This window comes from Amblyomma mixtum, chromosome 4 (assembly GCF_055824585.1).
Source record: "Amblyomma mixtum isolate Tamu chromosome 4, ASM5582458v1, whole genome shotgun sequence".
Lineage (NCBI taxonomy): Eukaryota > Metazoa > Arthropoda > Arachnida > Ixodida > Ixodidae > Amblyomma > Amblyomma mixtum.
In genome coordinates, this window is record NC_143015.1 from 64567224 (window position 1) to 64689119 (window position 121896).

General features: G+C 45.5%; 2 protein-coding genes across 2 annotated transcripts; both read right to left on the minus strand.

Annotated features, from left to right (window-relative positions):
• Positions 1 to 64462: 64462 nt before the first annotated feature.
• Positions 64463 to 84061, minus strand: LOC149346630 (uncharacterized). The gene is made up of 9 exons (XM_089541403.1): positions 84005 to 84061; positions 81299 to 81490; positions 80374 to 80599; positions 75730 to 75883; positions 74101 to 74207; positions 72017 to 72167; positions 69351 to 69533; positions 66922 to 67038; positions 64463 to 64678 (listed from the first exon to the last, which is right to left on the minus strand). The coding sequence occupies exons 2-9, from the start codon at positions 81447 to 81449 to the stop codon at positions 64463 to 64465; spliced, it is 1305 nt and encodes a 434-aa protein (XP_089397529.1). The 5' UTR covers positions 81450 to 81490; positions 84005 to 84061.
• A 17213-nt stretch (positions 84062 to 101274) lies between these two features.
• Positions 101275 to 120305, minus strand: LOC149346631 (uncharacterized). The gene is made up of 7 exons (XM_089541404.1): positions 119953 to 120305; positions 116914 to 117011; positions 107731 to 107929; positions 106736 to 106787; positions 104491 to 104591; positions 103240 to 103319; positions 101275 to 101626 (listed from the first exon to the last, which is right to left on the minus strand). Exons 1-7 carry the CDS (start codon positions 120037 to 120039, stop codon positions 101275 to 101277), a joined length of 969 nt encoding a protein of 322 aa, XP_089397530.1. The 5' UTR covers positions 120040 to 120305.
• Between the last annotated feature and the right edge of the window lie 1591 nt (positions 120306 to 121896).

Here is a 121896-nt window from a genome sequence, read left to right on the forward strand (position 1 = left end):
CATATCATCCGCAAACGAACGGTGTGGTAGAACGCACTAATCGGACGCTCACCACCATGCTTGCTATGTACGTCGCTGCAGATCATAAGGACTGGGATGGCGTCCTCCCGTTCATTACTCGTGCATACAACACAGCGCAACATGAGACAACTGGCTACAGCCCCTTTTACCTGCTCTATGCTCGCTCACCTCGCTGCGGCCTTGACACCATTCTACCATTTTTCATCCACGATGAATCTTCTCTTGCGACCACACTCTGCAGAGCTGAAGAAGCTCGCCAGCTTGCCCGTGTTCGAATTTTATCTTCGCAAGAGCGTTCCAAGAACCGCTACGACGTCCAACACCAAGAAGTTTCCTATGTTCCTGGTGACATTGTGTGGTTGTTGACCCCTCTACTCAAGCGTGGTCTGTGTCAGAAACTGCTATCCCACTACACTGGACCGTTTGTTGTGTTGCAGTGCATAAATGACGTTAATTACGTTATATCACGAGTAACTGCTAGTGGTCGACGGTCACGCCAGTCTCAGGTGATGCATGTAGCCCGCCTCAAGCGATTCCATTCCAGACGGTCTATTTAACTCGTCCGACGGGCTTCGCCTGCGAGGAGGGAAATGTCACGTGCTTCCACAGAACCTCGACGGAAGAAGCAGAAGATGGACTGACGAGAAAGGAAGAGAAAGAGCTGAAGGACGCTGCTAGGCTTCCTGCTTCCATCCTGCTCCGACCGATCCCCTCTGTGAATAAACCCCCGTGCGTGCTAAGCACGTAACAATATACTGAACACGCTGCGCATTGTTTCACCAGGTGAGGGAAAGGCTTTTTTAAGTGGGACCGGCATGCCTCTTTTCTTTTTCGAAATGGTATGTGCACGGAGTGAGCGGTAAACGCTAAGCACGCCACAAAAGAAAAGGTAAAAACCGTGCGTCGGTACCCTCAGCCTACCTCAATAGGCATTCACCTCACAGACATCTAAGAGCAAGAAACAAACGCTGTGCCTTGTTTTCAAACCTTATGTTTTGGTTTGGTTTGGTTTATTGGGGTTTAACGTACCAAAGCGACTCAGACTATGAGGGACGCCGTAGTGGAGGGCTCCGGAAATTTCGACCAACTGGGGTTCCTTAACGTGCACTGACATCGCACAGCACACGGGCCACTATAATTTCGCCTCCATCGAAATTCAGCCGCCGCGGCCGGGATGGAACCCGCGTATTTCGGGTCAGCAGCCGAGCGCCGTAACCACTGAGCCACCGCGGCAAGGAAACCTTATGCTTTCGTCCCAGTCTTTGGTTAAAACGGCAGAACGGTAACATTTGAGGCGTCTACATCGCGCGCAACGACAAAAGCGCAGCGCAGGACTGAGCTGTTCAAATCAACTCCGCGAATTGGTGATCGCGCTAGTTAGCTCAATTAGCTGCGAAGAAGAAATCATAACAAGTTGTGTTATTTGTGTTATGGGAGACCATTTGTCGACAGCCTTTGTGTAGTTGTAATGCATAGCCTTTGGTTAATTAAACATCAGCTACTTAAGGAAGGAAGGAAGGAAGGAAGGAAGGAAGGAAGGAAGGAAGGAAGGAAGGAAGGAAGGAAGGAAGGAAGGAAGGAAGGAAGGAAGGAAGTAAGGAAGGAAGGAAGGAAGGAAGGAAGGAAGGAAGGAAGGAAGGAAGGAAGGAAGGAAGGAAGGAAGGAAGGAAGGAAGGAAGGAAGGAAGGAAGTAAGGAAGGAAGGAAGGAAGGAAGGAAGGAAGGAAGGAAGGAAGGAAGGAAGGAAGGAAGGAAGGAAGGAAGGAAGGAAGGAAGGAAGGAAGGAAGGAAGGAAGGAAGGAAGGAAGGAAGGAAGGAAGGAAGGAAGGAAGGAAGGAAGGAAGGAAGGAAGGAAGGAAGGAAGGAAGGAAGGAAGGAAGGAAGGAAGGAAGGAAGGAAGGAAGGAAGGAAGGAAGGAAGGAAGGAAGGAAGGAATTTTCTTTTCCTGATCGTGGCAAGTAACGTTTCGATTCGCGATAATCCTATAAATGTGAAAAAGCGGGTTGACCACTGCTTAATTTTCATTTTTGGGCCTCACTGTGCGGGCAGCCATACATGAGTTGTTCATGGTTGGCGCGCGTAAGGTATTCGGTTTGTGCTTCAGCGGCTTTGAAGAATCTCTTATTACTGAGTTGAATCCTAGAAATTAAATACTAGCCGCGATGATATATCTTCCCGCTCACTGACTTTCGTCCCTCTGCAGCTTAGAAGCGAAGCTTTACTACTTAGCTTAAATGGCATAGCTTGATAAGCATACCTGACAGGCGGACGAGACGCATAAGTTGCAGTAGTGGTGGAGGGTGACGCTTTTGTTAACAATTTAACTTTATTATTAACGAAGAATTACTATACGTACGCATATAGCAATTAAAGAAGGATGACCTAAAGTCCTAGGTTGAACGCCTCGATTTCAAGCACCGTTGATGCATCAATTATATTCTTCAATAACGTGTTCCTCATATGGCCGGCTGCTGAACGTCGCACTGAAGCAGGCATCAAGAATTTCCAAAGCCTGGTTAACCAGAGCCAGGACATGCTTGGCTTTCTTAAACTCCGGCAACAAATGTCATCTTTTTGAAAGGTAAAAAACGAAGCGCGAAGAGACGTGGACACAGAAAGACAGACAACACACTGCGCTAACTTCCAACAATGGTTTATTTCAGAAAGAAAGGTGGTTTTATATCGACATCACGACCAACACGCAGTCAAACCATGTGCTAGCAAAGCGTATCAGCCAGATATGCGAGCGCTTTTGCCAGCAATGATACAGAGGGGGTAGTAACACAATCATCTTTCAAAAGTGATATCCACTCCGCTTCTATGATTTCTCGTGTCAACCGGTTATTGTGCACTTTTAAAACCATGCATTGTTCAAGAAGCGGTATGCAGTGACACGAACGGCAGTGGGCTGACAACCCTTTTCCACGCATCATAGGAGCGGAATGGATATCACTTTTGAAAGATGATTGTGTTAGTACCCCCTCTGTATCATTGCTGGCAAAAGAGCTCGCATATCTGGCTGATACGCTTTGCTAGCGCATGGTTTGACGGCGTGTTGGTCGTGATGTCGATATAAAACCACCTTTCTTTCTGAAATAAACCATTGTTGGAAGTTAGCGCCGTGTGTTGTCTGTCTTTCTGTGTCCTCGTCTTTTTGCGCTACGTTTTTTACCTTTCAAATATGAACCAACAAGCCCAAGCATATACCCTTCTGAAATGTCATCTGTTGGCCGCCGTTAACGAACAATGCACAACTGAATGTAGATACTTTAAATTGTAAGAATGCTAGGCAGTCCCGAAATATTCGGGGCTAACTCGGAGATTAACAAGGCACACTACGACCGTCCTGATAAATCTCACTTTTAGTTTCCAACGTCCACAGAAAATTAATGGGGCGTACTGAACGTTCTAAATTCCTACTCTGATTTTGAGTGTTTGGTGCCGGGTGTTAGAATCGGTGTTAATTAAAAGTGTCCATCCCTTTTTGTTTTTTGGAGGGGGGAGTGGGGGGAGGGGGCTTTAGATGATTCAAGGCTTGCCAGGACTCTCAGTTTTGGGTAAAGGTGCCACTAAAACTACCTTATTACGACGCTTTCGTGTACGAAAGATTATCTGCGTGCACCAATTTCAGTAACGTCGAGCTCATTCGCAAAGAATTTCACACCTCAGAACATGAAATTTTACATTATCTCCATCGCATAAGGTCTGAAATTTTAATCCTTAAGTTCTGCAAGCACTCCTAGATCCGGATGATAACTATCTGATTGAGAGCAAAAAAAAAAAACAAATCAGACCGCATACAGGTCCTGTTTCTGCAGCTTGCCGCAGCCTAAAATCACCGCGCGCATTTATAATATTTTCGTCGAACGCATTTCGCCTGCTGTCCACAAAAATGTTCGAGGGCACAATTTTACCACGAATCCTGATTGATTCTTCGAGATCGCGTTCTGAACTTCAACTATTCAGTATCAATATACAAGCCTTTGGTTCCAAGCGTCACTGCCAAGCAACCAAGGCTGTCCTGTCATAGCACTGTTTCACGAATTAGAACTGAGAGCTAAGTGCTTTAGCACTTGTGAAGATTGTGAAAAAAAGCAAAAGAGCGAAAAACTTTACACCGCATAATCACCGACTCGGAACTACAGTACCGTAGAATATCCCAACGCATGAAATGGGTGCGTTTGCACACAAAGCCACTGATTTAAATCTCAGGGCACTAGATATTATGTGCGAATAAAAATAGCAGGTTATCATTCATGGAAACTGAGGCTTTTCAAATGCTCCGAAATCTATGCACGACAATGTCATAAACTTCAAGCTTGTGACGCTACCGCTTCCAAATTATCTTTATGGTGGAAGAAAAGATCTGTTCGTGGAAAATATTGTAGCCAAACAGTATTTAGCACAATACGGTGCTAAATGTGAGAAAGGGGCTTCATAAAAGTATGATAGCTTTAGAATCGTCCCTTGTTCTAATAATCCCACGGTCTCCTTAAGAAAAACCTACACTGTACCGGATGCTAACGTAATTTTGTCAATTACCGCAGCACACTAACCTCATATTTTGTGATATGGCGCGCACCCCGCATTTAATAACTTGTACATGTAAACACTCCAGCTTTCTTTGTACCGACGCCCGCACACACTACCGAAGTGCATGACGCGATGAATAAAAAGCTTGCGCCGATAAGGGCCCCCAACATTCTTGGAACTGTGGGCAGGCCATGATATACAGACAACTTCTAAAGTTTTCTTTTTCATTCATTCTTCGTCGTGAATTGTTGGAGACAGGCCGGCATCTTTATTCTACTTACGAATGTTTGCTACGATAAAAGTAACGGAAGAACGTGTTAACGATTCTGCGTACGTCTGGCAAACAGGTTAGGAAAGTCCGTTCTAGCTCGAACTGACATTTCCGAAGTCCATCTTAATTTGTTTGGGATGCCCAGAACCAAAATAATAAACTTCATACATCTAGGGTTCGGCAACCAATTTGCACATTATCCTCGCACCGAAGTCTAGCTGGTATCTAAGTGCAGCATTATCCCTCCTTTGTTTCGAAACGCTAAACACTCAATAATAACAAAATTATTTAAGCTAAAAACTGGCGTTAGTGGTTTTAATTCAAGGGCAGAATTATTTAGGGTAAAAAAAAACATTCTTGTACTAAAATGCGGATTTGTATGCAGGACTGCTCCACCACCAGAAAAGAAAGGATTGTTTTCAAGATTGTGGGGCTCGAAGAAGGCGCAAGCACCGGTCCAAGAGACAAAGCCGGTAGCTCCACCCGAAGGTGAGATGGTCCTGCCGTTTTCTTTCAGAACTTGAGCCAGCAGCTTCGTCTGCGTTAATGCACACAAGTAAGCAAATGAAAGTTGGTTCGTATTAGCTAAGCTTAGCTAGGAGTATTTCTTCACCTCAAGCGAAATATACCTGGACGCTACTCGTTTTTTAACGCGAAACTAGGCATGGTTACAACTTGCGGAGTAATATCGTGTTCCGTCGCGTAATGAACGCAATTTTCTCATACCGAGTAAGTGAACATTTCTTCGCTGATTCTTCACTGAGTCTTCATTACAGGGATAAAAACGTTCAAGCCTAACCACAGGCCAGAAAGCAGGCTACTGTAATCAGTGCTCCATCCGGCACGGTTCACTGTGTAGATAGCATAAAAGGTATTCTTCAGCGCGGCTTCACTATTCGAGACCATAGTCAAGAACAATCCTAAATGCACTTGTCTTCCTGGCTTTCGCTTCCTTACCCATAATCGCTTTATAATGTGAAGGAAAGCGCGTTATTCAAACATCATCTTAAGCAGCCACGTTTGACAAAGCAGTGGCCCATAACGCTATTCAAAGAGTAATCAACTAGAGCCTACTCTACGACAACACATCGCTTCCAGCTCAAAGCCCAAGTGCAACCCGTATCTAGAATCTTTAATAAGGCAGACTAGCAGAGAAGTCATAATAGGCCATAACTGGTTTGTATTGGTTCACTGACACATTGCGAAGCATTTTTATTCGCTGTCCGTCCCGTAGGGTGAGGTGAGTATTCTTGAGACTCAACAGATCGCTTGAAATGCGTAGTCATTTCAACACTGAAAATAAGGTGCCTTCTAACAGTCACTATCAGCAGTAGGAGACTGTGCGCGAAAAGAATGAAAATCCTTTATCAAGCAAGAAAAAATATTGTATTTTTGACACCTACTGTAGCGGACGTGTTCATTATTCGAGCGCGTTCAATACGCGAGTAAATACGGCATGTCTGTTATCCACAGCCATTGCTGGTTTTTTTTGTTTTCTGTTTTCCACTGCGTCCGCCGACCGAGAGTGGCCTGCTCAAACATCATGCAGAAACTCAGGAGGTGCCCTCTGGTTGTCTTGTAACTACAGCATCACCTGCTCCGTAATAAACACCCGTCGGGGAAAGAACCGAAAATGTCATGCTGTTAGTGCTTTTGTTCATAGAGAATCCTGTATACAGGAGTTGGTAGCGCAAAGAACGCAATCATCGTTAAAGTGGTAAGAAAGCAACACCGGAGACTGTGCAGGGACCTCCATTCTTAGGATTATACGTGAGTGCGTAGCCGTTCGTCCGGCACTGGCACCCATCGAAACCAAAAGGTAAACGACGCGAATGCATGCGGCTCGTTGCTAGAATGGAAGACCGCGTCGGACGCACTGGAAATCCGCGCAGTACTCCCACTTGTTCACATGTCTCCTTAAGAGAGGACGACCTTGTACAGCTCCGGATGAAATGCATCTGTCCTGGTTATGTGTACGAATATTTGCGAAGTGAGCGTGAAAGTCCTGTAGTATACAAGCCTGGCTCATATTGGAAAAACACCCAGCCCTCATTTTTCTTATCGTTGCTGCGAAAATGGGAATTTTATATAAACGGTAATCCCTAGGTTATTTGGCAAATCATGTTCACGGCGTATGTTACCGGTTGATAAGAAAATGCTTCATTGATCTTGAAACCTGGAAACAAAAGTGTGCGTGTGTGGGGGAGTTGTATTGGTATAACTAAAAGAAATTGTCTAACCAAATCAAACCGTTTCGTAATGTTCTTAGTTTAGATCAAACGTATATCCAATATGTATGCAACATATATCCATGCAGTAAATTGAGCGCCCGGTTTCACGCAATGTCGGTAAAGATAACGAGCCTTTCTTGCAGGCGGGCGGAAAACACCTGAAGTGCCTGCGGTGGAGAAAGAGGGCGTGAAGGATGCCACTGGGGCTCACTCTCCGGGAAAGAAAAGTGAGCATAAGATGATTTGCATACCTGAATTGTGCCGGAAGTCAGGGCTTCCCAGACTGCACTGCGTTTTGCCCAGGCCCGCTCCCCTTGTTATGAGATAGCTCTAATAGTAGGATAACACTCAAGGGCCAAGCGGCAATGCACCTGAAAGAAAGCCCTCCGGGCAATGCCGTCGACCGATTCTCAAGATGCCGCCGTTGCTCCTTCTGGACCCGCTACAGTGAAATAGCCGGAGGTGGGAGATGAAGGAGAAACAAACACGGATTATTCGGATTAACGGCGGTGTCTAGAAAACTGTTGGGTGCCATTGGCTGGAGGGCTTCTTTTGGAGAGCATCTGCCATTTTGTTCTTGAATTGTATCCACTATAGGAACTTTCTCTTTTCTTTTAGTTTCCGTTTAGGACGTACCAAAGCAATTTTACCACTCTCTCAGGTGTTCTATTTATTATGATATTTAAAATAAGCCTGTAGTATGCAAGTTCTGCGCGCAGATTAATTAATTTTAATTCTTTTTTGGGAGCATCTACTACAGAAACGGACTATCATGGCACAGGCTGGAGATTTTATATTTTAATGTTCTTGTGCGCCAAGCCTTAGCGTGGTGACAATTTACATACCGTATTTTGCAGCTGAAGAACCGAAATCTGTGGCCCTCTAACTTCGAATATTCGCTAAAGTAGTGAAGTACAAGGGTAACAGGATTCTTCAATTCTTCCCAAAAACGAGCGCGACACTGTAATAGTGCTCATTGCCTTGAAACATAGGACATACGGGTTTACTTGAAGACTGCATACTTTGTGGAAACGTATTCTGAACAATGCATTCACCTAAAAAGGTAGGCGAATCACCAAGTTCGTTTTAGTACAAAGGAAACCGAACGAGTTGAACAAACCCTAAGCTTTTGCATAAGAAGTGTTCCAAACGGTGCATAAAATGCTGCGCGTCGCAAAACAGGACGCGCATCAAGCTATAAGAAGAAAAACCATATATCACCACATTCCACCATGTTTAAACAATGATGCACTTCTTTTTAAGGTGGGAGGAATACCCCTGAGGTGCGCGCGGTGGAGCATCCGGCCATGATGAACGCACCGGACGCTCATCCTGAAGGAAAGAAAAGTAAGAAAAATTCTTCTTTTTTCTACTATACTTTTGTAAAATTGGCGCCATTCTAGCTCGCACATCACTCAGCATCTTGCAGGCTGCTGGCAATTTGATATGGTCTGCGGGGCATACCGTTCTGGAGGTGTACATCGGCTACTAGGGGTGCCTTATAGTGCATCCCTGCCGAAAATACCCATGAGCCACACATTTGGGATAATGGTAACACTGAATAGAGTAAATAGCTGGGCTAGTTGGTTCACAGCGGTTAAAGGTGGAACCAGGTAAACAGACGCAAGGCAATAACAAGGAGGCACACATACAACACCGCTGAATGTTGTGTGTTGTGCTTTGTTGTGTGTTGTGTGTTGTTGTGTGTGTGTCTCATGCGCATAGTGATTCTAGGATAGCGGTGCTTTATCTTCGGAGGCCAGCGGACTTCGCGTAGCCGCGTTCCCACCAGAAGCATGGTTCGCTCAAATTTTATCGACTACACATAAAAGGAAACGTTTTTCTAATTTTTTCTGTACATTTCGCTCTATTGTTTCATCGGAGTAGAGATTAAAACCTGAGGGCTACGAAAAATAACTGACAAACCAAAAATTTTGAACAGAGTGACCATTTTATTTTCCGGGTCCCATGTTAATCCTGTACTTCCATTCAAGGCGGGAGAAGCACTCCCAATGTGCCTGGAGCAGAGCAGCCGGCCTTGAAGGACACCACTGACGCCCTTGAGGGGGGAAAGAAGAGTGAGTAGAATACGATCATTTCGTTTGCCAAAATTAGCGCCATTAAGGATAAAGCACAGTTCACTAGGGCAGACAACTAGGCTGCTTATTCTTACTAACCTGTTGAACTCCTGATTTTTCGAAATGCGACGGAGGCATATGGTTTTCGTGCAGCGCGTTAAAAGTATCAAACTAGCTCTCATCTTCAGAAGAAATCAAAATTTATTTTGGTGCTCGGTCCAAACAATTATACCATTCCTACCTACTCACATAAATGCGCACGTTGTGAAATATAAAATTAGATACAAGTTTTGCCTGACAAAGCAAGGAGCCCTTTCCTCTCAAGGAGTAAAGAATGACGAGACTTCGCAGCTTTTGAAGGTGTCCGCGCTTGAAAATTAGGAAACAGAGGAGACAAAAGGAGGAATAAACATCAAGGAAGCCATGTGCCTGAGGCTCAGTCTAGAGACTGAGTATAGAGGATACATGAAAATGGCAATGTGAAAAGATGATGCGCTGAATTACCGCACCTGAGAACGGCGAAATGAAAACGATACGAGCCACCAAAAAATAAAACAAAAATATTTACACTTCATTAGCATACTTAAACGTTTCAAATACAAATTAACCTTCACGCAGGAGTCTCTTCGAACGCTATCAAGATATGCATGTGCATGTGCGTTGAATTCAGAGTGCACGAATACTGACGCATAAAGATTTTCTCGAACCGTGACGACATGCATATAGGCCGACACAAGAGCTATTACTTCGCGGCCTAATTTTTTTTTTAGTTCAATTTAGCAAGTTTCAGCGTTTCTGTTCCGATTTGTTCATTCAGTTTTCTGGTTTAATTCGCGTTCGTATGCGTGCAGGAACACAATCAAACTTGTCCAGTTTCGCCAATAACCGAAGCGACAATCTTTCAGGTGGAAGAAATACCCCCGAGGTTCTATCGGTGGAGAAGGCAGGCGGGAAGACTGAAGGTGGCGTTTCTTCTCCAGAAAAACAAAGTGAGAAGATTGCAATAAATGCAATCGCTCTTTCGATCAAATAATTTTTTCCACTTCAGAGAACGCTGATCGCTATATGAGGCACCGTGCCTAAAATCCCTGCCCTCTGGCTCTCTTCATCTCACATATTTTTCGACATAGCCATGTACGTTTTGAAATATTTAGCACCCATGGGTTGAATATGCTGAGATTAAAAAAATGTGCTGAGAGATTAAAAACATTATGTGCTGATAGATTAGAAACATGTGCGATTGGCTCGAAAGGTCCTGAAGAACACCGGAATGAGCAGAAAAACACACACTCGTTGCTTCGTCTGCAGAGCGTCCATTGTTTGTCCAGAATTTTGAGGCGAAAGCCTTTAATGCCTCATCGTTGTAAACAGAAGTTGTCGACAGAAATGTCACGCTTTTCAAGTGGTCGAAACGGTCGTGACGTCACAGTGCGCGAATTTCAAACGGGGCCAATTGTACTTTGGCTACTAGTCATGCAACCAATTAAAGGAATCGTATAGTGATGCTCCAAGTTAGGGGGACTTGCTTAGCTTAACCAATTAGCCTAATTAACCTTTCTAGTCAGACCAGATAAATAAATAATACCGAGTAGGAAATTGGCCGAGCTCGGGAATCGAACCCCGGTCTCCGGTGTGCGAGACGAGCACGCTACCACTCCGCCATGCCAGCTCGATGGTTTCGAATGAGCAAAGGTGCGTCTAGTAAATACGGTGTCTTCGTTCACTCCCATCTTTCTCCCTTCCCGTTACGGCGAGGTTTAGTTGTCCACCGAGATATGAAAGACAGATGCATTTCCTTTCCTCAAAAACCAATTTACCGACGAGCAAGGCGTAGAACCTTTCCTCAAAAAGCGTTGCATTCAAAGTGCAACGCACCGCGCCAAACGGGTGGTGGCGTTCCGTGGACCAGCTGGCAGCGCTACAACACGCTGTCGCATAACACTCCTAAAGGCGAAGCTTAAGCGTCATTAATTGGCAGTTAATTAATGCACCCACAGAATGTGAAATGAACAATCGCGTAGCAGAATGCAGCACTCAGGATTTCGCCTTTCACCACTTTAGCTGCTAAAGTTCCTTGTAATTTTTTCTTTCCCTTCTAGGTTGCTTCGGTTAGGCGAATAATCGAATGTTTCAGGATTGCGTTCACTACAACTCAAACTTCCATATTTTTTTTTGCTAGCAAGAACGTGTTTTTCGGTGGAACAAGGTCAAGCAGAATATGTGGACAATAGAACAAAGTTCACTAAGTAAGCAAACTATGCATCACCACTCGTTCCCCGAAAGCATGCAGAATGCACTCGAACAAATGACAACGTTGCTCCAAGCATGACCTTTTTGTGTAATAAAAGAAACTGTATGCGCCCTAAACCTGTAGCCGAAAAGTGGGTCGGACAATTTTGTCTGGTTACTAACAGGTTTATTTCTACTTCAGATGAGAAGATACCCTCTGTGGCGCCTACAGCGGCAAAGCCGGAGTAAGTGCAATGGCTGCAAAGGAGCATTTCTCCCCTTTCGTTTTGTGGGGCACTGAGCCGAACGACTTTTTAGTTTTTTGTGCCTGAACTTAAGATCCTGCGTCATACTTCTCTTTTAAGAGCGCCGCTGAAATCTAAATTACGGGAAATGGTTTTCTAGGCAGAACTACTCGCAACATTTTTAGAAGACTCATGATAGAGTTACCCATATCTTCTTCTAGTATAGAACTGCTTACGTCGTATTGTCGCGAAATTCTAGTAGGATGAAAGCCAGCGTAGGTAGGTTTATTACCCATTCTATCATTGGGAATTAAGTGTAAAGTGTGTTCGAATACGTGGAACAACATGATTTTTCTTCTAAGTACAGATTTTCTTCTGCACTAAGTATACCTAACGACTAGTTTTCCAAGGATTTAAACTTTCGTTGTTTAGGTCGCGGGAAAATGCGGAAAACTGTAGGCTCCAGCAGACGACTTACAGTTCAGTCTTGCACAAAACGGCCCGTTCTGACATTGATATGGTATTACTTTCGATAATTGCCAACAAGGACGAAATGCAGTTATATAGAAAAAAAGTGAAACCGGCAGTGTTTCCATAATCATTGTAATATGATATATACCAAAGAAAATGAAAATAAAAAACAGAAGCCCTGAAAGGGGCTTCCATCAGCTACTGATGAGCTTCGAAAATCGGCATAGGCCTCCTGCGCTGGAGGCTTAAAGGTATTGTATCACCTTGTCATGCCGGCAAGAACAGTTGGCTGGGTTGTTTCATCCTGAAACATTCTTGGTTTTCGGGGTGAAAAAAAGGCGCATATTCCAAAACCCCGTACAGAATCTTCTCAGACGTCACTAAGTCGGTCTTTAGCTCGGCCGTCACCAGCAGTGGTACCCATCTTCCCAGCACTTTATGAAATTGGGGGACATCGTGAAAGATGTAGCGTACTGAACTATGACTTGAGTGCATGTTTGACGCTACTTCGGCCATAGACGGCCATTTTTTCGCCTTAACGCTTACACAACTGCAATGCGCTCCGGTATCGTCATACGCAACTTTCATTCTAGGGTGAATTTCAAGAGGTGTTGCACTTTCACATGTCTAAAGTTTAATGACATATCGCTGTTGTTCCTTGGTGCATATTTCCAGTCGAACAGACACTCAACACTGCTACTTTGACGAAAACTTCTCACCTGCACTCTTCTGCAAGCTACTTGGCATTGTTCATTTCACTTGCAACAAAGATTTTAGGGTTTTACGGTTTCGATTTCATGGGTGTTTATTAAGTGGCTTTGCTTGGTTACTGCTTAGAACCGAAGCACGCTTCAGGCCAAACGCCGCTGCGGAGAGTCCACGAAGAAGTGGGAACAAATAGGCTCGGCTACTCTTTTTATGCGCACAACAGCGCATATAATTAAACGCCGAGACAATGAATTGAGAGAAAATTAAACCACACCTACGCTTTAATTAGGAACATGCCTGAACATGCACCGAATACGGACAAAGCCACTGTAAATAAAATAGGAGATTCGATCTATGGAACAGAATTCCGCACCCCGTCACCTGCATGAGAAATCTCACTACCAGCTTCAAAAATGGAAACTATTTTCCAGATACCAGGTTAGTTTCGCTACTGACGCTTTGACGTACAACCCCGTCAAAAGTATACAGACCAAGGAGTTTGCTTGCGAGGCCCGCAGTGTGCCTCGTTATGCATCCTCAGCGACCGTAGACTCCCTAAAGAGGAATGGCTTCGCTTCCTAAATTCTCCCAAGCTTTCGACTGCTAGATGGGCTAGGAAGTCACGCTGAACAGCTTAGAAGCAAACCTCTTGTGCTGTATACTTTTGACGTGGGCTGCACCTTGGCTTTGACGTTTCTTGTCAGCTAACATGTTTTTTTATGACTTTACTCACGTGAAAATCTGGTTCCATCCTCATAGCCTACAGTAGATTGAAACAAAAAGTGAAAGCATTTACTAAAAATGTTCACTTATAGCCTTAAGTTCGTAAAAGGAGGTTATGAACAGGCATTTACCAATAATGTGCATGGAAGAAAGGAGTTTCATGCTTACAGAGCTCAATTATGGTAACGAAACTGAGAGTCAAAGAAAAAGGCTTGGAAGAAATTGAACACTGCCAAGTAATTCGTGAAAGGAGGATGGAAAGAAGTAATGTTAAGAGGCAGAAGTGGACTACAGAGAAACTGGAGTTAGACATATTGCCCTGAAAATTTTTTATTGCCCTGAACAATGGCTTCTTAGCACACTAGAATACACTCTAAGCGAAGGACAAGTCACCAGGGTGGCCCAGAGCCAGTTGCGGTGATAAGCTTAGAAAATAAGCCTCCACAAGGTGATTGGCGCAAGATACGAGTAAGCACCGGTCATTAGTAAAGGTATCTGTCTCCCACAGGATGCAAACTTTACCCTGGCGCTGCTACTGGTGGTAACTAATCTGGTGCGCGTATAAACAAAGTTGACAATTTCAGGAACGCTTTGTTGGACCCAAAGTTAAGATAGAACATTTTTTATAACTCCAGGACTGCTGCACCAGGCGGAATTGCGGGATGCTTCAGCAGGTGCTGGAAACCGAAGCAGCCGCCTGTGATGCCGGAGGACGCCAAGCCCAAGACCCCAGAAGGCAAGATGCACTTTTCACAATGACAGTGTTTGCGGAGGAGTAATAAATCAACCATATTGGTATGAAATTAAAGCCAAAATGAGAGCAACCGACAATAAAGGGGTGCTGCAGCGATGGCTACATGGGCCTGACTGGATTGAAGTCTCCTAGACGAAGCTGCCGCGGAAAGTCGCAACCTTCGCATAAGTTGCTAATGACGTGGAGGAACCTGTGTAGCAAGGGAAAAATTTCCCTAGAAATTTTGTTCCCCACGATTACCTTGGAGAGCGATAACTCGTTTTTACAGATTTTTAATTTGTCTACTTCCATGGAAGTCGAAAACAATTCAGACAACCATCATACTGCTGTGACACCTTCACCAACTGGAAACTTTTTTTGGGGAAAAGAGGAGGTTATCTTGCCCTGCGTAAGCGCAGAGAGCTTGGTGTTCCTGCCAACCACGAGAGCCTGCTCCGCATAGCGCTAAGCATTCCGCTTATGCTGTTCATTTTAGGTTCATGAGCCAAACCTTAACGCGAAGCTTGGATTGGGCGTACATTGCCATGCTCGGTGCTCTAAGATGTACAGGCGCGTAACCACCTGGTAAGCAAAGGAGCGGGCACTGTCTGTAAACTCTCCGTCCACTCATTTGCTGAAAAGGTAGAGACAGTTATGAAGAGCGCGTACGAGCTTTGGCATGCGCGGTTTTACGCCAGTGCAGAAAATAAGAGAGTGATAAATGAAACAACGAATGATACCATTATAGGGGAAAAATTAAAGACAAATTCGTTACAACGGCACCGCGATCGAAAATGTTTGACCAAAAGTATGTCGGCCCAACACCTTATCTTTACTGTATCCGTCTCACGCTTGTCAGGTGCCGCGCGAATATTTTTACATCAGTGGTTAGGAACGCATTTTAGTTAGGTGAGAGTCCGCCTACTAGTTTTCCTCTCTTGCAGTGCAGTTACACTGCGTTATTGCTGACTAATTTTTCAGGCGAGAAGGATACCGCTGCTGTGCCTACGGAAGAAAAACCAGGCGAGACGAGCGCGGCTGACGTGCCTGCTGACGAAAAGCCAGGTGGCAAGACTCCCGATAAGCCAGGTGGCAAGACTCCCGATAAGCCAGGTGGCAAGACTCCCGATAAGCCAGGTGGCAAGACTCCCGATAAGCCAGGTGGCAAGGCTCCCGATAATGTCCCTTCGGCAGATCAACCAGCTGTCCCAAGCACCGCTGTTGTGCCTTATGAGGAAAAAGAAAGCGTAAAGATCAACGTCGACGTGCCACCGGTGGATAAGCCAGAGTAAGTTTTATGTCAAAGAAACCTACAGACGAGATGTTTTTTCGACGTCCTTGTCTCCTTTCTGCTGCCCAATTATAGGATCATGGACCAACAAGCTCACCAATCCACCTTATTAAAGTTTTATGCTTACAAACAAACCTATTTTTGTTGCTGTGTTTCAGGCTTGGGGGGGCAGTGCGAAAAGACGAGGACGAACACAGAAGTCAACAGGACAGGCGCCTTCTGTTGACTTCTGCGTTTGTCATCGGCTTCTCGCGCTGCTTCCTCAAACCATGCAACAAGACCAACAAACCTAAAACGAAACTCTAGTTAGTTTGAAAATCGCTTGAGCTGGAAGTTTTCTAAAGCGCTGTGTAAGGATCTTGGTCCGTATTCTGTAACGATTCATTTCCTCTACATTGCATTTGGTCGTCTACCATTCGTTGCTGCTCCTCTTGACGTAGGCCGTTAGTGCAGAAATCACACAGGCCTTGACAGAAACTTGTCTATGATGCCGTCTGCTTGCATAAACGCGTCTCGAGCCCATGTGGCACTGGTCGATCGGCGCCGATATTCAGGAGTGACGGAGAACGATGACGCGTTTGACACGCGTCAAGAGATTTAACACTGCTAATTCAGTCTCAGCAAAGAAACAGGGTATCGTGTGCTAAATATGACTCAGCGGGATTTGATCTGGAGGCATGAGGCTGGCTAGCGGCTGCACCTCGACCAGACCATCTGTGTACGTTATTAGCCATTTGTTCTCCTACACGATGTTGCTTTCTTCACATTGACATCGCGGTCAAATGAAATGTAAAAAGCTATGGATCATTAGAGAATACTGCCCCTGCAAGCATTACGTGTCGGGATTACTGTGCCGCCTTACAGGTCCAGGTTCAAAGAACCGATTACCTTGTTAATAACAGCGCATTTATTTCTTCACCGAAGGGTGAAGAAATAAATAACCTGTTCTCTTCGAATAACCAAAAGAGGAAATGTGACTTTTCATTCCTTAGGACTACACAAACGAAGAGAAATTAATCGTATATCTCAGGCCAATATCGAAGGGGATGTGTGAAGCGTGAAAACATGTGGGCCGGATAGCTCATTGTATGCTACCTTCATGACTAGTACTAAACAAATTGTAATATCATTATGGCAACACTACACTCCACGACAATGAAGATAAAAGGCATTTTTGAAAGAGTCTTTTTACTGGCCACATTTCAAGAAAATCATATTCAGTTATTTACTGAACAATGCGCCGAATATAAAGAGTCTTAATTCGGATATTAAGAGATGAAAGCCTTTGATGAAAGGAGAAAAACCATGGGCGGATTACTCGTGAAGGCTCCGTAACTGGTCTGGCAGCAAAAGCCAAAGAAAACGGTACACATGGCCGTATATGCAAAGATGAGATTACTATTTTGTGGGCACTGGTCATAACACAATGTTACGTAGGTTCGTGTTAAGGTTTATAAGGTGTGACGCACCCAGGCGACTCGGGCTATGAGGGACGTCGTACTGGAGGGCTCCGGAAATTTCGATCACCTCTCATTCTTTAATGTCCACTGACATCGCACAGTCTTGTGCCTCTAGCACTTCACCACTATCGAAATTCAAACGCTGCGGCCGGGATCGAACCCGTGTACTTCGTGTGAGCAGTCGAGCACCGTAACGACTACGCCACCGCGGCAGCTAATATTATGTAGCAATACTACGGTATCACATAGTAGTAGTTACACATGTGAACCTATACCAGAGAATTATTAGAATCATGAAAGCTCAACAGTGATGAATATACAAATGGATAAAATGCGTGTAATCGCAGGCCCGCTCCTCCAAGCAAACCGGGCGGATTCTTCTCTCGCTGGTTTGGCTCGAAAAAGGCGGCAGCGCCGATCGAAGCGACGAAGGCAAAAACTACAGACGGTAAGCTGGGTAATTATATGCTCGCGTTGTCTTCTCATTTATTCGATGTCATGTTTGTGATGTCGATTACGTTTCTTCATGTATTTCAGGTGACCCGGGTGGCACGATCACTATAGACATGCCTACGGTGGATGAACCAACTGCGAAGACAAGCATCGAAGTTCCTTCGCCGCATATAACAAGTGGGGTAGTTAGCGTGGATGTGATCTCGCTGGAGAAAAAAGCTGAGAAGAAAGAGGCTGGCATGCTTTCGGCGGAGAAACCAGTTGAAGAAATCGAGGGTGGTGTGTTCCTTGCCGATAAGCTAAGTGGGGCGGCGACTGTGGACATGTTTGCCGCTGATAAACCAACTGAGAAGACCGAGGCTGAGGTGGCTTTGGCTGAAAAATCCGGCGCGAAGAATACCGACGACGCGCTTTCGGCGGATAGACCAGAGTAAGTGCTGCAGCTTTAACACGCACATAATATCTGGCTACTCCTGCTATGCCGTCTAGTTTCTTCGGGTACTTATTTGGAAAAAAAATTGTGACCGACACAGCCCCTAAGTAGTGATGCAAAACTATCGATAGTGCTAGTATCGATATTATCGATAGTTGAGTCACTGTCGATCTATCGATGGTAACAAAAACTATCGATAGTACTATCGATAGCCGTATTGATACTACTTGTTATATATAGTACTATCGATTCGTTAAAATCAACCACGCGTACCCACTGCATCCAAAACTTGGTTTTTCGAGCGTTTGGTATGGAAGTGATGGTATGAGTAACTGACAGGACTCGCCCGTTTTCGCAGGACGCGTCACCGAGCTCTGCAGACGTTCCCTGCGTGCAGTTACTAGAGAAAGTGTTAGTGTGCGAATGCCCTGCTTGCGAAGCATGTGTGCGAAAAGAATTTCTGCAGCGGCTAAGTCAGCAAGACGACATCTGCAGTGCGCGATGGTGTCATGTTAGCCAGCACAAGTTGTGCTGTTTGTTCTTTCATTGGATGCAGTTCCAGCTGTTTTTCTGAACTGTCCCAGTGCACGTTAAAGAATGACAGCTGGTCGAATTTACCCGGAGACCTCCACTCCGGCATCCCTCATAGCTTGAGTCTCCTTGAGACGTTAATCCTCATAAGACCGTGAAACCAATCAGGTATTGCAGATGTTTTGGCTATATCGCTAGCCAACAAATGCATAATATCAGTAGTGTTACTATCGATAGTCTTACTATCGACAGTCTCAAAATCGATAGTCTTGCTATCGATAGCGGTACTATCGATAGTAATACTATCGATAGCAATACTATCGATTCTACTATCGATACTACTATCGATACTACTCTCGATAATACTATCGATAGTCGATCGATAGTAGTGCTATCGATAGTTTCTTTTTTTACACTATCGATAGTTTCAAAAGAACTATCGGTACTATGGATAGTCAATTTCCCGACAGTTTTGCATCACTACCCCTAAGTCTAGGTTGTAGGGGACATCTTTTTTGCGTTCCAAGGACCAGTATGCCTGTGGCTGCCTTTTTTGGTGCAGTAATAGAACTAAACTTCATGGTGATGCATTGATGCCTGGTCACAAGGGGGCGGGTGTTCACTGAAGAGTAGTGGCGTGACAGAACCTTAACAAAGCGCAACGCCTGCCCGCGCTAGTTTCAAATCTACATGCCATCTCCTACCGCACCCCGTTCCCAACAGTCATTTACCGCAACTGCCGCTACTGCAATTACTCCAGCCTCAGCTGCACGACAGCCAAAGCTATAGTCGCTATTCGTGGCTCACTACAGATAATTGTTCAGGAACGACCTACCACTTTCAGCATTAGCCTAAGCCAGCCGGACGTCGGAATTTTGGTGGTTTGTTTGCTCTCGCGCTCCCGATAAACATTTTAGTGTGACTGTGCAGCGGCATCTGTCTGTATGATCGCTGGCAATTTTGAAGCCAGGTTGTCAGCAATAAGGGAGTAATTACTCATTAACATCCACCCAAGCGCAGCCATGCGGCTACAAAGGAAAGCTAACAGCTTTCTCCGAAACTTCGCAGTTAAAAAAAATTCATCCTGGTCCGGGGTTCGAACCCGGGACCACCGCTTCACCGGAGCAGTCGCTCTATCAATTGAGCTAACCGGGACGGCAAGCTTATGGTAGGGCGAGAGCGAATTGATCAATAACTCGAAGTAGGAACAGTGTTGGTCAAATGTTTAGGGGAATCCCCCAAGGTGGAGCAGATGTGTAATAAGAAAGTAATTACTCATTGGGTGGATGTCAATGAGTAATTACTCCCTTATTACAAATCTACTCCACCTTGGGGGATTCCCCTAAACTTTTGACCGACAGGTTGTCAGCGTGTTCGGAATATGCATGCCATCTTATAAGAGTCCGGCGCCCAATGATGGAGAGACAGCTGCGTATCTTCCTAGTGAAAGAATGCCCTATTTCGTGCAAGTACCTGATGGCACACATTAGGTTTTTCTCTGCCGTTTGTGGGAACAGTGCGTTTTGTGCCATGTATACACCTCTCTACAAAAGGTGACAGCGGTTATTACCCTGACACGCACATTTTGGTTGCTCTATATAACATGCCGTTAGTGAGTTTGTTCAGGAGTTGGAGCACACAAATATGAATATTTCTTCAGTAGGATCAAACCACCCAGCAGACCATCGCTTCGCTTAAACGTACTGATTCCGAAACACACTGTGGAGATATATCAGGCACGATTTTCAATAAATGCATATAAATAGTATTTGGGTGCCCTTATGTATTCTGTGTCAGTCAAGAACGTGAGCGAGAGGAGATGTAAACTCTGCTTACGTTTATTTCAATCTCTGCCCCTTTGATTCCACCCTTAATTCCTTCCTTCACTACAGGGTCGAGGTCTCTGCCCATTGTAGGTGTATTCATAACGTGCCTCTCATTAGAACTACGTGTAACTCCTGCCAAGTCAGTCACAGAGTGTCTGAGAGGTGTTTCGAAGCATGTGAGGGCCCTTAGTTAAGGTTTTGATTACATTACATTTGCCAGCGCTCTAATTGCAGTGGGTGCGCACTGCCATTGACTTGCAGGACAACCGTGAAGCAAAGCCCTGGCTCCTCCAACCGGCTTCTCTTCCTTGTCATCGTTTTTGTTCTGGTGCTTGTAATTATTGCTTTGATCGGAGCACTTGCAGGTAGGTGTGGTACTTTACATTGCATCGGCTACAGCACACATGCATGCTAGAAAAAGAATATGGGCGAAAGCCCCAACCCGCAGAAAGTTGACTGAGGTGGATATCTGGGGAAGCAGTGCCCTTCCGACGTGCTGTCCTTGAGTGGGCATTTTATTCATTTAGTTGTACTTTTGTGCTATGTCGTACGAAAAGTCATTGAACTTATGATAGAAACAAAATGTACAACTCAGCAGTTGGTGTATGAGTTGTGTGTTGGAATTCAAGCAGGGAAACTTCCAGTCTTTTCCTTCCTCAGTTTTGAGCTTTGTGAGAAAAAAAAATACAAGCGATCAAATGACTACTGAATAGGGCTTACCTCCATATGGAAGTACGCGGCGTGAGGTTGGAGCGAACAATAAATCTTTAGGCTCTACTAAGTTGCCGTAGTAGATATGTAATGAACACACTCGAGCAAACTGTAAAAGCTCTAAACTGTAAAATTGTAAGCAAACTGTAAACTGTAAAACTATATGTCCCTACAGATAGATAGATACAGAGAGAGAGAAAGGCATGGATGTTAACCAGAAAGGATTCCGGTTGGCTACTCTGCACAGGGAAAGGGAATGAGAGGATTAAAGAGGGAAGAGAGAAGGGACGGGAGACAGCCACAATCTGTCAATCAAGGCAGTCTCTCTCAAAAACAAAACCACGCCTTGTAAGCCTTGATGTCCGTCGAATATTGTGGCCACGGACCGAGGATCTTGGCCTCTGTGAAAGGGCGAGGATCAAGGCGGTCCAGAGCACAACGCAGCTGATGTCTTTCGGTCACAAAAACAGGGCACTCACACAAGAGATGAGTGATTGTCTCTTCACAGGCACAGTTTACACAAAAAGGGCTGTTAGCCATCGCGATCCGGAAAACATACTTATTTGTGACGGCAACGCCGAACCATAGACGACACACTAATGTTGCTTCACGACGCGCTACATCACACGGAAGACGGAGGCACAGTCCAGGGTCCAATGTCCTGAGGCGACGGTTGCACAACTCTCCAGAGTTCCACGCTGAAAGTGTGAGCTCCAGCCTCAAGGAACGAAGCCCACACGTTGCGTCAGGTCTCTTTACAAGGATATTGACAGGGATTCCGTCGTTGTGGGCAGAACGGGCAGCTTCGTCGGCCTTGTGATTGCCATGAATGCCGCAGTGGCCCGGCAGCCACTGGAGAATTAAAGAATTATGTCATATCCTTTCAATGTGGTGTCATGGTACAGCTTGCGAATTTCTGCAACGAGTTGTTCGTGTGACCCGCGGGTTAGAGCAGCTTGCAGGCCTTGAAGGGCTGCTTTAGAGTCGGTGAAAACTGTCCAGTCAAGTGCAGATTCCTGACTGATGAATTTAACTGCAGCCCGTAGGGCAGCTAGTTCTGCACCAGTTGAAGAGGTGATATAGGTAGTCCTCACCTTCATTAAAATAGACCTGGCCGGTATCACCACAGACCCAGCAGATCTTGAAATCACTGAGCCATCTGTGTAGACATGTATGCGGTGTTTATGGTTAAATTCCAGATGAGGCAGTGCCAGTTGTTTGAGTGCAGGTAATGAAAAATAAGATATGTCCCTATAACATTATGAAACTTAAACGTGATGGAGATCACAGCAGCAAGCTGGCGGACCGGCAGCTAAGAGGAGAAAATATTTACATAGAAGGCACTACGTATAGCACAAAGAAAAGAACCCATGCATCCTGTATAGAAAAAAATAACCTATTTGGCTCAGTGGCTATAGCTATACGGGGGTTGTAACTTCTCTAATCAAATCCAAGTCCATCTTCTCCTTTTGGTTTGCAGTTTCATGTGAATGAGTAGTTTGTCGCTTTGTTTCTCTATTGCTTTGTACCTCTGCCACTGAATGAAACCTCCTCGGTCCTTATTTTTTAAGACCTGATTGTTCGCGTTAGGACTTGTTGGTTGACATCTTTGTGGACAGCCAACTTGAATCTACTCGAAAGACGCGGGTTCGATCCCGGCCGCGAGGGTCGAATTTCGATGGAGGCGGAATTCTAGATTCCCGTGTACTGTGCGATGTCAGTGCACGTTAAAGAACCCCAGGTGGTCGAAATTTCCGGAGCCCTTCACTACGGCGTCCCTCACAGACTTAGTCGCTTTCGGACGTTAAACCCCCGTAAGCCATAAACCAAACCTACTCTTCATGAGTAAACAAATGGATTGGCAAAAGACACGACACAAGTCAAGGCTGTCAGGTAATGTCGTTTATAGATTTCCCGGGATGTCAACTAGCATTTACACGAAAAAATCCAAAACTACGGCGCTGTTAGTATATATAAAAGCGTACTCTCCCCTCCCGCTTTTTTGGAAAGTGTTCTTGGCTAGGTTATAAAATGCATGCAACTAAGTAACAGTTTTCTGAGTGCCGCACCAGACAAAGCGCTGATGCACTTGCCGGCTCGTTCAGTGATCGACATCACTCCTAAATATTTCTCAGGCCAGCTCACCGTTGCATTCAAGTAAAAATTGCGAGGACACTTTGGCAACTAAAGTATTGAGAGGCGAAAGCCGAGAACACTATGCCGTGACGATCTTCCGGTGGATATGACGTCACATCGTTCCCGTGGCTATATCGATACCCAAATTATACATCTTTCGGGGACCTTAAGTGTTAATTACGCTTAATTGCCCATTTCTTCATTTAATTTGACACAAATCCGGCCTTTTCCAACCATTCTGTGGTAATTTTCATTATGCTGTGACGACTTCTGGTGGATGTGAGGTCACACCGTTCCCGTGGCTATACCGACGTCCGCGCTATTTCGACGCAATTTAGACATTTTTGTTATAATTACCTAATTACTCTACAGTCATCAAACGTGGCTTCTAGGTTCATTTTTTCCTCCTCTATGTGAAGCAGCCATTGTTTTTCTCCTATCTTTTTTAGTTCCTGAGTTAAACGTGTGTGGCACGCGTTATTAAAGGACGACAGTATGAGACAAAGGTGTTCGCCTTAATACATCGCCTGCCGGACATCTGGCACTTCAGTACAGGCGCCACACTCATTCATTTTAAGCCTGACAACGCCCTCTGGAGGACAAAGGCCTTCCCCATAACTATACCATTTACCACTGTCATGTGTGTGCTCCATGACATTCGGGCTTTGGCAAAGGGCGACGGCAACCGGCAGGCGATGTCCTGGTGGCGATGACAAGCAGCGAATGGGCAGGGAAGTGCGTCACTGCCCCAGGTACAAAGACACGACGAACATGGCATAACAGCACGAGAAAATGCTTGTTCAAGGAAGTAGTGACGAAAAGAACTGCCCCTAATTGTGTGATTTCCGCGTTTTCTTGTAGGCTTGTTGAAACTCTTGTCTTTTTTCCCGGGTTATTTCAAGTTGAACGCCCTTTTGTTGCTCCCTTACAGCAGGATGTTCTGGGAAGATATGTGGTAAGCGCATGTACATCATCATGACCTTTTTCCCATTCAGTTTGTTGTTTCAGTCAAGCTACACGACAGCAATGCTGCAGAAACAAAGCAGCATTTTCTTAAGTGTCCCACGCAAAGAATTTGAAAATAAGCGTTTTCAGTCTTGAAGATCACTTTTTTCGCTCAGTAATTCCACTTATAACGAACACCTCAAAAATGGCTACTTGATCTTAGTGCTTAGCTGCTTAACTATGTTCTAAGGACAATTTTTCGAACATAACAGTAAAGTACCTACGCGCAATTAGAGATCCACAGCTGGCCTTGAAGAAGTTTTGGGGTTTTCATTACCGATAATACTTGAAAAAGCATTTCTGAATGTTAAAGAGCTCATGAGTGCGATTGTTTTCATATAGTGTAAGGTTTTGCTATAGCAGTAAATATATCCGCAGATCTCCCGTCTACGGGCTTGGATTCTTTTGCTATTAACGCTTTTGCTATCGTCAAAAGCATTCCCCGTTGCTTTCCTATGGCAGACCTAACTGCTCGATGCGAGCGATGTAAACTCTATAAAAGAGAGATTTTTGCTACATATCAGAAGAATGAACCATTACTTTCAATATTTCTATACCAATAGCTTACAACTTTAAAGTATTCAAAATTTTTTGCCCAGAAATGTTGGCCATGAGAGGAAGATACTATTTTCGTCGATGTAGCAGAGAAAATTCACACCGAAACCACGAGAACAAAGAAAGCTCGCGGTCTCACCTACAGATAAACATCGTTAATGGACCACGACTTACGTAGCCAACGTCCCGTCCGTGCCGTAGCTGTGGGGACGGAAATTGGCGGTTTTCAGAAAATCCACGCGCATACGGCACAGCGGTGAACGAATGAATCTAGAATCGTTGCTCGTGAACCATGTCAGTTGTTCCTTTGTTTGAGTGGTTCGCAGGCCGGTCATAGTTCTCGACTGAGTTCCACGGCAAAAAAAAAAGTACAATGCTCTTGCATAGATTTTTGCACGACTACGAGCAGCTAGAACAGCTGCTAGGTATCATTTCGTGAGCTTTTTGATACCAGCGATAAGAGCACACTCTGGACAAAAAACATTCACTAGGCAGTGTAGGGTATAGGTGTTCCCTCTGCGTAGTGGCGCAGGAAACTCGGTGATAACGCGTTCCTCTTCCATTAGCCGACTACAGCGTGTCGAAGCCATATTCTAGTAATGCAGAGGCCGTCCGGTTGATCAATGCATCAAGAGCGAGAACCGAAGTAAGTTTTCAGATGTTAGGCTGCAAGTTCCGGCAGTCGAATTGTTTTACATGCCTTTTCTCAGATGTTATCGCAATACCGAAAACGAAGCGCGAACTTACGCCAATGCAGCCCCATAGATGCGTTCTGCGCAAAAATTCAGGGGCACTTTGGCTCTCTAAAGTGCTGCAAGGCGAAAGCATTTCCTGGCGCACTGTGTGGCGCTGACTGCGGGACTGTTTGTGCTGTACTAGTGCTTTATTTGACTACACGCTTTGACTACGCATTACAACTACAAACTTTGATTGCTTCTCTAGCACGACTCTCTCGCTGCGCCAAAGAGTTCGGTTGTATCCATGGCTCTGTTAGCAGTAATGAGGTATGTAATGTGGTCACCCACGGACGCCTTACGCCTCCTGTCCTTGCGGACGACAGCTATTTTATTAGTTGTCGTGTGCTCCAAAAGGGGGCGCTAGGCATCCGTGAGCAACATCATTACTTCTAATCCGCGCACTCTGACGTCATAATCATTTCGACCAACCGAAAAGCGTGAAACCTCTGCTGACAACCTTTTGTCGACAACGATGAGGCATGGAAGGCTTTCGCCTTAATACGAGGCACATGGCTTCTTGGCAGATCAAGTGCAAACTCTAACCAGCATTTTTGTTGCAGAAAAGACCGACGGCAGCCCGCACCCCCACGGTAAGTTCGGTAGTAAATCAAGCAAGTGAAATAGGAAAAACATTCACTTCTGAATAGATATTAATCATTAGTGACGTTTATTATTAGTCAAAATTAGTTTTCTGGATGCGGCAGTTTCGCTAAGTGCTTACTCATTCATAAAGACAGTCCTCGGCTGAAGTACGCCTAATCTTGTTATAACTTCACGGTACAAACATTCGCTGTAAAACTACAGCGTTCGGCAAGCATCTACAGTCTATGAATTCCGGCTGCGACCCTTTCGAAAGTGTTTTTATTTGGAATTTACTTGGTCTGCGGGAAATTTTTTCTTACAACGACCGAGTACCACATACCATGTTCGGCTTCAGAGCGAAGCTCTCGACGCAGGACGTTCTCCTCCAAATACAAGAAGATGTCCTGCGAAACGTACCTCGGACGGGAGAAAATGTCATAATGGCCCTGGACATCAAGGGGGCATTCGATAACGTCAGCCACGAAGCGATCCTTACGGGCCTAGACAACCTGGATTGCGGACGCAGAATCCACGGCTTTGTCAAAGCCTCCCTGTCCGATAGAACTGCCACCATCGGCATAGGAGACCTTCGATCGGAAAAAATTCGCACTCCAAACAAAGGAACACCCCAAGGGTCAGTTATCTCACCCCTACTCTTCAACATAGCTATGATAGGCCTAGCTCGAAAACTAGAGAACATCGAAGGCATCAGGCATGCAATGTATGCTGACGATATAACAGTCTGGACAAACACGGGCTGTCTCGGAGAGAAGGAAGAAAGGCTACAGCAAGCGGCCTCTTGTGTAGAGCAATACCTCGCAGAAAGAGGACTCTCATGCTCGACCGAGAAATCGGAACTGCTGAGAGTCTGGAGAGGCAAGCAAAACCGGACCGTCCCAACCAACGAGGACCTAAAACTCAACGTCTACATAGAAGGGACGCCCATACCCGAAAAGACAAAAATAAGAATTTTGGGCATGTGGGTTCAATCCAACCAGCGCAGTACTCACACTTTTACCCTACTGAAAGCAACAACGCTACAAGTCGCACGCATGATCACCCGCATCACCAACAGGCGACATGGCATGCGTGAAGAAGACACACTAAAACTAGTCAGAAGCCTAGTAGTTAGTCGAATCACGTACAGCCTACCCTACCAGTGCCTCAACAAAAATGAAATACAACAAGCGGATGCCCTGCTACGCAAAGCGTATAAGACAGCGCTCCGACTACCACGCAACACGTCTACAGAAAAACTCATGGCCCTGGGATTACACAACACCTTTGAGGAGCTACGAGAGGCGCAGCTTGAGTCGCAAAAACTCAGGCTGTTGCAAACGACGACAGGAAGAGCGCTCCTGCAGAGGCTCGGATACCGCGAGCAGATGCGAGAAATGTCGAGGACGGCAACGATCCCCGACGAGCTTCGCAAGGCCCTCAAGGTAGCGCCAATACCAAAAAACATGGATCCCAACCTCCATCGAGGCAGAAGAGAAGCGAGGGCCGAATTCATCGAGAAAACATACGCTCCTCAAGCCACGACCGTGTATACAGACGCGTCTTGGAGAGGAGGAGATACCAAAATCGCTGTAGCGGCGGTGGTCGATTCGTCTTTACGCGAAATGACCAGCGCGTCTCTCCGAGGCTGCACAGCTGCAGAGTCCGAGGAAGTAGCCGTTGCTCTAGCGGTGGCGGAGGGCTATAGAACCGGGCGGTCACTAACAATACTTACGGACTCTCAAACAGCCTGCCGAAATTACATGAATGGCAGGATAGGTCGTCACGCGCTCCGTATACTCCTCGCAGCGAGTGACAGAAGAACAAAACGACAAGATCCGACCCAAAATTGTGTGGGTACCGGGGCACACGTGGGTGGCAGGGAACCGAGAGGCCGACGGGATAGCTCGAGGATACATTACTTTCCGAGCTTCTGACGAGACCGCGGAACTCGCGCCAGCACCCAGGGAATACTCGGCCATACTACAAAACTATAGAGGCAGAAGAATGCGATATCCCCCACCGCACAAATCTCTCAGCAGAGAGGAAGCTGTCACTTGGAGACAATTACAAACAGGCTCTTTCCCAAACCTACATATACTAAACAAAATGCACCCTACGATATACACGAACAAATGTCCCTGGTGCGACGAAAAACCTACACTATACCACATCACATGGGCCTGCCAAAACATAGACGTGGTCCCCAAAATACAAAACCCGAGTGCGGAGCAGTGGGAGACTCTGCTGTCCAGCGACCGCTGCGAAGACCAACAAGGTCTGGTACAGCGAGCTCAACGGGCGGCAGTGGCCAGCGGAGCCCTGGACTGAGGGCAACCGACCACTGATTAGAGGCGGACGACTTCGACAGAGAAGGCTCCTGGGGGTAGAACCAAGACGTCTCTGAAGATGCCCCCAAACCGCAGGAAAAACCATTAGTGTAAATAAAGTTTTCCCTTCCTTCCTTACCGAAGACCAAGAGGGAATTGTTGGAAGAATGCTCATAGCTGGTCTACTGTTTGCTCAGTAATTTCAATGCCCAACTCTACACTCACTCTATTTTTATTTGCCTGTAAAGATGCTATATGGCATTATTGTCTCACGTCTGTGAGTTAAGGTAAATGCCTAATGAAAAATCTTTGGGTATTCTTCGCCACATTTTAATGAAAAAAATAAAATAGCATCTTGACGCCAATCCTTAAGAAGAAATAGCAGTCAGACGCTAGTTTTTTTTTTTTCATTCAGAAAAGGACTTTTGTCATTTGCTTCTATCACGCACGCATTTCGTAAACATTCTGGTAGTGTAGAAATTTGATAGTTGGAGCCCGTTGAAAATTGTAACGAATTTCGCGAACGTTGCTCTCACAAGCCTAACTAGCAGAAACGTTTTCCCTTCATGTGGTGTGAAGATACGGTCAATTAAGATTAAAATAAAGATGGAGAGCTTCTAGCGTGTACCATAAACATCAAAAATTCACACGAAACTTATTCCGCAATACCAAAAGCTTTCGACGTGACTCTGTGCCTCACGATTTAACTGCGCAACGCTTTTTTTTAAAGTGAACTTCATTACTCCAGAACACTGAAACATATCAATGATATGGGTGCTTAGAGAGGTGTAGTCTTTACGCTGTGCCCTGTCAATAATCCTTGTCATGCATTTTATCTATTTTTTCAGTTATAACAGGGCAGAAACCAAGCCGTAAGATAACCTTTTAAGCACTCACAGAATATTTGCACACTGTCTAAAAAGTTTTTAAATTTGCACCGGCGGTGGGTCGACGAGACGGTTCATATGTTTTGAAGTTGTCTGTTCCGATACCGTCCTAAACAAAGAAGTCGCACAAAGTCATTAGAAGTCTGAATTATGTGTACATATAAGGTCGATAAAATTCGGAAGTTCTGTTCAGAAGGAGGCTCGACAGGGAGCAACTTATGCTTGAAGAATGTTTAGCGCATTTTCCTGTAGATCGCGCCTCCTCCTGAGTGAAGAAGGACGCAACCAGACACTTTTGGAGATAGCATCCCACAACTTTTTTTTTTTTTTATCAAGAAGTACATTGACCAAGGGATAGCTTGTGACTTAAGCTTTTCTTGGACGTGTGCGGATGATACTCGGTTCTGTTTAGTGCAGCGTTAAGTACTCTTACCTCTCTTCGTGTTCACTTGCTGTGCTGACGTCACACCGCATATAATGACCTGCACCGTCTCACAACGAACGCTTCGTCGTAAGGTTTAACAATATTAAGGACGCTGGTAGAGTTTCCAGTGTGTAGACCACCTGTAAACTCTCGAATTCGGCCCTCTTCCCTTTCTTCGAGCCTTCCTCCATTAAACCCAGTATGCAGTTCTGGGGCATTAAAACCCCCGTCAGTCGAGCAGTGGGTAGGGCTTTTGTTCAGCTCCGACTTGCAAGATCAGCTAGCGCTGGTCTAGCGAGCCGGAGGCAGCAAGACCCAATGGGACCCTGGACCTAGGAACACCATCTAAAGCTCAAGATCCCAAGCCCTAACCCCCTTACCCTTCTGCGGAATGAAGTTCTATGCTACTGCTACTGCTACTGCTGCTACCACCACCAACACTCCGCCGCCGCCGATTTGCGATAACCAATATTCCCATTGCAATTGATGCGCAACGGTGGCATACCTGCAGGTCGTAGTAGGCGTAAAATACTCTCGTCAGCTTTATGAAAGGGAACGCGCGAGCGCGTGGCAGATAGCCTGGAACCGTACTTTTGGTGACACCTGGCGGCCGCTTTTAGCAACTTGGAGGAAAGGGTTCTACTGCCGTGCCTGCTTCTGGCTATGGAGGACTGCACCTCCTTTTATACTTTGTTTCAGAAAGAGGCCACTGCGTATTGCCGCAAGTAGGGTTCCAGGATGTCTGCCACGCGCTCTCGCGTTCGAGAAATTTTCTAAAGCTAACGACAGTGCATGATAGCAGGCTTGCCGGGCACACCGGTTCATCCGCTTTTCCCTCGTGTCCTAGAGCAAATCATTTGAAAGGTACCATTCGACACAATACACTGTCTGTTTCAGCAAAGCCCGTCCCATTTTTTGGGGCGGGAAGGTGGTTTTTGCGGCATAGTAATACCAGTGCTGGCAGACATCAGAAAACGTTTGTGTCCTGCTGTCTAGTAGGGCGGTTAATTAATATTTAAAAGTTCACTTTTACAACTGTGACAGTTCGGCGTTCGGCGGCAAATGAAAATTTGTAGCTGCCGGTTTGAATAGTTATATCAGTGTTCGTGAATTTTGATCGAGCGAATACCGCAATGCTGCGGCTGAACTTTTTGTGCAGTCTCGCGCGAGAAGACGTGCACCTCCGGAAAAAGCTTATTGCTGCCGCTCAAAGCAGCGCGCACCACATGCGCGTTGCTCCGTAGCGCATGTTCACCTTGACCGTCCCGCGCTGCACCAGCCACACATGAGAGGGAGATCACTTGAAACGCGTATCGCGGAGAAACGTGTACTAGGGACTAACTTTGCGCGCCGCAAAGATTCTCGCTTTACTGAATCGTGCCTGTTTCGGCGCTAGACAGCCACTCCCGATGGCAACCATGTTTTTCAGATTCTACAGAGTGATATGATTCGGACGTGGTAAAGTTGTGCGAAAAGAATAGATACAAGGCAGGATACGGAACTAGTTCAATATCTTGTCTTTTATTTTAAGTTTTTTTTCGTGTCTGAATCATTACACCATGTAATTAGGCAACATGTTTTACTCAAACTGATACCGCTATTACTAACGGCCAGCTACAAATATCTAAATGCAACAAGGCTCCTCACTGTAGCAGTTAAAAGTTGTATAATAAACAGCGCACTGGCTGACAGCATTGACTAGTTTTCTCATGCCCGCCTGCAAGAGCATCACTGTGCCTCAAAGGCCATCTTCGGCCCCCCCAACAACTATTTCTGACACTTTGTGGTGGGGTTCCCTGAAAGCCCGTTTCACTTATGATAATAATCCGTCAAATTTTACCCTTTCATTCAGTGAATGTAGCATTTTTTTCATTAAGGCTGCTTTGGGACGTTAAACCCCCATAAACCATTACGCTAATGAAAATGATATTAATCTAACTTGGGAGCTCCTATAATGCACAATAAGCGTCAAATGAAACGCGAAGAAAACCAGTCTATAGGGAACAGCAAAGAAAAGGAATCATAGTAATGGCCGAATGACTGCAAGAGCATTTTTTTTTTTTTTCAGTTTGGTTTCGCAAAGACCGAGTTTCCATGCGCTGCGTGGAATTGCATTTCTTCTCAACCAAATATTGCTTTTGCGTTTCTCATTTTCCGTTGCTATTCTCTTGTCTTTTTATTTGACGCTGACAGTACATACTTAGTTAACCCTTGGCATGTTTACGTTTCTTCGGTGTTTTTGCCTCTGTAGCATGTCTAGCTCTTTGGTAACCGATCGCACTTGCAGCGAAACCTTACGCAGATGTAAATTTTAAAAAATCGCTTATCAAACAGCCTGTTATCGTCATCATGACCATGTTTCGTGTGCAAGTGTTATTATTATGATCATCGCTACATTATAGCTGCGCTAGGTATAGTGTAAGGGTACCTAAAGCATGAACGCTGATGCAAAGTACATCACTTAGTATTGGTTTTTCTTTTCAGTGTTTGGTGACTTTGTATCGTGGTTAGTTTTTTTTAAGCCCATATCTTATCGCGCGATTATTCTTTCCTCACCACTCAGGCAACTACACACTTGTCTGCGTATTCGAGTACTTGCGAGAATCCCTGTGGAGCAACGACATCCAGTGCACAGACTATGTGTTCATCCGCATATTCAGCCTCGGAACAAACCAGGGACCAGAGTTCGCCTTTGAAAAAAACATTCCAGGTAACAATACAGAGAAGGTTTCCGCTCTGCGATGTTTACTATAGGTGATAAATGGCGCTAAAATATGCCTGGTCTTGGCCACACTGCTTTACTTTAGCCATTCGCCTGAAACAGTTGGGAGTAACCAGGAAATTGAAGTCGCCGAGACTGGGCAGCGTTATTCTTTCGTCCTGAATAGGCAAAGACGTTAATTGTGTTATCTCCAAGGGCTAACGTCGTAATTGCGTCAGTACGCCAGGAAGCTGCCTTTGCACATATATTTCTGAAATATAGCTTACGACAGCGCATGCTGCAAACGTTGTCTTAAACAATTCGCTTTGACGCATCTATTTATCCTAAGCTGTGACTACGCGCGGAAATATCAAGATCTTTCATTCCGACAAGCATGCAAGTCGCAGTTACTCTTCGCGCTTTTCATATAGATGCCGATTTCATGCACGACATTTTGTTTTCCATAAGTTCCATGCACACATGTTTACCAGATGTGCTTAAAATTAGGGCTTATCACATTTATGACCCTCTCATTTCGCAGCCAAGCTTAATCATATAAGCAGCTCAGGTATGAAGACTTTTACGAACTCAAACATGTTTTCAAGCAGAGATTTTAGGCCCTTCTGCCATTTAAAGTCACGTTATATCGTTAAGGACTACAGACATATTTATGGTTTCTACGCATGTTGATTTCTTACGTTTGCGTGCATCTGAAATGAACCAACCAAGCATCTGAAACACACCCAAAATTTTCAACCGCCCACGGAGGAGTAGTTGCGATCTGCAGCCGGTATAGCTGTCCATTTAGGCTCATGACAACTTCATAGTTGAACATATCAGATTCATTATGCTGTAAATTTGGAGATTCATCACGCCAGGGTGCATTTAAAAACTTATGCACAGATTAAATCAGTATCTTTATAGTCTGTCTGGATTGGAAGCAACGACCGCTAGAAGGAAAACTGCGAGCCTGGCATATTACTCATCAGCGCTAATGAAAGGGGCTGCTTCTTATTGAATTAATAAACAGTCGTGAAGTGCCCTCTGGAGCTGGGTGGCTTTTCTACCGGAAGCTGGACCGGCAACATCTAGCATGCTCCATGCCGAAGCATAACAAGCGAGAGTTCTGCCGCAATACCACCTCCCGTAGCAACATGTGCATTCACTCTCTCCATAAAATGAACGGCGAGGCGGCAGTTCAACCATGACTACGAGTGCCCCATGCACATTTCACATGTACAGAGGGCAAAACACATGTCTAGAACGACCCAGTTGTGTGTTCCGCAGCTCCCAAAGCCACTACGAGCAAGAAGGCAAAAAATGACGATGAAATCCTATGAGTTTAACTGCACACGCTTACATCCAGATCATTTTAAACCAAAGGTTGTCGCCAGATATCGCACAATCAGCCCGAAACACACCCAGGACATGTTCTAAGCAAACGTTTTGCCCTCTATACTTTGCTGCTCTGGCCCCCTCGGCACTTTCATTACGCAGATGAAGAAAGCGTAAATACTGAGGTAACGAGTCAACACTTTCGCGTACTATTTTAACGCGATACATGGCGATCACAAGTCACGTATATGGAATACCGCGGAGCCCAGTGTATACCCCTCGTGGTCGTCTTGTGCCGTTATAACATGTTACTCTAAAAGATGCCCCAGTCAGTCCAGCGACAAGTTTTGCACTCTTCGCAGCCTTCCTTCCTAAAATTTACCAAAAGCACCAAGAGTCTGTGGCAGCGAAGAGTCTGTGCGTTGGCATCGCACTGGTATATACTGCATGCAAAAAATACGATCATAATTTGTACCTTTAGGTGACTTTAGGTGCCCTGTGAAGCACGGGAATGAAAACTCATTGTTAAGAATTTAAACCATTACTCTGGATTTGAGAATTTTCACCTTCAGACGAAAAAGCTGCATGCACTGTTGCTTCCAACACACGTTTGCTTCCATGACATGACCTGCGACGGAATGACGAAAAAAGAAAAACTACTCATTTTAAACGTTTTATTCATTTCAGAGTTTAAAAATCTTTCAACCGTGGACTATGGAGCAGCATGGGAGCTCGAAGAAGTCCTCAGAGACAATTTTGCAGAAGCGCGTGGACGTTTTCCTCACGCCACCTGGTATATTGGCATGTGGGGAGCTATTTATACACGCATGAGGTAAGAGGAGCCATGTTCTTCGCTGACACTAGTGAACAAAATTTTTCCGTTCAAGATGCCACGAAATATCTTCGCTTATTGGCCGAATGTAAGCGGAGCAGCAAAAGACCAAGTGTGTCTCATAGTAGCCACAGTTTAAAAAAGAAGGCTTCTTGAACGTGTGGCCCTCTTAAGAGACACAAGTACAGGGCATGAAGTGGCAGCTTAAACACTGAGGTGTTCAATCATTTATTCCCATTATTTTTGGTCGTTTGGGGTATATTCGCCACAGAAAAGTTAGGCAGAAGGGAACTGATTAATTAAACTGAAGGCGTAAGCCGTTATGAGAACACGCACATCAGAAGACACCGGAGACGCGCATAGCACTCGACAGAGCTAACCAAGAGTTAACAAGAGCTTTATTTGGCATCAATAAGTTTCATTGCTTAGGAAATGTATTTGTTTACTTAATAGATAAAAATGATTAACTGCTCCTCCCCTGTTACAGCTATATCACTCATCACCTAACCGGAAATGCGTCGACTGTATTATTTCTTTGCTCGCGTTCTAGGAACGTCGCACCATTTATGGTGCTCCGGGACAGCCTGCACAGATACCTTGATACAGGACTGCAAAATGATAACTGGAGCCGGAGTGATTTCGATGGCTTTGCGATCGTCCACACAGTACCACCCGTGGACGTAAATGCGCAGCTCATAGAAGTGGTAAGCATTGATGCTTTTATTATGTGTAAGTAATGCTACATGGTGCTGAGACGAGTGGTGTTTAGAGTTCTGGTTATTGAATAGTTAGGAATTAGTTGTCGTTATGAAGATTGAGCACAAAAAACAATGGCCCATTCAAAAGAGAATTGCGGCTATAAAGTACCCAGGAAAGTACACGTAAATTTTCATTCAACTATGCAGTTTACTTGTCTTAGAAGACCGCAAGAACCCATTTGAAAGTCACGCTGAAGTTCTTCGTATAAATGACATTACAGTATGAAACGGAACTCGACAGGGTGCGCCCACCAGTGTGATGAATTACGTCGGTCACCGTCAACTTTTTTCTGCGCGATCTGTGGCCTGAGCGCCCAGATATAAGCAAAGGTTTTCAGCGACTGCGCAAATAAACAACAGCTGTCTTACACATTCTGTGAAAGGAGGCAACGACTCTGCATTTCCCGTAAAACTTCACTCATGAACAGGGAGCGTAGAACGCCGCAATCAGAGTAGAAAGCTAGTGAACCCCGGTTTACTAGCGCTACATATGCAGGCTACCCAGAAGCCATTCGTGCCTCTACCGATCCGACAAAGAAAAAGTGTAAGAGTGTCTTCACACAAGACCAGTGATAGCCCCTAGGAAATCTGAGTCGCATTTCCTCACGTGATATCTTGCTCGCCACTCCTTCCATCTTTCCCTTTAGCATCCCCTGTTAGCTCTCTTTCAATGCAGGGTTGCCCGTATGGCTACTCTTCTGGTTAACCAGAGTAAAGGACCTTAAACTCGCTTCTTGTAGGTAGACGTATTTTTCGCGTAGGACGCATAGCATACAGACTTGCAGACGAAGGACGGACAACACAAGGAGGAACACAGGCAGTGAATTTGATAAGACTTCACGAAAAATGCAGAAACAAGCATACATACGGAAAAGTACCAAGATTTCTACTCAGCTACAGAAGCTGAAAGAATAAGTAACACCTGAGCTAGATTCTAGCGCTACGCGGCTTCCCGAAAGCCTAGGCCTGCCTACTTCGCTGCACGAAGACTGGTCTCCGCATAACTCTACGCAACACGCTCTTATATATCCAGGCCAGAAATTTCAGAAGCGAGTAAGTGGCGGTTCTGAGAAAGAGAGCAGGCGCCTCAGCACGCACGCTAAGCTGCGCCTCTCTACGCCTGTCTTTTCTATAGAGCTTCAACCATCCCTCATAGCCTGAGTCGCTTTGGGACGTTAAACCCCATAAACCAAACCAAACCAAACCATCTCGAACCATGAGCCCGCGCGTGCCGCCTCGCGAAGGTCGCCGGGAGAGGAAGACCTGGGCCATGCACCGGAACGCGCTATCAGAAGCGCGCACCTTCCAGAGTTTTCCTGAAAACTCTCGAACACGGAGCTCTGCAATCACCCCGCATTAACCACAGCGGTTTACAACCACCCTGTCTTAGCTCTTCACTCTTCATCAAAAAAAAAAAAAAACTCCGACAAGTCTCACTGCCTTTTCTAATCCACTTAACTTGCTGACGTGCTCGTGCTGAGAATAGGAGATAGGCATTGCTAGAGCATGGAATTTCGAGTTAGAACTGATTCCTCCCTCTCTCTGCTGTGTTGAGGGCAGCATGGTTTTAAGCGAGGAAGGCGAGGTCAAGCGGGTGGCAGCGCTATGGTCGAAAATAGTGTGTAAAAATGCAGCTGTGTTTCCACGGAGCGCTACACTCATGACTGGGCTTCTGCAGCGCTTCTCGTTTTGACACCCTTACTTTGGTTTAGATGCTCATAGTCACGTACTCTGGCAGCTACAATGATAATGCTCTCCATGAAGGGAGTGATGAAGGGCCCTTGATTTTACTAGTATTTTTCGTTGAAGTATGTTCGTGATTCTTAAATCTTTTTTGCCAGTGTTGCATTTGTACTAGCAATTTCCTGACATATACGTGACCAATATTTTCGTAGCTGATCATCCTAGCAGAAAAGTGCCAGACAGGTGTTCGCAGAATTTCCTTAGATGGAAAATATTTATTGCTACAATACGTCAATCGGCGTACCCTGCTTAAGTTTGCAAATAGTACGAGAGATGAGCGAGTCTTGCTTCTCTTGACAAATTACAGAATGATGGCTTAATTTTGTAACGTGTAAACGATTACGCTGTTAAAGGTACGGTTCCGCGAGCAATATTATGGGACGGCATTCACGAGTACTGCTATATTTTAAAAGTTTACGGGACGCAAGTGTGCGGAAAAAAATCATTTCGGTACACTCACGTAAACAAATCGCCTGAAATTTGTCGAGGTGTGAGAGGACGTGCACGCCCGATCAGCTGGTAACAGTAAGAAGCACCGTATTCGGGCGACGTACCTAGAGTAAACTTTTTTCCCAAGAGTGTGCATGCCTTAAAACTTTCGATCGCGATAGTAGCTCGTGATGTAAAAATCGGGAATGAGCTTTGAGTTAATGGGAGTTTTCATAGCCGTTCCAATGTCTTTTACAGCAGAGAAGCCCATTTTCTGGTGACCTTAAACAGGACATCGTACCTGAAGGCTGGCTATTTCTTCACACTATTCTTCCATTGTGGCAAGACGTATCGGCTTGGAATTTCTATAAATACCATAATCTCCGGTAAGCGTTCACAGTTTGTTTTTTCTTTTTTCAGCGTTTTGAAAATTGTCCACGACCCACTGCGAACATTTGTATTTTCTCTTATATATTAATACTTGGTTTTGGTAATGGCGGGCCTGGTTTATTTGGGAAAGCGTGCGTGAACATGTCCCTTTAAAACTAAAAACGATTAGGTCTCTATATCCACATTTTATGCCCTGCTGGTACGAGCATCGAACAAGAGCGATAAGTTTGGACCAAAGCAAGGTTAAATCGGACTTAATGGATACGAAAAGAACCCCATCTGAATGAAGGCGAAATGAGGACGAAACGAGAACAGCTGTCGATGATGGATGGAGGGCGAATTATGATCTGCTGTCGAAGGCGGGGGCAGTGAGAATTATATTTTAAGAAGGCCCAAGTGAGAAGGGTTGTCGCCGACGGTAGGGATATAGTAGAGCTCCTCACGAATGTAGGGAAAAGTGGTCATCGCTTCTCACCAAAGACGAGCCAATACGAACTGGTATCGAGGAAGTAACATTGCGATAGATCAGCATTTTAGAGTGCAGCTCTTAAGCGCCCGTTCGCGAGTTGAGCGCCTTTACTTGCCGTCGCCGTTGCCGTCGGCGTTACCGGGCGCCGAACTGAAAACACAAACACGTGCGCGCCGCGCGGGGGCCTAGAGTGCTGCCACTCGCTCTGAGATGGCGCCAGAGTCGTACTCGCCTTAGTGCGCCGAAAGCCGCAGCGGCGCGAAATGAATCATGCCCACGTCTGTCGCAGAAAGACCCAGAAACTAGGAGAAACAGCCCCTGTTTACCCATGAAGATCGCGTAGCCTTATGCGTATTGTGTGATCCCCCTCCACATCGCTCACGCGCGGTGTTGCCTGGTCGGAGTGAAGAATCTCGAAACCTCTAGAAGGCGCAATCCTCGCTAGAAGGGTGTGAGCTTTTGTGCTGTGGAGGCTATGTGGTTGTGTGCGCTTGCTTTGGCGCGATGTGACAAAGAGAAGCTTAGCAACAACGTTCCCCCCGTGCCGTAGCTCTAGCTTCGAGAAAGCGCGCGCAAAATCAAAATGCCTCAAGAGCTGCGCTCAGATTTTTCATTAGGAAGTACTGTAATGCTCGGTGCATTGTTTGTCTGCACCCCGCTACTTTCGCTATTTTACAAGAGCATCAGTTACGAGCCCCTAATGCACCGGCCCCGCCTAAATGACGAGCAGAGAAGGAATGGTCTTTACCAAAAGTAACCGAGCAGCCGCGACGACAACGGGAGCGGGCTGTCAGCCGAGCGGTGGCGCTGCGGTCCCCGGCGCTGGCCGCTGTGCCCCGGCTACGAGTGTAAACTGCGTGACGTAAGCCCACACTCTCGCCCCCCTTTTTTTTTAATGATAATAAGTAAGGCAAGCAATCTAGCGCCTTTGAAGGGATGTCATACGGAGCGATGGCGCAGGCTAATGTCAGCCAGTTTACATTCACAGCCGGAGAACAGCGGCCAGCGACGAAGATAGCAGCGCTGTCGCCAGGCTGCAAGATCGCTCCGGACGCCGGCGCGCCTGCTCGGTTACTTTTGGTAAATACGGTACATTCTAAAAAGCAGTATATCCATTTTCACATACGTAACACAATTACTTGACCACATGTGCACGCGGTGGTTTACTGACACGCCACCCTAAGGAGCTGTTAACTCCAAAGTAAGGACACTTACAGCGGTCATACAGCTGATGATTGGCCTTTCCGAAGTGGCAAAAAAACAGTACCGAAAGGCGCGATGCTAGCGTAAGCTTTTAACAGCTCTTTCTAATTTGTAGGTCTACAAAAAGGAACCTTTGAGTATGTATAAGATGTCTTCAGGTGGCTGTCAGAAGGTTATTTCTTTGGAGAATATAAAGTAGAGGTATTTGATTATCTGCAACTATATGTGCCTCTAAAATGGCGTTTCTCAAGCGACTAATCTTTCAGCTAGACCGACTACCCCTTCTACAACAGCGCTGACATAGATGGGTGCCAGTTACAGCGCAACCCTTACAATACCTCCTTGCATTTTTACTCGCAGCATAGTCAAACACAGTGGGCACGATGTCTGAGTTAGCGTCATGCACAAATATTTTTATAGCCAGAGAAATAAGTACAGCCCAGGATCTCTACATCGCGGCCGTTGAAGTACGCTGCGCGACGTGGGAAAAAAACTGCTGCGAGCCAGTATTGGGGAAAAAGCTTTCTATCAACTGCCTGTAAGAAAAGGTAGCAATAACATCTATAAGGCTTCTGTGGTATCAATCTGTACTTAAAGCTGGTATTGAATATAAAGGCAGTAGCCTGGCACAAACAAGAAATGAACATACGGAATTTTTATCGTTCTTGAACTCAAGCCTTTCTTTGAGGCAAATGGATGGGAGAGCGGAGGCACTTACCTGGCTAAGCTGGTGAACAGTTAGAAATAAACAAACGACTGCCATTCCTAGTTAATCAGTTTCTTATAGTGTATTTAAATAGTACGTAGTCGGAGATAAATTTTCACCTCTATGTGAACGGGCAATTAAAGCTTCTTTTCAATGAGTGCTGGACAACTGTGCCCTGCGGGAGCTGTATTTATTGCTAGCGTTATTGTCATCCGCAAGCAGCGGAAAATGGGAGGGTCAAATATTTGGTCTCTATGGGCCATGACTATGTGCTTTCGCATAGCAATTTCGGATCCATTCTCACAGGAGTGCCGACATTGCCGGTATTACAACTAGCTTCACCACAAACGTGCCTTACTGGGCCATGGGTGATATCCCTCAGCTGGTCGGGATATCTCCTCCGAACCCCATATCTTCGCCGGCAGAACATATTGTGGGAATGGTAAGCTTCTTGGCACTTGTACAGCGCTTCTAGAGGTAGATTAGATATTATAGTTCTCATGCATATTTTAGGCACGCCGAAAGCCTGTTTTCTATGTAACGGTGCACTAGCTCGATCATTGTGGCTATTTCGAAGTACTGGTTTTTTTACAAACGCTTACACGTAGTTTTTCGTAGCTTATTGTGTTTTATCCCTATTTTGTCTTCTTTCGTCAGAACTAGAATTAAATTTGTGCAGAAATTATTAAGAAATCACACGCCTCACACGAGGCCACAACAGAAAGAAAAATATGTTTGTGTTCAAAACAACATGTCACGTAACCTCCTTTCTCTGCCCCCGGTGGCTGTTATATAAGCGGCCGAGCTTACATTTCCAAGTTTCGATTTCGATACCACTACTTTAATAAAAATGCGAGTGGTTGGAAGACTCTAGACTGTTCAGCCTCTACTAAAGGGCAGAAAAGCGTGCGAAGCCTGAATAATGTTCACGATGTTTTTTACGCCCGATATTGACATAAAGTAAAAAATCAGTTGTTAAATCTTCTAGAGGAGACTATTGTAATAGGCGTGTTTAATAACGAAGAAAAGCCGTTATCATCCACTAGCCTCGTCGCGCAGGCGAGATCTAAGCGCCGATTTGGCATCGACGACGCGAAGTCCTGTCAAAAGAACTCGGCCGCTGTTGAATAGGATTTTCATTTCCAGCCGACGAGCACAGGACCGTATAAAAGACACTAAATGTATAATTGCGAAGAAAGAGGCTCATCGCACAGACCTGACCTAGCGTTCGAGCAAGAGCGCCATCATCACCTTCCTTTGGAAGACCATGGCTGTCAGACTGGCATGCCAGCGCAGCATGAAAGCCACGCTAGCCACAGCGCCAGCACACGCATGCACTGCCGAAATCATCCTGTTCCATCATCCCCGGAATTTTGCGCCCCATCGCCACAAAAAACAACACCGCACGGATTGGCTTCAGTGGCCCTGACGTTTGTCTACTCAGCCGAAGGTCGCGGTATCGAATCCCTACCTCATGAGCCGCACTGCGATGGAAGACAAAACGCGAAAAAGATATCGCGTGCGGGGTGATGTCGGCACACGTTAACCAACATTCGACGGTTGAAATTATATTGAGCTCTCAACTATGACGTCTCTCATAGCCCCATGTGCGATTTGGGATGTGAAACCCCACACGACATATTATGCCATGCCACATCACTAGTACAGCCATATATTGTCAACAGGATTAATCTAGCACCTTTAATGAGGCATTAGAGAAGACCACTTGGAGAAAAATAATGTCTTGTTTCAGCTGTCCACCCATTATATGCGCTCCGTTAAGCCGGCCACATGTCACTGCAGCTAAAACTGAGTGTCCCGTTTTGCAGCTGATAAGCAACGCAGCTGTTGTCATCGTGCTACGGTCGTTTCTATAATATTAGAAGCATGATCTTTTCTTTTCGAGCACTTCTTCCACTTTTTATGCGCTATGTGTAAGACAGAGCGTAAAAGTGAGCTCTAAAAAACCGACGAATGGAGCACACAAAAAATCGTCATGAAAGTGGGCGGACCACTATACAAATGTTTGTTTGTTTTTTTGCCTGAAAAGTTTCCGACCCTTACTCATTTTCCTTGCAGGCTGACGTTGTGAGCAAATTTGATGAGTGGGCGGAGGACCTCAATAGGACAAGTCTCTGCTTTTCGTTAACCACTGCGTGCAACGCTGTACGCATCGCCAAGGACGATTTCTCGTACGACCTCAAGCCAGAGCCGAAGGACTACGAGAGATACAGTCGAAGGAGGGTAGGAAATTGTAATGCTCGGATTGCTCCATACATCGTCCTTGGCTTTTCCGGCTGCGCCTATGAGAAGTCTTAGGGGCGTTAACAAAGCAGTCGTGCGGTAAATTCTTAAGGACTTATAAATGTAGGTCGCAAAAAGACAGAGGAGCGGGAAAACGGCACAAGTAAGTCGCTCCAGCATGTGGGAAAAAAAGACGCAGTGCGCTGACTCGATTTCAATCCACCACTGTACGCGCCATTCTTGGTGCGGTCGATTCATTATACCATTCTGTGCTCCGGCAAAGCCAAGGACATGATAACTGGCAAAATTTAACATATTGCATGTAACTACATTGTCGTGAACTTTTCATAAGGTTATCCGCCTGCGTCACTAACACGCGCACAGTTCTTTATAGATGAGTTCAGTACGCATGAAAAAAAAAACTCTACAGCACTGTAAAAACAATACCGCTGAAAAACATGCATATGCGCAATCGTATTCATTGTACTGATGTGCGTGAGTATTTATTTCTGGTCTGTTTTTTTTAGCGTTGTATGCATGATTAATTTAATTAACCTACTCCCCCGAGCCCAACTACCGGTTAGAGAGCCGCATTGCTCAGTTTAATCAAATTCAATGCCAAGGGAAGTGTATCTGCCTTTTGAAGCGCATTAATATTATTCCCATACTGCGGATATTGTTCTCATTGTTGTTTCTTAGTTCATGTGTTTTACTCACTGGCATCGGCAAGCGGCCTCATCACTTGATTCGCCGCACGAGACGTGAGCAGGTGTCTCTGGAAAGATTGTTATGTTTGTTATGTTTGTTGCTATGTTATGTTTGTTATGTTTGTAATGGATTGTTATGGAAAGTTGTTATGTATTGTTATGTTCGAGACTGTTGTCAGTGCTATGCGCGCGTTCTGTGTGAAGTTCTTCGTCACCTTTATAAACTGATCGCGTCCAAGAGCGGCGGCGGTTTGAAACTTCTGCATCTATAGCCACCAGCGAGTAGCTGTGTTTGTGGCTATCAGTTCTTCCAAAAACTTTAAGGTCACTGCGGCGACCCGCATTGGAGCAATGCGAAATCAAAACGTCCGCATACTATATCGACGTCCGTGGCTATTCTGGTGTCCATGTACTATATCGACGTCCACTGCTATTTTGACGTCCAAGTGCAATTTTCGCGTGTAATTCATTAACTAATGGCAATTTATAAACCAAATTTTTCCCACAGCGAGAGCTCATCGCGCACAATCTAACACAATGAAATTTTTGCACATTTATCTTTATTGAACGACATAATCGTGCGGGAAAGTTTTGATGACGCAACATAGCCATGTAGTGCTTTCGCATTAATAAACTGTTTTGAGCGACAACAGGATTTTTTTTTTTTGCAAACGGCATTTAACGGGGCACTCTTAATACATCCCGCGAAAATATGTCACAAACACTCCAAAAAACAGTAGTGGGCATCCACGCGTGTACCAAAAATAACTGTCATCAAATTTGTTTCAATTCTTTTCACTAAACCTGTCGAGAAAATTTCGTGTGAAACCGCTGGAACCTTTTCATTAAAAGGAAACTGCATAGCGTTTAGAAATCAATGACCTCAAGAGGGTCGAATGTGTGAGACGTGCAGGCAAAGCATGCGAAGTATTTTTGGGCTAGCTCTTGAAATATTGAAGTAATCGCCGATTAAAATCCGGACTCCATTCAAGCTTCTCCGCAGCGCACAACGCCAAGTGGGGGGCGCATGATGACATCATCGAAGGTATCGGTACATTTCCAACGCACAAACGCCTGCTTTGAAGGCAAAAGAACCAACGCCACCTAATGCAAACCCTGCCGAGAGTTGTTTGGCAGACTCTAACGAGTGAGGGCAGGGTGTGGCTGACGACAGCGGTAATTTGAAGTCATACCTTCCGTGACGTCACGCTGAGTTTCTCTGCAGTCCTCTGGGGCGTTGAGAAGAAGCGCAAAATTCAAACGTCGGTTACGTCGCTATTATAAATGCTAGTGCCAGAATACTTGGCATGCTTTGCTTACAGCCTATATCCTCCTGAGACCCGTGTATGGCAATTTGTCCAATATATTGGACATTAGCTTTTAAGCCAGTACTCCCGCGCCGAAAGATTCATCTTCATAAAACCCACTTGTCCAATGTATTGGACAACTAGTTGCGCCATCTGTGAACCTTTTTTGAAATTAAACTGCTCACTTTCCCGCCAAAACACTTTGAAAACGGCGGCGTTCAGCTGCGCGGCGTTCTATGACACCTGCCGGAGAAGTAAGTGTTCGTTTCTGCGATTTTACCTTCTTTGAACGAGTAAATTTTGTTGGATATCAACAAAAATAGAACAGAAAACATGTAGATATCATAATTGTAACTCTACATCACCTAACTTTTCTGTGCTTTCAATCTGATTTCACGTGTCCAATACGTTGGACACTGGGACTCAGCCCGGTTATTTTGACCGCGCTTTTGAGATGGCTTTCGCAATAACTGTAAACGAATACTGCTGGTATTTAACGGCTGGGGACGAAATAACGTCTTTTTTGTTGTAGGAGACAGGCCTCGCGTTCCTGATGAGACGGCCGAAGCAGTTTTACAAAGAATTGCACAAGCCAACACATCAGTTGGTTGGTTTAGTTGGTTTATGGGGTTTAACGTCCCGAAGCAACTAAGGCTATGAGAGACGCCGTAGTGCAGGGTTCCGGAAATGTCAACCACCTGGGGTTCTTTAACGTGCACTGACATCGCACAGTACACGGGCCTCTAGAATTTCTCCTCCAAAGAAATTCCAGCCGCCGCGGCCGGGATCGAACCCGCGTCTTTTGGGTCAGCAGCCGAGCACCTTAACCACTGAGCCACCGCGGCGGCCTCCAACACAACAGACATTGACCTATCGGACAGCGACGACGACACTATTGTCGATCCAAAAACAGCAAGAAACCCAAGAAACGTCAAGAAGCAAGAAACGTCAAGGAAAAAAAAACAACAAGAAACAGAGAGTCACAGTGAAGTTTTAGTGGAGCCCACCATCAAAGCAAGCTCGACGAGGAGAGACCAACAAAAGTGCCTACCACTTCCCAAGGCTGTCTGACGCAGCTAACGCTGCGCGCTGCAGGTTTGAGGGGTGCACCATGAAAACAAAGTTTTTTTGCACAAAATGTCCGCAGTTCTGAATAACAAAAGACAGAAGATGCTTCGAAAAGGCACACAGCAAGTGAGCACAGCGAAACTTTATTCAGTTGACGTATATTTTGCTACTTTGACTTTTGTCATAATAAAGTATTTTTTTCGCACAACTTTCACAGCTTTATCCGAAGTATGTTGTGGCACGCCCACTGGGTGGGAAAATATGGCTAGAGTCCTAGTGTCCAATATATTGGACATCGTGCTGAGCTGAAGCTATTAGTTCTGTTGAGAAAATATCTCTCACTTTTCACCTTTGTACTCCTACCAGCTTATTCTGAAACCCTACAAAGTTTTTGTGCACTCAAATTCACTTCGGGTCTCAGGAGGATATAGATTTGAATCCTTGAATATCGCTAAATTCTCAAAAAAGTGCTGCAGTTGCCCTTTAAAAAAACATATTATTCGGTCGTGCTGGCATTCTACCGCTCGCTAGAACGTGGTATTTCTCTTCAATCCCCCTCGTTACTTAATAGACCACTGGTCACGTTTCGATGCCTTATATCCTGGTCAAGTGCACGGGGTCACATAGACTTCGTGTGGACGATTACTTCATTTTTTCATTCCTTATTGCACTCTGTTTACTTTGTCTGCTAGCGTCACTACAGTTGTGCTCAATGTCACAGCTCTCTGCTTAATTATACGCGACCAATCTTTCAATCTAATTATTCGGTTCTCGCCTTTCCAGATAGCGGCAGAAGGAAATACGAGCAGCGAGGTTTCCACTCGCGAAGGTGACGAAGGAGACACGAAAATTTTGCACACTGAAGAAAAGACCATTTTTTGTGACCTGCCTAAACACGTTGAAAGCAAGGTGAGTTTGCAGGTTACAAAACGAAATAAATGTGATGATGAGGTCCCGTCCACAATTTCAGATTCAAGCAATTTTTATCACTGAAGAATTGTAGCCTAGCCTCTCAAGCCCACTATCATTACTCGAGTGGCAAAACGTGACTACGACCTCCGCCACGAACCGCGTCACTTCAGAGTGTTCAACTACAGTGTTTAAAGAAATTTATAAAACCATGACGGAAAGATTGGCAACTCGAACTTATGTGATGACAAAATTAAAATTGCTATAAATCAATCCTTTACTCCCTCGTGTTTCTTAAGTAACTCCTTGTCCCCTAGCTGACAGGCGCCGCTTCCGTCCCGTTCAATCATTACGCCTCTGTAGTGCAGCGGGACAATTAGCTATTTGGGTGTTAATTTTTTGCGCATATAACGCCGTCCAAAACTAGTGCTTTAATTTCTTCCAAAAGGTTTTTTCTTTGCTTACGAGATTTGAGTAAATCTCCATAATAACTACGCTGAAACTTGCTGACGGCAGAACTGCCTTAATTTATAAGAAAAAAATAGAGCCTGTCTAATAGAACCTGTCTCACTCTATTCTATTTTCTCTCGCTTTTTCGCTTCTATTGTGCTATTTACATACTAGCATAGGAGTTAACCATCTAACGTTTCCTGATGAGTTTACATTCGTAAAATGTTTGGTTGGAAGAGGTCTGCATGCCTCGCTGCCCCGTTGGCCAGTTGTGAGCATACCGGACGCCTTGCGCCATGATGATAACAGCAAAGCTCAGTGTGTATGTATAATCACCACCGCGGTGGGAGCTCAGAAAACATCCTGCGCTGTGAAAGCTGTGATATTCCAAGATGTTTCGACTCCCATTAGACTGGATACAGGGTCGTAATATCAGCCGCACCTCTAGGAGTAAGCAGGAAGTCATACACATTCGGGAGTAATCGACTTGGTGCCCGCGTGGGTTCGACACTTGACAAAAATAACTGAACACTTGAAAAAAATGCGGTACATCTGTCACGCGCAATTAATAAAAGATGACGGAACCGTGTCGCGATGTAGAGGGTACCACGCCAATATGAAATCTCAAGGTAGATTGGTCAGATTCTGACATAAATCACTTTTCGCCAGTATTTTTCGTGCATGCGCTTGAACAAAGTCTTTCGCAGCTTTTTTGCAGTTCTACGTATTTTATTGCACCGCAGCTTTTCGCATCAAGCAGCTAGTGCCGCCGAGTACCAAGCGCTCCATTCCCCGGTTTCGCAGTAGCCCATAATCAGAAGTGGTATTGCGAGACTGAGTGCCACTGGTGCTGAGATTTTCAGTACAGCTAAGTGTATTAGTTGCCTAAAGGATAAAGGAACCTAAAATGTGCTATTGCAATGTATTAATTTTATCTCGGTATTGCATAACTCAACCCGATAATTGCATGCCATGTAAATGGCTATTAACTGTATGTGGCCCTAATTACTTGCATATTTTATATCAAATTTTTGTGCGTGCGATTCAGTTTCCTTCAGCGAACACACGTTCGAATTTTAATTATCCTCTTGTTGGGAACATCGCGACAGAGGCAAAGAGAAGAACGCGAAACATACTCTATAACATGTCAGGCGTCTGCACTGCCTTATCCATGTACGCAAAACATTGTGCCTCACGCCATATCGTGTTCATCATTTTGTAGCGAAAGCTCCATGACTATAGCTGGGACGCATCTCGCCGTGAGCCTCCAAATGACCTTGAAACGACCTTGAGATCAGCCATGGCTAGTGTTGCTATGCGCATATACCTGACCATGTGTGGTCCGCCAAGCGGACCGCCTTAGATCTTGAAATTTGACCTTCAACTTTGACCTTGACCTTTTACCTTAGATCTTGACATTTGACCTTGAAAATTGGTGTTGAACTTCGACATGGAATTTTAATCATGCTTGTGTAGCTTTCGCTACGTGAAACTCTGTTCGACATAGTTGAACTGCTGCCTAATTTTTCTTGCATGAGTTGAAATAATGTCATAAAGATACGAAGCGGTTTCGATATGTGTGTGTTCACGAAATGTTTTTTTTTTTTACAGATAAAGATATTGCTCGACGCTCACAACGCCAGCAGGTGCGTTGTACTGGATGATATTGGCGATGACAGCGATTCCGTCGAAATAGATGGAAATGTCATAGCGCCCCATTCATTCCTGAAGATAATCGCTGAAGAAATGACACGGCGCTTCGGTCCAGCGTTCGAGCCAAAATACTACTGATAATAATTTAATAATTTTGCTATAGAGGTGTGATTGAATTTTTGTTATTAAATAAATCTCCAATGCATGTGCACTTGTCCCACCTGCCCATGCCCCTTTATTGTTAGCATGTTGTTTCGAATGGGGATTTTTTTTTTAGCCTGCCAGCCAAATAACATTTCTAGGTGGTGTTTAGATTCGGAAGTCTGTTCAGTACAAACTCTAGAGACTTCGGAGGATGCGGGTCAGGGTTGCCTGCGATAACCTCTGATCCGGTGCGGGCTTCCTCTCACATTTGTTTTTTTTTAGAATTTTTTTGTGTATTTCTTGCAAGTTTAACAATAAAAGAGTTTCCCTAACATCAGACGTCGGTCGGAACTGGCTTCACTTCGAGACTTGTTTTTCCGCCCCGGGTGCCCAGTATGCCACTGCCAAGAACTGAAAACCAACCTCATCATCTGTTGTGGTTTTGGACAGGATTAAAACCGACCACAAACCTGGACCTGGCTGGCAGCGGGCGTTTCGTCGGATACTTCTGCATCTTGTGAGGCTTGGACGCGGGGTCCACAACATCGATCATTTTTAGAACCAATCAGATCGGCTTACAATGCAGCCTAAGGTTACTATGCAGCCCGAGGGGTTCGCTCTCTTAAGGTGTTAAGCGGAGCTCCCTACAACATCTAGCAATCTAAAGCTTGACAGGGTTGAGGACTCGAAGCAATTCTCCTTTCTAGAGGTTACAGTCGCTGAGTATGGATAACCAGGCACGCTGAAGGCCTCGAAAGAAAACCGCTTGGTCTGTATACTTTTGACGGTAGGTGTACGTACGTATATATACATACGTACCGCCTTTGCCAAAAGTAACCGAGCAGCACGTTCTTGCTTCTCAACTGTACAGCTTTACGGCACCCCCAAAAACCGAAAGGTGTCAAAACATGAGGAAATAGAGCCACCTTACTTCACACATAGATTAAGGGCTGCTGTAAGTGCTTCGTTACGCGGTGTTGTGCCATAGAGGTGGTCCCGTTGCGCTCGCCACCCGTTTCGTGACTGAGCGTTGCCAGCTCTCCTAGCGGTAGCAAAGACTCCGAGTCAGGCGTCGGTGAGACTAAACGCTTTATATATTGTTACGACTCGCCTTCGTCCTGGGGAAGACGACGACATGGCAGCAGCGAAACGCCGACAAACCCCGAGACGCGCGTTGGGTGAGCGCCTGGATGGCCACGGAAGCCGCGTCCGTCTGCCCGGTTGAGCGAGCGTTTCCCGTACACCGAGTGGGAACGCGCTTTCGAAATGCGCGCGAACGCCGCTCATGGACATTTCGGCGTCTGCGCTACGTGGTTGGCATCGTTCCCCTCTCCCAGCGCGTGACGACGGCGTGATCTCTCGGGAGTGAGTGAGTGCGTGCGTGTCGGTGATTGGTGCCAGTGAAGCCCGGCCCCCATCTAGGGACCCTAGGGAAGAGAACTCTTAAAAAGCCCGGCAGCGGCACGGCCGAAGTCTGTTGTCATCATGCTCTCCTGTTGAGCTGTCACGATGCAGCGTTCCTGCAGCTCACTTGTAAATATTCATGTATAAATTCCTCTTCATTGCCTTTTCCCAACAGCCTCGTCACAGGCGTCCCTCAATTCACTCTCCGGAGCACGTCCATGCTACCTCGTCCGTAACAAACTGGTGGCAGCGGTGGGGTGCTGCTACCTCGTCCCTAACAATATTATGTACAGGGCATAATATAGTTCAACATCGGCACGGGGGCCGAGAGCTACACAACGCGACTGTTCTCGCACAGCGACGATTAGCGAGACACCAGCACGTTACACCATCCGACTCCACTCGTGAGCAGCACTGGACTCACGGTGGGTCGGTCACTCGGTCACTCCGTCACTCCCTTCCAAGCTGCAGCGTTGGGGCTTATATAGCCTGAGGAACGGTGGCCCCTCAGAACTGGCCAATCCAAAGGCAGCACTCGACGGCAGTCCGAAAGGACCAATCAGCGATCGCGCGGGCCAACCGCTTCAAATTTTGCCGCGCGCGGTGGCGTCCGGGAGAGAAGGAATCTGGCGCCTCGCTGTCTGGCCTCTTGCGACAGGTCCAGGCGTGTTGCTTGCAGATGCTTCTCCTTAGGACTCCGCTGCCGTACGGCGCAGCATCGTGGCTTGTCAGGAAGCGTTAGGGCGCGTGCCTTGCGGCGCAGCACCAGGGCTTGTCAAAAGGGACGCTCGTAGGAGAAAGTTAGCGGCCGGCAGAATTGGAATCCGGGCGGGTTTCCCGGCATGACAGCATCCCCGCCATCAGATAAGGCGCCGGGAAGACGAGCTGCTTCCACGTGGCTCGGATGCCAGGCGCGCATCTTCGTCAGGCTCTTCCAAGTTCACGTCCAGTCCAGGTAACTTCACGAGCACCAGGTCCCACTCGCAGGCCAGGAGCTCTGTTGACCTCGTTGTCGCCAAGGCACCTCGACCAGCTTCGCTGAGGTCGTTCCGATCCCCTTGCTTCTCGCCACTGGTCATGGTTGGTCGTTCTGCAGACTACAAAACCGACCGGCAAAAGGCAACACCCAACACAAGCAAGTGCCCTCTGTCTCCCATCAAACACCAGACGAAGCCATAATCCAAATTAACCTAACTAAATTGATGTCCCCATTTATTCCCGCTGCAACAAGAGGCATGTGTACGATCTGGTACACAAGGTTCAAACAACCATTTTGCAAAGTATCAACACATCAAAATAGCAGGAGCACTTAATAATCAACAATAATAATGAAAATCAGATTGGTCCCCTTGAAATCATTTGGACCGAAAACACACTACTGAGGAAGCAAATGAGGTCATTCATTTTTGCCCCTTTCTTCCTTCGAACATGATAGTTTGCTGCAAAGCGAGAGAAGGCAAGTAACGAGGAGGTCACTGAAAGAAGCGAGGCCTAGAATGCACGACTTAGAGCATCGGCGTTCGCGTTCAACCTTCCCTTCTTATAGCGGACAACCAGATTGTGCTGCTGGAGGGTCATGCTCCACCTCAGCAAACGGCCGCTTTTAGACGACATGTTACTTAACCAGGTTAGGGGGCAATGGTCCGTTTACACAACAAACTTAGAACCGGAGACATAACAAGCCAGCTTCTGAACTGCCCACACAAGGCAGGCGCACTCTTTTTCAGAGGTGCTGTATGCCTCTTCCCTACAACTTAGTTTTCGACTCAAATACAAAATTGGTCGTTCATGACCACTAGCATCTTCTTGGCATAGCACCGCTCCCATTCCGCGATCACTCGCGTCACATTGAATGATGAAACCTTTCGAAAAGTCTGGCGCCGTTAGAACCGGCTTATGGCTCAATGCTTATTTCAACATTTGGAACGCATTTTCTTTCTTCGAGTCCCACGTCACCTTAACGGGCTCCGATTTTCGAAGCGCGTCTGTTAGCGGGCTGGCAAGGTCAGAGTAGTCTCTCACATAGTGTTGGTAATATCCAGCTAAACCTAAAAAAGCCCTTATATCCGTCTTAGTGGTTGGCCGGGGATAGTTTACAATAGCGGCTACCTTGATGTCGGAAGGTCTACGCCGGCCGCGCCCCACCACATGGCCCAAATAAGTCACCTCACCGCAACCTAGGTGACATTTAGCTGGTTTCACAGTGAGGCCTGCCTCTTTCAACCTGCACAATACAACTCGCAAGTGCTCGAGATGTTCTTCCCAAGTGTCCGAAAAGATGGCAACATCGTCGAGGTATGGCAATGCAAACTCGCCCAAACCATGAAGCACTCTGTCCATCAGGCTAGAGAAACAATACGGCGCGTTTTTAAGTCCGAAGCTCAGCATGAGTGGGCGGAAGGTTCCGAACGGGGAAACGAACGCGGCGCAACGGCTAGCCCGTTCCGTAAGGGGTACTTGCCAATAGCCTCGCACGAGGTCCAGCGTAGATATATAATTTGACTTCGACACCGTCTCCACTCTTTCTTCTAGGTTCGGTATCGGATATGTCTGATCTCGGGTGATCGCGTTCAGACGCCGATAATCGACGCATGGCCTCGGATCCTTTCCCGGAACCTGGACAAGTATCAGGGGCGATGTGTAGTCGCTCTCACTTGGCACTATAACCCCCAAGTCACGCATGCGCTGAATCTCCTCAGCCATGATTTTTTTCTGCACGGGTGAACAACGATACGGTTTACTGCGGATCGGTTGCTCAGGTGTTAGCTCGATGTCGTGCTCTAAGACCGTGGTCTTTCCGGGACGGTTCGAAAAAGCCTCCTTAAACTCGGAAACTATTCCCTTTAAATCCTCCTTTTGGGTGGTACTTAGACGCGCGTCCAAAGTCAGCTGTTCCAACATTAGCTCTAAACCACAATCTTTCATGTCAGCTGTCGTCAGGATTTCCGCCCCTTCCTCATCGGCAGCATTTATCGTCATGCTTACAATCGCGTGACGCTGAATGTAGGGCTTCATCAAGTTGCTGTGATAAATTTTGTTGGGCCGTCTCCCTAATTTCACTTCGTAGTTGGTATCGGAAAGCTTCGATACAACCTTCGCGGGTCCTTCCCAGTGAACCTCGAGCTTGTTTTTCTTCGACGGACGCAGCAACATCACTTGACAACCTACTTCGAAGGTGCGTTTTTTTGCTGACTTGTCGTAATATCCCTTTGACAAGATTTGCGCCGCCTTCATGTGCCTCTCTACAATATCTTTTGTTTTCCCGAGCCTCTGAAGAAGGTCGAGGACGTAGGTGACTACATTTGGGTCGTCATCACTGCCTTCCCAAGACTCTCGCAACATGCGCAGCGGAGTTCTAAGGCTTCGGCCATACACGAGCTCCGCGGGGCTAAAGCCTGTGCTCTCATGGGGAGCAGACCTCAAGGCGAACATAGCGGCGGGAATGCAGGCCTCCCAGTCACAGTGACGCTCAAAGCACAGGGCTCTCAATATGCGCTTCAGCACCGAATGCATTCGCTCTACTGGATTAGATTGCGGGTGTTGGATAGAACTGTGCACCACTTTAATGCCGCATCTTTCCAAAAAGGTAGAAGTTAGGCAGCTGGTGAAGACGCTGCCATTGTCGCACTGGATCTCAGAAAGGAACCCGACGCGTGCGAACATTGAGAGCAGAGCGTCCACGACCTGGGAAGAATTTAGCTCCTTAAGTGGTACCGCCTCCGGGAACTTGTCGCAACGCACAGGGCCGTCAGAACATACCTACACCCGTTCGTTGATTCTGGCAAAGGACCTACAATATCAATTACCAGTCGCCGAAAAGGTTCTGTTATGACTGGCACTAACTTCATCGGCGCCTTCCACTTGTCAGTGGATTTGCCCACTCTCTGGCAGGTTTCGCAAGATCGCACGAATTGTTCGACATCCTTCCAACAATACGGCCAATAAAACTCCTGAGCCAATCTAGCCTTGGTCTTTTTTCAGCCAAGATGCCCTGCCCACGCATTTTCGTGCGCGAGTTCCAGTAACTGACAGCGATATTTTCGAGGGATCAAAATCTGCTCATATTTGCGACCTTGCTTATCGGTGTAGCAGCGATACAATAAGCCAGATCTCTCGTAAAATGAAACCCTCTTTTTCTCCACTCCCAGTCTGACGCTCTTCATCAGATCGGCTATTGAGCAATCTTGCTGCTGCTCGCGAATGAGCGTTTCCTTTTCAACGGCGGCCAGCTCCTGCCAGCTGGCGGAAACCGGAGCGAGTATGGAGCCCGCGTCGCCTAACTGCGGCGTCGTGTCTAGATCGCGGCTAGCAGTGCACGTATCCCTCTCAGTCTCGTCCAAACCACGCTCTCCCAAGCCAGTCTCCGAGCTCTGCATCTCCCGTGTCTGCCCGCCACTCAAGTTACCTTGATCGCTCCGCGCGCCGCACGGCTGTTCGTTCACCGACTCAAAGTCCAGTTCCCTCGACAGTTGGCGCGCTTTGGATCGCGTGAGGGCCATGTACGCCACGTCGGCAAAGAATGATTTGCCCTGATCCTTCAGCATCTACTCCGAGCTATTTGAGAACAGGTAGGGAAAGTGCTCCGGAAGGGCGGCAGACACAGCGGCTTCTGTGTTAAGTTTTCCAAACTCTCCTTCAATGATGACCGCTGCGATCGGTAAGCAGACACTCTCATCCTCGGCCACTTGCCGTATCCAAGCGCATTCTCCTGTAAAGTCACTAGAGGAGACGAAAGACGGGTGGACGACGTCCATAGTTGCTGCCGAGTCCCGAAGTGCTCTGCACTTCTTGCCGTTTACTTTAATTTCCTGCATGTATGGCTCCAACAGTCGCATGTTTTTGTTTGTTTCCCGTATCGTTGCAAAAGCAACTTTCTCTTGGCAGTTCGCCGCGATGTGCCCTTGCTTTTTGCAGTTGTAGCAGATTAACGGCTTCCGTTTTTCAAAAGAACGCGTCGCATCGTTTCGCTGCTTGAGACCGTCGCTAGCATTCTGAGATGCATTCTGCCCTTCCTTCACAGTTTCTTTGGTAAGGGACTCGTCTTTCCGAAACTCGCGACGCTTGATTTGCTTCCGTTCGTCGGGCTTCCTTGAAAACCCGTCTCTCTTATCTGCTTTTTCTACACGCACTGCCCTGCTGTGCAAGCTGCGGCGGAGGTAATACTCTCCAGCTAATTCTGCTGCCTTGTCTAGCTTAACCTCCTTTAGCCTATCTTGCAGCCAGAGCTTGACATCCTCATCAATGCAACGGTAGAACTGTTCTAACGCGATGCATTCGACGACTTTATCGCGGTCGTCGTAAACCTCTTCGCCTTTCAGCCATTCAACCAGGTCGGCTTTTAGACGAAACGCGAAGTCAACATGTGACTCCCTGCCTTTCTGTGCATACCGGAACCTCTGACGGAAAGCTTCGGGCGACAGTTTGTACTTTCGCAATAGCGCTTCCTTCACATCACTGTAGCTCTCAAACGCCTCTTTCGATAAGCCAGTTATCACGTCAGATGCCTCCCCGGGAAGCAAGGCTAACAGATTCTGTGCCCAGAAGGATCGCTCAATGTCATTCCGTTCGCACACATGCTCAAATTTAACGAGGTATTTAGCCATATCCTCGCCGACTACAAAGGGCGGCAGTTGGTCGCGTATTTTTGGAGCGTTAGAGGGAACCGTCGTCGAAGCAAGACTAGGCGCTGGCGAGGTTTTTCGGAGTTCCAGCTCTTTCATTTTAACCTCGTGCTCTCTAAGCGCCTGGCGCTCTCGCATCTCCTTTTCTTTCATTTCCTCCTCGCGACGTTCCTTTTCTCTCTTTTCCTCCCGTTCACGCCTTTCATTGATAATGCCACGTATCATTGTAACGTCCGTTCGTTCGCGCAAGGCCGCACGAAAGGGGTGTTATCATTTTTGTTCGTGACGTGAGAAGCGATCAGTCTAATCTCGATTGATCGCAGCCATGAAAGGCTGCATCTAGGTTTTTCCAGATTACTGTAGATGATCTTGTCCTGCTATCTGGAAGTTTCTTTGCCGGCTTTAAATTGAGCGATGCCGCGAGCGGCGGGCATTCGTAGTTCGACGATTGACGAGCACGCTTGTTACTTACGCCGCTACCGAGTGATTCAGTTGTTTTGCGGGCGCAAGTCAGCCCAAATAAAGAGCTTCGTTTGCAAGTCTTTCTGGTGTCTTCCTGACCGCTGGACTGCCGTTACTACAACGTGACATCTGGTGGAGGTGCGGGGTAGACTGGAGTCAGGTCTTCCGGCGAATAACTCAAAGGGCTGGCGTCACGACTTGCAGGGGTTGTCCGGTACCTGGAAGGCCTTCGTAGGGGTCGTCGTTGTCGTAGGGTCCGTCGCCATCGTCACCGCGCTAAGTATCTCCTAGCCGAGGCTACGCAGTGCGTGGACGCTTCCCCAGCCCCCGAAGGTTAAACGGAATAACGCAGCCTCTGGAGGTGAGGTCGCTTCTGAGCGCAAGAACTAAGATCCTCCATCGACGAAAACAGAAGACCATGCCCCCTACGACGACGACGAACCCTACGACAACGACGACCCCTACGAAGACGACGACCCCTACGAAGACGACGATCCCTACGAAGACGACGACCGTTACGAAGACGACGACCGTTACGAAGACGACGACCGTTACGAAGACGACGACCGTTACGAAGACGACGACCGTTACGAAGACGACGACCGTTACGAAGACGACGACCCTTACGAAGACGACGACCGTTACGAAGACGACGACCCCTACGAAGACGACGACCCCTACGAAGACGACGACCCCTACGAAGACGACGACCCCTACGACGACGACGACCCCTACGACGACGACGACCCCTACGACGACGAAGACCCATACGACGACAACAAATACGACGACAAAAACTACGACAAAAACTACGACGACACCGACGACGACGACACGGCCTGACTTGAAGCTTTTACCGCTGCCCTTACACCTTATTAGGAACGCTAAAGGACTCTAAGTTCTCGAAGCATTCTCCGTGTTTAATTTCATTTTAAAGCATCGAGACGATGCTTCTTTGGGAGGGGGGTAATGCCACGTATCATTGTAACGTCCGTTCGTTCGCGCAAGGCCGCACGAAAGGGGTGTTATCATTTTTGTTCGTGACGTGAGAAGCGACCAGTCTAATCTCGATTGATCGCAGCCATGAAAAGCTGCATCTAGGTTTTTCCAGATTACTGTAGATGATCTTGTCCTGCTATCTGGAAGTTTCTTTGCCGGCTTTAAATTGAGCGATGCCGCGAGCGGCGGGCATTCGTAGTTCGACAATTGACGAGCACGCTTGTTACTTACGCCGCTACCGAGTGATTCAGTTGTTTTGCGGGCGCAAGTCAGCCCAAATAAAGAGCTTCGTTTGCAAGTCTTTCTGGTGTCTTCCTGACCGCTGGACTGCCGTTACTACAACGTGACAATATCAGCCCAGGCCTCTTCGGCTTCCTCAGCCGTCACGTCCGCAGTCCTCATGACCTCAAGGATCGCATTCTTTCTTTTTGTTGAGCCCAAATCAATGCCCAACTCCTCACAAATTTGGAGAAGTTCTTTAACCTTGTAACTCTCCATCGTTCACACTGCCTCTTGCTGTTTGCCCTTTTAGAAACTGCTTGCCGTACACTACTATATCGCTACTAGTTCGGTACGCGCAAGAATTTCACACACTGCCTTGTTTACCCCTTCAGCATCCCTTGGTTTTCAAAACACTCTTCCTAGGCTTGAAACACACAAGGTTAACGCAATGCTACACCAATTCTTTCTCTAAGCTACTATAACCTGTGTTAGAGAAAGTCTGGCGTTTGAGGAAAACTTCAGGCACTCACCGCGCCGAGGTAGCTGATGTCGGTCGATCCCATAGCTGCCATCCAATGTTGTGCCATAGAGGTGGTCCCGTTGCGCTCGCCACCCGTTTCGTGACTGAGCGTTGCCAGCTCTCTTAGCGGTAGCGAAGACTCCGAGTCAGGCGTCGGTGAGACTAAGAAAACGCTTTATATATTATGTACAGGGCATAATATAGTTCAACATCGGCACGGGGGCCGAGAGCTACACAACGCGACTGTTCTCGCACAGCGACGATTAGCGAGACACCAGCACGTCACACCATCCGACTCCACTCGTGAGCAGCACTGGACTCACGGTGGGTCAGTCACTCGGTCACTCCGTCACTCCCTTCCAAGCTGCAGCGTTGGGGCTTATATAGCCTGAGGAACGGTGGCCCCTCAGAACTGGCCAATCCAAAGGCAGCACTCGACGGCAGTCCGAAAGGACCAATCAGCGATCGCGCGGGCCAACCGCTTCAAATTTTGCCGCGCGCGGTGGCGTCCGGGAGAGAAGGAATCTGGCGCCTCGCTGTCTGGCCTCTTGCGACAGGTTCAGGCGTGTTGCTTGCAGATGCTTCTCCTTAGGACTCCGCTGCCGTACGGCGCAGCATCGTGGCTTGTCAGGGAGCGTTAGGGCGCGTGCCTTGCGGCGCAGCACCAGGGCTTGTCAAAAGGGACGCTCGTAGGAGAAAGTTAGCGGCCGGCAGAATTGGAATCCGGGCGGGTTTCCCGGCATGACAGCGGCTAAGAAAGGAACCACTCTTGCCCGGTTACTTTTGGCGAAGTCTGTACGTCCTTTTAGCCTGCTTTCTGAAAGGCCTCCCGAGCGAATTGTGGGCAACCTTTTTTTTCCAAAAAAAAAAAGTTTTTTTTTTCAGTTATAACAGCCATCCCCATTGTTTCTGTCTCACCATTTACCTTACGTGCCGATATTCAATAGACACCACAAAAAAAAATTACAGTTATGAGTCAGTTTGGCCAAAAACTGAAGAATTGTTGGCCCTCGAACGCGTGCCCTATTAATTTCCCTGCACTGGCGCTCAACAACACAAGGAGGCGTTTCATGATCGTAGGCGTTAGAGTCACTGGAAGCTTTGCCAGAGTACCACATTCCTCCTCCGCAAGCCTCCGGACATGGAAGGTATAAGGCAGCCTCTGCCTATTGCATCCATACAACAATCGTCTTTGTGCTGCTAAATTTTTGTGCCCTCGCAACGTAGTTATTTTAGGCGATAATTTAAAAGCCTGCGCATTTACGAACGCTCAAAACCGACAATGTCGTGAACTAACACTTGCAATAAACAATAAAACAGGAAGCAGTACTTTTAACATTGTTTAAGGAGCAACTTGTGCTCTTACGCAGACTCTAGAGCACAGCCCAGAGCCACCGAAAGGGCACAGCCCTGTACAATGTACTATTTGTATTTTCATGGAGCCCCTACTCCAGTTTGTGTTAATGACGTGTGTCGGTGTGTGCGTTCAAGACACGAACTTCACGTGCGTCTGCTCACCGCGATGCGAGCGCCAGCCAGTGTGTGTGTCTGTGTAGACATCAATTGTATTATGCCAACATCAACCTTCATTCGCACTTTCCCTTTCCTCCCCTTCCCTTTACCCTGTGTGGAGTAGCAGGCCAGGGCCATGTTACCACGGGCCGACCTCTTCTCCTTTTCTTCTCATTAAAATTCCTTTCTCTCTCTCTCTCTCTCTACCTGGTATGGCTCAATCCACCTGTTGGCAACACTAGTCGCTCGGCGGCATGCCGGCACGGGGAAAACAAATGGGGCACTCTGAAAATTTTTGCCAGCGACTCTAACTGAAATTAGGATAGGATAGGATAGGATAGGATAGGATAGGATAGGATAGGATAGGATAGGATAGGATAGGATAGGATAGGATAGGATAGGATAGGATAGGATAGGATAGGATAGGATAGGATAGGATAGGATAGGATAGGATAGGAAAACTTTTTATGTCCAACAGAAAGAGGGCAGCTAGTGGGCTGTTTCAGCATTATCGTAACGGCGCGAAGACGCACGCGTGAAAAAAGGGCACAGGCAATGCGTCCTGTCTGTCCACTTCTTCACATCCGCTTCTTTGCGCTCTTCCCATAATGTTCAGCAGTCGTCATACCTGTGTCCTCTTTTTGCCGTCCACGTCTTGCGCCGTTCCGATAATGTCCTTCAGTGTTTCATAAGTAAGGCTTTTTGGCGGTCTAGTTGGTACATATTCATTTTTGAAAGGCTGTGCGCTAAAAAGACGTTCACATGAAAAAGGATAGAGACGACAGGAAAGAAGCGAAAGACCGGAAAGAAGTAGTGTTTCACGACCACGGTGTACTCTTTCATTAGAAGCTATCGACTGCGTCGGTGCTATGGCATAGGCGGTTGTTTCCGTGCTTTGAAATTGCATGGCACAGATGAGAATTTCTGTGCTTCGGAGTTTTACGACCATGGGGGACACTGTCATTAGAGGCTACCTTTTGTGCCGGAGCTATGACACAGGCGATTATTACTGTCCTATATAGTTATGACAGGCATGAAAAGCACAGAACGGCACATGCACTCAAAAAGGACAACGAGACGCTGTCGTTAATCAATAGGCGCATACAGCAGACGCATTACGTAATCCAGATGGACATTGCGATAGCTTTTTAGTTTTCTTGAGTCTCTGCTAGGTTCTCGAACAAAAATAAGCTTCGTACTGTTTGGGAGGCGCCTAAACATGCTTTCTGATACTGCAGCGAAAAAATAATTACAGCAGACAACTGAACAATGCAGATGCAAAAGCGTTATAAAGAGTCTCATTATACGTCGGCTTCGTTAATTGACATGTTCATACTAAATATGCACCCACCCGGATGTCAGGCAGTAGTAGTATGTACCGATATTAGCAATCCTTATGGCATATGTCTTTTTCTTCTGAACAATTCACCAAGATTGTTTCAACAAATTTTAGAGCACCTTGAGCATCTTCAGGGAAAAATATTTGTGACACCACCTGGGAAGGTGATTTTCAGGGAACGAACTCAATCCCCACTAAGAGTCTGCTCTTATAGAATTTTCTCAAAATGTAGATTGAGTGTTTCCCCTATAAGGCTCTTGCCGAAAAAAAATCGGCAACCCAAAAAGAACATTAAAGCCAGTACTCTTCCCACGTCACCTGTCGACGAGCGTCGCTGACATATTGTGGTTTTAGTTTACGTTCCCAACATTTCAAGAGCTTGTACATCCTTTAGCTGTCATCCCAAATTTATAGGTATTCTCGTGTCATTTTTAGAGCGTAGCTCGACTCACCGGGGTGGAACTTCGGAAAACGCCTCATGCCGTTACTTTGACCTTCAAGATCAGACAAGGTCAAAAAGACTAGTCGCTTTCGCTGCTGAGTAATGTCTAAGCTGAGTGTATGGCACGTGATCAGCCATGAGTTTGAATCATTAGTTAAGTATGCAGTTAAGTCGACGAATTATTCGGCTGAATTAATTAGCAGTAATTAGTTAATTGCAGATAAAACCAAACTTCTCGCTATAGCACCTAGTCACATACCACTGGAAAGCTTAGGCAAGTGTGACTGCACTGTGTTAATTAGCTACCCGAATTGATAGGAGCTAATTAGTTAACTGCAATTATAACCAAAACCAATCATAACCACAGAGCTAACGCTCAACTAACTAGCAACAAAACAAACTAACTAGGTTTAAACGAGTAAAAGCGCTGCCAATTTAGTGCTCTTTGTCTCAGTGTGAACCTGAGCCAGCTTGCCAAGCTTGCATAGTTATCGCATTTCTCTTACAGCGCACGTCGTCCGGTATGGTTATGCGAGCGAGGTGAAAAACCGATAAGCGTATTTTAAAGGCCACCCACTAGGGGCCTCTCTTAATATGTCGCGATGTAGGGTCCCGTCATGGCACCTTAAGAGAGGCCTCTCACTCATCCGTAAAGTACGTGAGGCACATTGCTTCCAGAAGAAAGCGCTCGCCATGTGGTTGTCTGCTCAAGCTCGTAGTTGTTTTCATACTGTGTGGCTCACCATGAGTCTGAAGCAACTGGTACAATGTATCGGCACCTTTACTTCCTAAGGCACAACCCCTCAACAACTCAGATTTCTCATTATTTTCTCTCAGTTTCCGTATGAACTACAAAGGGTAACGCCGACACGCTATTCAAACCAAGAGCGTATGTCACCATCTCAGCGCAGTAAGCTTAAAGTCAGCACTGCAGGGGAATGACGTCGCCAGCTGCAATGAACTTCCTTAGCATGCTACCTTTGGAGATACCAAAGTTTGATTGCCCAACAAACTAGATGCCGACATGTGTTATGCTTATACGCTTGTTGAAAACTGGGATTTCATCCAAGAAAGCAGGGTTTACTTAAAGGAAAATTGTATATGTCTTAGGTTGAACACCTTGTACATACTAACATAATAATGTGCTCCATAAAACTGCAATGACTAAGATGCAAGTCATATTGAGCGCCTGTGGGCACGGCGCAGGGCGAGAAACGAAACTGGAGTCCAGTTTGGAGCCCACACATCGCGTTTTATAGCCACAAGAAAGGAGGAAATGAAAAAGAAAACGACCTTCCCACGCAAGCTCTGCCAGTTACACAGCGTTCCGACTGACACCTCCCAGTTAAAAGCCTTCCATCACGGCAAATCAACTCAGCACCTCTGAGGAGATGGAAAGATGAAATGGCAACGGCTACCTGTAGACTGGATGGAATGTTGCCGGCTCGGTTCTCTGTGCATGGCTCGCCCCACAGATCAGCTGATGCCGCACAACAGTACTCCTGCACCAGAAGTACTGTTATGCCTAAGCTTATGTCCCGCAGTCCCCTTTCCACTGGACTTTCTGCCCAAAAGCATGCGCCGCGTGCGTGCATGTGTTCGCCTCTCGCATCAGCGGCTGCCTTTATCGTCGACGCCTTCTTCCCGAGCTTATCTCTTTCCTTCGGATGCATCAGATGTCGCTGACCCTCACAAAAATGCCACAAGTGATAAGACTTGCAAAGTGACTAGCGCAGGAAGTGGTAAAGCTCGGTACGTTAGAGCCATTTCGGCAAATGTAGGTAGCCTTTTCTTCACATTCATACTATAGAACGAAAGCTACGCCTGCTTGGTAGAACAGATGGAGCTGGTAACATCGTAACAAAAATTTGCTTCCTTTTCAATTTGGTTGGTTGGTTGGTTTATGGGGTTTAACGTCCCAAAGCGACTAAGGCTATGAGAGACGCCGTAGTGGAGGGCTCCGGAAATTTCCAAACCTGCGGTTCTTTAACGTGCACTGACATCGCACAGTACACGGGCCTCTAAATTGCTTTTTATAATGTGGTGGCGGTGGGTGGGACGCACATATGAACTGAAGTTGCTAGTATACTTTTGTTAGAACGTCTTATAAAAAATACCATTAGAAGGAAACTCAGGAAAGACATTTTATCCTTCAAAACACGCCTGAAAGAGAAGGCGGGTAGTCTTTCAATAAAGCCTTTAGACATCATAACCCTACTTTTCGGTCAAGGGAGGTACAACCACTCTCCCCTGCCATTTTGCGGCAATCGTCTAAAATTTCCTTGATGTGTACACGTCATGAGTTGGAAGTGTGCTATCAGAGGAACAGCGTACAGCGTAAATACAATACTGAAGAAAATATTCCCGGCATCACTATACTTGACATGCATCCATATCACGACTCTATGCGGAAGGGGTCGCAGAAATACCATGTTTAGCGGAGTTGAAATTTCTGCCAAAAAAAAAAAACTAGGCATTCATAGCTAATTATCTTCTTCAGTACTCTAATAATAACTTGCATTTTGTTTTGTTACAAAGATTTTGGAATATTTTTGAAGGAAGGAATGTAGTTTTAAAACATTAGGCGGAGAAGGCGAGAACAGGAGGGTAGCTTCCGTCCTATCCTCGCCTTTTATACGAGATGTTTTGAAGCTACATTCTTTGTTTTAAAAATGTGCGCCCAACTGGCACCCATTCTAAATTGTTAACGTTTATACTAATAATTCAGTTAGCAGCTGAAGATGGTGGTCTGTTCACCTGGGAACTGTACAACGTTCGCGCTCGGATTCCTACACGCCGGTCCGTCTACTCTCCCAGTTTCGCTCCCGGTCACGAGTACGTATCCCAGCAGCCGCTGACTTTTTTCAGAACTAACTGCGTCCACCAAGCAAAAGTCCCTATATCATTAGGTTGGCGCCAACTGCACCCGAAGAACGACTGTTCAAATCAGTTACAGACGTGCCAACGGCGGCTGCTCACGTGAACGCTCCACGGAGCGAAGGGCCACATGATGCCCACTTACGTTCAGCGGACAGGTTTATTGCGGCTACCATAAAAACAAAGAAAATTACGAATACAAGTAATATGAAATAAATCGGGAAGAGAATATTTTGTAGCCACACTGGAAGCTCGACTGTTGAATCCCTCGTTGGAAGCCTTTTCAGCATCATGTTACGGAAAGTTTCAAAAGTATAGCAAAACGCCGATCAGTCACATGCCATCATTGGTTCACCTTACAGACCCAAGTTTGCCTCCCGGTTTCAAGTACGCTATTAAAGTATAAAATCCGTTGATTAGGTGATGGTAAAGCACGGTTCAAGTTGGCCGCAGTCTCTCAAGTCGTCCCTGAAAAAGTCGCGCATGTTCTTGAGCATCCTAACACGTCGAAATTGGCCACGGGTAAGGTTTAGGCCCGAGCACGGAGCTTCTTCAGCGTCATACTCGATATCGTAGACGGCGATGCCCACGGGCAAGGCCAGGTTATTCTTCGTAATTTTGGTCCGGCAAGCCTGCAAACCACGGGAAAAACACGTCAAATAATACTCCAACACGCTCTCTTGTTGTCAACACGTGTACTACTTCAGCCGCAAAGCAAACATCAGCTTAGCTGGGTAACATTAAATAGGACTTTACGCGTACTCCCTGTAATCAAGAACCGGGAGAGACGTTGTGATTCAGATTTAAAATTGAACGGTACCTTCTAGTTCCTACTTTCAAGTAGGTCATTATTATTTAAAGCCAGCCGCAAAGAAATAAATCAAAATATTTGTGCGTGAAAAGCAAATCCTGGGCCGCAGGCTAGTCGAATACGAGTAATGAAATCAATTAGGGCGTCAAAATGTGCCAGTTGGAGTAGATTCATATTGAAAAGCAAGCGCAAAAAAAAAAACGCGTGTTTGTGTTGCGCCATGTTTGTCCTCTAGTCTTTTCGGTCCGTGTTTTTTTTTTCCGATGGTTTTTCGTATACGAGTGATTGGCTTAATTTCAGCGAATTGCCTTTAGCGGCAATGAATGCTCTTTAGACCGAAATGCTTTGGTGAAGCTTTTATCCAAATAAGGCTAGAGTGGTTAACTAGTTGAAACAAATAGCCATCAAGCGACCGCGAAGTGTAGAGGATGGTCGTTGGAAGGGCACTGCTGATTATTTATTGGGTGATTACCTCCTCGACGCAAGCTAAAGCTGAGGAGAAAGCTGCCCGCCGAAGTCTCCCAGAAATTATACTGTAAACTTCATGCGCGAGGTCGTAGTTAGTAATTTGGTATATACGTGATTAGTATACTTTGTAACGCGAGAAAATGGCGCTGTAGACACTGGACGCAATCAAGGGGGGCAAAAAAAACGGCATTTTTGTTTTTAGGCCCACGGCTACCATAAAAAGCACCTTAGGAAAGGGAAGAAAAACTGGGTAAGCATATAGGCTTAACTGCCGAGGGCATCGGCCGCAGCGGAGCAGGATAGCCACGTTCAGGGATGGAAAGAGCTGCAGAAAATTTATTTTGCATGAAAAAAAATATATATAAAGCGACCGGTAGTTTTTCATGCCTCTCTTTTATAGAAATCCTCCAATGGGAAACATATTGACACAAGGTGTAGAGATAAATTTAGTTTGGGAAATTAACAGACAATAATTTGATGAACAAACCATTCAGCTTCTAACATGTTTGTGAAAGAATTCAGGCTTTAAAAATATTGGAATGTTTCACTTACACACCAGAACTGTGTATTGGTTGTTCTTGTTGTGAGTATGAAACTTTTGTGCAGAATTTCTGGTTCATGAACATAGCGTCACCACTTACGCTCTTGAAGTCAATGCAGTCAGCGGACTCATTGTTTAAAGCATGTTTCTGATGCAGCTTTAAAGAGCAACATGCAATAAAGCAAGTGTAGGAGACGCGGGTGCCCATCATTGCTATCTAGAGTCCGATTCATTGCCGCGTACAACTACTATTACAAATACTGCACCGTGACTAGAAATTATACTAGGATACATGTGGCGGTGCTCAGTTCTTTTGGGGCAAACTATACCATAAGGCATTTGAAGAGAAGTTGGAGGCAAAGTGTCCAGCTACAGAATTATTTTCTCCGTGTTTTTTTTCTCCGATGGTATTCCCTTTAAAAACTTAGGCTCACTTGACTCTGTCCTGGGTGTGCCTCACCGCACAACACACTCCCGTACTTGATGTCAGTGTTCAAGCTGGCAATCTAGACTTCTTGTGGCCACCGTCGTACACTTTCACGCTGCAACGCTCATGGAGGCTAGGTCTTTTACCTAGACAGGCATGTTTTAAAACAAATATTATGTCAAATGCGAGAACCCTAATTTAATTTTTTTTTATTTTTTTTACTTGCGACGCTTAATGTTATAATTCTCTTCTCGCTGTATGGCTGCAATGCCTCCGTTCCGAGGCGACATTTCCTAATTACATGGAGAGTTAAAAAAAAAACAGACCAGTCGGTTTTGACCAAAAGGTGCTTTGTATCATGCAATCAGTCCTGTATTGTTTTAATTAAATAATTATTTTGAAAAATTTATATATCGAAATATTCAACAGACGGAAGTCAGAGGAACGTCGATAAAAAAAAACACTGGTTAGAGGCATTTGTTGGAAGCCTCACCTTAGAACTGGACCTCCATGAAACTGGGCAATAGCTTCAAGGCACGACCCAGACGCTTCCTCCTCCGGGTTATGCGGTCTTGATCTCATGAAAAAAAAAACCTAAAAGCCAGCGTAAAACCAAGAGGTGCATCACCTTTCTCGCCAAGGTGAATTTGGTGTCCAGTGTAGCAGTGCGATTGAGGATGGGACTGTATGCATATATGCTCGCCGCTTCCTCGTTGTACTCGTAGCGACTGTATAAGCTGCACACCTGAAACGCACATCGTGGGACACATAATCACTATATACAATGACTATCATCCATAGCTAACTTTAAGTCACCATATCTCATTACACTATACAGCTATGACTTGTACGCTTTGCTGGTGTCGAAAGTTAAACCCCACGCCACCGACACCAATAATCTACGGTTTATCAAAGGACTCTGGTTCGACTCCGCCAGCAGATCCTCATCAGAGTACTGAAATTTACTACCCTACTGAAAGTTCCCATAAGACGAACGTTCCATAATTCCATATGTTTACATAAGAAATTTTATGGAGTCAGTATGGAGCATGTAGAGTAGTTAGACTACATATAAAAGCACATATGGAAACTTACGGACTCCATATGAAGTCATGTACACTGCACAGAAGTATGGAAATAATGTGCACACCACAAGAAAAGAACGGGGACGAGACACTGTAGAATGCTTTGGAGCCCGTACAGACAAGATGTATATTTACAGGTATTCTTCCATACCTTATGGACTCCATTTTCCCATAAACCCATACAAGCGGGACATATGGAATATTTCAGAAGGTACAGCTATATTTAATTATCTACCAATATTCAAGACAAGCGAGCTAACGTTCTTTCAAGACCTCGATACAAAGCTAGAAGAGCCAATGCTTTAGTAAGCATGTGAGAGCACATTCTAAAATGAGTTCGATTGTTGCAGGCCGACCTGCATTGAATAAGAAGTAAAATTGCTTACAAAAGCTCGATCTCGCTCAAGCACTTTGCTTGAAATAACTTTGAGATACATTTTCGTCAAAATTAGCCTTTGTAAGACGTTTTTATTTATTTATTTATTTATTTATTTATTTATTTATTTATTTATTTATTTATTGTACCCTCAGGGCCAAAGGCATTACAGAGGAGAGTGAGTTAATTAGGATAAAGAACAATGAATATAATACAGTGAAAACAGCTAGTACAAAATAAATTTTCTCCAGATTAAAACAAACAACATTCACAAAGCGTAAATAACATAAAATCAATGTACATAACACAGTGGAAACAGATATAACACATGATCAACTTCTTTCAGAATAAACAATGCTAGCTATTGTGTCGTGGAAGGTTTTGTTATCTGCAATGGCTGCAATATTGGGGGGAAGGCGGTTCCATTCCACAGATGTGCGAGGAAGATATGACTGAAAAGAAGATTTGGTGTGGCATGTTGGGATGCCAACCTTGTGGCGGTGATCGATGCGACGTGAAATGTATTCTGGGGGTGATATGAAATAGTCGTGAAGCGTAACGTGATGATATAGCTTGTGGAATAGTGTTAGGCGACCAATTTTACGGCGAGATTGTAACGGTGGGAGTGACACGTTAGATTTCATGGCTGTGATGCTTGCCATACGGTTGTAATTTGAAAGAATGAAGCGAACGGAATTGTTTTGGACTAGTTCCAAGGAATATACAAGGTTATCATGTGTAGGGTCCCATACTGATGCTGCGTATTCTAGTTTAGGACGTATAAGTTTAGGACGTTTAACTGTTTGCATTGAGCATCTTCACTGCGGTGAGTCCTTTGGTCCCCAGTACTTACGGATACCGACGGTATTTCCCATAGGTGCAAGTTTTTCATTGGCTTTGTGCTCACCTTCTCGGCTCAGCAATACTTGGAAAAAACGTTTTGAATACTTTTCGTACTGTCTAAAAAATGATATTCATTGCGGTCTTGGACCCAGCGTGCCTTATATTGCGAGTAAAACAAAATCATGGTCACCAAAATTCAGTAGTTTAACCCTTCCAAGTTGTATTCACAGACCTATGTGCACTGAAAATTTTGTACTGACCAGCTCTTCTCTGAATGTCTAACCTATATAAGTAGTTTTTTTTTTATGTCTATTGAATTTAGTACTCGTTGTGCTGCAAAGGATGTCCTCTTTCAAGCTGGCTTGCAAATTCAGTAAATATTTTTGTTAGCACAGGGCTTCATATCACTTCCTTCGACACAATAGCGGAGATATATTTTGTCAAAAATGCTGTTAATAAATTTATTATTCACAGCGTTAAATTCATTTTGAAAAAAATATTATTAGCTGAATCATTAGGCACGTAATAAATGCTGGTGCTTCCATCTGATAATTTTCAACTGTTCTTACAATTGGTACAACTTCCCTATTTACAAACACGTTCTGCAGACCGGTGCTGACTGCTTAGCCGCGATGAAATTTGTCTGAACAGAAGCGGCGAATGATGCCTGACAGTGTTCAACCGATCGCTATACTGTACTGAGTTTAATAAATCATTTCTGAGGTGTGCTGAAGACAATTTAAGACAGCTTACCGAATATGGTGGTAGGTGTGTAAATCCTCCGAATGGCTCGCAAGGCGAGAATAGCTCATGAGGAGACGTGTAGCTATTCACGGTACCCTTTGGCTTGTAGAAGTTAGCCCGCATCGTGAAGGACATCGCTACCGGCGTCCCGGTTGCCTCCAGGACAGTTCTTGCTGCGAAGACGCTAAGTGGCTGGCCGGCAAAAAAAGAGACATGAAGATAAGATGAAGGCTGTACAATAACGGTAAGGGTAGAGACAAGTTCATCGACCTCCATTACATCGAGTAATTCATCACAAGCATGTTATCAGCGCACCTGACATCCATGACAATATTACAGGTAGTGACCGTTAATATGCTACCTCATTTCCGATTGATTGAAAATCTTTACTGGGCGAAATAGCGGACTTGGAGAGTCGGTGGTCGCCATCTTTCACCCATGCCTCGGACACTGCCACAAACAGACGAAGACAAAAACAGGACAATGGCTGTTATTACAATAACAATATAGGGTCGATCATTCCACGTGAAACGTCCCAGACTACGCCCCCTCCCCCCCAAAAAAAAAATAAAATAAAGTTTTTCCCAGATCCCAAAACAGCCCCCGCAGCGCAGATTCTTTTGAAAAAAAGTTGGTCTAGTTGGCGATTGAGTGAATAGAGTTCCAACGAAACAGTTTTCTAAAAAAAAAAACTATTTGGTCACGTGACCACTCTGTGAAGTTTCCGCGAAGAACCAAAAGTTGGTTGGGAGTTTAAAAATGTTAATCAAATGTGAAAGGGAGTATAATGACAGATATTAATTTAGAATATTTCACTTGCGTTCTTCTTTATTCTGACTTCATTAATGAAGCCTTGCAAGAATATTCCGCATTTTCTTGACTCAGCAAAGAAAGAAAAAATGTGACGTTTTAACACCTTTTCTGCCTCAATGTCATTCACGTCTTTGCCGCAATAATTTTTTTGAGCCTTCAACTCTTTCTAAAGTTTATTCTAAAATACTTCGAATATGGTTAAGCACAATACTTTTGAAGAAAATTTCTTCAAAAGATAGAAATACGTGAGATGGATCATAAAACATACTTTGTTGCTAGTAAACTATAAATTTCAATTCGAGCAAACTTTGTTTCAGGCTTGTTTGAGGGTTGCATGGCGAAAGAATAACGAAACAATGCGTTCTGTGCACCGGAATTGTGCATCGAGACGTGTACGTGACGTCATGAAAGAATTTTGATCAACATGCCTTTCTAGCTTTGATGCCAGCTTTCCTCGCACTGCTGCCTGGGCGTGCTACTACTACGTTAAGAGTCGATCCCCTCCAGCGTGTCACTATAGCGCTCAGCAACCGCCATACATTTCTGAACCTGGTAATATTTATCGGCCCTAAAGTAATGCGACGGTACACTAAAACTGTACTGGATATGGAAGAAGCGCATGGTAACGAGTTGCTTAGAGTAATGGCGAACAAAGGTTTTAAGAGAAGACCTCCGTTTTTTAATTCAGCCAGAGTATTTGGCAAAACTCCATTAGTTTTCTAAAGCGCCCTACGCACTCAACATGCAAAGCAATGGAGCCTTCTCTGAAATAAAATTTCAATATCTTCTCAATCCGAAACTACTCATTTACTCTGGTTTCGCACATCCGAATTTTAAGGCGTATGTACACTGTGCACTTTTTTTTGCGTTGCTTCATATCACTTCTGACACTTGCAAGCTTTTCTCTAATAGAACAGCAGTAGCACGTTTTCGCATCTTGTAGAAGGTCACAGAAAACGTTATCTTGAAGATACCACATACCGAGACATTCTTACGCAGAGAAGGCGAATAGCTACAAGACGACTGTATGTATTTCTGTAAGACAGCAACTAAAGAGGCTATTAAGTAAGGATTATTCGTTGCAGGACTGACAAGATTAAATAGAGATACACGGGAGAAATGTTAACTATCAACTGCAGGTCAGTTGTCATTCAGGGCTCTTCCAGTGTCCCTTTCTTTTGTATAGTTTTTAAGGCGAAAGCCTTCAATGGCTCATACTGTCGTCCGTTAACAAAGCGCGTCACACGCGTATAACTCTGGAACTAAAAAAGGATAGAAGAAAACCAATAATTGCTTCACATAGAGGAGAAAAATATTAGCCTAGAAGCTAAGTTTGATGACTGTAGATTAATCAGTTAATTAATTATGGGCAAAAATGTCGACATTGCATCGAAATAGCTCAGACGTCGATATAGCCACGGGAACAATGTGACGTCACATCCACCAGAAGTCGTCACGGCGTAGTGCAGATTGTCACAGAATAGTCGGGAAAACGTCGGATTTGTGTTAGATGGAATAATGTGTAAGTAAGCGCAATTAACACTCTTAAGATCTGCGAAAGATGTAAAATTTGGGTATCGATATAGCCACGGGAACAGTGTGACATCACATCCACCGGAAGTCGTCACGGAATTGTGTCCTCGACTTTCTACTCTCAGCTCTTTGGGTACCAAAGTGTCCTCGCAATTTTTTAACATGCTATGTAGACCTTAAAACGCCTCAACAGGAGCCTAGTGCAAATCAGCTCCATGATAAGGCTAGCGAATGATGTTGATGCTGAAAATTTAGCAGATAATAGGCAGACCTCAAGTGTATTATTAAGCGCTAACTTTAGAACATGCAGGAGGTATATTCGCACTCACGAGATTGGCTCTGTCTGGGCGACCACCGGAAGCCTTGCTTACTGGTCCCTTGAGAATGGTCGGAGGTAGAATGAAGCAACTGTCCGGGTACACGTCCTTGTACGTGTGGTGGGACACGAAGACAATCAAGGACGGCGGGTGCTTGCGGAGGCTGTCGAACACAGTTATGGTATGATGCGCTTGGTCTTTGCACTGTGCCCGTGATCTCGCAAATTAGCTTATAGCTCTAAATAGACCGTGCACGTCAATCGCTACGTCGCAGAAATTTCGGCAACTTCACAGTCAGTAAAGAACGGAAGGAATTTGCAAAAAAAAATTTACGGAACGCTTTAGCCGCCGCGGTGGCTCAGTGTTTACGGGGCTCGGCTGCTGATCTGAAAGACGCGGGTTCGATCCCGGCCGCGGCGGTTGAATTTCGACGGAGGCGAAATTCTAGAGGCCCGTGTACTGTGCGATGTCAGTGCACGTTAAAGAACCCCAGGTGGTGGATATTTCCGGAGCCCTCCACTACGGCGTCCCTCATAGCCTGAGTCGCTTTGGGACGTTAAACCCCCATAAACCGGAAGACTTTAGCTCGCCTTAAGTGTATGAAGGGATAGCTTTAATAGATCAATGCCCATATATGCGGAATTGGTAATTCTCTACTTTACATTCACAGATCCCTGGGAGTCCTCGTACCCCTCCTGGCGCAGTGGTGCGGCGGTTAAGAGATACGCCACTGCCCTGCGAAGGCAGGTGCTGCCACCTAGGGGGGCTTGTGAGACTCAGGTTGCTCTCCGTGAGAAACTTCTACAGACCAACCAATAATTTAACTGCCACCTGCCACGGTGGGTAGTTCGCTCACAATCCGCTGGGAAGATTGTGATGACATCACAAAGTGACGTCATCACAAAGTGACGTCACCTAGGTGGGCAATCTAGGCTGGTTCTCTGAGAATTTCGTGGATTTTTCGGTTACGGCCGTTAAAGTCAACGCGGCTTTCCTGCGATACGGAACCCTTAACGCTGACGCGTTAAAATTCCTTCGTGATTTGCTCGATAAGCGCCCCAAGCTTTCATGAATAAGTGCTTTGGTTTTGTTTTGGGGTTTAATGTCCCAAAGCGACGCTGGCTACGAGGGACGGCGTAGATTTAGGGCTAAGCCAAGTACGATACGCTGTCTTCCCGACATTCCCTCTTGTTTCCTCTCAATGTGGTTTATTCTAACTGTTGACGACAGGTAGTTTATCAGTTTAATTTTGTGCTTAATAAAACTACAAGCAATGACATCATAATGCAAGACATCAATTTCCCAAAAAGACTTTGAGCAGTGCTTTCAGTGAAATGCTGTGCTTTTAGCGCGGTTACGAATGCCTGAAAATTTCAAAACATTATCGCATAAGTAATGGATCACACTGCCGTGGAACTATAATAAAGCACTTTCCATTAGCAGCAAATAGCTTCGCATTCTATCCCCTAATTACGCCTGAAGGCAGGTTTACATGCAAGCGACTGGGCGATTGAACGGCGCGTCGCAGTGAAAATTTCCAACTTGTTGAAACCTGGCCGCTCATCGCAGCGACAACTCAAAACAGGTTTTTCCGCCGCGGCAGCAGGATTCGCTAGCATTTTCGCTTGCATGTGAAACAGGCTTGAGTTGCAAGCATGCGAATCCTTATAGCTAATTTCACTGGTTTCTATTTTCTTTCTGTCTTTAAAACATAGAGCATAACATATTTTCATTACGTTTTCATCTTCCTACAAAGCCCTGAGAGCTTACAGTTCCAGCGCTGTCTGGTTCATATCCCAACGTCTACAACAACAAAGCCAACTTTTATTCTTATGGCACTTTTTTAAAGCACTTTTTCGTGTTCTTCCACTTTTCTCCCCGTAACAATCCCCCTTACCGAAGAAATAATGTCACTGTTTGATTACCATATTTATAGCCAGTGAAATGCAGGTATGATTGCTTCTTGTTTATGTGCCATATTTTCTACTTTGATTGTGACATTCGCTTCTTCTTTGCTGTTTAGCTATTCTACCTTCCTTTGTAATGAATCTAGTTCCAACAGCAGGTGAATAAATAAGTAGGGCCACTATACATACATCTCTGTAGGAGGATTAAAACTTCGCCTCCCCCTCAAAGCGATGCCAAGGACTGTGAAAGAGACGCGTGGACCCACGAGCTTGAGTTGAACTTGGCGGCGGATACGCTGTAAGAGGGAAAACATTAATCTTTACTATGCTCATTTTCCAGACTTATTGCTGGTCATTTCTTTCTCTGCTATTGTTTTGTGTGTTCTTATTCTCGCCTTTTAGGCTCACTAGCGGAAAAAACGTTTTGGCGTATTGTTATTTTGGGTTTGAAATTTATGTTTTAGTACATTTGTGTTCTTTTCGATCATTTTGCTCTGAGTGTTAGAAGAGCTTTCCATTCCTAGTGGCACGTTGCTTGTCTTTGTGTTTTGTTTTATCGCTGAGCAATTGTGGATGCATGACACGCGGTTTAATTCGTGTGTGCCCTGTGTCATTTCGCTGTCGACTTGTTTTTTATTTTTCGGTCTGGTTTAAAGCTCTACTTCATCTCCTTTAACGTTGCACCCGGTCAGAAGTTATTCTAAAAGCATTTTTTATAGTTTATAGACTACGATTTTTATGGTTTGGAGCAGCGTATGTTTTACATGGCGGTAGCTTTCGTAAGCTACAGCACGGAGCACAAAATACAGTTTCATTTTACGTGGAGCCGTTTCTTTCATTTATGTACACTACGGTCCACTGTATAGCCTACACGCTTCGCGGAGAGCTGCCGCCAAGAACATGTGGGAATTCTCGGCACAAGGCGCATACGCATTAAGCATGGAGGCTGGTCTTTCCGCGCATGCGCCTTGGGCCGCTCGTTCTCACCGCGTCTAAGCAGCAGGACTTGGTGAAGCGCGGAAGGCACGCGATCACGTGTTCCCTTTAACAGTGGACCATACTGTACCTTGTGTTTTTATTGCGAAGCAATACTACTTTAGCTACCACATCAGCCCGTCAAAACGCGAGGTGGTGACCGGTTGACCTTTAGCATGACGTCTGGTGTGACGTCACACCATCTGTGTAAAAACGGGGCCCCATCTCACGCCGTCGCGATGCGAGGCGGTAGGCACGGAGCGGCGGCCTAACTCCCGCTCCTCTCACCAGGGGCGCCGCGTTCGGAGTGACGTCACACCATCTGTGTAAAAAAAAACGGGGCCCCATTTCACGCCGTCGCGATGCGAGGCGGTAGGCACCGAACGGCGGCCTAACTCCCGCTCCCCTCACCAGGGGCGCCGCGTTCGGAGTGACGTCACACCATCTGTGTAAAAACGGGGGCCCGGCTCGAGCCGTCGCAGTGCGAGGCGGTAGGCACGAAGCGGCGGCCTAACTCCCGCTCCTCTCACCAGGGGCGCCGCGCTAGGAGTGACGTCACACCATCTGTGTGACTTCACCACAAACCAAAGTATGACCACAAGCGGTACAATAGCAGAACCCACGTATTGCTTCGCAATTACCAGGCTTAACCAAGCTAAGCCACCACCAATTTTTTTTACTCCTTTCTGCCGTCTTCAAAATAGGTTTTAGGAAAAGAAAAATCACTCAAATGCATGTAATAACAGTGCTACACAAACCAGCTCGTATCTTTTTCTGTTATTTGAAGAACAAAGAATCCTAAGACCTATAATATGTTCCGCTCGCGCATCTGCTCAGCCGCACCTCCAAAATCTTGGTAAATGACTGCAGTGCTTGTCTCGAGGTGTCGCTGCCGAACGCATTAAGTACGCCAAAATGCAACACTCCTTGCTGGTAGAGGGCGTCAATTCTCCTTTCGAAACTGGGCGCTTTGGCGTCGACTTGGAAAGTACCCTGGCTGCAGGAAAAAACAAAGCGAAAAGCAACCATCAAATTAACTAATCCTGCATTGGTTATCACACCGCCCATTCCTATTGGCTTCCTAGCCACTAAAACTTGTGTCTGAATATTTCAATTCAGTTCTGTTGCAACCACTGCCTCACCATGTGTCTCACAATTTAAGTTTTAAAAAATAAGTTTCCCTATGTTCATAAAAATACTGACACGTTGAAGAAACATGACAGATTTAAAATTTGTTTTTGGTATATTAGAATGTTCTGACTAGAAAAAAACTTCTTATCCTGTGTCCTATAAATGTGCAAGGTTACGTCATGAACATCATAGGTGTTCCTGTGACAAAATACAGCAAACGCGCTGTAATGCGCTTCAGACACTAAAAGGCTGCAGAAAGAGGCCCAACGCAGAAACATTTAAACAATATATATATATATATATATATATATATATATATATATATATATATATATATATATATATATATATATATATATATATATATATATATATATAATTCTTACAGATTTGAATATTCTTATTCCAACTGAAATACAAATATCTTGGGTTGATGACTAATTCATGGGATTGTAACAGACGTGGTATCCAGCAGCAACATGAGAACGGCAAACTCTTGTCTAGGGAGGAAGTAGTAATCACTCTGTAAGGCATGTGCCATCGCACCTTCGCTGTACCACAGTTTCACTAACAAAAATTTCTTGAGACGGTCAATAGACTGCCCATAGACTTTTGTCTATGAAGTTGACAGACTGCTGACTATCAATAGACAAAAGGAAATATATATATATATATATATATATATATATGAAGGCAATAATCTATGAGAACTTTATGGACAGTCTATAGACTTTTTTTTCTAAGGGAGTGGCTCCCGGTGGCGTTCGCCTGAATCAGGGAACAACCCAGGGATGCACCAGCGAGAGCCTTTGGTGTAGCAAAGTTCCCAGGTTGACAAGAACGCTATAGGAAAGTTTAAAATGCTAAACACCTGTTTCCAAAAATAAAGGAGAAATGTTTACAACACCTACATTCCGAGTGCGCTTCTATATGAAGTGGATATGGCTTAACTGAAACAAAAAAGCAACGCTGTAGCGAACGGCGGTGGCTATGCGTTTCAGCTTGGGCGTGCAGGAGGAATGGCGCCAGGAGTGCGCGCAGCTAGAGCCGCGCGTTGCCCCGGCTGCGGAGCTGGTTACGACGGACAACGGCGACGCCGCGAAACGCAGGAACTGGCGCAAGAGCTGCGCTCTAAAATTCGCTTCAACGTCACTTCAGTCTGCTCGTCCATTATTCACAGTGTTGACACCGCCCCATGGCATGGGGTGGAAGTACTGTACAGTCGAGCTAATACACCCGAGTCGACCTAATACACCCCGAAGATGCAATCATCCCTCAGCCCTCGTCTGTGGTTGTACTTCAGCCTCGTGAGACGCCTTCTTTGCAAGGAGCGCAGATTGACGATGCAGAAAAATGGCGCGACCTGTTTGACCGCGTGGTTGGGCTCGACTCCTAGGATGACGCCACAAAGCTGACGAACATGCATTTTGCGTTCGATGGCCAAGCCAGACCCTAATAGAGAAATCATGAAAATTCTCTCGTGACTTGCGACTACGTTCTCATGGATTGTCTCGGATCCAGCTCTCGCCCTAGTTCATATTTGCTTGCGTGGAAGAAATAAAACGCCTGCTCCGACCATCGAGAAGACATTCGACGCCTGCACTCAGCAATACCAACCAAACGGCCCCAGCAGCTCACGACAACCGCCACTAGCGACAGCTTCCGGTTAGTTAAGTGCTAAATTGTCCGCGAGGAACGGCGTTGACTGGTGCCGTCTTCTCCACAGCTTCAGGCAGCGACTGTCGTGGATCGTGCGTGACGAAGTCGTGCGTGATCTCGGTTCCCCTTAATCGTTGAATGGAATGAAAGCCTAAGCAATTTGTTCAACGTAAAATTTTCTTATGTTTCCCGCTCCCCACTTCAGTGCCTTAAAAGCCGATGCGGATAATGAATAAGTAAAATAAGCTATGACTTACGCCGCTTCCCTACGTAATCCTAGTCCCCAAGAGACGCACCAAGCAAGTCCCATTCGACATGAACTAGCCGTGTTAGAAGGCATGCCCAGGCCCCGCCGCCTAGATCACGATCGACGCTCGAGGCCGAAGCCGAGGTAGTGTAACGACTGGAGCACCCATGACAACCATCCACTGTGCTTACAATGCGAAGAAGTCGGCCGCATCCTGCGAGACTGCCCTTACAAGTGTATGGGCCTTCGTGGTCTCTCCTTCTTCGACCGCGATTCGGGCAGCGGCCAAGTGAAGTCAAAGTCTACTCGCGCCACACCGAGTACTCGTCCAGCCGTTCATCGGGGTCATCATCGCCGTCATACGCAGACTTCACGTCACCAGGCCGTAGCAACGCAGCGCTCATGCTCAAGGTCCCCAGCCTCAAGGTCCCCAGCTAAAGCTCGAAGTCAAAGTCCCCAGCTCAGCTCAAGGTCTCCAGGTCATGCTCAAGGTCCCGCAGCGCAGCGCTCAAGGTCTCCAGCCTCCGGAGGGGAAACTAAAGTAATCAACCTTTGGAGGCAGACGAAACAAAGAATATCCTCCATCGCCAAAAACTCAAGGTCACGCCGCATCCCCTACGACGACGCTGCAAATGGAGATTACCCGGCAGCAACGTGACGAAACTTCAATATGACGATGCTGCCACACAAAAAGGACAACGATCCGCTCAAGCCGCAGTACCAATAACCGCCCAAAGCTTGATGCCACCCAGAGACCGACATGAATTTCAGAGCAAGAACCTCAGACCTAGAAGTGACTGCTGCTGACCACAAATTCACTGCTGTGGTTAACACAAGAACGGACTATTCTGCGATAAATGTAATGTTCGCCGCGCAGCTGAAGACGGGGATGCCTTGGGACGGCCCACCAATCCGGACAGCTAGAGGTCACCTTATTATTCCATTGCGATGATCCAACACACGAAGGACGGTCAACGTGCGTATATGCAAGCTGTGTGCCTGCGACGATTTCTTGGTATGGGCATCCTCACTGAACGTCAAGCAATCATCGGCCTTCAATTTCAGACATAATAAATAACTGCTGGCTATTTCGACGAGTTACGTGCACTGGAGAGGTTGCTTTGCCTGCAAACTTCACAAAAGCGCATGTATTTTGGCGCGATGTAGCCAAAAATTTTTGCACCACAGCGCCGGTAACCGAAATTTCAAAATTCTAGAAACTGATATGCACATTAATTGTGGTGGGCTAACTACATGCCTCCAAATAATTAAGGAGCCTAACAGTGAGAGTTAAAAAGTTAACTATTCAGTATTAGTTAGCCAGTCTGCTACTTAGCACGTCTGAGCTGTATTCTGATGTACTACATCGCTGACAATGTTATGTCGAAAAAAAAAGCGCTCTTCTAACTCAAAAAGCCTAATTTTAAAAATTGTGTAAAATATTAGGTGAAACAGCCTGTATATATAAAGGCAGAATATCCCTAGGGACATGTTTCTTAGGACAGCGTAATCTTTATCCACTTCCAGTCCCCTCCCCTTTAAAAACTTGAGGATAGTTGCTTAAACTGAACAAATTACTTATTTCACAGGCAATAAATACTCCGAGTATATGTAATCAGCAACCAGGAAAGCCTTATTTTATATATATACACACTAATCTTTGATTGAGTTGTGTGGAACAACCTGCGGACTTTGCATCAAAACAGCGGTGTGGTTCGTTTTTGCCTGGACTGAAACTGAGCCCTCTCCACCTTATCATATGGTAACGAGCTGTACTACCGAATGACTGAACACCGCCACAGTATAATCTTGATGTCTGCAGTGCTATAACGGCACAGGTAGTCTCAACTGACTTGAAATCAAAAAGCAAAGCTGCAAACGTATCTCATACGACGCCTGTGGCTAAAATTCAGCAACACTTTCAACTCCTTTACTACTCCAGGTTACATCCATTCAGCATTAGAAATCTGCGTTCAGTACTTTCTTGTTATTATTTCTGCACTGATTTTAATTTTCTCGATAAAAATTCACGCACCCTTTTTTTTTGTAAGAATAAGAGAAGGGCCAATTCTTTTTTGTTGGCACCACGCACTGGCCCAAAAATTGATGCATCTGTTTAATAGAGTAACGATCAAGACATGTTCCTGGCATGTAAGAGTTATTAGCCTACATAGGACATATAAGTCTTCACAACTACCGCAATTTTCCGAAGCATTGCACAATCGTATGCACTAAAACCTATAGCTGCAGTGCAGTTGAACGGAAGTATGCTCACTTGAATATTCTTGCATGACGTACCATGAGTTAAACGTTAAAGTTAGCAATAATTGCTCCGTATTCTCCTAGTGAAACCCTTCACAGCAAACAGCAAGCAGCGTTTCTCGTCTGTAGTATGTCCTTCCTCAGCTGCGCCTCGCAATCATGCACTGCCCTTCACTGGTTAAACTTACTCATTGTCAAACGAGACCCCGATGCCTGTTTTCTTCATCGTCGTCGCCAGTTCAAGGAAGTGCTCGAGGCCGGCCTCGTAGTAGCTGCCGAGACGGTTTCTGCCGTCCCGATACAGAGAATCATAGAAGAGGAATTCACATAGCCCATCTTCAGGCAGCTTGCTTTCAGGTTCGAACTCGTTGCTGATGGTGCATAGGAAAGTATAGGGGTCCACGGTCGCCGATCCTGGAAACATTAAATTGTTCGTGAAATGCGAATAAAAGTATGGTATGCACAAAACAACACTGTGTGATGTTATTATCATGTAAATCATTAACACGGAAATTTGACGTGTGAATCCTCCGATGGGCTGCGATGTGAAGAAGCTACGACACTCAACGTCTTCGGGCGAGAATTTATCTCGCCTCCATGAAAGTCTTTAAACCTGCCTGCCTGCTGAAGTCACGTAGCGTGCTCATAAACGCAGCTTCATCAATCCCACAGACCCCGAAAACGCTGGGACAGTGTCCGATTAAAATAGGGCGAAGCCGCACCTAGAGGCGATAGGCAACTTCAGCGAGCAGCGGCATGGAGTCTGGCGAAAGTGAACTAGAAAGTGCAAGTAGTTTAATAAACGTAAACCGTGAACTTAATAATCAACAAAAGTCAATAATGGCCTCAGAGCGGCTCGCTTTGTGCAGAAAAGCCCAAAATAAGCCTAAAATCTCGGTCGAACAACACAAAGCACACGCGGACTCGCAGCGACTGCAAGACGCAAAATGCCTCTTGTGTAGTGGTCTAGTTCCGCTGTACCTTTGAATGAATGGTCTATCTGTCCATCTCGAAGACTGTATTGTCTTTCTTCAAAAATGACAGCAACTATTATACAGGTTTCAGCTTTTTACGGACGCGACCGGAAGAAAATGTGCGTATTTAGTTACTCACTCGTCGTCCTGGTGGCGTGTATTACGCGTTCTGGCTGTAATGTATTCCTAGGCCTTCTTCCAGTTTTGGCATTGTACACAGCGAAATAACGATCGGAAAACGCGGGCTCTGGAATCATTGCCTCCATGGTCACATGCCCGATGGGTTCCATTTTGTCGCCATCAATCACGACTGTCGCAGCAGCACGATCGCCTGATGGTGAAATAGTGAAATAAAAAAAAAACTTTAAAGGTGCTTCTTTGATGGCGCAAACATTAGTTCGATCGTAGACTTCAGACCTAAAAGCTTGACAAACTTTATGCGCTAAACTTGCACTCGATAAGCGACAATGCTATCTACACGCTTGATCTGTTGCTGAACCGTACGGTAAAAGCAAGAATATTATTCAAAGTACTCTTGAAGTGCGTGCATGTGGGTACTACTAGCACAATTATTGGTAGATCAAGCTCACATTCGGACGAGGGCGTCTTCAAAATCTACCCAGTCATCCTGTTTGCACGGAAGCCATGATCACCCTAGCTGGCCAAAATTCGTAATCTCATATCCTAATGCTTTATTGGCTCGTAAAATAACCGCGTAGACCTAGGGTTTTTCTCTTCTCATAATTCTTGTTTCCATGAACAGATTCACAAAATTTCTTCTTTCACTCCCACCTTCCTCTCTTCTCTTACGGCGTGGTTCAGGTGTCCACCGAGATATGTGAGACAGATACTGCGCCATTTCCTTCCTCAAATACCAATTCACGAATTTTACCTGAAATGAAATTGAAATTGCTTTTTGACGAAAGGAAATAGCGCAGTATATGTCTCACATGTCTCGGTGGACACCTGAACCGTGCCGTAAGGGAAGGCATAAAGGAGACACTGAGAGAAGGAAGGAACAGGTGCCGTAGTGTAGGTATCCGGAATAATTTCGACCACCTGGGGGTCTTTAACGTGCACTGACATCGCACAGCACACGGGCGCATTTTGCGTTCCGCCTCCATCGAAACGCGGCCGCCGCGGTCAGGTTGGAACCCGGGTACTCCTACGGGAATTCCTACGGGATTACTAAAAACAACTTGTGTAATTCCAAAAACTCCATTCAAGTGCTTATCATCCTTCAGACCAACCCGTTCAGGTTAACCGCCGACAAGAACTGAGTAAGGAGCACTGTTCCGAAAAAAAAATTCAGGTCGGCTCACAACACTACAGCGCTTTTAGTTTCAACTTTTCAGAACTCTGCATTGCAGATTTTTTTTTTTTTCAGGATGGAGCTTATTTCCTTGAGATCCCGAATCTGACAACGTCGTTGTGGTCATGGATAACATCTGTACCAAATTGGTGGGCCATTTTCAACTGAATACGGCTGTACTGCGCAAACCTAGCCTTCGCTGCATCCCATTATCATCCCCATGTTGATTCAGTTTCAAGCAGTGCCAAAACAGGTAAAAATACTTAGGCTTTTTACGGAGATTTCAAGCGCTTAATGGAGAGGACCGCAAAGGGCAGCCACTAGTTAAGCCATTCAAAGCGTGTGAAAGCTGCGCCTAGTGGCATAATTGGGACCTCACTTCTACATTACAGAAAGCACCGTTACCGAAAAGAAGGTTTCTTTAGGTTTCAATTTGAATTGTATTCCTCTTGAAGAGCTCGAATGGCTTCTCTCGAAAAAAAAAACCCTGTTTTTCACATTGACGACAGTGAACTCCGAGAAATAGAAGAAAGTTATGGACAGAAATTATGAAAAATAAATAAATTCCGGACATGCTCTTCAATGGGAAGCGTCCCCATGCTTATTTTATATAATGACTGCCTCATACCCCGTTCTGCCCCCGTAGCTTGCTTCTGATGTCCTGCAACCTATTGAAAAAACACCTCCCTCATGGTGCTTAACTACTTTGTCAGAGAAGTAAACTTTACGCACTTTGGTTTGTTCTATCCGGCTACCAACGCCATGTTTATTTTACTTTTATTGAATCAAGGTATGCAAGCATTTTATAAAAGGTGGCTCACATTTAAAGGAGCCGACAAATAATCTGGGACTTCTAGACAGCGCTTGCGGAGCTTTATTGGGAGACCTCGCGTTTTCTGGAGTAACTAACTGCGCATATGACAGACCAGATTTTCACTACGGGATGTAGGTTCTACCTAATCTGTCGCACAAGTGGAAGGCTGCGGCTTCTCAGTGCCTGCCTCAGTTCAAAAGCCCATTGTTTCAACAATTAGCGTTCAAATTAAAAAGGCAGATGTAAACCACTTTCTGGAGACAAAAACGCCCCACTTCAAGCTGCAATAATTTTTTTTCAGCGACTTAATATAGGAAAGGGACTGTGTTCTCCATTGTTTATTGACGCCTTTCAGAAAACAAAATAGAAAACTCACCGAAACCTAAAGAAAGTTTTGTTTTTAATTTATCCGCCTCATAATGTAAGAATATACGCTAATGAGTCGAAACTATTTTCCTGTCCATGGTCGACACGAGGACAATTTGTAATTGGTTTTCCGCGAGCAGTACACATTGCGCCATGTACACGTGCCGTATTATTCACCATTATCTACTAACAACTGAAATATGTTTCACCTATGAAGAGGATGCGGAGAATTTTTACTTGCATTGCGAATAATCAAACAAGGAAAACGTGCTTAATGTGACAGAACTGAACGACTACCCAACCAGATTTTTGGGAGCTAAATATCCTGTTGAAAAAAAGCCAGTATTCATTACCTTTTGACAGCGATCCAACAAGAATAACGGATGCACTGAGGACACACAGGAATAAAAGAACACATACGATGATGTACCACTGTAGTCTTGAATTTTTTGCCCTGCAAATAGGCCAGCATTGAATCGAACACAATTAGAACAATAAGATTTCTGATTAACAGGAGCTCGTTTAAGGGAAAGATTAGAGTAAGTACCGGCCAAGATCCAGAGAGTGACAAACTCTGTCTCGTAGCAAAAAGTTTGGGTGTTTCGCTTTCGATAGATAGGGTGTCCGAATACCGGATGTTTCTTAAGTCACATATAGCCATACTTGAGCAAATAAGTGAATATAATCGCAAATTTTAACTACCCAATAAAATTCTCGCGAATTTCACCCGTTAAACAAACAAAACACTACCCACTCGTCATAATACAAAAATAAAATATATCTTCCGGTATCCGGAGTGTTCGAACTTTCCTCAATTTTATTTGCACCCGCTCACATGCTCATTTTTTCTTCTTTTTGTGTATGCATTGCATATAGCATTGCCCGAAGTACGTTTGAATGCTTACGCGTTCTTCGATTGCTGCGCTAGGTGATTTTGTGTGCAGGCTTCGATTGCAAGAGCATGATTGCATCAACTTCATCGCCAGTTTAACAACACTTACACGAACATATCCTTCGCGCTCTGCTCATAACTGGACGGTACCTTTCGTACGAACGACGTTTGGCCAGCAAATGCTCGCACATACTCTCCCCACTCTGTTAAACTATTTTCGCCAAAGTAATGTTAATATTGAAAATGTTAATAAGAAAACAATACATTGATTCTTCCTCTCACAAATGTAATTTTTTCTGGTTTCCTGCAGTGTGTTTCCTCCTATGTCTTTTTTGTATTTTTGGGGTTTGCTGCTATTCACAATTGCTGTTATTTGCTGATCATGTTTATCCTTCACATTGTGTCTTTGCCTTTAACACACACACAAAAACTGAACTATGTTAGTAAAAGCTACAATGCCTGTAAATGTACTCGTACAACTGTTACTACCGACACCTCGCTGTCTTGCCATGTAATGGGGCCCGAGCGCCGTCAATAGAATTAACGTTCACTTTTTGTCTCGGGTCCCTCATTTCTTACTGAAATGGAAATAAACTTCAAACTTCAAACTTCAACCTACACTGCTTCATGACACGGCCAAAATAGTATAACAATTTTATTCATATTTTATAGATATTTCATTCTTTCCTCGCTAAGTAGTCTACTGTCAGGATGCTGCAACCTTTATAATATCTCCCGCATTCAAGAAGGTGCGGCTGGTAGGGAGAAGAGCATAATCGTAGCAATCTGCCATTCTATCAATAATGCCGGCAATTTCAACTTTATCCGGCTTTTTCTTTTCAGTTTGCTGTCACCCCTGCCTCGCTCCATATCTTTTGTAGCTGTCGCCATAACCGCCAAGTCCTATTTTATCAGTACACTTAGCGCCCTCTCGACAAAGATTTACTTTACAGAGGTGCCGGCAAGAAAGTAATACGAAGTAATAAGAATAAACTTACATAATTCAGGCTGGCGCGGTGTGATTTATTGGTTATCTGTGCACTCTTATTACACATAAGAAAGTGCGATGTGCTAGGTAATGTGCAGAACGATGTAATGAGCTTCTCAATGAAGCCATTCGTCGCAGTACACTGTCAAGAATCTAAATAGCTCTCTATACAAGATTGCTAACCGGATATATCACTCTTTTCAAATGTGAGCATTCATTTTAGGGAGAAAGTTTTCAGAAGTGTAATTTTGTTTTGCAAAATGACGTTTTCCTCTTTCACAAGGGGCCGTGTGTCTTGCTGTCAATCCTGCGACGCAATAACTGACCAAAAGTCTCTTAACCTCAAGTGACCGTCTAATAGCTCAAGTGGGGTACTGGCTGCGTGCCTTCTCTTAATAGTCTAATTATAATGGGTTCGGCGACGATTATCGTCATGTTGTGCAGTTTTTATTTTAAGGTGTCCAATTACTGTATTTTCTGGCTAACTAAGCAACCTTCAAAAGCATGCAGGTTCAAGACAAAATCATTGTCTTCTTATTATTTCATTTTTCTTTCTAGATGGACTCTTTGTGAACTGCATAAAGTTGCATCTAACTGAAATTGCTGTTTAATCTGTGTTGCCTTATTCTATTCCTGAAAAGCTCGTTAGACCATTCCATACTATGGTGCACTCAGTACTTAGTGCTACCTAGCTCCCGCAAGAAGCACTGGAATCCTGTGTATGTATTGCACGAAATACTTACTCAGATTTCTCTTCAACTATAATAAAGAGAGCATTATCAAGTGATACAAACTCGGGAAATAGTCCCAATGGCAAAATTATTGTTCTTACTAGCGCCACTTAAATCGAACGAAGAATCGCCTGTCGGAAGAAGAACGCAATTTCCTAAATGCATCTACAACTTGCGCCACAATTTTTCACCAAAAACTCTTCCGCGATCCTCTGGGGGTCGCTTCAATGCATGAGACGCTTCTGCTCGCCACAACTTCGGTCAAGTAATACACAGATTCAAATACTGCTCCTCCGACGTAAAGCATCTGGCCTGTAACTCGTTAATCAGATCTCGGTTGCAATACGCCTTCGAAGTTTGGGGTCATTTCATTAAGAGAGACATTTACAAGCTTGAAGCGATACAAATATCAGCCGTTCCCTTCATATACAATCGCTATCATCACCACGATTCGCCATCTCAGTTAATGCGAATCAATAATATGAAGCCCTTGAGTCCTCAAGAAACATAGCACACTTAAAATTTTCTTTACACTCTGTCATGGTCAGTTCAGTCTTAACACTTCAGCATACTTGCATCTAGAGTAAGAGGCATTACCGTGCTCATATACTGGCTAAGTTATTCGCCCACACAAACATTTCTAAGTATTCTTTCTTTCCTAGGACTACATACGATTGGAATAATCTACCATCTCATGTGTTTGCATCCGAAAATGTGCTCTGTGCGATTGTACGAGCTTTTGACTGTTAACCTTTGTTGCTCATTAGTGACAATTTCTTTTCTGAATCGACCCGTTTTTGTGCTTCTTTCATCCCGTGTACAGATCCCTACATTTGGAATTGTCTATTGAGGGTCAACTGTATAATTCCCCACTCCTGCTTGACCCTTTTGGCTTGAAGTATTGTACAAATTAGTAAATAAACGTTCGTTGTGTGCGAGGTTGACACGCTAAACTTTATTACATTTGATGTGGCACACTTACGTTTGTTCTACAGAGGTTAACACACTAAACTCCTTACATCCAAGGTCCAGACACAGAACTTCGTTATACCCGAGATGACATCTTTAGGTTCGTTATATCCGAGGTAACACACAGAATGACAAAAAAACAACGTAAAAAAAGAACGATGAAGTGTAAAGTCACAGGCGTTGACTAACAAATGAAGATTATTCGAAGGTGCACACGCAACGCAGTATGTAGTCTTGTGGTCACCAGTTGGTTCAACATCAAGGATGGTGTAAAGGGCCCAATTAAATCTAAAAAAATTCATAAAGAGAAAAATTCATCAAGATTCGATGGTTTTAGAATTTCGGGATGAGTGACAGCTGGAAAAGAAATCAACAAGGCACGAGGAGAATGATGGGCATACAGTGGTATGGTCTATAATATCACTTTTTCTGTCATGAAGCCCTACACGTAGAAGGCCCCTTCAGAACTATTTTTAATTTAATTGCGCACAGTATATCCTCCATCTTTTTTTTGTAACCATTCCTTCATTTCCTCTTTCGCGGAGACGGCAACATTTAGAATTCTAGCACGAACATTTCTATGAGCAGCTGCTGAGAAAACTTTTTGGTCCTCTACTCTAGCGGGCCAATATACCACCACATTACGATGAAAAAAGAACGACTCAGTGATTTCCTAAGTAGGCCTCAAAGCCATATTGCATAAACATCTCGGGCTATAACTAGCGCTAGCTAACAAGGTATAATTGTGCGCAGATGCAAATTTCCACTCGGACACTAAAGGCCAATTATTACTCAGAAGTTCCGCCAAGTCAAACCTTACCTGCTAGGAGCTCCAGTTCTGAGATGTCGCCTACAAGAGAATATATATAATGAAGTTAGTGTCCTTAGTTTTCCTAGCGTAAGCGGAAGTTTAAATGACAAAATGTATAGAGATTAAATGGCATTCCTATTACCTCTTTTTTAACGTCTACCATAACGCGTTCGTACAAGCAATGAGGCTGCAAACAAAGGCGGAGACAAAAGTTCGACCCCCTCTAGGGCTACAAACTTTTTATAATTCTTCATATTATATGACCTTTGTACGTCCATATTTCTGCGTGCGCCGATCACACAAAATGTTAATATCGATGGCAAGCTCATGTTCCATGCCGCAAGCGGAAATTCTCTTACCTATACCAAACAATCCCTACATAGGGCTTCACGGTGGGTAGAAGGCATGAAGATGAGATTCTTGACCATGCAAAATAATATCAACAAGGATCGAGGAGGTGTCTGGTCAGCCCTTTTGTCAGAACATTGGCTAGAGGACTAAGGTAGCCACGCGACCCTTGTCCTCTCCTCTAAACGCTAGATAGAGGAATGAGGATGCCATGGGACCTTTGTTAATTTTTTGTGTGTGTAGTTCTCAACATTAGGCACGTGTTTTGCAGCGTCATTTTGAAAATCGCTCCATTTTATTGCGTTATTTTACAGAACTTTTCTTAAATAATTCCTATATTTTAGCGGAAATAATCAAGCAGAGAGTGCAGAAAGTTGTCGAAGACTAGTTGTTGCACTCTTTTGTCTTTCCTTCTACGCACTCATGCCAACAATTCTGGGCAAAAGCATTTCGCAGCAGGAAACCGTATATGAGGGCAATTTTTTCATATAATGTTGAAAGAATAGAAGTGGCCGAGCTATTTAAGTCATTAAATAGGCGCAAGGTAGCCAACATAAGGAAGTTTTATATAGAGAGAATCCAGCATGCTGTAAAGAACAGAGGCAGCCTAAAAGCAGTGCAGAGGGAAATAGGCATAGGTAAAAAACCAAGTGTGTGCGTTAACAAAGAAGGCAATGTCATTAGCAATATGCATAAGGTAGTTAAAGTAGCCGAAGAGTTCTACTGAAATCTATACAGTCGCTAATGTAATAAGAACGTTAATGGGAGAGGCAGTAGCGCACATCAATACGACATCCCGCCAATAACGAAAGAGAAAATAAAGAAAGCCTTAGAAGCAATGCAAAGTGGGAAAGCAGCTGGTGAGGATAAGGTGACACCAGATCTTTTGATCGGTTTACAGGAGCTATACCGGGGCCTTAAGTGGGAACAGTTGGGGATAAGAGTTAATGAAGACTACCTAAGTAATCTGCGATTCGCTGATGGCATTGCCTTGCTAAGTCACCTGCAAAGCAGGATCAACGAGTTACAGAGGCTGAGCAGAACGGTAGGTCTAAAAATTGATATGAAGAAAACCAAAATATTGATCAACAGTCACGGAAGGGAACACCAGTTAGCAATTGATAGCGAGCAGCTGGAAGTGGTAAGAGAATACGTCTACTTAGGGCAGGTACTCGCTGCTTATCCGGATCATGGGAGCGAAATAACTGGAATAATAAGAATGAGGTGGAGCGCATATGGCAGGTTCTCTTAGATCACGAATCTCAGTTTATCAATATTCTTGAAGAAAAAAGTATACAACCAGTGTATCTTACCGGTACTCACCTATGGGGCAGAAACGTGGAGGGTAACAAAGAGGGTTCAGCTCAAGGACAACGCAGTGAGGTATGGAAAGAAAAATGATAGGTGTAACGTTAAGAGATCGGAAGCGTACTGAGTGGGTGAGGGAACAAACGCGGATTGATCGAAATCAAGAGGGAGAAATGGGCTTGGGCAGGACATGTAATGCGAAGGAAGGATAACCGGTGGTCCTTGAGGGTAACGGAGTAGATTCCAAGAGACGGCAAGCGTAGCACGCGGCGGCAGAAAGTTAGGTGGGCGGATGAGGTCAAGAAGTTTGCGACGATACGGTGGCCGCAACTGGCAAAGGACAGAGTAACTCAGTTGGAGAGACATGGGAGAGGTCTTTACTCTGCAGTGGGTTAGTCAGGCTGATGATGATGATGATGGTGAGATCTTTTGAAAAACGGAGGGGAGATTCTGCTAGGAAAACAAACCACCCTTTACACACAGTGCCTTATGACCTCGAGCGTACCAGAACTATAACAATCAATATACCCGCAGATCAACCGTTGGTAGTCCTGCATTTTTTTTTTCTATTAACGTTTTTGCTATCATCACAGTTGTTCTCCATTAGTTTTCTATGGCACTCTTGACTGTTCGATGCGATCGATAGAAACAATTTAAAAGAAAGATTTTGCGACATATCAGAAAAATGAGCCATTACCTTGAATATTTCTATAACAGTATATTACAATTTTCAAATTTTCAAATTTTTAGTCCTAGAATGTTGGATGTGCCACTCGTAGTTGAAGTAAGCCCCGACCCGTAAGAAAAGTTGACCACCGTCACCACCCAAGGCTAGGTGCAAGAAGCAAAATATTTTTAAGAATCCAGTGTATATCTTTATGTATTTTGAATACTTTCATTGATAACAGTAGAGCAAGGACTCACGCGTACCACTTTAATGAACTCATACCTCACCCATGAATATCAGAACTCGATGTAGGTCAGCTCAATATGACCTTCGTATTTACTCCCTAACTGTGGGGTAGGCCGACTCCCAACTTACTGAAACTTGAAAAAAAAATTCAGTCAATTTGGGCAGAATCAAACCAGGACTAGTTTGGGTGGAATCAAAAGTTCCCGAACGGATTCATAGCCCCCCAAAAGCTTTAAACACAGAGGCTTCCTTAAGGTTGCCTACACCGCCAGTAAGATAATTGTTTTAAATGTACGGCGCAATAATCATAAAAATGCAAGAGACGCTGTTTCCTCAGCAAACATTCACTGTTCTTAAAATCATTAAGTATGAAAGGTGGCTTACCCATATTGTTAAATGAATCCGCTGACATCTGATAGCTTTAAAGCCAGGTGTCAGGCTGCCGAACCGGAATCTACTTCCAAACGTTCGAGTAGCGCTTTAATGTCCTGTCACTTCTTCTTCTTCTTCACCTCTTTATAATGGCACATACCCACGTGGAGCCAAGGTATAGTGGTATAAATAAGGAAATTTTCATAGGATTACGACAAAATATCGGAGCCAAACGTGAATTTTGAAAAATGTATTCATGAAAAACGACAGAAGAACATTTGAAGTGAAATAACAAAGAACATTTTGGCGAGAATAATAAAAAAAAACTCCAAGACTTTTAATGGAGTTAGCTAATCAACCTACCAGTTGCAATTATGCAATCATGGAGATTCCCACAAATTGAACCCAATGCAAATCCTTTGGCGCTCGCACCGAACGATAACAACACTGTCAGAGATAACGGGAGCCCTAATATGGAGAGAGGGACCTCCAGGTAAATCTTTCTCTGAAGTGCGAACTTTGGACAGTAGAGCAGGAAATGGTCCACAGATTCAACGTCCCCGCATGAGTCACATAGGTTTGTCGGTGACCACCCACATCTGCATAGGTATAAATTTAAACTGGGAATCCTGCATCACAGTCGCGTCATTGATACCTCACACTGCCTGGTTTTACACGAACGGACGTTCCATTTATACACCATCTTCTTCGTTATCTTCCAGCCTTTCTTCAAGCTTTTCAGCGCACATGGATCGACACACAGCTATGAGGTCGGCTGGCAAGGGCAAGAAATTTATAGCGTACATTCCGCATCGTTTTCTGAAAACGATGTTACATAGAAACAAAAACAATTATCAGCTCCGAAACTGCATGAAATCACCAAAAAGTAGGGGTTCCAAACAAAAAAAAATCAGCTTCTTTTGGTTCATGTTGAGGTTTGATGGTGTGCTTCTTCTTGTTCACCATATGAAAATAGCGACTTCGTCGTCTTTTTGTTTCAGTAAGGCAAGGACTGGGACAATTTGTAGGGTCGCATAGGCTATTATCAAATAACCCGTTGTATTTGGAGCTCGGCTTGCCGTCTCTGTTACCTACATTCATGTTTGACCGCCATGCATTCCCATTCAGGAGGCGCCAATTCCCGATCCGGAGTCAAGTCGTTCTTTCTCATTCATTTTTGTTCATTCCTCTTGTTTTCATTCAGTGCTTCATTCTTTAAATTTCAAGGAATCTGACTTTTTTTGCTGCAATGCTGGCAAAGGGTCTTCATATTTTGCTAACCATAAAATGATTTTAGGACCAGTATCGACTATTTGTCAAACGTTTTCTATGAATCGCTGCTAAACTAGTGCCGGAACCAACGTTTTCCAATGATGAAATTTTTGTGCCCATTGATAACCCAAGGGTAAAACAATATAACTTCAATCTACATCGTCGTCGAAGCCATTTGTGAGCATGAAGTGTAATGCACTGTAAGAAAGCTGCAGCTCAGTCTAGGTCTTGTAACACCTAGCAGCATGCCAGTTTTCACCGGATCCTTTGAATGCTGAGCGTTACCTTATCTTTGCCCCCTCTTCCTCGAGCTCAGCGCTGGGCATGGTCTAACTGGCTACTTCTTGTTTAGAAAAAATTCGCTGTGGCTTAGCTTGGTTAAGCCCGGTAATTGTGAAAGCAATATCCGTACCTACGCCATGGTACAGCTGGTAGTGTAGCTGGTGGTGGTGCTTGTGGTTAGACTTGTGGTGATGCATCGGTTATACAATCCAATCCAGTCCCATCCAATCCAATCCAATCCAATCCATTCCATTCCAATGCAATCCAATCCAATCAAATCAAATCCAATCAAATCAAATCCAAATCAATCCACTCCAATTCAATCCACTCCTATCCAATTCAATCCAATGTAATCTAATCAAATATAATGTAATCTAATCTAATCCAGTCCAGTCCAATCCAGTCCAATACAATCCAATCTAATCCAATCTAACGCAATCAAGGTCAAATGAAGGTCAATGGTGGTCACCGCCGCGGCACGGCAAAGGCGTGAAAGTGCAAGTAGTATTGCTTTCGCAATAAAACCATCGCCGTCAGCCGCTTTTCTTGAAAGAGTAAGCTAGATCTTGTAATACTGGGGTTTTTTTACGTAACTTCAGCCAAATATTTCATCCTCTAACCCCAAATCCCGAGCTGTATACGTCATGGGAAACCAACCGATATCGCCAATGACGAGTCACACTCGTCCAGCACTATGTTGCGTGGCATGGCACATGGAGACGTTGCTTCCACTGCCGAAGGCGAGTTACTTCATTCATTCATTCTCATACATTTTATTGTCAAGGATAGCCTGAGGCCTAAGGGGGACGTGTGCGGTTTAGGTGAGGTTTAAGGCGCCGGACTCCAAAACTAAGTCCAGCAGAACACTGAGCTTGAGCTTGGTGTCGCCAGTGGGGGCCGTCCAGTGTTCGCATGTCTTAATGTACAGGGCAAAGGTGCAGCTGACGCGAAGGCTCGCCGTGCCGGGGCAGGTTTAGATAAGGTGCTGTAAACTGACGTTGCAGTCAACAGGGCAACTGGTTTGGTTTGGTTTATGGGTGTTTAACGTTCCAAAGCGACAGGGCTCCGGAAATTTCGACCACCTGGGGTTCTTCAACGTGCACTGACATCACACCGTACTCGGGTCTCTATAATTTTGCCTCTATAGAAATTCGACCGCAGCGGCCGGGATCGAACCCGCGTCTTTCGGGTCAGCAGCCAAGCGCAATGGCCACTGAGCCACCGCGGCGGCAACAGGTCAACTGGGGCAGCCGATCCTGTGTCGGCTCCATTGACTCAGGATGTCCGGTACGCACGTTGCATGGGCTCGCGCCTTGTCAGCGAGAACCTGAGCCGGGCGAGGAAGGCCAGAAGGGATAAGAAGGGTAATGTCGGGGACAAGAGGAGTTGCAGTCGGCCGTTGCGTTGGTTGCAATTTTCAGTTTTCTATGAAGAGATGCCGCGATAATCAAACAGGGCATTATGAAGTAGTGAGAGGTACCAGCACGTGGGTAAAAACAAAGGCATATAGTTTGCTCTCATGTGGCACTCCTCCTAGTATATTTATATTCCCGCTAATTAATTACACACTTAACTGAAATAAATTATGCAAAATTTTTAATATTCACTCTTTGGCCAAATACATTTTCGTTTAGTTGTAGACGGGGTTCAGAAACAACCGATCTGGTTTTCTGTGGTAACGTACCTCCTAAGTTGCCCTTTTGTCTCACATTCAAAGAAAGTCCATGAAATATGAAGAAAAAAAACTCATCACTGCGCTCATGCGCTACCATATTTCAGCGCTCCCAGAGATGTTTTAAAAGAACGAAACATGAGCGCTGACAGTGCCCAAGTGAGCGGCCGCCGCTCTGTTCTACTAGCTGCACAGTGATACAAATAAAGATATCGAAGGCTGCCTTGAACTACGCGACGTCGTTTCCTCCCTTTTGTATTTTCTCTATGCGGTGGCTCAACAAACGCTTCGTGCCAAATGGCTGCCGATAGCCTGTCTATCGCTTACCACAGATCAGAGCGCGCGCTTTTCATGCACTGAATGCATGGGCGGACAGAATTTCAAGACCATGCTGACAGCGGCGTCGGCCACTCACATCGATACATGAGCACGCAGGCTTCGTTCATTCAAAACGTGTTAGGTAAAGCTACATTAATGTAGCGCAAGAGCATGATCACGTTTTTTTTTAATATATTTCCTAGGATCCCTTAAAATCTGGAAAAAAGAAGCCTGTAGAAGATACGAGCCTACAAAAAACTGGATCAGTTTTTTTCTTAACTCACTCTACATTTTAACTAAACGCTCTTGACCCTAAAGCGAACATTAAAAGTTTTGCACTAATATTCGTGGCTGATTGAGAAATTAAGCGAAATTAAACAATACTATGAGCATCGCCACTCGACAAGAAACAATATGTGGTTTTTTTCTAATAGGTTTCATGCACAGCTTTTTTAATCCTTGGCTCAAGCTTTGGGAAACATCACGTATATTTTGAAGCATTTTTAGAACCATTTTCTTAGCAACTATAACACCTGCAGGCCAGGACACAATAGGAATTGTTCAAATTTATTTTCCGTTTTTCTCCTTATTGAATGGAAATACACTTTTCTTTGTGCTTCGTAATTTTTTTTAATAAAACTCTCTATTAAAAGAAACACTTCACACCATTCTTGTCCTCCACATTTGCATCCGTGTAGCTAAAGCTTGGCAGTTGAAAGCATTCTTCCTTTTGTCGTCTTTTTTTTTATTTATGAGTACAATGTTTCAAAAATGGCACATGGCATACTTACGGTCGAGGGTAGGACATATCTGTGCGTGCTTAATTTTCGCCAACAGACTCTTGAAGATAACTATACTGGTCCACCGGCTTCTATTCAGTATCCTTGTCCTTTTGTCTCTGGCCAATGCCTGCTTGTCAATTTTCTTCTGCGGCCTTCGTAACATGTTCTGCATATCTTCCAGCTAAGGGTTTTCGACGAACGTCGATCTCGCGCAATCATATTACATGTTAGCTTCCCAGCAAACGTATCAAAAATTTATCTGCCTTAATATTAGAAATCACCGCAGTTGTTTAGATTTAAAGACAAGAATCTAGGAAGTCAGCGAAGCGCAGTTTATTTGCAATCCGTACGTGCGATGTCAGTGCACGTTAAAAAACCCCCGGTGGTCGAAATTTCCGGAGCCCTTCACTACGGCGTCCCTCATAGCCTGAGTCCCTTTGGGACGCTAAACCACAATAAACCATAAACCGTAGCCATAAGTGCCGACACGTACGTCGTCACGAGCTCGTCACCACATTTTGAAGGATCACGTGATTAGCATCTGTTGTTTCTAGTCGGAATAGATAGTATACTATACAGTTTGCCTTTATCCTATGCAGCTTTTGATCAAAATAAGTATTCCAATACTGAGCTGTTACAACAAGGATGACTGATTTCTTTCGGTTTGATTCACGGAAAGAAGAGACGGACAGGAAAGAGCGCTTTGTAAGTTCAATACCTCCCAAGAGTACAGCATGAAACAATATCCGCATCCATCATGTCTTGCGAAATCGATGAATATCGAGCAGCCCTTTCAAAATTGCGGATGTCTTTTTCTTAGCGTACAAGTTTCATGGGTCTGGACTGAATAAATTGCGAGGACACTTTGGCAACTAAAGAGGACACTATTCCGTGACGACTTCCGGTGGATGTGACGTCACACCATTCCCGTGGCTATATCTATACCCAAATTATACATCTTTCGGGGATCTTAAGTGTTAATTACGCTTAATAGCACATTTTTCCAACAAATTTGACACAAATCCGGTGTTTTGCCGACCATTCTGTGACAATTTTCACTATGCCGTGACGACTTCCGGTAGATGTGACGTCACACCGTTTACGTGGCTATATCGACGTCCGTGCTATTTCGACGCAATTTCGACATTCTTGCCTATAATTAATTAAATAATTAATCTACAGTGATCAAACTTGGCTTCTAGGTTAATTTTTTCCTTCTCTATCTGAAGCAACCATTCGTTTCTTTTTCGATTTTTTAACTTCCTGAATTAACACGAGTTAAACGCTGCCAAAGGTGTGACACCCTCTGCTAACGAACGACTGTATTAGCCATTAAAGGCTTTCGCTTTAACATTTTAGAATTCATGTCCGGCTGTGTCGTCCACACGCCTGACCGGGTGGGCGGCGTCCACGCTCCTGTGAGTTGTGCGGTACAGCAACGATAAGTGCATGCCAAAGTAATCGGCAGGCGGCGCCACCGGCGTATTTTTCGTGGTATGCACAACGCTGCAGACAGGGCCCAAAAAGGGACGCAAAGCTACGATTTAGAGCTGATATAATGCCACCAGTTAATGTTCGACCAAGAAATGTAGAAGCTAATCAGCTCACATTAGGAATTTTGTGTACTTCAGCAAGCCTTTTGATTCTACCAGTCATTCTATCCTCCTCAAAAAGTTTGACCATTACGGCATTCTCAGTGTACTGCGCTCGCTTTTTGAACCGTATATTACAGGGCGTAAATAATGTGTTGTATTAGACAATTGTACTTCTCCATTTCAGCAAACACCGAGTGGCATGCCTCAGGGAAGCGTCTTAGCCTCGTTCTTGTTTATTAATGTGCATGTAAATGCTATTTCATCCATTGACGGAACTTGTGCTGTACGCTGATGATCCGAGTCTTTTCAATACTTCGGACAATGTCGATGGCCTCTTTTCTTCTGCGAATAATGCTTTGTCAAACCTTCTTGACAGCTCCAACAATAAATGCTTCGCAATTAGTCCCGAAAAACGTAAAGGCTTTTGATTTGCGCCTAAAAATAAAAATGTATGTAGAAAGAAAATGAATTAGCAATAGGCACGTCACATATTGATATAGTTTTTTCACAAAGTTCTGGGAGTAGTTTCATCGGAACGCGTGACATGGATGTTCACAGAGATCAGATGGCAAAGAAACTATCTTGTGTTATTAGGCCACTATATTGATGCCGCGACATGTTTTCTGTCCACGTTAAGCTTCCGATTCACTAACTACTACTAAGAATACTAGCACAGGGTTACTTTTCGAAAAAAAAACGGCTATACGTTGTGTTATCTACGTAACTTATCTACAGCCGATGAAATAATTATTCAGGAAGCACAATATAATTACCATTCAGAAACTTTACAACTGCCAACTTCTGTACCAGTTAAACTTTAAAACTTGCCATTATCATGGTTTCCTCAAAAGTTTATCACTATTAACAATGCGACGTATTTCTTGTGGAAGAAGTTGCGAAAACAAGGTGGGTGCCTCACAGACGATCGATATATGCGTTTCAGTCAATAACGTACAACGCTCCTGTGATTTTAAGTAAGCTAAGCAAACTTTAACCTCAATATAAAACTCGTACATGCTACTACGCGACATATCTATAACTGATGTTCTAAACTAAATTCCTGTAGTTGGCGTTTTGTTGAAACACTCTTCCCTATGGTCATTACCTGCATAATTTGTCATGCAACTGGTGCTATGTTCTTCTGTGTGCTGTTCTTTGCTCAGAAAGTGGCTCTCTGTTAATTGTAAAGCTGTTCTCAAAGTTTTTGGCAGAGAGACATTTAATACTGTTGCAGATATGAGAATAAACTGTTTTTTTCCGCGTTTTTTTTTCGGATTTATTTTCAGAAACTCCTAAAAGGCCCTCACAAGGAGGGTATTACATAGGGGCATGGCAAAAAATGCAAATATAAAAAAAACTGAAGAGTTAACAAAACTAGGAGAGCAGAATTGTTGAACGTGCAACAAGTATCAAAATGTGGCAGAGCAACACGCCAAAAGAATATAAGGCCAACAAATAAACAGTGCTAAATATAAGAATCAAACGAATTAGGGCGAATGGAACAAAACGAGAATTACACATCCCTTTCACTTCTTAGAATTTCATGAAGCACTGTAGGATTAATTTCAGTTGAAATCTTTTAAATCTTCCCTTCCTGGCTTTTATTCAAGCATGTTACATTCTGCGCGTGTTGCTGCATTTTGATGCACAAAAAAAAATTACGCACATCAAGAAAGAGAAAAAAACATTTTAATGATCTCTTCAGTTTAGAGGGGTGGTTCTCCCAATTCCAGGAGTCCAAGGGCGGTTGCTGCCCGCTGGTCACTCTTAACCAGCTGAAGCTGGGCTGAGGGATCCGAGCTCGCCAGAACACTGTTCGAGGCTCCTCCTGTTTTTCTCAACATCAGAGTTTTCTTTGCTACATGCCCAGACTGAAGTCATTCCTTAAAGCGGTGCCACGCAGCAGCTTTCAGCGTGCCAATTAAAATAGTGCTCCACATGCACTTGCAGATGCGTGCTGGAATACTTCGCCTACTCAGCGTGTGTGTGTGTGATCTCTCAATGAGATCAAAATTACCGAAGACACTTTGTAAATTCTAAAGTGTGCTTGGCGAAAGTCTTGTCCGTCCATCCTCCCTTGCTTTCGCATATGGTGACATGTTCAGTCGTCGCATGCGCATTGGCTCCTTGTTCTTCTGGCGTTTGGTGTTGGGGGAATCCGGCGTCTGCTGCCGCTTCTTCGAACCGCTTGGCGCGGAATCACTGGGCTGCTTCAGAGCCATGCGTCTCACTCACTCGACTGCAACGAGACGCCTGGCGAAGAAGCGGAGTGCAGCTGCCACCGCCGACGCGCTCGCGCTCGTTCTACCGCTACTGATTAACGTCACGGCTGCTATGCACAGCTGCGCACCCCACCGGCACGCCGGTTGCTAAGGAGGGGAGGAGGTTGCGCCGCTGCGCGGAGGAGAGGCCACAGTTGGCAAGATTCCAGGGCACGGACGGACACCGCGAGTATGAGCCATAAAAGGCTTTCGCCTTAAAAGAAGGCAAGTTTACCCTGCGCGACGAGTGCCTATCAGCCTCTCCGTTACGTTTTGTAACTGCTTCTTGCGTTTCGATGGAGGCGAAACGGAAAAGGCGTCCGTGTGCTGTGCGAAGTCAGTGCACGTTAAAGATTGCCAGATATTATATTAGTGGTTTTTGAGGAAAGGAAATTAACTCTCTCACTTCTCGGTGGGCACCTCGACCACGTCATGAGAGAAGGAAACAGGGTGGGAGTTAAAGAGGAAAGAGAGAAACAGGTGCCGTAGTGCAGGGCTCCGGAATAATTTCAATCACCTGGGAATCTTTAACATGTGGTCAAAATTATCCGGAGCCCTGCACTACGGCATCTCTCTCTTCTCTTTCACATCCTCCTTCCTTACTTCCCTAACGGCGTGGTTGATGTGTCCACCAAGAAGTCTTTCATTTCCTGTTAGCCAGCTATATTTTTGTGGTTCTTTAAAGAACCGCGAGAAGCATACGCAAAACGTAAAAGCGATTCTGTTTGACCATCGTCGCACAATGAAAAAAAATGGTTCTTGAGGAAAGGAAATGGTGCAGTAGCTGTCTCGCATCTCGGTGTACACTTGAACCGCGCCGTAAGGAAGGGATGAAATAAGGGAAAGAAGCAGGGTAGAAAAAAGTCGCACAATGAGCGGGTAAAGTTGTTGAGGTGTACACCAGAATGTGAGACAGTTACTGCGCCATTTCTTTCCCTCAAAAATTGCTAATTTAAAGCTAACTGGCCAACAATTATCACGTGACATGCTCTTTACAAGATTTTTCTTCCAAGCAGAATGACCTCTCCGGGACACCATTTTTCTGAATGAAACGACTGTTTAGCCATAGCAGCCAAGAATTGTCAGTTGGTTTCGCACTGCAGTAGTTTCCTAACCATGGTTGAATAAGAAATGATGACAATTCTTGCTTCCAATATAGGATATCCATGAAAGTTCTAAGTGGACAGGTCTTCCAGACTTTCCGTGTGCCAGCTTTTGCTATTGGAGCTAAGATACCCAAGAAATTTTCTACAAATACCTTGTGGTTTTGAAATTTCGTGGCACAAATTTCTTTAACATACAATCCCAACAATGCGGCCATCTCAAAATTTTCTTTTTGCAATGAAATAGTCATTAACGATTCTTACTAATGACCAAACATTACCGCTTACTTGGCGTAGATAGGATCGTTCGAATTGAAATCTTTTAATAAAGGCATATTTCCTGGCACAAAAGCCCGCCGCGTATACCGTTGCAACGGGCTCCATTATCGGTAATAAAGACCTCCACTTCGCGCGACCGAAGATCTCGGCGCATATGTATTCCGTCCACACATTATGGCCAAGCAACTAAAACACACAATTACTCCTGGGCGGCTTGCGCGAAGCAAATAAGACAGTCTGAGGACTGGGAGACCCTGCTGCGCTCGGAGGACACGGCCGTGCAGATTACGACCAACGGCCGGGCCGCCAGTGTTATGGGCCTTAGGAACATAAACACTTGAGTGCAGTGGGGTCGTGCAGGGACCCCGAGGCGTGCGCCGAATTTCTCATAATAAAGTTTTTCTTTCTCTAGTTCTCAGTCTAATCTTATTTGCAGTCTAAAACCTCTCTCGGTTTTCTGAAAACGAAAGACACATAACTCAAGCTTTTAGTCTGTGTTCGTGGCGCGCTTGAAGTGTCCACAGCCATAGTGAACTAGTTACGCGCGTTTAGTTTTCTCAAAACCAAGAGAGGCTTCAGACTGTCAATAACATTGGACTGGGAAACAGACAGTCTTAATTCCTTCGTGCAAGCCAGCCCACCACGTCTCAACCTCTCCCTCCGCTAGTCTGGTCTCGAGCAACCAATCTACCAGCACAGCTTCGCACTCTTCTCACAGGTGACCTGGCTAGTACGTCTTGGTGACGTTTGGTCCTCCCTGTCCTGTGCAGCCCCTGATATTCCTGAAGACAGCGGTAATGTACAACGACACCAGAAAATTTTGGCATACATGAAGAAGCCAGCATAAATGGCCACTTTTACTTACTACTGCGACATTCCGGATAGCGAAGTTATCGCCAAACAGAGGTACGAAGCTATCGTAATGCAAGATGAGATGGTTTTTGTTGACGTGCACTCTCTTGTCGTGCTCCGGGACAGAGAAGGTGCATCCATGAGAATTTCGTTCTACCTCTATCGTGATCTCTCCAGCAGGGCAGCCCGAAAGAATCGTCTCTTCGGAGGTGTTGAGCACCCGAATCCTGTGAGGGTAAACAGTCACGGGTCAAAGAACATCACTTTTTCTGTAAAGCTCTGTATTGTGCTATCTGTAGCAGGAAAAAACAAGTTCGTCTTTAAAAACGGTGGTGTACTGGCGATGTTGGTGATCCTATGACGAAGATGATGATGAAGGATGATGATGTATTTTTATGGCGCAAGGGCCATATTTTTATGTATTTTCATGGCCAAAGAGCACCATGGCACAAGGTATTTTCTTCTACTCAAGGTGGGGTCAAACACCCATTTTCAAAGCATTTCACCCTAAAGAAGCCGAGCACCAGGCAGGGAAAGCTTGTACCCATTGTACCACCGGTGGGTACCCGGCGGCACTGGGGATCGAACCTCTCACCTCCCGCATCCGAGGCGGATGCTCACGCGACTAGGCCACCGCTGTTGTCTATGACGAAGGAAATTCTCTCTTCTACCTTTCAGACTTATCGTCACTTTGATGACACGCATTCTAGGGGAAGTTCGGCAAAGAATTGTTGTTTGTACAAACAATTAACCATTCGTGGAACAAAGCCCACACAAAAAAGTTTCCTCCCTTTCTGGAGTCCATTTAGAAGCTGCATTCCGCGATACGGCACGTCCTATTCTGTTCGCCACAGAAAAAAAATGGTGTAGCTTTCACCAACCATTACTCTTTCTTAATTGGTATGGCTGATAGTCCTGCATGTTCCATCTGCGGGCATGACGAGACCATAACCCACATTCTTTGTGACTGCCCTGCCTACAGCAGCGAAAGGCAATCCCTCAGCCGTGCGCTGTACCGCCTAGATCCGCGCCCACTGACTGAAATGAAGATTCTCGGCCACTGGCCGCGGCGTTCGTCGGCGGTGAAGGCGTCCAAGGCACTGCTAACTTCTGGCCTGCACGATAGGTTGTGACTTCACCGAACGCTGAATCTTTAGAGTGTCTTCAATTTCCTGTTACTCCCCTTTCTCTTTCATTTTTTTATCCCCTCACCCCCTTTCCCCCCTTGTAGGGTAGCAGACCGATTATTCTTCTGGTTAATCTCCCTGCCTTTCCTCTTCCACCTCCTCCCATCTGGTGTAACAAGATTCCCCATATAAGCAACTTCACGTGAGAATTTTTTCCTGCTGCCTTTAAAATACAATTTCAATTTGGAGACGCAACTTAGTACGGCACAAATACTCCCCTTCCTTCAAAACTATGTAGCCTCTCGCGTCACCGAGGGCAGATGTAAGCATGAAATGTAAGCATGCAGGATGTCGGATTCTCATTGCTTTAAATAACCAGCAGGCATGAAGCACATGGTTGGCGCCGTATATAGCCTAGCGCAATAAGAACATAGCACACACTGTCGCCGCGGTATCTCAGTGGTTGTGGCGCTCGGCTGCTGACAAGAAAGACGCGGGTTCGACCCCGGCCGCGGCGGTCGAGTTTCGATGGAGGCGAAATTCTAGAGGCCCGTGTACTGTGCGATGTCAATGCACGTTAAAGAAACCGAGGTGGGTCGAAATTTCCGGAGCCCTCCACTACAGCACCCTTCATAGCCTGAGTCGCTTTGGGCCGTTAAACCCCCATAAATCATAAACTGGCAGGGAGGTATTAGAGCATGGTTAATACTCACCCTGACTTGTCTTTGTGCTCTCCAAAAATAGTGGCGACATCACCAACTTCCATTCGAACGAAAGCTTGTATAAATGGCTTCTGAAAAATAAATATCGAGGTTATATGTATAGCGCTGTTTTCTTTCACAAACTGGCACTTTTATATATAACACCTGAATATGAAAAGGGTGAATATAATTGCAAGATATAGGCTGGAGCGAAACCCACGTTCAATATTACTTCGAAGGCATGACCGTACAGATCACTTAAGGCGGAAACTTGGGCTAGTTGGAAAGCGTTTGGAATCATATTTGCTAGCGCTTAGTGAATACACGAGACACTAGCAAATATGATTCCGTACAGGTCGTTACAAATGGAAAAATTCTCTTACACGTAATATTGTCATGTGTGTTATTTGTGATTTTCCATTTAACGTCATCCTCAACAAGCGTGGAGCCGATCGACGGCAAAGAGGAAGAGGTTCGGTGGGAATCGCTCGTGAGCCCGGCCGCGACCGCTTGGACTGTCTCTGGCGCCTGGTCTCCTGTGGTCCTGGTCCTCCAGTGTCCCCACGACCCGCGTATTTTGAGCGACCCATGACAATACTTCTAGGAAGGCTACGATATGCGTCAGCGGCTGGGATAATAAAAAATTGGGATGAAAATTGTAGCACTTAGAAAGGGGCATCAGGCTTAGTGTTTTATTACTGTACGTCATTTAGGTTTTCGTTTATGCAAGCTGCCAATTTTGCTATGTATATATTCGTAGAATTTCACAAAAGTATGCAGATTGAATGAGGCTCCGCCCAATTTGTGCAGTATGCACCCCGAGTAGCTTCCGCACGGCTGTACAGCAGCATAGAAAACTAAATTTTGTAGCGAAAGGTACATTGTCCACGAATTTGCGATTTCGCTGTGGCGGTGCTCCGAGGAGGCACAGACCGACCTTGAGCCGTTGTCTAGCAACCGCCGCAGCTGGCGGACGTCGCGCGCTCACCGCGCCATCTGGTATGACGTCACACCGCTTGCCTCGCCGTTTCACTCGCTTTCGCTACGTACTTCTTGTCATAGCTGAGCTAAGCCCCTGCCATTTTTTAATCAGCACATAAGCAAACTTTATGCTTTCAAGCGCCGTCTACAAGAACAAAAGAATAGGAAGATGCATATGCCGTATCGGCCACACTTAATGTATTTTCAAACTGTAGGCTACCACATCCAATTCGTAGAAATTTTAATTGCACTTAAGAAACTATGCATACAAATCAAACCCACCGGATCTGTGCGATCATAGTAGGCGGGATTTGGGATTCCGGAAGTGATGTGTAGTTCGTCAACCTGCACGCCCATGTTGAAATGCTCCCAGATTTGAAAATCTGCAAAAGCAAAATAATTAAATTTTCCGCGGCTAAACTGTAGACGCAGTTCTATCTCCCAAAAGAAAAACCTCAAAGGTATTCAGGCTATGATACGTAGCCTGTGGTCCTTCGCTATCTCTGGAAAAGAAAAAATTCATCTTTCATTGAAAAAATGAGATGCTATTTTGATTCCAAGAAGGCGATAAAGATAGAGTGGTGGCCTAAGCACCCATAGGTGTCGTCCATACGGCGTGCCCTCTGGACTGGTCCTACCGGAATGTACGAGGCACCAGTGGTCGAAATTATTACGGAGCCCTCCACTAAGGCATCTCTTTCTCTCTTTTTTCTCTCACTCCCACCTTCCTCCCTTCCCTTACGGTTCATGTGTCCACCGAGATATTTGAGACAGATACTGCGCCATTTCCTTCCCTCAAAAATCAGTAATTAATTAGAATTCCTTGCTTTGGCGTGAACAATGCGTCGTTCAAAGAAGCGCACTGGTGACGGCGCTTCCCATGAGGTTACATCATCCAAGTCGAAGTAATCTAAGTATTCGTCCCTCAGGTTACTTTCGGTAGGCTTCCGAATCGCTCTTAGCCCGGATAACGTTTGTCTGCCAAGTATATTTATTTTCACGGTTGAACGGCGCTATTCAGTTAGGACGGAGACCTGAGTTTAGATGGCGAACAGACGGGTAACATGATATCGTTGGAACATTTCGAAATATGCCAAACAAAAAAAAAGGTCAGACAACACAGCACTGTGTTGTCCTGTACTTTACAGAGTCCGCTGTCTCTATAAGATGTCCCCAAAATGCCGCACCTAGCTTTGGTTACACCCTCAGTGACCATCACCTGCTCGTGGCCGATGCTACCGTTGTTGTCTTCATATTGGGGGTGCACTAACATCTGATCACGTGACATCTAAATCTCTTTCCCGTGATCAGGTAACCGCACCTTGCACATAGGCCGTGCTTCGCGCCTAGCTTAATATTCGCTGTAATCAGAATGGACGTGAGGTCGTAAGACTTGCATGCCTTCAGTGCGCGTCTTTGTATTTACAAACAGTTGCAAAGAAAAGTTCGTCAGCTTTCTTGCAACGGGACCGTAGTGTGAAGGAAGGCTTACAATTTTAAGCTTTAATAAAGAAAGGGGGTTGTGGTCTTCTTTACGCAATGCATTCGTGAGCCTTTAAGAGCCATAGATATAGGGCTTCACATAGTTTTCCCGTCCAAATTTCTCGCTGCTGTATCCCGGCCGTTCTATGAACGCTATAAATCCTTTCATTTCTTAAGCTAAGCAATTTCCCCATGGACCTTCACGTTAACGCTGGTTTCGACATTTGCACCTCTGACTGCTGACGCGTCCGCGAAAGGCAAAAGCTCTTATTATGTCACTGCCCGGCGCGCACATGTTTCTAGTAATGGCAAAATATCAATGCTGTCATGTACGAGCGTTGGTGTATCGCAAGCTTTATTTAAAGCTGGCAAAAAATGAACCAGGCAAACGGATTCGTTTTTCCAACAGCTCATCTCGCCTCTTTTTATTACTGATCTGTTAATTTTACAAAGAGCACTTCGCCCCTGAAGGCAAAATTTCGAAAAAGCTTTGATTAATCCAAAATTACGAAATAACTACTCGCGGCGCCTAGTTAAATTGGTCTTTCCTCAAAAGTCAATTTAACTAGGCGCCACGAAAAAAAAAAATCCTGATACTACCAAGCGAGTTGCAATGCCCCTTAGTTGGTTTCTCTCTGACAGCGTGCTTTTTTCCAAGCACGCTTCTACGCACGTTTGTGTGTGGAATGCGCTGCTCTATTCGGCACTGGCCGATCAGAGTCGTCTGTGAAGACCCGCAGCTCGACTTTTACGGCGGCCGTGGGTGAAGCTCATCAGCAATCCACGATGGGTAGACGTATCGCCACCATTGCTGAGCCGTTCTTAAACGCTGAGAGTGCCGTAAGCGGCACTACAACGAACCTTGTAAGATTACTCTTGATGGGCGAGCTTGTTTGTTTTACATTGTCTTCCTCAAGCAACAATTAAATAACAGACGCACCGGGTGCAGTCACGAAGCAGCCAACACCATGTTCTACATGCAAGGCGCACCAGATTGGTCAACATTTTCGTAAAAAGGATAATGTAAATTGTAGTGTATACGCACAGCTTAGTGGGTAATTCTCCTCTCTTAAAACCTCCTGATCGTTGAAGAGACACTGAAAGAAAAAGAAACTGCATTATGCATGTGTTTTGCAAGAACAGCAACCGACCAGACGTTATACTATAAGCTCAAGCTTGTTTGCAATTACGAATAAGTTCATAGAGCATAGATAAATACCTTAAATAGCTCAGCTACTCCTCTGCTCTTCGAGGGACGCTTAGTTATCTCGCTGGAGAAAAGGCGAGAAAAAGTAACAGGCTAGTATCCGTCTAAAAATAAGCAAGGCAAAAAAAAAGCAGAGAAATATTCTGCAAGCAGATTTTCAGGCCGGCTTTTTTATACTTTGCAATTTCCTTTGATACCTTATTGCATGCTTCCTTGTGGACGAAAAAGGCTTCCGGAAACTTTTTTGTAGCTGCAAAGTCTCCCGTTTGTCCTCCTTTGTGAATTGATGATATTTGTTTATATTTGTCCCGCAAAAAGGAGTGAGAAGAGGACTGGGAAGCGGCCCTGCTCGGCTGTCAAGACCTCAAGACCCAAAAGGCCTTGGTTCAACGGACGCTGGCGGCGTTGCTTCCCTATGGGGCCTCGGAATAGGGGCTACACGTAGTATTGTGAGGGGACAGGGCCAGTAGGGCCCTACCACAATCACCTTTATGTAATTATTTAATGGTTTATAAATGTTTTTCACCACGACCATCAACAAGCGCATCACAGCGGTCGCAGCGAGAAACAGTAAAGATGAAGGAAACTGCCAGACATTCGTTAACACGTATATGGTGTCTTTACTGGCAAATGAAATACCAAGCACGGAGCGAACAGCCAAAGGAGAAGGAATAACTATCAGGCGAGAACAGTAGTCATAGCTCGCTTTTGCAACGCGGCCAGCGAGATGGCGCCTACTTGAGGAGAACTGCGGTAAAACAAGACAGCTATTGCCCCCTCAATTTGTTTATTAGTGACACAAAGCACCTGAAAGAATAGACAAGAATTCTTACCTCGATTTCATTTATTGATCTATCCACGTGGAAGATAATGCTCCATTCTCTGCTTGCATTAAAGTTCAAGGGACGCTGCTCCTTTCTAATGTCATCAGCGACATCCGTTGTCATGCTTCCGATCGAAGCGAAGAAGTTGCTTCCTTGGATTCGCATTCTTACGTACTTCTGTGAATCATGAACGAAGTCCAAGTGGTACCTGCGTAGCCGGTTTGAGGAGTGATATTTGCTGCTCTGAGTACAGTAATAATAAAAATCACTTTTCGTAACTGATGAGCAGTGGCCTACGCATGGTTGAAAACTACACGAAGAATTTCAAAGAAAAAAATGACGGTAATCCGAGCTAATATTCTGCAGGCACATACCGTTCAACCGCATGAGAGGTTCTTTCTTCTCACTTTATTGATAGCTTCGCAAATAACGCACCTGTGGGACGTCACAGTTGACACTGCCTTTGTTCGCTGTCTTCTCTCAAGTGATCATTGGATCAGATCCTATTGGTTGCTACTAGCCGCCTAGAATTTACCCCCTGGAAATTTCTTTTACGAGGTCTGTTAGAAAAGTATCCGACTTTATTTTTTTTTTTTTGCGAACACCTGATGGATACGAAACAAGCGCGCTTCCATAAGCCGACCTTGAACCTTCGTGCGCATACACGAATTTTTTCCCGCCTGCCGATAGCGTCAATCACTGGGACGCAGCGTTTGAGTGAGACAGTGTGCAGTGCTCACGTCGGTTTTTTATTGCAATGAGAATCGCGGAGCTACAGGAGCAGCGCTACTGCTTCAAATTTTGCCAGAAACTGTGCGACAGCCAAGTGGAAACCATTAGGAATATTCAGACGGCCTTCGGTGAGGATGCTATGAGCAGCACGCAGATTAAGCAGTGGTACAATTGGTTTAAAGTCGGCCGCACATCAGTGGAGAACGAGCCACGCCCCGGTCGGCCATCAACATGCCGAAATGACCAGGCCATATCCGAAGTGAACGCTGTGGTGATGCGGGACCGTCGTGTGACTATACGAGAAATTGCGGAAGAGGTGGACATCAGCAATTTTGCTGCACATTCCATTATCACCGAAGATTTGGCCATGGCGAGAGTTGCGGTGAAATTCGTGCCGAAGCTGCTCACGGTGGAGCAAAAGCAGCTTCGTGTTGAAGTCTCCCAGGAAATTCTGAATTCCACAAACAGTGACCCCGACTTCATCAACACCATAATCACTGTTGACGAGTCTTGTGTGTGCGGGTACGACCCGGAAACTAAATCCCAGTCATCACAGTGGAAGCATTCCACGCCACCAAGACCACAGAAGGCCTGCCAAGTGCGCAGCAATGTCAAAGTCAGGCTGACTGCTTTCTTTGACTCTTTTTGGGCGGCACACCACGAGTACTCACCCCACAGGGTCAAACAATGACCAAAGAGTACTACAGGGATGTCCTCCGTCGCCTACGTGGTGCTGTGCGGCGCAAGAGACCGGAGTTGATGTCATCAGGAAATTGGCGCATCCATCACGACAATGCTCCTGCACATTCCTCGCACTTGATTCAGACTTTTTTGGCGAAAAACCAGACTCCTGTAGTTCAGCAGACTCCCTAATCTCCTGATATGGCCCCCTACGACTTCTGGCTGTTTCCCAACATCGAGAGGCCATTGAAAGGAGCGCGATTTCAGAGAAGAGAGGACATTATGGCTGCAACGACAGCTGATCAGCTAAACCACATTCCGAAAGGGCCCTTTTCGGAATACTTCCAACAATGGCAGCACCACTGGAAGAAGTGTGTAGAGTCCCAAGGAGACCACTTTGAAGATTATTAGGTTTCCAACGCTCCAGTTGTGCCAGTTTGTTTTCTTCGCCCAAAGGTCGGATACTTTTCTAACAGACCTCGTATTCTGCTTCGCCTTTCCTCTACTAATTTTTTTCTTCCAATTGCCTTATCAAAGTTTTCTTTCTGCTGTCTTCTAATTTTTCTGGGCAGTAATTTTCTTATGTCTATTTTCATTAACTTTTTATTTTTATTTATTCATACTGTCAGCCTGAGCAAAGGCAGGAGTTGCAGGATATATACAATGAGAATTATTGCACACTTGAAGAAAGAGAAAAATATAATGAAACCATACAATCCACTCGTGAAGACTCAATCTTCACTCTTCCTGCTAATGCATTTTCGCCTAATGCTGTACAATGATTTCTTTCTTGCCTTAATTAAAATTATCTTGCTGACTGTATACCATGTATTGGCAATAAACTAATGGAACGCATTGCCATCCAGCATCGTCAGCCATACCGAATCGTCTTTTCAAACAGCTTTACTAAGATTTTTGAACACGGAAAATGCGCCTTCATTCATGTTATGAATGCCGCTGCATTTTTGCCAGTACCTTTTTGCTTTGCTTATGTTCTGTTATTCCTTGTGCTATGCTGAAAAATGCCTGAGCTTGTATTGTGCACCAACGTGTTTGCAGTTTTTTATTCTCCTCTTCTGTTCAAATGTTATCTCAGCTTTGCCTACTCTACCTTTTCTATCATTTGTTATTAACTGCGGCTTTCTTTGAAACTTTCTATCCCCCTATGTAATTCCCAGTTACGGACCTTCAGGTTGAATAAAATAAATCATCATTATCACCCTGACTACGCCCACTGCAGAGCAAAGGCCTCTCCCTCGTCTCTCCAACTAACCCTGTCCTTTGCCAGTTGTGGCCACCGTATCCCCGCAAATTTCTTTATCTCATCGGCCCACCTATCTTTCTGCCGCCCCTTGCTACGCTTGCCTTCTCTTGGAATCCACTCAGTTACCCTAAGGACCAGCGGTTATCTTGCCTTCACATTACATGCCCTGCCCAAGCCCACTCCTTCCTCTTGATTTCTGCTAGGATGTCATTAACCCGCGTTTGTAGCCTCCCTCACCCACTCCGCCCGCTTCCGGTCTCTTAACGTTACACCTATCATTTTCCTTTCCATAGCTCGCTGCGTTGTCCTTAACTTACGCTGAACCCTTTTCTTTAGCCTACACGTTTCTGTCCCACAGGTGAACACCGGTAAGATACAGTTAGTGTATACTTTTCTCTTGAGGGATATTGGTAAACTACCATTCATGCGCTCGACCCCATTTTTATTCTTCTGGTTATTTCCCTCTCATGATCCGGTTCACCGGTCACTACCTGCCCTAAGTAGACATTTTCTCTTACTACTTCCAGCACCTCGCTACCAATTGCAAACTGCTGTTCCCTTGCTATACCAAACCCGATCTCACTGAAGTATCCCGATTCTCTTATTTTTATTGGCCAGAAGGCAATTTGGTCAGCGCGTCACTGCGAGAGCTACATTAGCGCCGAGTAAAAAAAATGCTTCATTTCTTACACTTTAACAGAACGCCGACTCGGACCTCGGCATGTGGCAACGTTCTATGCCCATTTTATTTCCCCCCTAAGCGGCCTTGTGCCTTCCTCTTCAGCACAAAGAACTTTCAATCAATCAATCTTGTATTTTTTTACAACGATGCCTTTTAAGAAACGTTTTCTCTTTATGCAGCACCAGTGTAGGCGTAAAAAAAAAAGCAAGTCCTCTTGAATGGAGTGACGTCACGCAGAGCGTCCTGACAACGACTCGTGATGATTGTTCAGGTTGGAGAGGCGTCATAAATAATGCCTGACAGCGCTCCACTCAGACTGGGCAAAATGCAATCAAGGATCGATCTACGTCACTGGTGAAGTCACGAGAATTTCATTAAAACTCAGCTGGGAGTCTGGGACAGTGATGCGAAAGTAGCAGAGAGAGCCCAACAACGCGCCTGTAGTTTTAGAGAGCTATTAAATCCTTTCTACTGGCATTGGCATTTCGCACCTGCCTAGCTGCCACTGAAATTTACATTTCCGCAATCGCAAAAAGTGTGGTCAGCTTTTCTATGCTCTTTCTTTTTGTTTATTCCAAGCTATTTTTGATCTTCTCTTCCGCGCATCGATGACGCTTTGGACTGTTTGCAAGGGGCCGAACTATTTTCTTCCCTCGATCTTCGTTCCGGATACTGGCAGGTCCCCATGGAAGCGGCCGATCGCCCCAAAACCGCTTTTGTAACCCCCGACGGCTTATACGAATTTACAGTTATGCCATTCGGCCTTTGTAATGCGCCTGCAACATTTGAGAGGATGATGGACACCATTTTGCGGGGATTAAAATGGAAGGTATGCCTCTGCTATCTCGACGACATCGTCGTCTTTTCTGCGGATTTTGACACCCACCTTCATCGCCTGAGGCACGTCTTGAACTGCCTTTCTGACGCCGGTTTGCAGCTAAACTTGAAGAAATGCCGTTTTGCCGCTCGTAAACTCACTATCTTAGGGCACGTTGTCTCGAAAGAAGGCGTTTCTCCAGACCCAGCAAACTTCGAGCGGTCGCTGCTTTTCCCAAGCCTACATCTGTCAAAGAACTGCGCAGCTTCCTTGGCCTGTGTTCCTACTTTCGTAGATTTATCCGAAACTTTGCATCGATTGCTGCCCCTTTAACACAACTCCTATCCAGCAGCTCCGACTTTTCACAGTGGTCACCCGCATGCGACAACGCGTTTTATACCTTACGCCGCATCCTCACCGCACCACCTATCCTGCGCCATTTCGACCCGACGGCCCCTACCGAGGTCCACACCGACGCCAGTGGTGTTGGTCTCGGAGCTGTACTCGCGCAGCGCAAACCTGGCTTTCATGAGTACGTTGTCGCCTATGCAAGCCGCACCCTGACGAAGGCAGAGTCCAATTACTCAGTGACGGAAAAAGAGTGTTTGGCTATCGTTTGGGCTCTTACCAAATTCCGCCCTTATCTCTATGGTCGTCCCTTTGATGTCGTGACGGACCACCATGGGCTTTGCTGGTTATCCTCCCTGAAAGACCCCTCCGGCCGCCTCGCAAGATGGGCTCTTCGTATGCAGGAATACGATGCCCGTGTAGTTTATCGCACCGGACGCAAGCACCAAGATGCCGACGCCCTTTCTCGCTGCCCACTTCCGGTTGAGCTCGCCGGCCTCTCAACACTCGACGACTCCCCTCCGTTGCTTCAAATCAACGACATGCCTTCAGCGCAGCGCATGGACCCTTGGATTGCGTCTCTGCTTGATTTCCTCTCTAACACTACGGCGGCTTCTCCATCACGCGCTCTCCGTCGCCAAGCTCCTGGCGTCAGTCCTGTGTTTTGTGTGCCTTCTGTGTCCCCGTTTCTTGCGCCATACCAGTTTTTATTTCATCATGAACCAACTCGCCCAAACTAGAGTTTTACTTAAGCTCCTCACTTCGCCATTCGTGACAATCTCCTTTACCGCCGCAACTACAGCGCAGATGGCCGCAAGTGGTTATTGGTTGTCCCTCGCCACCTCCGCTCGCAAGTCTGTGATTATTTCCACGCTGACCCACAATGCGGACACGCAGGAGTATTCAAAACATACAATCGGATCCGGCTGCGTTACTACTGGCGCGGAATGTATAACTTCATCCTTAAGCACATCCGCTCATGCCTACCCTGCCAACGTCGCAAGCGCCCTGCCCACCCTTCTGCAGGCGAGTTGCAGCCACTACCTTGCCCACCGCGCCCATTCGACCGCGTAGGCATTGATTTGTATGGACCTCTTCCCTACACTGCAGCCGGTAACCGTTGGGCTATCGTCGCAGTTGACCACTTGACGAGGTATGCAGAAACCGCCGCCCTTCCATCCGCCTCAGCGTCTGACGTCGCCTCCTTCATTTTGCGACGGTTCATTCTTCGCCACGGCGCACCGCGCGAACTGCTGAGTGACAGAGGCCGCGTTTTCTTATCGGAAGTTGTGCAAGCCTTGCTCCGCAAGTGCAACATCATTCACCGAACAAGCTCTGCCTATCACCCGCAAACTAACGGCCTTACAGAAAGATTTAACCGTACCCTCGGCGATATGCTCTCTATATACGTCTCATCAGACCATTCCAACTGGGATCTCGTCCTTCCGTATGTGACGTACGCCTACAACACCGCAACGCAGTCGACTACTGGCTTCTCTCTGTTCTATCTTCTTTACGGCCGTCATCCTTCTGCTCCACTCGATACCATTCTCCCATACCAGCCTGACGCATCTGAGTGTACTCCTATTTCGCAAGCTGCACGACACGCAGAAGAGTGTCGCCAAATCGCCCGTTCTCTCACAACTGAGGCCCAATACCGTCGGAAATCCCGCCACGACAGCCAACACACGTCCCCGCACTTTTCTTCTGGTAGCCTCGTGTGGCTCTGGGTTCCATCCAGTACTCCAGGCCTCTCCTCGAAACTTCTTGCGAAGTTTCATGGCCCCTACCGAGTTGTGGAGCGCACCTCGCCTGTTAATTACGTGGTGGAACCGCTGATGCCGTCTTCTGATCTTCGCCGGCGCGGACGCGAGACTGTTCACGTGCAGCGCCTAAAGCCGTATTATGACCCTGCCATCTCACCCACCCCGTAAGTCGCCAGGATGGCTCCTCTCCTTCCCGGAGGGGGGGGGGGGGGGGGGGGGGGGGGGGGCAGTTGTAACGACGAAGAAGTTCTTGTTCCGGCGAAGACGACGACGAACTTCTGACCGTTGTGTTGAGCGGCATTGCCATCGCTTTGTGTGTGAGCTCTCGGTGTTCGACCTGTGTGTCTACGAGGCCTGTGTCTCTGCGTCTACCACCGGCGCCCTGCTCCTCTAACCGTCCCAGTGCCCATCTTACACTTCAATATTGAAGCAAGCATCTTGATTACTTTAGTGCATTTCGTTTTGTTATTAGCTATACTTCTCATGTTTCTTTAAGCACAGATACACCGTTTTTTTGTGCAATGGCACAGTTAGAATAAAGATTGTAATTACGCTAACGGCTCAATATATATTTAATCGTTTCTTGCGAATGACTTTCACTTATCTATTTCCGAATTAAAACACGGTGCTCTTCTCGCCACGCAGCTTTGCCGGCTAGCCGTCCTTTCCACCTCACCACCAACCACCAGTGAGCGGTGGCCACAAAACTCAGTGAGCGCGCAAACACAGGTCCTAGGTACCCCTACCCAGTCGAAAAATACGACAGAGCCGGTCCGAAAGCACAACAGAAATTGTAAGGCGAAAGCCTTTAATGGCTCATGATCGCGGTGTCCGTCCGTGCGCTGGAATCGTGCCAGCTGTGGCCTCTTTTCCGCGCAGCGGCGCAACCTCCTCCCCTCCTTAGCAATCGGCGCGGCGGTGGGGGGCGCAGCTGTGCATAGCAACCGTGACGTCACACAGTAGCGGCAGAACGAGCGCGCGCGCGTCGAGGGTGGCAGCTGCACCGCCGCTCCTTCACCAGACGTCTCGGTGCAGACGAGTGAGTGAGACGCGTGGCTCCGAAGCGGCCCAGTGATTCCGCGCCAAGCAGTTCGGGGAAACTGCAGTGGGTTGACTACAAGGCTTTCGCCAAGCACACTTTAGAATTTCCAAAGTGTCTTCGGTAATTTTTGTCGTCCTTCCCCGGAATCCTTCTACCTCTTCCCTTACTGATTCAGGCTCCCCTTCTCCATTAACAACATGTTCAGAAATATTACAACATTTGCGCCTTGAAATGCAGACACTCCCGAGGCCCGCTAAGGGTCTCAGTAAATCAGAGGAATGTCACCTTCGCAGGCTACAAACTATGTCTTTCAATAATCCAACTACGCTTCACGCCATTGAGCCCGAGTCCTTTTCGGCACAGTGCAAATTTTTTGGTCAGAAGGCAAACCTGTACCATATGGTATGGGCTTGTCAGAAAAATGACAGCATTGACATCCTAAATCAGCCAACGCGGGAGGGCTGGGAGGCGGCCCTGTCCAGCTCGGACCTCGAGGAACCACGAGCCCTCGTCGCCAGAGCACGGGCAGCGGCTTTTACCAAAGGCGTCCCGGACTAGGGACCCGATCAGCCTTCCCTTCAACTAAGGCATTGTGGCTTTCAATAAATGTTTTCATCATCATCATCGTCCTGTCGTTACGACAGATTTTTCTGTAGTATTTCGAAGTTTCCTGTTGTTGCGACAGAACTGACTCCGTCGTTACGACAGGAGGCTGCCCGATACTGCAGAAAGCCCTGCTGTTAATAAAGAAGCTATGTTGTCAGGTGCCAAAATACTACAGGAAAATCTGTTGTGACAACAGAAAATTTTCAGTTGTGTTCTTCGATAGGGTAGAGTTCCACAAAGTCCTTTATTTGCTGCGCTGCCGAGACCCCAGAGACCACCACCCGCCGAAGACCTCAAAAGTTGGCAAGGAATTCTTCTTGACAAGCGGCTGCGTATGACTACAACAAATTTGAGCACGTCATCGAAGTATCGCCCAAGCGGCGGCGCTCCCTCATAAAAGTGGCCTATAGGCAATCCAGAGACTTCTTCTAGACTCTGTTGCCTTCCTATGGATATTTTGTCTATTCACAGTCTATAGATTAAGGTCTACTAAAAGCGTGTGGTCGTAAATCTAAAGATTGTCTATAGACTGTCCATAGAATTTGTATTGCCTATAGACTGTTCGCTGGGATTTATCTATAGAGCCGCTGTAACGCTAGCATGGCGAAGTGGCAGAGGAGGAGTAAAACACGTAAGCTGACCAGGCAAATTATGGCAATGAGATAAATCGGCACTGTAGCAAACCAACAGCAAGTTCAGCACCCTTCAGGGCACAGCGGCGAAAAACCAAGCAACGACAAAAAAGCAGGAACAGTACCGTGAAAGCATAGTGCAGAACAGCATAGCGAAAAAAAACTAGCAGAGGTTTAGCGCTTGTTAAACTTGATGATACGAGCGAAAGCTCTGTTAAGCATGGTTACGCAAGGTTTGGCGCCGCAGTCGGTCCGGCGCGCGCCTCATTCATGGCAAGACTGAGCGACCGAGCTCCAACGAAGCAGCTGTTACACCTCCGCCAGTCATGTGGTACAGCAGCGGCGCGCCTCCACTACGAGTCACGTGGTGTGACGTCACTTGCCACACTTCCACTCCGCCGGTTCAAGGTCAAACGTCCACCAAACCTGACCTTGGGAGGTGTGCGGAAAGTAGAGCTTTCGCTCCCCCAAAAAAAATTAACGGCATTACAAGATGGCGGTACTGACAGGAGCCTCCAAGTGAAGACCTTACATGCATTGTGCAGATTCTGAAGAGTGGTTAGTTCTAGGTCGTGGTACGTCGGCTACGAAAAGAAAAAAAAAAGACTGTAGAGATACTCACAATGGATTTGCGCTTGTCACCGTTCCTTGTACGAGCAGGGAAAAGAGTTTGAATGGCTCTATATTTTGGGGATAAATCACAGAGTTTTTCCGATTTTTCTGTAAAAAAGCACATTTGGTAATGCTTTTCCGGAAGTCTGTTCCCTCATGTTAGGCTTCACTTAAGTCAAATATTCACTAGTGAGACTCTAATATCAAAAGTTCGAGAAATTTTTCCTGTGGCCAAACATATAATACTTATATTCCAGAGGCGAAACTAGCGCTTTGATTTTTCAAGGTAAGCTTTTGAAGGATAGCCCCTGTCTTGTCCCCTTAATGTGTTGCGCTAAAAAGTATTCAGCCTTTAAAAAACGCTTTCTAGGCACCAGCTTTATAGCCTCGCAATAGAAATTTCAATTCAGTTGTCTGTACCATCGTTTCTGTTAACGTGTTTCAATTAAACTGAGATTAGAATGTGCTTTCACTGCAGACTCGTGGAGCACCAACCTTTATTGCACTGGTTTTTAACGGATGACGCTAGCGGTTGTGACTGTTCTTTTGGCGGCTGTGGCAAGTGTGATAAAATTTATACAATGATCGGCCTGACGTATGTCAAATCGCTCCCAAAAAAAATAAAAATGCGAGACAGAGAAAACATATACAGGCTGCGACTACATACAGGACCACAAGAAAATATAAATGTAGCCTAGCTTTTAAAAAACACGGAATGTTCTAGCCCGTTTGTTCAGAGTCGCGTGGGCTAGCCTGCAGTATATTTGGTTCTTCAAAGTTAATTAGTTAAGCCTAATTAGCCAACTGTTCAGAAGGAGCCTTCATGATCTAAGCTTGAATGCAGACGTAGATCGCTTTGAACAGCAGCTGACTGAAATGTTTGCACCAAGGTGCAGTTTACGGAAAGTAGTTTTTTACCAACCTTAAACCATAACTCGCACAATAAGAAAAAAGCTTCCACATGACAACGGTGCAACTTCAACGTTCCGAGACTCATCTCAGAGAACAAAATTCGTTTTCTTTTTTTCTAGAGTGCTTTCCCCAGTGAGGATTTGCGTCCACACTTGGGCATAGATGTGAGCCGGCAGCTGGTCACGTGGTAGATTTCCTTGCAGGCCAATAAATAAAGCTAAATAAATTGTACCATGATGGAAGCAGCGCTGCTAGCGGTTTTTAAAGACGATCTACAACTTTCCAGCAACCTTAGGAGGCAGGTAGACCAGCTAGGTCATGTAACGTTGGGTTGTCATCACAACCTGCCCACCAGATTGTGATCAAAGTTCTCACCGCGACAGGTGGCAGTTAATTAATGACTGATCGATCTTGAAGAGCAACCTGGGGTGCACAAGGCCCACCTCTGGGAGCACCTGTCATCGCAGGGCAGTGGCGCATCGCTTAACCACTGCACAACTCCGCTGCACCAGGAGAGGTATGAGTACTCCCAGGGATATCTATGACTATTAAGTACAGAATGACCTTCTTCATATATGGAGATTAACCCGTTACGCTATCGCGTCGTACCCTTAAGGCAGAGCTGTAGTGTCTCCTCCAGTTTTGCTGATCTTCATTTTTATGTTATTTGAAATTATATAAATTTTGTTTGCTTCTTTTTCAAATGCACAACTAAGTTTCCGCACCGAATTCTTCGCTGCTCGTTTAATGCACTTCATGTGTACGATCTACTCCAAACCAAAAGACAAACAACGGCAACAACAGAGAGCGATGATCTTAAGATACTGTGGTTAAAAGTGGAAGGACGGACAAGAAGGTGTCGACGCAAGTTATCCGGGCTAGAAGACTTCGACAAGACCTCAGAACTCGGGCTCCTCCCTATGCTTCGAGTTTATAAGCTGCTTTGACGGTTATCACTAAGCGCGAAACTTTGTATTAACACCCTTGTTTCATCGATTTGTATGAAAAAAACCCGCTAGAAGAGGTGCTAATTTTGTTTATTTTTTTAGAGCAGCGCGGCAAGGTTTTTCTTCCTTACTGAAAAAGAAAAACATTAAAACCTTGAATTTTCTCTGCGAACGCACAATAATAAATGAAAAGGCCTACCTATCGTATCTTTAGCGCTATAAACAAACAATTTTCTTTATGAATTTTTGTGTTCATAAATGGGCTACCACCGAGCAACCTGAACACAATCAAGAGCAGAAAAGTGCTCTTGTAAGTTGAAATCCCCGAGCTTCTAGCCCACTTACCATTAACCTGCACTAACTTCGATGATTGCTTGCAGTTCGCTAATTTTCGAGCGCCTCTCCAAATGTTCAGTTAAAAAGCGAGGAGAATCGCACCCCCGTTCAGAACTAATGCGAGAGAATGATTCATTTTTCTCACTGCCGTATCATAGAGACAGGAATTTCACAATCGTAATATTAAGTGGGCTCTCTTTTTCATAAGACAGAACACTGAAGAATAATAGAGATGCCGAAATGTGAACAGTCACAGCCACTCTTTTTCTCCAGCAGGAAAGCCTGTATTTGTATCTTGCTAATCGTGCCCATTACGGCACTAAAGACGCGGAGGGTGTAATTAAGGAATTTTACTTTTATTTTTTTTTTCTCTTCAGTTGTTTGGGGACAGGCTTTACGAGAAGCTCACTACACTTTTAAAAATGGTCTATAGACTTCTTATAGACTCTACTGCCTTCCTATCGATATGTCTTTGTGTCCATTCATAGTCTATAGACTGTCCACAGAGAAAAGTCTACTAAAAGTGTATGGCCGTAAATCTATATACTGTCTATTGCATTTATATTGTCCATAGACTGTACTCTATGATTTGTCCATACAGGGTCTATAGACTCTAAAGACAGAAGTCTATGGACAACGTATACACTATCTAAAAAATTTTTGTAAGGGCATAACACCGCCATCCACTGCTATAGAATGAGGAAAATCTATTGCGAGTTATTTCTTTTAGTAGTTCCCGGAGCTGCTGCCAGTGCCTTCCTTCTTAGCTGTTTTCTAATGTTGTACAACCTAGCGTATGGGCCTTCTTCCACAACTACCGAAGCGCTTCCGAAAGAGAAGGCAGCTCTACTTACAATAACCGAAATTTGTATGGCTCCAAGGGGTAGATCTTCCATTTTAGACCATGGTGGCAATCTCCTCGGCTGCGACACCCCGGTCATTGTATTTTTCAGGCGAAATCTCCTTCACCTCAGCAGGCAATGTGGTGAGTTTAGGAACTGAGTCTTCGCTCTTGGAGCCCACTAATCAACACTCTCTGCCTGTTTCTGGGGGACCTCAGTATGCCTTCGGGCCTAATATTTCAAGAGGTTTCCTTTCTCGCGTCATCGCTCAGACCTAAGAGGTAGTTATAAATGGCCGGCACGAGCTCATCAGTAGGCGTCCAGGAAAGGAAACTTCCACTGAGTCATTGTTACATAAATGGAGTTACTGACACAAAGATTTACGAGGCGCTCACGTTATAGAGCGTAGCGCGTGTGGCAGCCGCAGCTCTACGTATCGAAGTGTAAAAGTTGCCGCGAAAATAACTTGCACCAGTTTGTCGTGAAAGTGTTCAAGAATATGGAGGAGGTGCAGTGCTTTTGTGCCGCGCAAGATAAAACGAAGAAAAATCGTTTTTGAGACTCTATAGAGAAAATTAAAAATTGGTAAATTGGTTTTTGAGGACAGGAAATGGCGCGGTATCTGTCTCACATATCTCATTGGACACCTGAACCGCACCGTAAGGAAAAGGATACATGAGGGACCGAAAGAAGAAAGTAATGTCTTAGTGGAGGGCTCTGGAATAATTTCGACCACCTGGGGATTAACGTGCACTGACATCGCACAGCACACGGGCACCTCTTGCGTTCCGCCTCCATCGAAACGCAGCCACTGCGGTCGGGTTCGAACCCGGGTACCCCGGCTCGGTAGACGAGTGCCTTAACCACTGAGCCACCGCGGCAAAAAACACATTTTCAAATATAACTATCCCATTTTCTACACTCTCCGGGTTAGCAACGTATTAAGTAGGGACGGGCACATACTCAAGCGTCATTCGTTTAAGAACCGACCAAGTAATCTAGGCTTTCACTATTAGCTAAGCAGTGTTGTGCACCATGGTGCGTTTATTTAAGGTTTGCTTTGCCCAGCAAATTCTGCGCACAAGAGCAGACAGATAGGAATAATTCAGGCATACATGAGCACCGCATAGATAAGGTGCGCTGCGCACTGCTAGGTTTGCATTTATGCGCTTCCCAGTGCCCCAGTGCATCATTAAATAGGCCAGGCATTCATGTATCGTTCACTAGGTAAAAGCTGGCAACTCCATCAAGAACACATTTGCTCCTTGCATACAGAAGTATGCTGCTGGCATGACATCAGGCAGTATTGTTTCCACCTGCCAAAGCTAATTAAATCACCCTGAACGCTCAAAGGAAATTTTGAATAAATAAACTGGCTTCATCACTCTTGCGGGGCTGCAGTACTGGAAAATCAATATCAGGCAGTAAAATGACTACATCATTTAGTTCAAACTGTAGATACCACCTGATATGCAGCAGAAAGAATTGGCGAAGCGTAACTACCAAAGACATTAAGCACTGCGAGAAGCAACGTGCCACATAAATAGGCGACATATCGCCCACTTAAATAGAACTAAATGTCCCACTTTCGGTGTTAAATTGAGCATAAAGTAGCATTACATCTGGGTGGATGAAGAAAAGAATACAAAAATTGTAGGGTACACTTAAAGGTTCCCTGAAAAGGGTGTTCGAGGTAGCCGTAAAACGCTTGTATTATGCAGAGTACAGGCCACCGAGTGTTCATGCCGCGTACTGGACCTCAAAACCGAACCGATCATTTACAATATAATTTTTCAAAATTCGCGCTTCCGCGCCTCGCGGCGACCTGCAGTGCCGAGCTTTCGCCCGAATCCGCGCGCAACGCGTCATGCCGCGCTTTTAACGTCAGCAGCGAAGGGCTGCCATTGGTTCGCCGTGATGCCTCTTTCTGACGTCACGCAGTTCCCATGGCTGCGG

Bases quoted from the DNA above. Each gene is read 5' to 3' on its own strand.
- LOC149346630 (XM_089541403.1), bottom strand. From the start codon at position 81,449: ATGGAACCCATCGGGCATGTGACCATGGAGGCAATGATTCCAGAGCCC. The intron at 75,884-80,373 runs GTAAGTTTAACC...TTTTTCCTGCAG, and splicing joins GGGGTCTCGTTTGACAATGA to CCAGGGTACTTTCCAAGTCG. The intron at 72,168-74,100 runs GTATGTATAGTG...TGTGTTCGACAG, and splicing joins TTTAATCCTCCTACAGAGAT to CCTCCGCAAGCACCCGCCGT.
- LOC149346631 (XM_089541404.1), bottom strand. From the start codon at position 120,039: ATGACCGGGGTGTCGCAGCCGAGGAGATTGCCACCATGGTCTAAAATG. The intron at 107,930-116,913 runs GTGAGTATCTCT...CCGGCTACGCAG, and splicing joins GTGACAAGCGCAAATCCATT to GTACCACTTGGACTTCGTTC. The intron at 101,627-103,239 runs GTGAGTATTAAC...TTACCCTCACAG, and splicing joins GAGCACAAAGACAAGTCAGG to GATTCGGGTGCTCAACACCT.